Raw genomic sequence first — 131,710 nt, 5'->3', positions numbered from 1 at the left:
TCTGCAAGGCAGAAGTCTAGGCCCAATCCCAGAATCCTTGTGGGAAGTGGGCCTTCCAGGTGCCTTGTCCAAACCACTCACCCAGAACTTCCAGGAGTAAGATCAAGCAGTGTGTATTCAAGAAACTCTCTGATGCTCAGAAAGATTTGGGAACATTAAGTCAAGCTCTCAAGTGTATGCCAGAGCCCCCCTCTCCCCCCCCCATCTCCCCCACACGCCTTGAAAAGAGGACAGATGTTCTGGACACACTTGGGGGGAGAAGGGAGCCCAGGTTCCAAGTGAGCACATGAAGCTCCAGCCTGTAGAAACTCCTTGGGTTGGCCAGCAGCAAGTGTAGCCTGGGCCATAAGACACCTCTGTCCGGAACAGCAGGAGTCTGTGCTACCAGGAGCACACCCAGAAGGGATGGTGCAGGTGGAGGCTGCTGAAGGCAGGTGTGCCCCGCTGGGAGCAAGGGTGAGGTTGATTCTGAGCAGCTCGGCTCCTCTTCCTCCTGTTATTCTGGAATTCTAAGATCCCTTGAAATAGAAAAACCTTGCCCAGCTGTTTGCAGAGTACCCAAGAGGTGTACAATACCAACAGCCCAGTGAGTGGAAGTTCCTCAGATCCTCTACCCTTGACTGTGAGGCCTCCACTCGGGATACCAGTTAACCAGGTGCCCCAAGCTTCTACAGGACACAGGTCCTTAGAAAAGCCTTCGGGGCCAGGCAGTGGTGGCGCACGCCTTTAATCCCAGCACTTGGGAGGCAGAGGCAGGCGGATCTCTGTGAGTTCAAGGCCAGCCTGGTCTCCAAAGCGAGTTCCAGGAAAGGCACAAAGCTACACAGAGAAACCCTGTCTTGAAAAAACAAAACAAAACAAAAAACAAAAACAAAAAAAAAAGGAAAAGAAAAAAGCCTTCTAGTTTGGTTTCTTTTGCTTCGATAAACACCATGACCAAAAGCAACTTTGAAGGGAAGGGTTCATGTCAGCACACCTTATAGTCCATCACTGAGGGAAGCAGGACAAGAAGTAACAGTGGAGATGATAGAGAAGTGGTCTTCCAGGCTTGCTCGGTCTACATACATGCCCCAGGACCACTGGCCTAGGGGCAGTATCTACAGCAGGCTAGACCCTTCCACATCGAACGTCAATGAAGAAAACGTCCCCCAGGCTGGCCCATAGGCCAGGCTGAGAGGGGCTCTTTCTCAGTTGCGGTTCCCTTTTCTCAGATGATTCCAGTTTGTGTCCAGTTGGCAAAAGAACTAGCCAGCCAACACAGCTGACCCCTTGACAACTTGACACACAGACACATCCCTGTTCAGTCATAGCCTTTCCTTTCTTGTCCCGAAGATGTCATGTTAATATTAATACCACGGTATAAAAAACGTTTCAAGGTTTAAAAGTCCCAGAGTCTTTAAAAGTTCAGTCTCTTTAAAAGACCCAAAGTCTCTCTCAAAAAAAAAAAAAAAAAAAAAAAAAGAAAAAGAAAAGAAAAAAGAAAAAGAGGTTCCCTGTCCTTAGATAACTCTAGCTTGTGTCAAATTGACAAAAAACTAACGGCACAGGTAGTGTGTTTCATAAGAGCATTATCAGGAACAGTCCTTGATAGAGGATCCGTATGATGTGACAGGCAAGCGCTGGGACCCGAGGTTGATCCTCGGAACCCATGATTTAGAGCGAACAAAACAACAAGAAGACCTGCTCGTGGTGGCATATGCTTGCGGCCCCAGTGGTGGGACACAGGCAGGCGGGTCCCAGGGGCTTGCAGACCAGCCGTTCTCGCCTCTTTGGCCATGAGACTAATGAGAGACTTCCCCCAAAGACAGGGTGGCTAGCAGCTGAAGAACACCGGTATTGTGTCTGGTCACCATACACACGCATCTGCATACACATTGGCACACGCGCACACTAACTGCCTCAGCCTCCAAGTCTTGGGCAATTTCTTTGCGACCGTTCGGGTGTTAAGAGTGTTTTTCCTGGGAATATTAAATGTGCCCCCGACCAAGACAACCACAGTGGCTGCTTCTGGAGGAGGGAGACTAAACTTGGGAGAGGAGCATTTTCTAAGGCGACTTTAGCTTCTGCCGAGATGTCACTTGCAGAATCAAAACTCCCACAGAAGCAGGAAAGGGGGCTCGAGACAGCTTGACTGGGGATGGTGCATTGGGGGCCAATGTTGCTCTCCCCCGGACCCTCAGGCTCCTTCTAGGAAGGTTCTGAGCAGGCCCAGGGTGCTGGTGGAGGATTTAAATCATTTGTCCTGAACACCTGCCGAGACCCCTAGGCTAAGAGCCTGACTGAGTGCAGGCAAGCCAGCTCCCCTTGGCGTTGGCCCCGCTCACACAGGGGCGTTAGAGTCACCAACACTGACAAGGCTGACATTGTGTGGCTCCTGGTGAGCTGCCCTGGGGACCTGACTTTCCACCTGTGAAGTCAGCATGGTGGATTCCAAGAGGAAACCAGAGAGAGGTCCTTATCAAGACATTTTGCAAAGTAATTATCTGAAACTCTAATCATGGCAAGGCTCGGGGACTCAGGGATACTGACCTGGAGTTCAGATGCCACAGACGACCCCAGAGATGAACCTGGACCATTAGATAATTAGCTATGAAGGAGAATTTGTGAGTCTGGACTGTGCACTCAAGGGAATAGTGTTCTCTCAAAGTTAAGCTCTCTTGAGTTTGGCTATTATACTGGTATTCGGGAATTTGGTCATTGTTAAGAGTACACACAGAAGCTGGGCGTGGTGACTCATATCTGTCACACCTGCACCTGGGAGCTGAGGCAGGAGGATTGTCGTGAGTTTGAGGCCGGCCTGGGCTACATAGTAACTACACACTTGAAATATTTCACATTTAGGAGTAACAGGAAGAAAGCAGGCTGAATTTTGATACATGTAGGGTGCAGTCTACAATATACCCACCAGGGGGCACTCTCAGCTCAGTTTCTTGGAGACTGTTGTGAGCTCCTCACCAGACGGGGCTTGTGGTTAAGGGGAGGCGAAGCAGCATGCATGACCCTAAGGCCGACATGACATTAAGCAAGTAGGAAAATAATAAAAGGTGCTTCCCGATTGCTGACCAGGCACTCTGCTCCTGGGAACTATCCTCTCAGTAACGAGGCCTTGAGGAGGGTGTTCTCACCTTTCTATGGCAGATCCAAAGTCTGAGGTTCGGTAACGGCAAGGATGGCTAACAGGACGGAGTCCCTGGTCCCCAAGCCCCAAGTCCCCTCTGTGGCCCTGCCTCCTGGGGCTGAGGCTGGGAAACAGTGCTGTGCAGTGTCCTTGGGACAGAGTGGAACAATTCCCTGTGCTTGGCTCTGTTCCTCCCAGGGCTGGCCAGGCAGTCCTAGGATGGGCCGGCCACCTTGGGCCCTTAAAAGTATATACATTCTGGAGCCTGAAATAAAACCACCAAAAGCTTAGCAGGATGTGCTAATCCTCATCCCCAGACCCCTGCTTCAGTGCAAGCCCACCACTCCTGGCTTTTGTAGATCTTTCCAGAATTATTTGGCACGTGGGAAGAGCTAAGTAAACAGACATCCCCCACTGGTTTGTGTTCTTCGTGCTATTTCCCGTTCTTTTTCACAGAGCCCCTGGGCAGGAGTGCAGGGCAGTCTGCTGCCGGGCATGAAGGCAGGTGGGGGGGCTCCTGTGCTGTAGGTACCCAGGGAGGCCCTGCTCTCTCCACCTTTAGGAGCATGGAGAAGCTGGAACCTGCCCTCCCGAGCCTTTGCCCCATTTAGGGGATGCTACTCAATCCTGTGGAGGGTAAGCGTCTAGTGTAACCATCAAAACATTCCAGGAGGGTAGATCTGATCTCAAATCTGGGCAGATGTTGGCAGACGTGGCTTAGGGCCGGTGACTTGGCCCCCCATTTGTCAAATGTGTCTTGGGTAAGAGAAGCTGAAATAGCCTTCTTGGGGGGGCGGTGAGGCTTCTGAACCTGAAGGACTCGTAGAAGCCTGCTGTGTAGGAAGTGTGCCAGCCAGCCTTGTCTAGGTCTTGGTGTCCAGTCCACACAGCCCCATGGAGGCTTCTGAGCCTGAAGCCGACGGCCACTTTTGTCCCGAGAGCCCACCCTGCACAGAAACACCACATTTGACTGCTTTCCCCAGGGCCCTTGGAATGGAAGGGTTTGGTGATCTGGGCCTCTGAGAATAATCCTTAAGATACAGATGCAGCTGCTGACCAGCACACACACACCGAAAAGGAGCTTGGGAGTCTGCAGGAACGCGGCGGCTGCTCACCAACGCACTGGAGGACTCAGGTGAAGGGGGCAGATTCCTAGAGATGCCCAGAAGCAGTGGGTCAGCCAGTAGACGGAGCCAGGAGAGAGAACCAGAGATCAAAATACTCCCAGCCGGAGCCAGGCACGCTGGCATATACCCCGGAAACAGAGGCAGGAAAATTCCCGTGAGTTTGAGGCCCACTTGGGCTAGATGGCAAGACCTTCTCCCTCTCCCCCTAAATCTGCCATCCATCTGGCTGGCCAGCTGACCAACCAACCAGACAAACACTTGGTCTTAGCCAGAAGGCGGAGAAGAGATTGTTTCATTTTTCTTTTAGATAGAGTCTCAACGATTCTCGCTGTCCTTGAGACATCTATCCTAGGAGGACCTCGTCCCTCTGATCTACCTACCTCCACCTCTGGGATTGCCGGTGTGCCCCATCTCACTTGGATTTTGCTGTGCTAAGGAATTGAACCCAGGGCTTCATGCTCCAGAGGGCTCTACCAACGGAGTTCCATCCCCAGTTCACACTCAAACCCAGCAAATCAAAACATCCTAAAACCTCCCAGCAAAGAGACGCTGAGTGATAAGGTGACGCATCACCTCCAATTCTCCCCAGCATCCGAGGAAGCAGCAGTACTGATCCCTGACAAACACTTAGAAAAAGATGGAAGCGGTAGGAACACGAACAGACTCATGCCCCGAGGTCAGCATCATTTAATAGTAAGGCCAGACAGAAACTCGTGGGGCTGGGAATGGAGCGCAGTTATTAGAGTGCTTGTCCAGCATGTGCTAAGAGCCGAGTCCCATTATCTCTAATTCCATGTCTGTTCTCTCCTCCCAACATGAAACTATTCCTTCCCTCTGCCCTCCCTTCCACAACTCCCACACATACCCCTCCCCCCTCTTTCCTTCCTCTTTTTCTTCCTTATGGAGACAGGGTCTGTCCATGGAGCCCAGGTGGACTTTGAACTTGGGATTCTTCTGCCTCCAGAGAACTGAGGCAGGAGTGTACTGCCATGGCCAGCCAGCACTTGCTGTGTGTGGGGGTTGTTGACACTGGACATTTCACATGAGTGTAATTCTCTCTGATGTGGCTTTTGTGCCTGGTTTCTTTCACTTAGCATTTTTTTTAAGGTTTTTTTTTTTTTTTAAGTTTTTAGTTTTTAAACTTACTTTGTGTGTGCATGATGTATGTTTAAGTGCAGGCACAGGCATGCCACCACATGTATGTGGCGATCATGGTACAGCTTTGTGAAGTTGGTCCTCTCCTTCCCTAGGTTCCATGGATCGAACTGAAGTCATCAGGCTTGCATGGCAAACACCCATGGTGTTTTTAAAGTTCATTTATTCTGTAGCATCTACCAACATCTCATTTTAATATAGTTTTTAAAATAAAGTTTTGTTTTTTTTGCCAGACATGGTCACGCATATCTTTAATCCCAGCACTTGGAAGCCAGAGACAGTAGAAACCACCCCCCCAACGTTTTTGTTTGTTTGTTTTGGTTTTGTTTGTTTTTGGTTTTTCGAAACAGAATTTCTCTGGGTAGCTTTGGAGCCTGTCCTGGAACATACTCTGTAGACAAGGCTGGCCTCGAACTCACAGAGATCCTTTTGCTTCTGCCTCCCGAGTGCTGGGATTTAAGGTGTGCACCACCACTGCCTGGCTGATGCTATTTGAGGATGGGATGCAGGGCCTTGTGCTTCTAGGCAAACACTGAATCTGTGAGCTCTGCCTGGGCCCCCAGCTGCCATTTCATTGCTCTGAGGTCCCTTGTACCCACTCTTGGGCTGCACTGCTGAGAAACTTCCAGCCTCTAGCACTGAACTCAGAAGGCTGTCCTGGAACCCTGGTTACCCAGTAAGCTTCCCAGAGGCTCCCTGCTCCATCAGGCCCTGAACATGGGACAGTTTCCAGCTGCCTGGCATTCGCTGTTCCCTGAGGTCAGAGGATCTGACTTGGGCAGGAATCGTGGGTAGCCCTCTACTCCACAAGCCATCCAGAGATCAGAGGTTCCCAAATGCCCACCATGCCAGACATCTCTCCTCCGAACCCAGCAGGCTGCTACACAGTCAGAAATTCAGGTCCTGCTGGCTGGGCTCAGATGTTCCAGGTTGCCTGCAGTGAGTTGGGTTTTTACCTCACTCCCCAAGGGTTCTGTTGTATAGGCAGGATTAGGAGCTCCCAGGGCTGGTGAGTCATAGTCATTTTAGTCCAGGGTGCTTGATGAATCTCTCCCAAACAGTAGTAGGAACACTCTAACCCTCAGATCTCTGTTATCTGACACTAGGAGCTTTTGGAGGTTTTATCTGCCTGTCACTCATAGGCCTTATATCTCCCTTCCTACAGGAAGTCCTCCTGGCTTGTCTGTATATACCCTCCCATCACATACCTGGAGATGCTTATTATATAGAAAAATAATAAGAGTAAGCCAGGCTGTGATGCTGCATGCCCATAATTGCAGCACTTGGGAGGCAGAGATGCTGTCTCAAAATTTTTTTTAAATAATTTCTTTTAAACAGATAACATATGTTTATGTTGCCAAATTCTCATATATACTTAGTATAGTATGGACAAAGAAATTGTGAGCGTTTATGCCTAGGTCATTGACTTACAAATTATTCATAATGTACTAGAGCTCATGACCGTCTAGTCTGTTACGTCCTTGCTTCCCCATTTTATTGACAGGTAAATTGTGGCCCCAGTACCTAGGTAATGCAGCTCAGATTATGGTCTCCATACTTCTGCTCCCTTGGATGTGATTTCACCTAGTTTAGTCCTCCAAGTCCATGACTCTTGGTAGTTCATGGTCTAAGCAGGAGGCAAAGGGCATTTGTCATGACCAGCCAGTTCCCTCTGGTCCCAGTGTGAATGAGGGCCAAGGCCCATCTGCACAGCTGGAGTCACTTACCCAGATGTTTATGGGCCTCTGCCTGTGTGTTTATAGTTCTGTCGTTGGATCTGCTTTGAGTCTCCAGTAATTGGAACAGAATCCCAGGAGGCCATGTGGGGTGGTGGGCGCCCACTGGATAGGAATGGGTGGATTGGGCCCAAGCCCTGTTAGTCTGTTTCCAACCCGGACCTCAGATCTTTTACAAGGACTTGGGAAGGACAGCAAGATGGCGTAAATTGAAAGCAGGTGTGAGCCTATGTGAGCGAGAGTGTGGAGGCAAGGAGGAACCTGGAAATGCAGTCTGCCGTAACTGAGGCGCTTTTAGCCCAGGCAAAAACTTGAGCCAACGCCTTCCTTTCAAGAATATACATGCTCACATATGTACATGTTAATCCCCAAAGTTATAAATATCCGTCGTAGAAAACGTAAAACATGCAGACAAATAAGACCACGTTAATGTCCAGATCCTACTGCCCTGGGATGACCACTGTTCTCTGCCTTTTGCTCGTAGGCAGAGAGATTTGTTTCTGGAAGAGAACATACACTGTATTTTTTTTTTAAATAAAGCTTTTTAAAAACATTGTTTATCAGCCGGGCGTTGGTGGCGCACGCCTTTAATCCCAGCACTCGGGAGGCAGAGCCAGGCGGATCTCTGTGAGTTCGAGGCCAGCCTGGGCTACCAAGTGAGCTCCAGGAAAGGCGCAAAGCTACACAGAGAAACCCTGTCTCGAAAAACCAAAAAAAAAAAAAAAAAAAAAAAAAAAAAAAAAAAAAAAACATTGTTTATCGTTATTCATTTCTCTGTGTGTGCCTATGCCCACATGTGTGCTGGGGCCCGAGGAGGCCAGAAAAGGGGATTGGAGCTGGAGCTGGAGTTACAGGTGGGTGGTTGTAAGCCATCTGACATGGGCACTGGGAACTTAAACTCAGGTCCTTAACCACTGAGCCGTCTCTCTAGCCCCTAAATGAAGTTTTTAAGATAACACGTTTATTCACTTATTTATTTTTTGTGTGTGAATGAGTGTGCTGTCGTGTGCAAGTGGAGGTCATAGGGCAGCTTGCAGGAGCTGGTTCCACCTTCCATCATGTAGGTTCCAGGGACGGAACTCAGGTGCCTTTACTTACCTGCTGAGCCGCCTTCTCACTGGCCCATCCACGGTGTTTTGCAAGCTTCCCTTTAATCAGAATACTCGTCTAAGTCTTTATGTAGCATTAAATATTTTTTTTCCTACCTCATCAAATGATGTTATTCCCATTTCATTGTAATACAAGCTTGTGAAAGAACTACGTCAGTTCTAAATCTCAAGTATGAGAGGGCTGGAGAGATGTCTCGGTGGGAAAAGCGCTTGCTGCGTAACAGAGCATGAAGGCTGGCTTGGATCCCCACCACCCATGACCACCAATGTAAAAGCTAGGCATGGCCGTGTGCACCCGGAATCCCAGAGAAAGCAGACGGATTCCCGGGGCTTGCTGGAACTGGTGAATCCCAGTATCAGTTAGAGACAGTGTTTCAAAAGAAACAAAAGCAAAAACAAAAGGTGGAGAGTGATTGAGGAGGACACCTGTTGCCAACCTGTAGTCTGTGCAAAACATGTTCACATGTAGTCACAAAATGTGCACATACATAAACACAGGTTATATAAAAGTGCTACACCTTCACTGCAGATAATCCTGGAAGTCCAAGGACACAAACATAAGGAGATAGAAATGACCCACCGTGTGGGATCAGAGCTGCTCACGTTGGTGTGCGAATTGGGTTAGTTCACGCTGCCCACGCTGCTCATTATGGCTGGTGTACACACACCAACCAGGATTGGCGCTCTCCCCATATTGCAGGTGGTCCCTGGGCTTCTGCATCTGGTAGATCTCCCAGAGTCCCTGGCCGTGAGGTGGTGGATCTGCCTGTGGCCTCCATCCCGCCCCCCTCCCCACAACCCCCTCTCACCCCTCTCTTCACCCTTTGCTTCCTTTACAGAATCGCCTGGAGTCAGCTTTTCCCAGGAACTTTATATTCTTAAACCCCGCCCCCCCCCACACACACTTGGGGACACATTGCGACCATCTCTTGGTGTCGTGTAACACCCTCTTTGTGGGATTAGGTTTTGTGAAGGCACCAGACTTTAACCATTGACTGTGTGGGTGAATTTAGATTTTTCTGGATTGTAAACAAAGGCATGCTGAACATTCTTGTGGTCAAGCCCTTGAGTGTGTCTGCAGCTATTTCCAGAGATGCTTTCACATCAAGAGCCCGGCAACTTGGGGGTGACTCTGGGGCCCCGGAAGAGCTGTATGTGCCCCATACTTACAGGGCCACCACAACCAGAGGGATGTCCAAGTCATGTAGAAGAGAGTGACACACGTTATTCTTTCAATAGTTTCTCACTGAGCTTGGAGACCCCTGAGAGCCTAAGACCTAGCTGACACTCAAGGAACGGACATGGGCATGTCACCCCCAGCTTGGCTGCTCCTGGGTCAGAACAGGTACAAGAGAGGCCAGTCTGTAAAGGTGGCATCTCTTCACTGCTGGATGGAAGAACAGTTCCTGCTTCTGCAGAAATGGATTCTGAATTCGGGGAGCTCCTAGGAGCCTCAGGCTCTGCTACCAGAAAGAGAAACCTATGGAGCACAGAGGGGCTTCACCCAGTCAGAACATTGTAGTTGGTTGTTTATTTTACTCTTTGCTCTTTACTCTTTGGGGGGCCTGCCACCCAGCTCTCAAATAAACACACAGAGGCTTATTCTTACGAATGCCTGGCCTTAGCTTGGCTTATTTCTAGCCAGCTTTTCTTAAATTATCCCGTCTACCTTTTACCTCTGGGCTTTTAACTTTCTCTATTTCTGTGTATCTTTTCTTTACTTCTTACTCCATGGCTTGCTGTGTAGCTGGGTGGCTGACCCCTGATGTCCTCTTTCCTTCTCTGGCTCTTGGTCCTCGAGCCTCCTTTTTCTCCTATTTATTCTCTTCGGACTGCCAGCCCCGCCTGTCCTTTCTCCCGCCTAGCTATTGGCCATTCAGCTCTTTATTAGACCAATCAGGTGTTTTAGACAGGCAAAGTAACACAGCTTCACAGAGTTAAACAATTGCAACATAAAAGAACTCAACACATCTTTGCATCATTAAAGCACATGTTCCACCACATAAACAAATGTAGCACATCCTACAATAGTATTCCACAGCCTTGACCATCAGGAATCACATTGCATGAGGTGCTTGGCTGGGCCTCGAAGAACAGTTAGGAAGGGTGCGGGGGGAGCTAGTGGGACCCACTGAGCCAAGCTGGAGGTGTGAGCTCGGCATCACGGCTTAGCCACACAGCGGTAACTATGGGAAGGCAGAGAGGGACATGAGGAACTGGGGACTTGCTGAGCCTGTGGGGTGTGGGGGGGGCACAGAGCCTTGTGTATGTCCTCTTCCAACTCTGGCCCAGTAAGGAGTGATGCCGTGAGATTTGAATCTTCCAGAGCCTTTCCCTCCCAACTCCCCTACTCCCTTTTTAAATGCCCAGGCCTCCCTTCTCTACCAGGCTGTGGGGTGCTAGGGTGAGATGGGAAGAAAGGTACAAATCCATGGCCCTTGGCCTTTCCATGGGAAGCCCTGTGCACAGAAAGGGGGTTGGGCAGGGGTCTCAGTGAGTGAACAGTCTGCCATTGGAGGTCCACAGAAAAGGCATTCTATACTCCCCTGTGTGGGGGTGTGTGTGGGGTGGGGTGTGTGTGCAGATTTGATGCTCCCTGACGGGTGGGTGGTGCTCTGGAGCTATCATCCAGCCTGTGACCAAGTTGCTTACCTTTTTCTGCTTTATCATATGCAAGATGAGCCGAATGGTCAAAGATGTAACGTGACCCGAGACAAGGGCCTAACGTGGGTCTTAGTTCACTTTCTAGTGTGATAAAATGTCATGACCAAACGTGACACTGGGGAGAAAGGGTTTCTTTCACTTAGATATCCCGGGTTGCACGCAGTCCACTGAGGGACGCCAAGGCAGGAACTCAAGGCAGGGACCTGGAGGCAGGAACCGAAACAGATGCCACATAGGAGGATCAAAGGAATATTGCTGCCTTGGTCACCGCAGTTGGCTCAGTTTGCTTTTTTTATGTAACCTAGGACCACCTGCCTAGGGGTGGCACCGCCCACAGTGGGCCGGGCCCTTGCACACCAATCGTCAATCAAGAAAATGCTGCACAGGCTTGCTTATAGGCCAGTCTGGTGGAAGTGTTTTCTTAATTGAAGTTCCTCTTCTTAGGTAACTGCAGCCGCGTCAAGCTGACCAAAGGCTAACCAGCAGGATAGCATGAGTGAAAATATTGCACCCAGGAAGTAGTCACAGACTTTAGCTCCTGTCATTTAAGCTCTGGCTGCAGCAGAGGAGGGTAGCTGGCCTGTCACTCTGACTGAGGTCACTTTTCGCCAGGCTTAGTGGAAGTGAGCAGGGAGCTTCAGGGACGGGGGTGGGGTGGGGGTAGGGGTGGGGGGCAGTGGAACCCCAGAGGTAGCTGGAGCCCCTCTGCTCACAAATGCCGCTCTTCCTCCCTGGCCTTGCTCTAGGCACCACTTCCCGTAGTAAAGCAAGCCTGTGGGTCCCCGGCCCCTGTCCCCCCACATGTTGGCCTGGACTCCAGGTGTGAAGTGCTTGCTCTGTGCCAGGTGTCACCTCTCACAGGTCTCACGGCCCCGCCAGGCGCTCTCTTCAGTCCTGGGTGCCAGGGTGGGACCGAGGCTCAGAGGTTTCCTGAGCTGCCTAGACCCAGACTGTGGGTGGCAGGGCCGGAACTTCACCCCTCTGTCTGAACCCAGGCTCGGGCTCGTAACTCTTGTGCCGCACCGTAACATTGCCTCCAAGGCCACCCTCCCTTGCTCGGCTGAGGTCTCCTCACACTCCACCCTCCTCCCCGAGGCTGCCTACCTGGCCTGCCCTGCCCTGTGGCGTTTGCACAAGGCACTATTCATTCCGGCAGGCTACTGATTGAAACCATGTGTGGTGTGGCTGGCCCGGCTGGCGGCAGCTCCGGAAACCAGGCCTGGCCTGGGGCCTGGGGCTCTGGGGGTTGGGGGAAGGGGCTGGTGACCCACGCACCAGGCCTATCAGGCTGAGAAGGCACTGGGACAGGACTGGAACTCCTACCCCCTGACGCATACCAATGGGACCCTGAGCTGGGAACTTGGGGTCAGGCTGGGTTGTGGGAGACAGGGGCCCTCTCCAGGTGAAGGTGGAGCCCTGGGCTTAGAATACCTCGGGACCGTGCAGGGGCCTCTCCAAAGCTGTCTGGAAAAGGCAGACTGTGGGCAGGCTCTGGTTCCCAGGAATGGGTGTGTATGTGTATGTTGAGATCTCCACACAGCACCTCAGGAGCCCTTGACTTTATGATTTCTTCAGGACTTTAAAGGGCATTCGGGTGCTATGGTTAAAACCGTGGGCTTTTGGGGTACACACGGATCTGGCCTTGTTTCTGCTTGGGTTGCTCCCAGGCTGTTTGACAAAAGGCAAGCCGCTCATTTTCTCCGAGCCCTCTCTCATCATTAACCACATCATGATTGGGACCTGTTCGAAGTGGCTGAACCAAGGTGGAAGGAACGCTACTGGCTGAGAAGGAGGTTAGCTGGATGCTTGCAGCCAGCTCTGCTGACACGCCAGCCCTCATCTCCAGGCTCAGGACCCCCTGTCCTGACCTCTGCGTTGTGGCCGGGAGCTCAGAGGTTGCTTGGGGAGCCCACGTGATTTGTGGGGGTGGGTAGGGAGTGGTGTAAGGTGTAGCTGAATTAGCCAAGAACACAGTGAGACATTTGTTCACGGGGCTGCCTCCCCTGGTGCTGAGGCCCCCACCGGAAGGGGTGGGTGGTTAAGCCAGACCACAGCCTGCCCTGACCACAGGCCTGGCTGCACCTAGACCCTTCCAGTTGAGTGCTTAGCCCCAGAAATTGCCCTGGTTTCTCAGGCATGCAGATCCTATTCTCAGTGATCTCGCAGCCTGAGGCTAGGTGCACACAGTGATTTTTGGATCCTGACCAAGCAGGATCAGCACCTTCCGTGGGTGGGGACTAGGTCCACAACAGGAGCTCTCTGGGACAAGGGATCCCGCATGCTACACTGTGCTCCCAAGCCAGACAGGCCCTTCAATGTTAAACCCAGCCGAGAGGTGCCCTTCCTCACACAGGGCAAGGCTGAGTCTGGAGGCAAGGCAGGGCCGTGCCATGCAGGGGAAGAGAGCTTGTGTGGTGTTTGCTGGTGTGGTGAACTGATGAGGTGAGGTAGGAGGCAGAGGGCTCTGGGGAGGCAGGAACAGGGGTGGACTGGACTCCTCCCTGCTGAATAACCGGGGTGACCACCTGCCCTCCCCAAGACTCCATATCCTCTAAAGCCAGCGAGGCCATCCTGCCTCGGAGGGTGGCGTGATGGGAAAATGAGTCAGCGGCAGACAGCCAGCTATGGTTTAAGTGGGTGCCCTGGAGGACCTGGGTTCTTATCTAGCTCTTCTCCACAATAGCAGCGTGACCCTGGATGAGTCAGAGTCTTCTAGAACAAAGAGCCCGATAAACCTTCCTTGTGGGGTTGTTGGGAAAGACAGAGCGGTTGCTCTGGGCTTGGCGCCGTGCTCACACATATGTTATGTGTTATGATGGTATGTTTCTGGCCAGGTTGTAGACCCAGGTGTTGGGTCAGACAAGGATCCAGATGATCTGTGAGGGTACTTCATGGATGGGATTAAAATCCAGAATGTTGTATTTGCGTTAGGTAAGAGAGGTGATTCCAGATGATAGGCACAGGGCTGTCTCCATCTGTCCGCAAAGCTGAGGTTTCCTTCAAGAAGACAGTTGACTTGTGTGTGCCAGCTTCAGCCTGTGTTGTTCCCAGCAGTCACAGTCTGCCCTTCCTCAGGGCCTGCTCCTCTGTTCAGTGGACTTTCCCAGAGACAGAACCAGCAGGCTATGTATGAGCATTTCCGCACACACGTGAGTGTGTCCGTGTGTGCACGTGTGAGTGTCTGTGTGTGTGTGTTTGTGTATTTGTATACATAGGAAAGGATTTCTTACAAGAAACTGGCTCTTGTGCTTATGGAGGCTGACCATTCCCCCAGATCAGCAAGCTGGAAACCTAGACAGACAATATTTTGGCTCAAATCTGAAAAAGCAGATAACACAATTCCAAGGCAGCTGCGCAGGAAGAATGTTCCCTTACTCTCTTACTGGGAGGGAGTCTTTTCCCTCTTTTTGTATCGGACTGGTTGGATGAAGCCGCCTCACCCCCAGTGGTGAGGCTTTAGTCATCTCATTGATTCAAATTCAATCCCATCCAACAACAGCCTCCTGTAGAAGACTATTATTTAACAAAACATCCAGGTGCTCCTTAGCCCGGTCAAGTTGGCCTATAGATTAACTCTGGAATTTTTAGCTGACCTGTGTAGATCTTGCCTGCTGGACCTGGGATCTGAGGACCTGAAAGAACAGGGCAGACTACAGTCTAATGCTGTAGACAGCCTTACTTTCTTTTTGGTATACTTTTAGACATGAATGTAACAAAGAAAACAATGATCCAAGGAAGGTTGTTTGCGTTCAGAAGAACATGGTCAGAAAAACATGTAAATAAAGGTCAGTAAGCACATAATAAATATTTTTTTTCTTTTATTTTATTTTACAATATCATTCAGTTCTACATATCAGCCACGGGTTCCCCTATTCTCCCCCCTCCCACACCCTCCCCTTACTCCCAGTCCACCCCCCATTCCCACTTCCTCCAGGGCAAGTCCTCCCCCGAGGACTACCATCAACCTGGTAGACTCAGTCCAGGCAGGTCCAGTCCCTTCCTCCCAGACTGAACCAAGTGTCCCTGCATAAGCTCCAGGTTTCAAACAGCCAACTCATGCAGTGAGCACAGGACTTGGTCCCACTGCCTAGATGCCTCCCAAACTGATCAAGCCAATCAACTGTCTCATCTATTCAGAGGGCCTGATCCAGCTGGGGACCCCTCAGCCTTTGGTTCATAGTTCAGCACATAATAAATATTAACAGAGCAGCCCTTTCCCAGAACTTTCTCAGGTCAGACCAATTTACAAACACCATTGCCTGGCACATATATAGATTATATCTGGGAAAGCATGAAATCAAGGCAGAAGGTCATACCCAGGTTCAGGGTATACTGATCTGATTAGGTTCTATAGCTGTGTTCTGACATCCAACAAGAATAAACGTCTTATAAATTGAATGTAAATGTTTGTCACAAAATCACATCCAAGAGCAACCCAGGGAACTAAACGCACCTGAGGTAAAAGGCCCTCTGCCTTTTTTCCTGGAGCCGTGCTCACAGTTCCCCAAAGCACTGTTCACCATGCATCATTCTTTTGACGTGTGGCGACATTAACCATCACACTTGTGGGTTTCGGACTTGCCTATGTGATGGCTGGTTTTGTCAACTTGTTGTGAACTTAGATATACTTGGAAAGAGGAAATCATAACTGAGAAAACGCCTCCATAAGATTGGCCACAGGCAAGTTTGTAAGTCATTTTTTTGATTAATGATTAATGTGGACAAGTTCTACTCACTGTGGGCTGTGCCATCCCTGGCCAGGTGGTCCTGGATGGTATCAGAAAGTAGGGTGAGCGAGCCAGTAAGCAGCATTCCTCCATGGCCTCCAGGTTCCTATCCTGACTTCCTCTGATGATGGGCTGTGCTTTGGAAGTGTAAGCAAAATAAACCCTTTCCTCCCTGAGTTGCTTTTGGTCGTGATGTTTTATCACAGCAATAGAGACCCTAAGATACCCAGCCAGCCCCTACAACTGTGAAGGCCATGTCCTAGCATTAAGTAGCCTAGAAGATGTCTCTTCTTGGTCAGGTTTCTCTGGCTGAGCTCTGACTGGCACATAGTAAGCTGTGAAGTAAGAATGACCATCACTTAGATTATTATTGTTGTGAATTTCCAGCCATGGGTCTGCACACAGCACACCATTGGCAAACACCAAAGAGACTGTAAGTCATGGCAAGTTTTCCACAACCCCAAAAGGGTCCAGGCACCTAGCCCCCTCTGAGATGCTACAACCAGATGTACTTCTGGCAGGTAGGCTTCTTTCTCTGGGTACCACATGTGCAGAAGAGGAACCACTCACCTAGCTCCATCACATGCAAGCCTTCTACCAATGAACTAACTTGGTCCCCACAACAGCCCTCTGAGGTTGCCACCGTTTTTTTTCCTCATTTCAAAGGAGGACAAAGTTAACAGGGAAACTCAGAAGCCCACAACTAGGAAGTGGAGTGCTGCAAACTCCATCTGAACCAGGTTGCACCACCGTGGGCCGGCTGCTTGTAGACAATGGAGGAGGGTTTTGAGCGGCATGATGGGTGCAGTCTAGATTTTCCCTCTTTCCAAGATGAAGTTTGACTCACGGAGGGGTGTAACTTAGTGGTAGAGTGCTTGACCAGTGTGTACAGGATCCTAGGTTTAAGCCCTGGTAGTGGTAATAAAAAAAGGAAAGATTGAATGTGGGTCTGCTTGAGCTTTGATCTCAGTGTGAATTCCAGCTTTGACTCTTTTAGTAACATTTGGTTTTATTTTTTTATTTTTATTTTTCTATTTTTTAAAAAATCTATTTATTTTTATTTTATGTATTTTGGTGTTTTGCCATGGGTGTTGGGTCCCCTGGCACTGGAATTACAGGCAGTTGTGAGCTACCATGTGGGTGCTGGGAATTGAACCCGGGTCCTTTGGAAGAGCAGTCAGTGCTCTTAACCTGAGCCATCTTTCCAGCCCTTGATTTTTATTTTTAATTACATGTATGTATGTGAATCTGTCTGTGTTTGGGTACCTGCCCATTAGTTCGAGCAGCCAAGCAGACCAGAGACAACTGAGATGGAGGAGTCACAGACAGTCGTGAGCCACCTGATGTAGGCGCCGGGAACTGAACTGAATTGAACTTGGGTCCTCTGCACTTTTAACTGCTGAGCCATCTCTCCAGCCCACAGCTTTGACTCTTGCATATCTGGTTCATCTTTGTATTCTCAGTACATGGGAGTAGGTATGTGGCAGATATCAATCATTGTGTTTTTCTTCCTTGGCCTCCACTTTCTATGTTATGAGTGTCTTAAAACTAATTTTTAATGTTTCAAAAAAATTCTTTGTTTTTATTCTGTATGTGTGAGTGTTTGCCTGCATGTGTAAATATGTAGTGTATGTGTGCCTGGTGCTCCCAGGGGCCAGAAGAGGGCCCCTGGAAATGGAATTACAGGTGGTTATGTGCCACCTTGTGGGGGCTGGGAACAGAAGCAGGTCCTCTCCAAGAGCAGCTAGTGAAAGGATCTGACCCGTGGACTCCGAGGAGCTGCCCATCTCCATCTCCCATCTCGCCATTGCTGGAATAACAAGTGGGTACCACCACACACACCTGTCTCTTCCATGGGCTCTGGAGATCCAGATACCACCACACCTGGCTTCTCCATGGGCTCTGGGGATCCAGCTCACGTCTTTGTGGTTATAAGGCCAGCACTTCCTGGCTGGATCATCTCGCTAGTCCTGATGGTTTGTTTGTTTGTTTGAAAAAGTCTTCCTATGTAGCCCCAGTTGGCTTGGAATTCCCTGTGGAGATCTGGCTGGTTTAAAACGTGTGGGAATCCTCCTGCCTCTGCCTCCTAAGTCTTTGGATTACAGGCATGCATCAGCATTCAGCGTTTCCTCTTTTCTTTGTCGCCCACTGTGAAAATGCACTCCTCTCTTCTAACACCTTCCCCCGTCCTGGGTGGGCAGGGGCAGGGGAGAAAGATCGGAAGCATAAGAAAGCGAGGGGAAAGATGTAGGGCAGGAAGCAGAGGGCGGAGACAAAGATGTCCACTCTTAACCCTTCTACCCATCACATCCCAGAGGTGATTCTACTCAAAGAGGGGGAAAAAAGCATTCAGATGGAAAGGTTCTACCTTTATACAAAAAGTGTGTGCTCTAGACTTTCTATGAAGTGCTGAGGATTGAACCCAAGATTTTGTACATGCTAAGCAAGTGCTCAACCACAGAGCTGCATCCCTAGCCTGACCTGATCTTATCTGCAGAAAGTCCCAAGGCAGCCGTTAAACAACGACTGGAACTGTTGAGTTCCACGAGAGCACTAAGGGGGATCAGCAGGTGAGAGATGAGCAGCCAACCCGATGACCTGAGGTGGATCCCTGGAACCCACATGAAAAGGCTGGATGCTGAGGCTTGAGTCCGAAATCATAGCCCTCCCATGGTGAGTGGGCGACAGATACAGGAAAGTGGGCCAAAGTGCAAATGCACAGTGCCGTGGTGGAAGCCAAAGACCCCACGTCAAAAACAAGGTGGAAAGAGAAAACTCACGCCTCAAAAGTTGTCCTCTGATCCCTGTACACACGTCATGGCACCCATGTACCCACAGTCTGTCTGTCTGTCTGTCCCTCTCATAAACAAATAAATCTTATAAAGAATAAGTTTTAAGATGAACAGTGGTGGCACACACCTTTAATCCCAGCATTTGGGAGGCAGAGGCAGGTGGATCTCTGAGTTCAAGGCCAGCCTGGTCTCCAAAGCGAGGTCCAGAACAGCCAGGGCTACTCAGAGTAACTCTGTCTTGAAAAACCAAAAACAAACAAAAAAGAGTAAGTTTAATATGGTACAAGATGAACATAGAAAATGAGTTGTATTTTCTGCATGGTCACAAAGAACAATCCAAGATTAAGAAAACAATTAGTCACAGTGAAATTAAAGAAGAACAAAATACATAGACATAACGTAACAGAAGAAGCTCAAAACTTATAAAGCTATAAAGCTTTGGAAAGAAATACCTATATGTAGGTGGAAAATACCATCTGTGCATCGGCTGGAAGACACATCACCCCAGTTAAAATGACAATACTTCCCAAACCAGTGACTCTAAGCTGAGTTTCTCATCTGTTCACACACAGGCAGCGAGAGGACACTCAGTTCATGAGCAGCGACCTGCAAGATGCCTATGTAAACTGTTTAACAGAGCTGGCCCCTGGGGCAGATCTGTGGGTAGGGTAGGGAAGCCTGGTCAGGACATACAAGGGAGCATTAGGGTCCGATGCTCTTCCAGCTCCCCAGGGGGAAGGCAGGCCTGATAGAGCTTGAGTCTGTAGACCGGGCTTGGCAGAGCTTTGTGGGCTGATAATAAATGAACAGGAAAGGAGAGTCCATTACACAGGAATGTCTAGGGAGGGGGTGGGAAAGGAGTCGGCTTCTCTTCCAGCACCAGCTAGCGCTGCAGCCTTTGATTGATGTGTCTTACACCACGGCGGCCTCCGGGCCTGGTGGAAGGAAGCCCCTTGCTCACCCCTCCTTGGAGCAAGGCCAGCAGCCAGATGTTCCCAGCCTTTGGGGAACTAAGGTGGGGGCAGGGCAGGCCAACAGTGAGCCGCCGAAGGGCAGCTGCCCAGATGTTGGGCTTCTCTGTCCTTTCTGGGCTGAGGGAGCTTTGGTTCTGTGGCTGGTTTTGGTCAGTGGCCGAGTCACCCTGGGGAGGGTAGTCCTTACTCACCCTGTCCTGGTCAAGGCACATAGCTGCCCAGGAAAGAGCTCTCCGCACCAGAGAGAATCTGACGGCCCCAAATTCTTGAGTTGTTCTGGCCGGAGCCACAGGGGGAAGCTATGATCAGGGCCTGAGACTTTTGGGGATGGGCTGACCCAGCTGAGGCCCCTGGATTTGTTAGTTTGTTATAAATCTAAAGGCAGATTCCAGAATGTTCAGCGGTACCATGGGAGACCAGAGTGTATGGCTCCATAATCTCGCCTTAAGCACCAAGATCCGTCTCTGGTCTTTTCTGTGGTTTTAGTATTGAACAAACAATAACTAGAAAAAAGCATATGTGTATATACACAAATACACAGACACACAGACACAGAGAGAGAGACAGACTGACGGATAGACATAGAGACAGAGAGACAGATAGACATAGAGAGAGACAGAGACAGACAGATAGACATGGAGAGAGACAGAGACACAGAGAGAGAGAGACAGAGACAGAGAGAGAGAGAGAGAGAGGGAGGGAGAGAGAGAGAGAGAGAGAGAGAGAGAGAGAGACAGAGACAGAGAGAGACAGAGACAGAGACAGAGAGAGAGAGAGAGAGAGAGAGAGAGCAAAAGAACTAAGCATCACCTGGACTTATCACATATGGCTGAGGATGAAGCTCAGTAGTAATGTGTCTAGCATTTTTGAGGGCTTAGGTTCAACTTCCAGTAAACCCAACTAAAAGCAAAATTCAAGGCTGGGGATGTGACTTAGTAGGTAGAGTGATTGTCTAGAATTTTCAGAGTCCTCAGCACCACAGAAGCCAGATGTAATGCCTCCTATCTGTAACCCTAGCATTTGAGAGATAGGAAAATCAGGAGTTCAAGGTCATCCTTGGCTACCTAGTAAGTTCAAGGTCAACTGAACTAGATGAGACTGTCTCAAAACAAACAAACAAACAAAAAAACCAAAAGCAAAAGCAAAACCAAAACAATAACAAAATGCCCGGTGTAGCATAAATTACTGCCAGCAGGCCAATACAAATTCTTTTTTTTAAAAATAATTTATTTGTATTTTATGTACATTGATGTTTGCCTACATATATGTCTGTGTGAGGGTGTCAAATCCCCTGGAACAGAAATGATAGACAATTGTGAGCTGCCATGTGGGTGCTGGGAATCGAACCCAGGTCCTCTGGAAGAGCAGCCAGTGCTCTTAACCTCTGAGACATCTCTCCAGCCCCTAATCCAAATCCTGATATTCAGTCCTATACATGTAAATGTTGAGGTGTGCATAAAAAATAGGTCCATCTTTGCTGCCGATCCTTGTGAACTTCCTGTCTACTCCACAGTATGCTGTGAACTTCCGCTGGTGTAAAGAGATGCAAATCTACACCACCTGGTTCAGGGCTTTCCTTGTGTGCATGGGCATGTGTGCCTTCGAAACCATGCTGGTGCAGACAGGCGGCACTGACTCTGAGCATGCGCCTTTGCACAGACCTGCATTGCTTCCGTAGGACAGATCCCACAAAGCAAAGCTGCCAATCCAAACCAGCCGAGCTCATGTATGCAGACCTCCATCCTCAGCTCAGCGGCTGCTTCATTCAATGCCCACCATGTCCCAGCCCCACCTCTGGAGGAGGGTGGCTGGTGGCTGAGGTGGCAAAAACCCACCTGGGGGCCCAGAAACACATGCCTCCCACGGTTCTAGAGGAGCCCACAGGGTGGGGAAGTCCTGAGGACTGGAGACAGTATGAGTCATTTTGGTTTATGCTTTCCCTTTGGGGAGCTGGGGAGCCCGGGTCACTGTTCTGTTCACACAGCCCGGATGACAGGGGTTCCTTGACAGTCTGGCCTGGTCTGCAGGGACTCTGCAAGCACTTAGGGATTGTGGCAGGCACAAGGCAAAAGTGTTCATATCACGAATAACTTACCTTAGGCACAGGCTTATGCAGGGGCAGGCCACCTTTCTGCCATAGACCCAGGAAGCCCTGGCCAAGGTAAGTGCAACCCAGCTTAGCCTAGGGAGTGGGTGACTAAGGAAGACTGGATGCCCCTCTTTGGGGAGACGGATGTAGGACCAAGCAGCATGAGCTGTACCACTGGGAGGAGGTTGGAGGTAGGACTTGGACAGGGAGATGGATGGTTCAAAGCTCCTCGGAACTCAAGAATCCTGAGAACTGTGCAGAGCCCGTTCCTCGGTGATGACGTTTGCCTGCACACACGTTCCTTTATCTGCGCACAAATCAACCATTGTCAGCAGCTTCTCTGCCCTACATACACGCACGCACACACACTCGCCTTGCCTCATTGCACACGTCACCACACTCAGACAGCACAATAGGAACCCCACTTTGAGGAGCACATTCCTCGGCGGCGTATTGTGCACTTGCTGAGTGCCGGACCTTTCCTGAGGCTTTGTTTGCTGCTCCCATTGTGAGCTCTACCGCACAAAGCGGGTGAACTGGCTTGGCTAAGGTCACAGAAGTGTGGAACGAGGGGGCCCCACCCTACATCCACACCACCTCTGGTCCACTCAGACACACCCTGCCCCCATTGGTCTCCTTACTTGCCTCCTTCCTGTTCAGTTCAGGCTGCGTGCTCGCCACACACCGCCCCTCATGCCTCACCCGGCCCTTGGTACACAGCTGAACAGAACTGGCTTGTCCACATCCAGGCAGCTGGAGACGCAGTAAATCCAGGCTGTAAACCACCTTCTTAGTTTCTTGTGTAGACACAGAGCTTATTTATTTATTTATTATTTCCCAGCTCTGAGCTTAACTGGAAGGAGGCAGAGGCTGCTGCCACAGGCTGCTGAGTCTCTTCTCTTCCTGACTCGCCCCCCCTGTCCTCCTCTGCCCTCGCAAGCCAACCTCAAGGACCCGTCTTCTGTGTGCCTGGCACTAGGGTTGGCACCGGGCTGTGGAGAGGATGGGAACCCAGTCTCCTGGACCCAGGAACCCACTAGCTCATCCAATCATAGGAGGTGCAGAAAGAAGGGGGGGGGGTTGTTCAAGGTCACCCAAGGACCGAGTGACAGAGCCGGACAAAAGAGTGAAAGCTCCCTCTGCCCAGGTCAGGGCTCTGTCTGGGAGCTGAGCAGGAGAACCGGCGACCCACGGTGGCATATGCTGCCCTCTAGTTCCGAGGCCCAGACACTGGAGACTGAGTTCCAAGCAGCCCTGACACTGGCCAAGGCTCCGAAGCCTCGGGCACTTTGCACGCATTCTCTCGATTGTCACCCCAACAACCCACCAAGCTGGTGTGACACACTTATTCTCTTCTGCTGGTTTTGTAGCCACAGAAGGGGCACAGTCGGCCACTGGGACCTGAATCTGTGCTGCCAAACCCAAACTCTCCCTCGAGGCTGGTCTGCCTCGTTTGAGGAGGGCTTTGGCAAGTAGTTAGGACTTGAAGAGGATGGAAGGAGAGGCAGGGCATTCTGGATGGTGGACCTTGTTTGGGACAGATGTAGAGAGGCCAAAAAAGAAGAAGGAGAAGGAGAAGGAGAAGGAGAGGGAGAAGGAGAAGGAGAAGGAGAAGGAGAAGGAGAAGGAGAAGGAGAAGAAGAAGAAGAAGAAGAAGAAGAAGAAGAAGAAGAAGAAGAAGAAGAAGAAGAAGAAGAAGAAGAAGAAGAAGAAGAAGAAGAAGAAGCAGCCTGGGGAATTCTGGTACCAGCCAAGGACCTGTGCACCCCCAAATCCCTTTCTTTTCAACAGAGGTTCCAGCAAGTCAGTCTGACTCTATGTCCCCAGGTCTGAGAGCTCATTAGACTCTGCTAGTGGCTTCAGAGACTAAGCTGGGCAAAGGTCTCTGTAGCATCATAAACCCGCCCACATGGGGGGAGGGGCCACGAGAGCCTCAGTGGCTCTACCACTCTGAAGGTCCTCGGCACGCGACAGCATCACGGTCCTTGGCATATGTGATGGCTGCTGGCCAGGGCTCCAGGCCTGCAGAGGTGAGTTTAGGCAAGATTGCCCTTGGCTACGGTAGGCTGAGGGGACTGTGGACTGGAAAATGGTACGGGAGGAGGGAAACCTCGTTGTTACCAGTTGTCTTCGGAGGGTGGAGCCTGAGAGTCCGGCACTGTGATGTGCTCTCTTAAACCCCCCAGAGTCAGTAGATAATTCAGGCAGAAGCATCCTGATCCTCTTCCTTAAAGTGTCCCACCCATGACTGCCTGCTCTGGCAAGCCTTCCGCCATACCTGTTCTCCTTTTCATAGACACAGGCCACCTCCTCAACAGCCTTTCTACCGCTTGGGCTTCTTATGAACTCAATTTCTAACGAGACCCTGAGCTGTGGTATGCTTAGATTGATTGTGCGTCCCTTGTGGTTAAAAGTTCCGGGAAGATGGATGTGTCTTTTGTGTTCTCCAGAGTATCCTCAGGCCTTGGAGTATGGTAAGAACCCAAGAAATACTTGACGAGCAAAGGTCTGGTTGATGCGTAGATGGATGTGGGTAGATGATGGATAAGTGAGTGAGTGAGTGAGTGGGAAGCCGAATGTGTGGGAGGATGGCGGCTGGTTAAGTAAAAAGATGGACACACACAATGGATGCTGGAAAGGTGAGTGGGGAAACGGGAAGGTAGCAGAGAGTTATGAGAGAGGAGATCAAGGACATTAGACGCGCAGCCACTACGAAGCATGAAATTCTAGACGGCGAGAACCAGATGTTTCTTCACGGAACTGCTGAAGTGAAGCACAGGTCAGCATCGTTATCAGAACATGGGGACATTTACGGACCTCAACTCCCATTTGCTCTGAGACGTAGAGAAGGTTAGCCCAAGCTCACACAGCAAATTAGGTGACCCCGACTGCTTCCCCACCACCTGCAAAAGGGCCTCCGAGAACAGGGTCAAAGTTCTAGTCTCAGCCGGCCTCTTCTGAGTTTCTGGGTGACCGGGGACAACCCATTGGGATTCTACTTTTCCTTTGAAAGAAAACGTTGGAACTCTACAGGCGCGCGCCCAAATCTAGCATTTCCTTTGCTTCTTGAGAGGTCCTACCTTGTTGGGTGCGTTAGACTTGTTCCAGTGACCCTTTCCCACGGACCCAGGGAGCTAACAAGGTGGATCCAAACCCTGGGGTGGAGTGAGGTCTAGGGTGGGAGGACCAGCCATAATCTCTCCCTGGAGCCAGCCTGGCCACCTCCTGTATCTCCATCTTAGGAACATCCCAGATGCTATGTTGTGAAAGGCCCCTGAGTGAGTTTCTGGCTCCACGTGCCGTGCTTAGAACATGCTCAGTGCCCTGGACTCCTGCAGTCCTCCACCCCTGGGATGCCTCTTCCAGCCAGGATGGGGGGAAGGCTGGAGCGTAGGTAACGAAGGGGTCTCTGTGGTGGCTGCGCAAACAAGTAGGCCTTAAGATGTTTCTAAGTGCGGTGTGGTGGCGCAACGCCTTGAATCCCAGCACTTGGGAAGCAGAGGCAGGAGGATCTCTGTGAGTTCGAGGCCAGCCTGGTCTGCAGAGGGAGCTCCAGGACAGCCAGGGCTGTTACACAGAGAAACCTTGTCTCAAAAGAAAAAAAAAAAAAAAGAAAACAAAAAATGTTTCTGACTCCAAACACAGAGGGCTGTGGAGTCTGGCTGGACGGAGGGGATTTTCTGCTGACCATGGTGGGACCGAGGAGCCACATGACAGCTATGCTAGACCGGGGTGCAGGCAGGGAGAGAAGGGGAGGTAGGGTGGTGCTCTCAAGGCCATAAAGCCAGGCTGCCCTCTGGACTTTATCCTCCACGAAGGAGAGAATGATGTTTCTATAAAAAGCTTTCATGTGCTTCTGACATTAACAAATGCGTATTGCATAACCACCGTAGAAGGAACATAAAACCCGATGATGGTACAGCTGAGTGCATGAAGGTAAAACACCGATTGTAGGTGCCGGTTAGGAATAATCGTTAAAGCGCACGTTAGGCCAAATGGTGTGTATAATATGCTACTGCTTGCAAAGTGGGGGGGTGGAGCTCAGCGGCAGGGTGCTTGCCTAGCAGAGGCATCGTGCAAGTGAATTGGTAATAGTTTTGGTCTTTCGCTTCCTTCCACAAAGGGTCCCGCAATGGTGCAACCCGTTGGTGCAACCATCTTGGAGCATATGGCTCCGTCCACATGCCAGATTAACTTCCTAGAACTGCTATGGCAGACCAGGAAGGGCGTGCATGGACTTCAGTAGACACCAGCAGATTGTCACCTGCATGGGCTAGTTAACTGCTGTTAATACCTTTGGCAGGGCGTGTGAAGTTCTGAGCCCCAAAGTCTCCATGGGCTCAAGGATCTTCAAGTGAGTTTATTCTGCGTCCCCATTAGCCCTTTCCAAGTCCCTAGCTCTGGTGCTGTCTGTAATGCTTTCCGCAGCAGCAAGAGAGGAGTCCAGTGGATAGAGTTCCTCTGCGGCTTGGGAGAAGTCCCCGCCCCTGGGCTATGCAAGGACCCGCATCATCCAGGGGGAGAGGACAGACTGCCAGCAGCTGTGAGGGGCTGAGTTCAGCCAAAGCCCACACGGAGGGCTGCCAGCAGTTCCTTCTCTTCATTTTTCCAAGCCTTGCGCTTTGGGCTGGGTCACAGTGTCATCCTCATGTTTCCTATTACTCTTCAAGGCTCTCTTCAAAGCACCAGCCGCACAGGCCCTTTGATGTCTGGGCCGAGCCTGCCTGCCCCCGCCTGGGGGAGACGCATCTTGTTGAGGATCAAGAGGGGTACACAGCTCGGGATGGTCCCCAGCCCTTCCCCCCCCCCCATGCCTTCTCCAGGATCCACTCCTGTGGGGAAACTGAGGCCCTATGATAGAGCCTTAGCATGGGAAGTAGAGCCCAGGAAAGGCAAGGGGATGTCCCAGGCCCCGGTGTGAACGGGAAGGACATGAAACTGCCAGTATCATACGAGCCTGGCAGCTTTTATTACCTTCAGTCTCCCCATTTCCTTACATCACTTCCTGGGACTCGGAGCATTGATGCCCTGTAGCCTGAGGGTGGTGGTTATCTGTGGGTGTCGAGACAGTCACCCTACCTAGGTCCAAACCCCGAGTTCTGTCCCTTGTATATAGCTAGATGGCCTAGGGAAAATAATCAACACACTAGGTCAGCCCCAAACTTTTTTATTTTTTTAAAAGAAAATGAGCATTTCTGTCATGGAGAGATAGGGAGATCATGGGATGTACTTCAAAAGTGTCTGGTGTGTGAAGGAAGAGACTCCACAGAGCAGCTTGTGACCATTGATGATGGCGAAGGGGGTTCTGAGAAAAAGCTACCTAACTGCCCCCACACTGGCATGGTCTGAGGACTCCCTGGGGCCTTTGGTGCAAAAGGAGAATTAACTCCTTCTCTGGCCCTTCTCCTAACCTCCTGCCTCTAATTCCACAGCTCTCTGCTCTGAGCCCCAGGCTTGGAGGGGGTGGGGTGGGGAAGGAGAAGGAGAAGGTGCCAGGCAGGGGTGGGGGGCAGGCTCTGTCTGGGCCGGAAGGGGCCTGGTAGGTGGGGGCAGCATCTGGAAGCCTGCAGCCCTGACTCTCAGAGGCTGCCGGAGTAGAAAGGGGGTGGGGTGGGGTGGGGTGGTTCCTGGCAAAGCTGAAAAGGTTTGGATTTGACTTGGAAACACTGTGAGAAGTGCCTGGCGGCTGCCTCCTCCAAAAAACAGTCTCTGAAGTCAAGCTGGCCAGGGAGGGCTGTTTTGTATAAAGGGGCTCCAGGGACTTGGTGATGGAGAGTAGGCTGGGACCTCCTCGCCCCTGCAATCGGAGAGTGCAGGCCGGCTCTGGCACTTCCTGCAGGCCTCCCAGACCGATAGCCTGAATGTTCACTGGAGCCAGAAGACCAGGGTCCCTGCCTCCCACAGGAGAAGCACCTTTACAGAAGCCTTGGTCTCTTGGGCTTTGCTTTATCCTTGCTTAGCCTGTGACGTTACTTATGTAACGTTTTCCTTTAGATTGAGTCACTTAAAACACCTTGAATGCACTTATTTCAAAAGAAACATTCTATTGCTGCTGTAAACGGAATGCTCTAGGCTCCCAGTACCTGGCAGTTACATAGGTAAGATATAATAAAAACGGAACAATGCTGTTAAATGTTACTCAGTGCCTGAGATTCCTTCCACTCTGGCTGAAAACAAGGAGATCCACATAGATGAGGACTGTTAAAGATCGAGAATCCCCTCCATTATACCTGCCAGGTAAAAACGCAAGCTATGTAGTTAAACTTGAATACTAGAACATGATGAATTTTTATTAATCAGGCACAGAGACGCCTCCAGAGATGGTGAGCTCCGTTGCTGGAGACAAGACCCCATCATTAAGGGACAGTGACTCATTTTTCATTGTTGGTGGTGTTGGAGATCAAACTTTACCTGGGCCTCTTGCCTTCTAGGCAAGCCATTCTACCACGAAACTATACTCCAAGCCCAATAACAAATAATTTTATTGTATAAGTACATTTCAGATCAGGTATGATCATACTCACACTGAAAAAAAAAATTGTCTCATTTCAGACTTAATGCGGCAGCTGCATTTTTACTTGCTAAGTTTGGCAACTCCACCCTCAGTGAATGCAATAAAGCTTTAAAAATTATTTTTTAGATTCATTTATTTTATGTACGAGTGTTCTGCTTGCATATATGTATGTGTGCCATATGTGCGCCTGGTGCCTTTGGAAGCCAGAGGAGGGTGTTGGATCTCCTGGAACTGGAGTTATAGATGGTTGTGAACCACCATGTGGGAATCAAACCAGGGTCCTCTGGAAGAGCAACACGTGCGCTTAAATCACTGAGCCATCTCTCCAGCCCCAATAATAAAGTGTTTAAAGGAACAACTTTCTCACGGCTGAGAAGTTAGATGTTTCCATGTGGTGTTTTTATGTCATCAAAAACAGTTTTGAGAAAGCCTGTTCTGATTCAGGATTGCGTTAGACCACCGCATGCAGCTGTGAGAATTTGAAGGTAGGGAAAGCATTCCAGCTGGGGGAGTTTCTGAAAGGCATGTGGGGGACCGGGCGACACTGGGGCCGGCTCTGGAGGTCGGCTGGCCTGTGGACAGTGGACAGCCTCAGGGAAGATGGCTTGACCCAGCTTTCGGAGGACAGAGAGGGCTTGTGTCCGAGTGTCCGGTTCCAAAGCATGGGTGTTAAATATTTGCCCCACACAGAGCCTCCCAAGACAGAAAAGACCTTTGAGGCTGTTTCCTTGAATATCTCCACCCTGCCTGGTGCACCCCTTTGGGGTTGGGGGGGTCTTGTCTGCAGCCATGGAGCTCATCCTCTCTGGGGTTTTCTCTTCGAGTGGGGCATCTTTACTGTGTGAAAGTTCTTCTTGGACTACGTAGAAGTCATTTACTGTAGACTCACTGAGCCCTGTCCTCACTCAGCGCCAGTACCAACCATCCTTATGATTCGGTTTGGGGATGGGGTCTGGGGCATGGCCTGGAGCAGCCCTGCAGCATGTGATGTGAGGAGCAAGAAGAGGTTGATGTGCTTCTAGAAGAGGCCATGCCAGGGAGGGAGCAGCCTATCTTGTGATGTACAGGCTGTGGCAGTTGCAGGCAGAGCCATGGAGTCCTGGGTTCTGTGGTTGCTCAGTCCCTGGTTTCTCACTTTTCTGCATCTTTTTTTTTTTAACGTTCTCTGAGTGTCTTGGCTGATCTTTCTGAACATGTCAGTTCTAACTAGTTAGTACTGCTTGGAGTTCAGGGATAGGAAACCATCCTAGGCAGTGTCTGAGTTCAGAGAGAAAACAGGCCGGGGGGCCAGGGAATGGTGACTGGGGGCGAAATGGGTGCCAGGAGGAGAGGGGAGGGGAGAAGAGGGGAGAGGAGGAGAAGAATGGGGGGGAGGGTGCTCCAGCGTTGGTGGAGGCTGGGGAGTTGTTACTCAAGTCAGAGACAAGCAGACTCTGCCTCTGCCGCTTCTGGCCTTGCCTTCTGCCATCCTGGGCACCTTCACACACGAGCCACTCAGACAGCTGGAAGACACAGGCGCTCTGTGGAGTCCTGTGCACAGGCTGAGACTTGTGGCCTGCGGCAGACGGGTTGGCTGGCCGGGCTGGGGGAGCGAGGACAGAAAGGTGTTTATCATGGCCCAGAGCTGGGCCTCGCTGCCACATAAAGGGGCTTTCTCCCCATTCCTGTGTCTCAGGGCCAGGAGCCTGGGCAAGGGGAGCCGAGAGCCTCTAAGTAGCTCAAGAGGGTCGTAATGAACCTCTAAGTTGTGTGGACTCCCTAAATGCTGGCCAGCCCCTCCCCAGCCCGTGGATAGGCTTTTCTGACAGATGGCTCTTGCCCTGACCCTGCTTCTGCTCTTGACCTTTGCCAAGTGCCCCGCCCTCACCTCCAGCCCGAGTTTTCCTAATTATATGAGGAAGGATTTGACAAATGGCCAGCAGAAAGCTTCCTTAGTCTCATATTTACAGACTCCAGGCTCTCCATAAACACCACCATTGTGTTCTCAGGATTGCAGAGTACTTTCTATTTCCCCCCTTTAATTGACACAATAATTACACGTATTTATAAGGTAAAGGACAATATTTCAGTGGGTGAATATGATCAGACAGGGTAATTAGCTTATCCATGCCTCAAACATTTATCATTGCATTGTGTTAGGTACATTCACAGGCCTCTCTTCCAGCGATGTGGAGTTTGAAGTTCATTGCTATCAGCAATCCTATCCTCTAAGCACGTCCCTAGAGATTTTTCCTACTGATCCCCCAGCATTGGGGAGGGGAGCCTGGTGAGCTCAGCCCTCGGGTGATAACATCACAGCTCAGGGAAAAGGTACTATCCAGTTTGTAGATGCCTTCTGGCCTCATCTCTGTCCACTGCACCTGAAGTCTTCAAGGGACATCAGTGGGTCCCTGGAGGCTACAGAGGAGAGCCAGGGGGCCTAGAAGACAGAATGTACTGAGGAGCGGATAGGCAGAGTAGGCACTGTGTTTCAATTGCCTGTATGGATTCTCACGGAAAATCTATCTTGAGGAAAAAAATACTTGTGCCTAAAAGATGTTGCTGGTCCTTTGCTGCTGCAGGATTTCTCACAGGAGCTGAGAAGGACCCTCTGGTGAGTCACACCGGCTCAGGGCACACGGCCTTCAGCAGAGCTTAAGTGCGTGCTTCAAGGGTCTCATGGGAGAGATAGGGACTTGAAAGTTTTAGATTGTAGACATTTAGTCCGTCGGGATTGGGGTGGAGGCTGGAAAACTTCAAAAACACACAGAATGACAAACTACAAAAATGTCAGAATCACAAAGTGTTAATGCTGGAAAGGTCCCTAGACACCATCTGCTCCACCCCTCCCTTCCTGACTTTTAATGAAGAAAAACTGAGACCCAGACAGGGGAAAAAATTTGGCCTGGGTCATTCAGCGTCAAGGACAGTGGCAGGATGAGAAGGTGAGTCTCTGCTTTGCTGACAGTTTCTACACAGGCTGCTTGTTGGGGAGGCGTGATGTAGGGGGATGGGGGTGGGGTGGGGGTGGGGCAGAGTGAGGGTGGGAGCCTTGGGACAGGCAGGCAGACAGAGGTATGTGGGGCCCAGCTGCCTGCTGATAAGGGACCCCCAGTGCCATTCCAAAGGGATGTTTAATCAAGATGTATTTTTCCCCCTGCTGCAGACACTATTTTCTTTCTTGTGCACTGTGCCGGCCTTCACGATAAGGCGCCTAGACATGTTCACACTAAGGCAGCCAAAACATGAGGCAGGAGGCAAAAAATTCCCCTCTCGATTCCCCCTTACCCACTCCCCCTTGTTTCCTTTCATTCTCTCCAAGTTCTCATGCTCCCCCCGCATTCCCCCCCCCCCCAGCTGACTGGCTTCTTCCTGTCTTCCAGTAAGTCAGCCCAAAGGAGTCAGGAAGGTATGTGGCCCAGCGGAAGTCAAAGGAGAGACACATAGAGTCCCCGAGTCCCCCCTGAAGAAAGGGCCACAGGCCCCCCCTAACTACGCACAGCAGTAGATAAAGGGAGAGCGTATGCCATTTACAGCCTTGACCCTGCAGCCTTCTCCTTCATGAGGTCCCCGCAACCCTTGCGAACAAACGGAATGCAGAGTGTTCTCTGGTTTGGAGGTTCAAGCTGGAGGTGATTAGAGCTCCCCTAACCACAGAGTCTCCACTTCCTGACCCCCACTCCTGCCCTCCAAATCCAAGGCTCCTTGGGGACTTGGGGGCGGAGAGGCTATCCAGCCAGCTTCCACCTAAAACTCCCCAGACATAAGAGTTCCTGCCAGAGAGATCTGGGGTCCTGACCCACCAAATCCACCCGTCACCTGGATCAGTCCCTTACCTCTCTAGGCCTCGGTTTCTTTTGCCCACCAGGCTTAGACACAGAGAACCTGGCCTTGAAATCCCTCCCTGGATTTTTTTTGCAGAGAACAGTGCGCTACCTTGGGCTTCCTGGGCACTGGCAAGCGGGGCTGCGTGGCCTCCACACACCAGTACACCACCCCGCTCTGCTCAGGAAGTCACCCCACCCTCCACACATCTGGATGGAATTTACCCCCCAGAGCAGCTCCGTGGCTGCGATGTGATCAGGACGGCTCATGTGTCAGAGGGGGGTCTGGTGCAGGCTGTTCAGCAGGGGCCAGGGCTCCTGGCTCCTCTCACCGCCCTGCCCTAGTGCTTTCTTGAGGTCTCTGGGGGAGATCAGGTCTGGAGTGCAGTGTCCTACTGAGCAAACAACCAGCAAAGACCCAGCAAGGCTTGTACTTTCTGCCTCGGCTCAGGTACCCCATCCCAAACCAGGCAAGGGTGTAGAAGCCGGAGGGAAGTGGAAGTTGGTTCGTGGATCGTGCCTACAAACCAGCGCAAATGGGGTTCTTGTCTCTGTTCACATCCTGGACCCTGCTAGGGGACCCTGATGGTTAAGCTGGTGTTTGCAAAGCTGTGACAGTGAGGATTTAAGGACACTGGGCTGTGTCTTAGGATCCTTCTTTAGGGAATCAAGATAATTCCTACTGTCTTCTAGGGGATTTTGCCATGTTTAGTGGGATCAGCGGGCTCTGGAGCTTCCTGTTGCTCAAACTCTCCGCTGGAGACCCTTGTGCAGAGCCCATGGCCCAAGGCTACTTTCCTGGCCATCCTACCACCCCACCCCACCCCCGCCTCTTTCTCCACCTCTACCGGCACATCCAATCGAGACCTGAGCTCAGGAGTTCTGGGCACAGCGCACCATGCAAATTAGGGGCTCCATTAAATTTGTCATCACTGTCACGACCTCCTAGCGAGGGACCCACCAGGTTGCCTAAGGATAGATGAACAGGTTTGGATGAGAAACAGCAGGTAAGATCACTCGTGCTCATCAGCAGCGGCATCACGCCCGTGAAGATCACAGCCCTCTGGGTGAGATAGGCCGCAGGCTTATTACAGGTTCCACATGGGCCACACTAACTGCACTCGGCCCTGCCTCTGAGGACCTACTCCACGCCAGTCAGGTGGAGAGCTAGGCCTGTCCTCAAGATGCCAGTCCAGATCAAAGTCCTGTGCTCAGTTCTGCTGCCCAGAGAAAGAAAAGTCTGAGGCCACAGCTCCCTGCCCCAGGGGCTCGCATGTCAGAGGACCTAGAGTCAGTTGATGTAACAGTGAAGAGCCAAGGCTGAAGCTGGTGGCCATGCTTGTATACCTCGTCCCAGCTTCAAAAAAAAAAAAAAAACAAAAAAAACAAAAAAAACAAAAAACAAAAAAACAAAAAAAACAAACAAACAAAAAAACAAACAAAAAACAAAACAACAACAACAAAAAAACTGCCAGGAAAGGACAGTGCTCACAAAACCCTTCCCACAGTGCCAGGCGGCGGGGCTCTGCTCACGGCAGGATTATTATTATTATCGTGTGAAATGACTGTAATCAAGACAATTGCTCCTCACCTAGAAGATGTCCTAATGCAGAGCGGCACAGCCCCAGAACTCACAGGGAGCCTCTTTTCAAAAAAGGGCTCTGAGCTCCAACAGGGTTCTTTCTGTGCCCGTGTCCAGAGCTCAGAGACTCCTCTCACCAGAGAGCTGTGGACAGGAGTGGAGGGGAGGGTGGGATGGTGGGCAGGCAGCTTGGGGTGGAGGGTCTGAGTGGGAAGGAAGGAGGGAACTGAGGTGGGATCTCCAATACACCTCCTCAAGTGCATCCATTCATCTGGGGTGAGGAGAGCCGCTGTCTGCTCACGGCTGGGATGTAAAGGTAGAATGGTTCCTTCGCGAGACTGACTCTGTGATGGCCGAAGGTTACATCGAGGGCCACCCAGGTGCAAAGAGACCAGTTAGGGCCTGTTGGAACCCAGACAGAATTTAATGCCAGGATCCAGGCACAGCATGAAATTCCGGAGAGGGAAACCACCATGTAGGTGAGAATCCCTCTCATACCTGCTATCATATAATCTTTGTCACTCAGTGAGATGGTTCTGTCTACTTCGTTCATGAGGGGAAAAAAATGTCCCTAGAGGGACTCTTGTAGGTCACTGATGGCAGGATGAGGCTAAAAAGTCAGATCTCCCGTTCTGAGGCTGGTGTCATTTTCCCACAGACACCTCAGGCGGACGAGCCCACACAGACTTTATGAAATGAAGAGATTCTCAGTACTGTGGTTGATGGCTCTGCAGTCTCAGGACCAGAGTGAGTGACGTCAGAGTCACAGTAGCCGGGTCTGAGGTCAGGAGACTCTGGTTGGAGGCCCAGGCTTGCACCGACCACCCATGTGACCCGGGGAAGGAGCAGAATTCCCGAGCCCGAGTGATTGCCAATAGAGATGAGTGGTGGAGTCTACTGCAAAGCATGTCTTTGAGGGGTCTCTGAGCTGATACTTGGAGGCTGAGACCTCTCTGTACCGAGTGTGTATGACCGCTACAGAGGCATGACCATGGACGGAGCCCACTGAAGGATTCAGACGACCTCATAATTATGTGTGTTCATTATGGGCCCTGAGTGGCGTGCCTTCTTATGCTAACTACTTAGATAAATGGATGAGTAGACAGCTGGTAAGAAGAGCCTGGGCTCTAACAGGGGTAGAGGCAACTGAGCACTGTGGGATCCCCATGTGGCACCGGGCAAGGGCTTGCCTGAAGGGAGCGGAAGGTCTGCCCAATTGCACAGTCGTGCGGCAGACACAGGCTCCAGAAAGTCAAGCTTCTATTTCCCCGGCCTGGCCCACCATCTTGCTTCACCTCCTCCAAGGCCTGGCCCTCTCTGGGCCCATTTCTCTTCCTGGAGGGCAGAGAGAGAAGGCGCTTGAGGAGTGGGGGGCTGAGCCTCCATAGAGGGAGGCTTTCTCGCACCTGAAGCCTCCAGGCCTGTTGGGATCTGCCGGCCTGAAGGGGATTTCCTGGGGCGGGCCCTGTTCCTAGCGCTGCTGACGGTGCCCTTGGATGGGTGCCCAGAATTGGTGTGTGTGTGTGTGTTGGGGGGCAGTGCTCTCGGAGAGCAGCGTTCCAGTGGGAAAAAGAGGCGGGCACACTCCCAGCCCGCACGCTGGCCCTGCCTCCAGGTCCTAGGGTCTCCCCACCTTTAGCCCTGAGGTGAGGAAATAGGGCACCCCGCCTGTTGAAGGGAAGCAGCATTGGCCCTTGGCCCGGGATCCCGATGTGTTTGCTGTGTGACCTCAGGCAAGTCCCTGCCCATTTCTGGGCCTTGGCTCCGGTTGGTACAGTGAGGAAGGCAGAGGTTTCCAAGTTCTTTTGGAACTCTGACACTTGAGATCTGGCTGGGGGCTGGGGGCTGGGGGTTTGGGGGGGTCCTGGGAAAGGGGACAGGATGGGGCTGGATTCCAGGGACCCACCTCCCCCCCTATAGAGAACAGGGTATGGAGACGCAAGGATGGGCGGTGCAGGGGAAACGGAGCCCCAAGGCTTCAGGTGGCTCCAAGAGGGGGCCAGGCAGGCCCCAAGACTTGGAAACGTGTTTATGCTGAAGTGTCTGGTGTCACCGGGGCCGTTTCTTTGGGGGTTTGAAACGCTCCAGAAGTCAGCGCTCTGCGTGTGTGTGTTTGTTGAGTAGAACATGGGCTGTATTTATTCATCCTCTCGCCCGAGCCCTTAAAAATATAGACGGCTAATGTCTTCAGTATGTATGAAATATCCCATATGCTCGGAACAAAAGGGGCTCTGTTATTAAAGTTTCATTTCCACACGCCCCCTCCCCTCCCTCCCGCCCGCCCCCTGACACCCTGCCCTCCTCCCATCCCGTTCAGCCTGCTAGAGACGACAGCAGAGAGAGGAGGCAGGCGGGCAGGCGGTGGGCAGCGAGCTGCCGTGCGTGGACAGAGGTTGGGCACAGCCGGATTCTTCTCCAGCGTGTGCAGAGTCCAGTTCCAGGTGAGGCGGTCACAGTGGGAAAGGACTGCAGAGTTCTCCAGAGGCGAAAGGTCCCTGGGATGTCCAGTGGGGAGTGGGAGCTGAGGTGGTCCCCCCCTTTTTTTTTGTGGGCTCCTATGGAGCTGGGGCCCTGGCAGGGTCCCACTGTCTGGGACGGAAATGCCCGCTCTGCTGCTAACTGAAACCACATGTGCCTCCCAGGCAGCGGGACAAGGACATCGCCTGGCCTGAGGCTTGGGACTGGGAGAGAAAAGACATTAGACTGACCTGCAGTGTGGTGCGGGGTAGGTGAAAGGCTATGCAGGAAGGAGAGAGAGAGAGAGAGAGAGAGAGAGAGAGAGAGAGAGAGAGAGAGAGAGAGAGAGAGAGAGAGAGAGAGAATGTGTGTGTGTGTGTGTGTGTGTGTGTGTGTGTGTGTGTGTGTGTGTGTGTGTGTTGGGGGCCGTCAGAGTGCAAGAGGATGTCAAGATTCTGTGTGTGTGTCATGTGCATGCATGAATGGGTGTGTGCCCGTCTCCAAGTTGGAGTGTGTTGACTCAGAGGGCTCACACGGCCTCCCTCCTGGCCCAGTGGGCATCCTTGCTTTCCTGGGCTCCGTTCTGCCCACTGCCCTCTATTCTGTGTTTCCTGCAGCCACATTTCACCTTCTCTTACTTGTGGGGCCTCTTCCCATCTCCCAGATGAAACAGCCGGAGACAGGGAGGGTGACAGCAGTCCCTTTTCCCATCTGTTACCTGTTCTCCATAGTGTTCCCTAGCCTTTAGGAGCTTGGCATTGTCCCCATAGCCTGGGAAGGTCAAGAAACCAACCAGGAGCCGGCTTGTCCATGGACATTGGGAGAACTGGGGTATGGGCTGTCCAGACTCCGGCAGACAGACGGTATGGATTGGCTAGGGTGAAGACTTAGGCTTGGGGAAAGACAGGGCCCCCCTTCTCCATTCTTTGGCCAGTGGGATCATTTCTGAGGGCCAGGTAACCCGAGTCCAAGGCCATTTGTCCCTGAAGAATGAGCCTCACAGGGACCTAGCTTCCTATTCAGGAGGTGGCCCTGCCAGGCCTTGTTGCACAGGGCCCCACCTATCACCTGGCCTCGGTCTTCTTGTGTACAGTGACATGGTTGGGCTAGGGTGGTGCTTCCAAAGCTCAACATGCATACCACTGGCAGCTCATGTCACAGTGCCCTGAGTAACGCCATGCATCTCAACAAAGAGTGTGTGTTAGTCTTCTTATTCATACTGGGGAAAACATACAAACAGCATCTCAGACTGTGAGGAGATTTCCTCTTCTAACATGAATGAAAAGTCGGACTCAGGAGAAAATCCTTTAGGTCCCGTCCTTTTGAGCTGTGTCTCTGTTTATGCTTATAGCATTGAAACTGCTCTCCAGAGTGTCGGCTCTCAGACTGAGTAGGTAGCTCGGTTAGTAGGGTGCCTGTCTACACGTGTAAGGCCCTGGGTTTGATCCTTATTCCTGTATAAACCAGGAATGGTGGTGCGTGTCTGTAATCCCAGTAGCCAGGAGGTGGAGGTCATCCTCCACTATATATCGCTTGAGGCCAGTATGGGATGCATGAGACCCTGTCTTACACATAGAAAAAGAGTGTCATTCCAGATGTTGAGAGCCAGATGTGATCTGCTGTGGAGACCATCTTTTGGTCCCACAAATGAGCAGCACTACAATTCCATGATTTCAGAGGAGAAAGTCCAGCTGCTACCTCGTGTGTGTGTGTGTGTGTGTGTGTGTGTGTGTGTGTGTGTGTGTGTGTGTGTGTGTGAAAGCAAGGGCCAGCATGGGCAGAGGGGGAAAGACCAGCTCATTATTTTTGTTTTGGTTTTTTGTTTTGTTTTTTGAGACAGGATTTCTCTATGTAACAATCTTGGCTGTCCTGAAACTCACTCTGTAGACCAGGCTGGGACCAGCTCACTCTTAATGTGGGTTTGGTGTCCAAGGTCAAAGGCAGGGTCTTGGGAAAAAGAATGTCCCCTGAGTGGCATTTCAAGTGCTTCCTCTGGCCTCAGCCTTCCTTTGAATTGCTGAGAGGGCCGGGTGGAGCTGTCCTGAGGCCACCACGGCTCACGCCTTTCCTGCCATTCAGTCCCAGCTCCCAGCCACTTGGCTGTGATTTAAATGCTGAGCCAGGACTTACCCCAGGTAGGGAGTGTTGGGGGGACTTGCTGGGGTTTGGGGGAGCCTTAACAGCATCCTCGTCACTTCTCTAGGCTGAGCTGGTCTAAGATGGCATCCTTGAGGACATGCCCCTCCTACATGAGTTCACTGTGGCGGCGGCTGTAGCTTGGCCATTGCTCATATGTGGGCTTCACTGGGCACTTTCCTATCACCAGCTCTTGGGAAAGCCTTATTCTGCTCTGTTGTAGAACAGCAACTTCTGGGACCATTCTTTCTTGTCACATCCTTTACCGAGCACAGGGCACTGACCTTTGGCACACAGTGATGGAGAGAACATCCTGGGGTAGGGAGGAATTCATGACCCCTTCTTGAGGAGGCAGCAGGTAGAGGAAGGAGCTGAAGGCTGGGTTCCTTATAAAGGTACTTACACTAAGATGTTGCGTGACCATGAACTAGCTCCTTCCATCTTCTTTCTCTCCTCTAACCCAAGGAATCATTGTCTTTGGCTGGACCTAATACCCTGTGATGGAGCAGCAACTCACTTCTAGAATGTTCTTGCTCCTCTAGCAGGGGGCTTCCCCTGCAGAATGTGGATGGCTCCCTCAAGCAGGCTGGCTGGGTGGAGCCATTCACTTTCTGCAGGCAGGCCCCAGGTTTCTTTGGTGCTGGTGGGAGCCTTTCCAAACTCTGAGGAAGCAGCTGGCCAGGGTCAGGGGCATAGGTCCTGCCTGTGGAACTCAGCACATCTAACAGGCCTGCAGTGGCCTTGTGAGGCCTGCTGAATACTCACAGCGACTCCACTGCCAAGGCCAAACAGACCTGCCCTGGGCTGCTCCTGGGAGTCATGGGGATCAGCTTGACTAAGGCTCTGCTCAGCGGGCAGGATGTGAGCTGCAAGACCAGCTTTTCCCCAAAGAAATGTCCTCATTTAGAGAACAGACCTGCTTCTGTTGCGGTGGTCAGTGACGGAGGCATAGGATTAGCGCTCCACTGAGCTCCCCGTGGCAGCCATGCCCGGGCTCGCCACCTCCTTCGGCTTTCTTGAGTCCTTATTCTGGGTTTGTTAGAAGCAGAGAGGAAGCGGGCAAAGCATTTTATCTGCTGTGTCGCCCCCAAGCTGCTGGAGACAATTTCAACCTCAGGCAAGGGGAAATGGAGCGCCACAGCTGGATTAGGTAGGAAATGAAGGACAAAGCCGGGCAGCCTGCGTGGATCATTCCTGCGGCTCCTGCTGGGGTCGCTAGATCTTTGTGAGAATCTGGGATCTACTTCCCTGATCTGTAAGATGGGTCATCAGAAAGTGGCACAGCAACCAGGACAGACAGCCATGAACACACCACAGCGGGCACGAAAGACATTATAGTTCCTTAACTCTGCTGACCTAGGGAGGGGTGTCATCATCCTGTAACAGAGAAGACAGGACACTGAGTCTGGGGCCCTGAGATGTAGGACCAGTACCAGTTCTTCCCCGGGCTGGGTTCTAGTCCTAGCCTGTGGCTCTGTGACTTCAAGCAGGTCATTGAACTTGGCTGGGTCTCATTTTGTCACGTGAAACAGATGCAAGCACAGTGTCCACCTCGTGGTGGCTATAAGACCCCCTCAGCTCGTCAAGCTTCTGGTACACAGTAAGTACTCGGATGATGGAGGCGTGGATGCCTTGTACCTCAGATGACTCCCCTCCTACAGTCCTCTCCTGCTCTGTCATGTGACAGTCCACATAGTCACTTGGCTTTACTGGCCAGCGGCTTCAGGTACCTTGCCCAAGGTTCATGTTAGACTTTGCCGTGAACAATGCCCAAGATGGCTCTTGGGATGTCTCCCTCCAGACTCCCAGGATGGCTGTGGTCAGCGGTGGGGTAAGGACAGCGGGGTGCTTTCACACCTGGAGAATACTAAGTGGGACTCACTTGGGAGCGGAGGCTTTGAGAGGGAAAGGGCTGGGGTGGGTAGGTATGGGGAAAGTGCAGGAAAGGAGAAAGAACCAGGCAAGCCTAGACCAGGCTGCCTTTGAGCTCCCCTGGAAACAGGACAGGGTTGAAAGAACAAGAACGCAGAGGAAAACATATTCAGGAGATAAGCCTAGAACACTGAGATGGGGTTGTTTAGGTCTGGCTGAGCAGCCTCCCGGGTCTGCAGGCCACTCTCAACACGGGAGCAGATGATCACACACAGAGATCCATACATCAATGGGTGTGTATCTCGCATGAGGAAACAAGCATACAGCTGCCTGTCAGCATGCGGACACACAGAGGCATATGGACATACAGAAACACACACACAACCACACACGCACGCACGCACGCACGTGCGCACGCACGCACAAAGCAGGGAAGCTCCAACCTGGAGGGCAGGTGCTGACATCAACCTCCCGCCTCTCCTCTGGCCTCTCTGCCACGTGTGGAGCCAGACTCTGTCCTAAACTCTTCCGTTACCGAGTTCAGCCCTCACAGCGCCCTGTGAGACAGGCACTGTCCTTAGTCCCGGTTTGCCTATGGAGAAGCCCAGTCTCCGAGGGGAAGAACAGCTTGCTGGAGGTTGCCGTCGGTCTAGTAGCTATTCCAAAGCAGACCACCAGAGTGCAGAGCTTCAGCTGTCAGCTCCCCAACCATGGCCCAGCCGCTAAGGTCCTACCATGGCCCGGGTATGGGGGCTCAGCTCTGCACCCCCACCACGGCCAGACCCAGGGCAGCAGCCATGGGAGTTGGCCCCTTTGCAGGCCTAGGCAAGGAATGCCACGCTCCTGTCTCAGCCTGGAAGAAACAGGCCAGGTCTCTGCGTGTGTCTAGCTCAGGCGTTGATGAGGAGCGGAAGCAGTGGGGCTGGATCAGCATGCTCCTGAATCTTGAGCATCTTCTGTCACCCCCTTTTCCATGGCCCACCCCATACCTCTCTCTCTGAACCACTGCCTCGGCAAGCATGTTCCACGCTCCCTGACGAAAACTTTGGGCAGCTATTTCTATTTCCCTTCTATTATTCTATGTCAGCCGGCATGTATGATGGGGGAGGAGGCCGTTATCTTCTTTTAATAGGCTTAAGTTTTGGCTCTACCCTGCCTCCAAAAGTCCGTCCGTCTGTCCGTCTGTGTGTGTGTGTGTGTGTGTGTGTGTGTGTGTGTGTGAAACTAACTAAAATATTTATAATTTCGTCGTCTATTGGGCTTAGAGTAACCACTGTGCAGGTATGGAATGTAGGACATGGGATATAAACAGGTAGACAGTGAGGTCTTTGTGGACAGTCAGCATAAGACCGAGCGGCTGTTGAAAGAAAAACATGACCACCCCGGTCTAATGTTCCTCTTTACTGGTGTAGGTAGGATGCCTAGAGTGGTGAGGCATGGACTTTCTGTGTTCCTGGTGGGTCTGGGTCTTGTTTTCCACTTCTGAGAAAGGATAGAAGGGGCTCACAGCAGGGAGAGTGGGCAGGATGGGACAGGGTCTGTGTGTTCTTGCAGGTCTGGATGAAGATTAGTTGTATATGAAGGTGGGCATCCCCAGAGGACAGAGATTGGTGGTGGCGGCAGCGGTGGTTTGAGGTACCAGTAGGGAGGTCTCAGTTCTGTAGGAGAGGGGTTCTGAAGGTTAAGAATGCACTGGCTTTGGAGGAAATACACCCTGACACCTTGGAGGTACCAGCTGAGACTGAGTGCCCAGTGAAAGGGGATTTGGAAATCATAGAGATGGGTTGGAGAGATGGCTCAGTGGTTAAGAGCCATTGGCTGTTCTTCCAGAGGATCCGGGTTCAATTCCCGATATTCATATGGCAGCTCACAACCATCTGTAATTTCAGTCTCAGTGACCTGATGTCCTCTTCTGGCCTCTATGGGTCCCAGGTATGGACTGTGTGGTTCACATGCAGGCAAAACACCCGCACACATAAAAAGAAGTAAGTACAATTAAAAAATATGTAAGGACTCCAGAAATCGCAGAGAGGTTAGTCCCCTCAGGGCCAACATTTGACTACTCAAATTAGTGTCCCCAGGACATTGCTGTTACTGTACTAGGTGCTAAAGAAGAGGGTCCTTTGGGGGAGACCTGGACATGTCCTACCTGCTCTGGGCACTGCATGCTGGTACAGCCTCATCTTCAACCCCACTCCTTCCAGGACATGGTGCCTTAACCTGAATGCACTTATCTAGTCTGAAATCAGTGGACTCATAGGAGGTGGTGGAGGATAGTTCCAGCTCAAACGTGTTTCCAGCCCTAGGCTCCTGTGTCTCCAGCCTGCCAGGCCAGTGATGGACTAAAAATGTCCTTATCAGATCAGGCCTCCTAGAGGATCTGCATGCCCTTCACCATAACCCAAGGCACTTCTGGCTTGGGATATGTTTGTGTGCACTCACTTAGGCCCTGTAGATGGCATCCATTACAGTAGGTCAAGAGATTTGATGGCTGCTATACAAAGGGAAGGAATGACTATCTCCTTCCGATTTGCCCCTTACAGAGCACTTTCCATTTCCTGAAATTTCCTGGCATGTTTTCTCATTGCTTTTCCCTATCTGCTCTTCTGACCTCTCTCTCAAACCCAGGAGAGCCCCTGCTTGACTCCTAGTCCTTAGGGCAAGCTTGATGTACAGTGTGTGTGCAGGAGCTACGTGTCAGAGCTGGGCATGGTGGCTGTCTTAATTAGGGTTTCTGTCGCTGCGAAGAGACACCATGACCACAGCAACTCTTATAAAGAAAACATTTAATTGGGGCTGGCTTACAACGTCAGAGGATTAGTCTATTATCCTCATGACAGGAAGCATGGCGGCACACAGAAAGACGTGGTGCTGGAGAGGCAGCTGAGAGTTCCACATCCAGATCTGAAGGCAGCAGGAAGAGAGTGAGAGACACTGACCCTGGCTTGAGCATCTGAAACCTCAAAGCCCGGCCCTCAGTGACACACTTCCTCCAACGAGGCCACACCCACTCCAGCAAAGCCACACCTCTTAATAGTGTCACTCCCTATGAGCCTATGGGGGCCATTTTCATTCAGACCACCACGGTGGGCCCTGCCTGCAATCCCAGGACACTGGACACAGAGGCAGGAGGATCATTACAAGGCAGCCTGGTCTACACAGTCAGTTCCAGACCAGCCGGGGCTGTATAGAAAGACTGTCGAAACAAAATGGGAGAGACGGGGTGGGGGAAAACTAGGTGGTGGCTAATACTTGTAATCCTAGCATTTAAGAGCCTGAGGGAGTTAGACTGTTGTTAGGCTAGCCTGGGCTATGCAGTAATTTGAAGGCTAGCCATGGCTCTTGGCTATGTAATGAGCCCTTGTCTCAAAAAAAAAAAAAAAAAAAAAAAAAAAAGCAAAGAAAGAAAAGAGAAAGAAAGAAAAGAGAACAATTTGTCCTTCCCCAACCCCAAAGAAACAAACCACGCAGAGTGAACACCCAGGGAGAAGAGCTGCCGTGGCTCCAGAGTGAGGACTACCAAGCGGAACCCTTCCTGAGCCAGACCCTCATCTGGCATGGGTTACTGAGTGTCCCTCCTATGTCACCTCATTTCAACCCCACAACAGTGCCCAGGAGGCCCTGTCCTTGGTCAAACTGAGGCTAAGAAGCTCAGCAGCTTCCATCCCTTGTCGTCTCCCGCCCTGTACGACCTTCTTACTCTTGACTCCCGCTGCCTTCCCGTGTCCTCCTGGGGACCAAGTGTCCTGTGGGACCAAGTCCAGGGGCCCCTCTGGGTCCAGCTGGGCTGACTGAAAACTGGGGAAGGGAAAGGGTGCACACCTCGCAGCCCTTTTCCCGAGGGCTCCCTCCTCTGTGGTTATTTATGCTCCTTCTGGAGAGGCCTGCTAAAGAGCTTCCCAGATCCCTTGGCTCCCTACCACTGGTGGGAATCTCCACATCTCCTGAGGCAGAGGATATCCAAAGAGCCACTTAATCCAGAGCTGAATTTTCCCAGCTTGGAAATTTCTCTGTGCGGGACTTGCTCAAACGCCCACCATGGCCGTGAGAAGCACATACTATTCCCCCAAGAGAAAGAGCTTCTCTGTGTAGCCCTGGCTATCCTAGAACTCACTCTGTAGACCAGGCTGGCCTCGAACTCAGAGATCCACCTACCTCTGCCTCCTAAGTCCTGGGACTAAAAGTGTGCACCACCACGCCCAGCTACGCACGTACTATTCTTATCCCAGGCTGCTGGGTTTCTCTTTTCCTTTAAGACAGGGTCTCACTCTGTAGCCCAAGCTGGCCTGGAATTCACTATGTTGTCTAGGCAGGCCTCCAACTCTCAATCCTCCTGCCGTGTGACCTTTTAAGCGCTGAGATTCCAGGTACGCACCACCAAGACTGGCTAATATTATCCCAGTTGTCAGATGAGGAAATTGAGGGACAGATACATAATTTGCCCAAAGTCTCTGAGTTGGTAAAGTGGTAGGACGCAGAATGCAGTCTGAAGTCCAGAGGTGTGGCACTAGAGGCCATGCCTTTCCAGACTCAGGCTAGGGCTGATCAGAGAAGGACATTCGTCCTTTTATAATGTCTGCAGTCACAATGAAAGAAAGAAAGAAAGAAAAAACTCAAAACACTGGTGCAAGAAAGATGCCAGTGAAATTATTTCTAATAACTTACTTACAAACCAGGTAGAGTTATTTTGAGATGTTCTCTATTTTGTTTTGTATCATCTTGGGAATAGTCTGTATTTTTATTTTATTTTATTTATTTATTTTATTTATTTATTTATTGCTTAGAGTATGTGTCCCTCTGAGTGCCGCATTACAACTACTCAGAAGCCTATGTGTCTAGTGGTAGCCGATTTGGTTAGCACAGCCTTATAAGGGCTTACGGGGTATCTCTGGGTCACAGGAAGAAACCCATAACCACTGGAGTCCAGCGTGATCATTTTTATCATTAGCTGTTGTTTGTCCAAGAGGAGGCCGGAATGAAACCACAAGCCTTTGGCATAAGCTGCACCCTGATGTCTCTATTACCAGCCTTCTGAGCCCGGAGCTTGATGTCTCCCAGGAGGGGCCACCTTTGTGAACCTTTGGCCTTTAGGTGAGGAAGTGGCAGCTTGGAGAGGAGGAGGGGCTGGCCGAGAACCCTCCATCTTCCTGGCTGGCCAGCTGGGGACCACATGAAGTGAGGCCTCCCGAGGGTTGATAGACCTGTGGCCCATCTGCTCAGGACGCTGTCAGTGGCTGGGTTGTAAAAGAGAAGGCAAAGGAAATTCTGCCTCCCAGGTTCCTGTGCGCTTTCAGCTGTGAGGGTTGTAAGCCAACAACTAAAACTCATTACCCTTCACCACACACGCTTTTCATGAAGCCCCATGAATTATTAAGTGGAACAGGGATAGGGGTCGGCCCTGCTCTCTTGCTGCTATTGTCTGGGCACAGCTAAATGAGTGCTCGCAAGGAGCAGTATTCCCAAACTCTCTGCACGCAGGAATCACTGGGAAAGATAAAAAACCTTTCAGATGCTCCAGCCCTCCTCACAGACACACATGTCATCCATCAGGGCTGCGGCCAGGGATTTGGAATGCGTGAAACATTCTCAGGTGGTTCTAATGTAGGCGCAAGCTTGGAAACCAGGTACTTCCCCTTGGAGGCCTGTGCTCAGGGCCTGTGCCCAAGCAGCCCGCACCAGTGGTCAGGGCACAGGCGTGGTTTCAGGGAAAAGCAGAGGCTCACCGTGATTGAGGAAACGTGGGGTGGCGGAATTCGCCGGCTGTGCCTTTCGCCAGTTCCGGGGTGGTCAGTGCTAAACAGTGGGGTACACTACAGGGGAGGGACCCTGGTGTGCAACATCATCCCATGTCCATGTTGTAGCCGCTCCCACCACAGTCCACTTCACGCTATCAACTCTCCCCTGGAAGGGTATAGAGGTGGCGAGAGATGTGCACATTTCTGGGGAGATGGGGGTGGGGTGTCTAGGGATAAGAATGCTTGCTGCATAAGCGTGCAGGTGTGTGACTGTGCTAGTGATTCCAGCGCTGTGGGCAGAGACAGAAGGGTCACTGGGGTTTTTGGGCCACCAGCCTAGTGCCAGGTTCAATGAGAGACCCTGCCTCAAAGGAATAAAATGGAGAGTGATAGGACACCTGACGTCCTGACAAAAACTCTGGGGAAAGAGGGGGGCCCATGAGTGGGAGGGAAATGGATAGGAATGCTCTGAGGTTTTAGCTTCTTTTACAAACTGAAATCATACCACACTAGTTTTGTTCAGTCTGGACTTGTCCTGTTGAGTCCTCAGAGCAAGGGCTAGGGTGGCCCGGAAAGAACAGCTTTAGGGCCAAGCGCCTGGTGCTCTGGTCTACTCTGGGCCCTCCATGACCACAGGGCCTTGGGGGATGTTCCTTCCCTTTTTGGTCTTCATCTCCTCTTGTGGCCAGGAGGGGGATCAGACCTGTGGCTTCCCAGGCTGGTCTGATCCGGCCAGCAATAGCCCTATATTTATAGCCGTGACTTCAGTCTCTCCAGTTTCGTCAGAGCTGGTTCCTTGGCCCATGTACTTGTCAACCCAGCATGGCAGAAATAGGTGTGACGTGCAGGGGGGCTTAGCTGATTTGGTGCAGCCTGGATTTGCAAGTCCATTTAGAACAGACTTGGCACCTAGGGCCCTGAGTTGCCAGGTGCCACAGGCAATCCGGAGCTGGAAATGGGCGTTGAGGCTCAAGTTTAGGGGTCACTGAGGGCCAGAATGGAGAGCTGTGGTTAAGCAAGGACCAGAGTGAATACCTTTTATGCTGGATGGCACATCCCTCCCCTCTTGGATCCCTCAGAGGACCCTAGTGACAACTTCATGTCCCAGGGACCTGTCAGGTCCCAGCTTGGCCATCCCTCTACTCATGAACCATGGGCAGAGACTCCTCTTTGCTGGGCCTCTGCTTTCTTTTATTAACTGGGAAGAAGGAGTAGCGGGTACTTGGAGGAGTAGCGGGTGCTGGCCTCAGTGGACACGGTGGCCAGGATAGGCCCTGCCCAGAGTCAGCAAGCAGATGGCGGCTCTGGTTCTTACGACACCCGCAGGCATCCTCTCACCAACCAGTAGTTATATTGGCAAGAGAAGCACCTCAGAGAACTCCTTCACAGGTTGCCTTATTTAATCCTGCCAAGGACTATGCAGAATCACCGCCATTATTCCCAGACTCACTCCACAGAATCTGTTTTTCCAGGGGGAGGAGGAGGAGGCAGCCTATCAATTTCATAACCTCAAAACACTGTGTTCTCAGATGAAATAATACTGATGCATGAAACCAAAGGTTCAGATACAGATTGCGAAAAATATTCTGTCCTAAACGGTAGTCATAGTCCGTAGGGGGATGAGCAGGTTCTAAAACAGTGAGTAACTGAGTCATCAGCACAATAGCATGAGAACTGCGCTTCCCAGGGCTTCTGCCATTTAATGTTGATTTTTATGCCTTTTTAAAAAAAATAATTGCATATGAAAATCTAACACCATCATGAACTTGAAATACATATGCCACCCGAACCCCAGAATAGCATCTGTGGAGGTTTCTCTCTGCTTGCTCTATCTCGACTCTGTACAGCACTCCCTGGCTCTCTTTCCTGCCTAATTATGATTCCATCCCATTTAGCACCATCTGATTCGCTCGCCCACTTATTTATTTATTTATTATCTGTCCACCCCGGCCAACATGTGAGCTCCACGTGGGTAGGGTTTCTCTCCCTCTTGTTCACTGTGTGCCACCAGAGCCGAAAATAGCAGGCATCCGTGAATGCGTGTTGAGTGAAAGAACAGAGAAATGAATGGCTGAGCCTCCGCCCCGCCAAGAGGGCACCAGGGATTCGGAGAGGCAACGTGACTCATCTGAGGTTATTTGCAATCTCGAGGCTGGGCTACCACTCACCTCCCGGAGGACCCCCGCGCCCCCCCCCCTTCACTGCCCTCTCATGCCAGGGATTTCCTGATGCTTATGGGTTCTCCTAGCCTCATACCCCAGGCTCCTTCTCCCCGAGGGACAGGTGGGAATGGAGGGAAGAAAAAGAGTATCAAGGAAGAAGGAGAAGCCATAGCAGGGTGGGGTCTCTTGGCTCGGCTGGTGGGACAGAGATGGAGGAGGCCAGAGTCCTTGTCTTTTCTTCAGGGCCTAGGAGGAGGGCTGGGAAAGGGACGGTCATATTCCACCCCCCCCCCAAAGACAATGGGACAGGGGAAGTTCAGTGAAGGGGTCTGTGCAGTGTCACCCCTCTGCTTCTGCTCCACCAACCACATGACCCAAGACCTTTCATCACCTGGAGAAATTGAGGCCCAGGGAAAGGAAGTAACTTCTCCAAGAATGCAGGACAGAGTGGTGACAAGTGCCCCAGCCAGTCTGGAGGTTGCAAAAGCATGGGACTGCCTTGATGTCCCTGCCTTGGTACCCAGGAGAGAGGCAGATAGAGCATCTTCTTTGCTCAGATGCTTGGGGACAGTAGAGGCCCTCTGATTGATGGCAGGAAGACCTCAGCTCTAAACAGGCCAGACACCTGTTTATCTGCTCTGAAGCTGAGGGTACTGCCAGATAGGAGTGGGCTGGGCAGATTCTGAGTAGCCCCTTTCCCTGGGCTACCCCACTTTTAGCATCAGCTACATATATAGTTAATCCCTTGGTTACCCCATATTCCTGTGTTAAAGGGACTACAGTGTGCCAGGTGATGTAGCAGGCACTGGAGGGGACCTCCCATCCTGTCATCTTCTCCTTCATTCATCCATTAGTTCATTCATTCACACTGCTGAGGGAGTGCAGCCTCGGGGATGAGCCTTGATGTCTAGAGTGAGACTTTTGGGATCGGAACCTGATGTAGCTACCAGGCTGGCTGTGTGAACTTGGCAGGGTCATGGAAGCCCAACTTCCTTATCTATGGAATGGGGTTAATAATAACACCTCGCCCTTCTCCTGAGGAGGGTCAGATGAGTGAGGTGTTTGGAATAAAACCTGACGTAGACACTCCGCAACCGTCATCTCTTATCACCTGTATTGTTTTTATGTGCCTGGCACTGAGCCGCGAGCTGAGGAAGCCGCTCCAAAACATTTCTAGTCCAGGGACCCCTGAATGCCAGTGCCGGTGCGGTCTCTGCCTTCTGCTCAAGCCACGCTGCCCTCAGCCCCATTCCACAGAGCTGGCCCAGCGGCAGTCCTACAGGGTTGCTTCCACACTGTTAGCGGAAGGGGTCCTGGCAATTGAGGCCTGTCACAGCCTGGCCCTCTCTCTTCCAGCCTCCCCTGCCTAGGCCCTTCCCAACGTGCTCAGCCTTGGCTTATCCAAACCCGCATGGGTTTCCAGATCTGTCTCCAGTGGTCTCTCGCCTTCTTGTCTTCTTGGGGCCTTGATGGATCATCTCTCTTAGGAAGCCAAGAACCATGGGCCAGATCCTATGGAGTATAGAGGCAGAAATAGACTGCAGGGGAGCATGGGGTCAGCTAGGGAGAAGGACCTTTTGGGGTATGAGGGTCTTATCTTCCTGGGCTACTAATTCCTTCTCAGCTTAATTTCGTCCTCTGCAGAATCTCAGCCCTCGGGTCGGGGTAGGGGAGAGGCAGGAGGACATGAGTTGGAAGCTAACCAGGGCTATAGAGTGAGACTGTGCCATAAGAAAACAAGGGGGTGGGGGGAGGCTGGGGGGAGGCTGGGGAGATGGCTCAGTGGTTAAGAACATTTGCTGCTTTGGCAGAGGACCCAGGCTCAGTTCTTAGTGCCCACATGACGGGTCACAGCTATCCATGACTCCCACTATGGGGAAGCCAACACCTTCTTCTGGCTTCCGTGGGCACAAGGCATGCACGTGGTGGACATATATACATGCAGTAAAACACTCATACAGATAAAATTTAAAAATTTAAAAATAATTTAAAAAAGAAAAAAGGGGCTAAAGATGTGGCTCACTTGGTAGAGTGCTTGTCTGCCATGTCCAAGGCCTTTGGTGTAACCCCCAACACCATATAAACAGCTTGGTGGTACACATCTAGGAGGTAGAGACAGGAGAATCATAGGATCAAGGTTATCCTTGGCTACATAACCAGCTTGAGGCCTGTGTGGGCTAGAGATTCTGTCAAAAAGAAAGAGAAGAGAGAGAAGGGGGATATAAATAGGAAAAAGAAAAGGAAGGGAAAAGACAAAAAGAGAAGAAGCCCAGAGCCTGTGATGACTCTGGGAGAGTGAGGACAAGGACCCCATGCCTGGACTCCATTGTGCACCTCTTGTTGTGACCCGTTGTGTACCCTCCGGCAGCCCTTGCTTCCTCACTTCCTTGATAACCACATAGTAGGCTCTTCTGGTCTTCCAGTCCTGTAGCCTGTAAATGGCAGTCACTGGCCCTGAATGTCTGGCCTGCAAGCATCCACAGAACCATCAGAGCAGCCGGTGGCTGAAAGAAGTGAGCTTGCACTCTGTCTACAAATCTCTACAACCACCCTGGGAAACAGAGGAGGCTGGCTCAAGCCAGGCAGCTCAGTGTGTGTGTGTGTGTGTGTGTGTGTGTGTGTGTGTGTGACAGAGACAGACAGAGACAGAGAGACAGAGAGAGAGAGACGGAGACAGAGAGACAGAGACAGAGAGACAGAGACAGAGAGACAGAGACAGACGGAGACAGAGAGAGACAGAGACAGAGAGAGACAGAGACAGAGAGAGATGGAGACAGAGACAGAGACAGAGAGAATTTGAACCAGGGTCTGACTCTAAGCCAGCACCCTTCCCCCACCACGCAGAGAGCAGCACAAAGGGACGTGAGACCCCCCCACCCCACCCCACCCCACCCCCCCACCCCCCGGGTCACAGATGCTGGACTCTGTTTTCAGAAGCTGGCAGCAGAAAGAGCCTGGGATGTCTGGTCAGGCGTTGGGACTGCAGGGCATCTGACACCCAACTGGGCTGTGGGGCTGAGGTTGGAGCATTCAGGTGCCTGGGTTCAATTAGGACCCTGCCCCCTTCACCTGGGCTCCAGGCTCCCTCTGTGGCGTGGGTGGGGAGGAGTGGACTCTGTAGGCCAGAGCTCAGAGCTGGTAGCAAGACAGGGGCAGGGTGTGCGTGAAAATGCATTTCAAGCTTGGGAGGGGCCCTTTCCATCTCTGCTAAGCAGGACTGTCCTTCTCCTGCCCACACAGATGGGCAGCCACATGGGCTCAGCATCCCCAGGGGGGCTGTACTGTAGTCCCTGGAGCCACAGTTTGTAGCTCCTAAAAGTGGTAGCTAAGAGCACTGACTCTGACAGCCTAGGTTCCCACCCTCTTAACCTTCTTGCCCGAAACTCTAGACATGGTATCAAGCTACAGGCTCTTCATCCCCAGACCACACACTCCACCACCGTCCTGGAGAACTATGGGTAAAGGTCTCAGACCAGTACCTAGTAGACACTTAGGAGGCAGGGCCTACTATTGTGGCTATGAGTCCCTGTAGCTCTGGAACATCCCTGGGCATTTCAGAGCGCAGGCCTGCTAGGACCCCTGCTGAGTCCCTGCCTGGATTGGAAATCCTGCCTCCTTGGGAGGGATCTCTGAATCGGAGTGCTCCTGCCAACCCCTCCCTCCCGGCTTGGCAGCCCGAAGACAAAGCGGGCCAAAAATATTTGTGTGGGTGGCGGAAAGTTAACTTTTCCGCCTCTCTCTTCTTTCCTGGAAACCGTGGCCACTGTCAAATACAGCAAAACAGAAGCAGGGATGGAGCAGGCGAGGCCCCCACAGGGAGTCAGAGAGCCCTGCCCCCGCCCTTCACCCACTCCTCCTGCCTCCTGCCATCTGGTTCTGTGACAGGGTAGGGGTGGGTGGCTCTGAGTACCGAAAATCATGGCTCTGGGATGCCGGAGTCCTGTGGCCCTTCCGGCACTGGCTGCCCGAGTTGCATTGTGCCCTTGGGGACCACTGACTCCGGGGGGCAGGAGGCACCTGGCCAGGCCCATGCAGAAGCTAGGGTCCCCTCCATGAGAAGGCCTTTGACACTCCAGCAGCAGGAGCCCCGGGATCCTGGGGAGGGAGTGAAGACCTGAGGCCACCTCCATCAGGTTTGAGGTCCAGCCTCATGGTCAAGGTGTCAGAGCGGGGTGTGACTCCTAGCTGGGTCACTTCATTGAGTGGATTCCCACTTTCCCTCCCTCTAGGATGAGTCATGAAAGCATCTGCCTGGTACTCAGGGTGCTTACCTAAGTGAACGCCCAGGAGGAAGTGTGTGTTCAGTCCTGGGGGCTCCCTTCTTCCCGGGTCCTGCTCACAGGTGCTTGGTTCTCTCTCTGGTGAGGACTCATGCTTGCCTTCTCCTGGTTGACTCTGAGCTACCGGAGGGTCTAGTTATGTGCTCATCTCCCAGTCCGCTTACCAGTGTCTCCTGGCACAGCCCCAGCCAGAGGCCGGGACCTCAACCCAGACTACTACATTTGGGATGAGCAGCCCCTGCCTGGGCTAGAGGCCTAAGGGCCACGGGTGGTCAGGCTTGGTCCCGCTGTCATCAAGCCAGTAGACGTTAATGAATTCTCCCCAGCCAGGCGCAGCCAGAACCTGAGTATGCGCACGCATGAGTCCTCTGTCTGTCTCCTAACAGAGAGTTCACATGGCTAAGCAGTGGGAGAATGGAGTCTTTCAACAAGATCTGCAAGGGTGCCTCCAAGCATGACCAGCAGTGTGTGCCCTGCCTTAAGGGCTACCAGCTCAACTGAAAAGGTCTTCTTCATGTCCGACTCTGTGTCTCCTCAAATGACTTCCAAACGTTTGTCCCCACTGTGGGTGGGACTCCACCATGGACCTGCCCACTGCACATCTCCCCTGGAAATCTAAACATCAGGCACCTCCTCGTTCCACTGGCCACCTGCCCCTTCCTGTTTGTTTCCAACCTCCACGAACACAGTCATGTGTCCTCAGAGCCAGGGACCTGTGTGGTACCCCACATTCCTCCCCCTTCTCCACACCCACTCTCCATCTGCCAAGCTCTTCCGCCCAAGTACCCTCCATTCATCCCCTCCTCCTCAGCCCTTAGAGAAAGCTCCCGCCCTCTCCTGATTATCATCATCCGTAACATTTACAAATAATTCTACTATGATCACTGTTTTCTCATTATTATTCACAGCTCTCCCCAACACAGCAGTTCTCAAGCTGTGTGTCGTGACCCCTTTGGTGGCCAAAGGGCCCTTTCACAGATACTTACATTACGATTCATAACAGCGGCAAAATTACAGTTATGAAGTAGCAATGAAAATAATTTTATGGTTGGGGGGGTCACCATAACACGAGGAACTGGATTAAGGGATTGCAGCTTTTAAGGCTGAGAACCACTGCTCTAACAGATGTCAAAACTTCATGAACTAGAGCACCACACCTTCATCTACACTCCATATTTTTTTACGATTATCTGAAGTAGAATGGGGGCCCTGATAACTTTCTGTGGGATGAAAGAGTAGCCCGCATAAGTTAAGCGATGGCTCAGAAAGTGTGCTCAACACTCTGCATGCGTTTTTTTCATAGAACCCTTTCCACAATTAAATTGGAGTTGATCCCTCATCTAAAGTGCTTGGGACCAGATTTTAGTGTTTCAGATTTTAGACTTTTGAAAAATTTGCATATGCATAATGAGGATAGCTTTGGGGATGCGAAGCTAAGTCTAAAATTAAGTTTAATTTCTGTTTCGTACATATCTTATACCCAGCCTGAAGACCATTTTACACGATGCTTTTTTTTTTTTTCTTTTTTAACTGCACCTTATGTTTACTGTGACTTAGTCCCCAAATCCAGGGATGGGATTCACACTGGTGGCTACGTGATGCTGCTCAGAACGTTCTGGGTTTGGGGTTTTCAGATTCGGGGGTGCTCAAGCTAGATCACAATGTCCATTTCACAGATGGGGGAGGGGAGACTCAGAGGCCAGCACACAAGTGGCAGAGTCGGATCCTGGCTCAAAGTCTGGGCACCTGTGAGCACCCCATTGTGTTGGCTCTAATAACCAGCTGTGTACCCTAATTGTGTACCCCGCACCCCACTGTCCCTGTGGTTCTCACGGTGTGTGTACCTTTGGTGGGACGTGAAAGAATTCTTTTTACATGGTGCTCATGAGTGTTTTAAACTAAGTAGATATTTATTTAATGTGCACAGGGAAGGGGGTGACTTGGCCCGATTGGCTTGTGGTTTTCCTGCAATTATTGCTCAAGATAAGTCTAGTGATAGAAGTTATGTTATTTAAAGTGGATTGAAGGGGAACATTAAGTAAATAAGTGTCAGGTAGCCTAGGGAATAGGGTATGAACAGCTTGCTACAAGGCCGAACCTCTGGAAACACTTCCCTGTGGAGGAGTGGGAACCGTACCCCAGATCCCAGCCAGCTCTTGAGGCTACCCAGGGGTGGAGAGGTCCCAGCGATTCCCTTCAGAACATTCAGTGAGCTCTCTGATGTGTGGCATCTTCTCTTCCTATGCAGATAGATCTCTCTGGAGGGCCCTACATAGCAGAGCCCAGGAGGGTAAGGAGAAGGGTTGGAGGACTACATCTTCACCCAGCCCAGAAAGGACTTGTCTCACCCCTCAGCTGGACCTCACTCTAATCCTGTGCAGCAGCAGAAGAAGGTGACTCTGCAGAGAACCCAAGGAGGCCTCGAGAGGATTGAGGAGCAGTACTCACAGGGGTCACCCACCCTGCACCAGGAGGCCGCTGCTTTGTCCTGCCGAGGAGAGGACCACAATGTTGGGCCCTCACTTCCCACCCCTGCCCCTTGGGCCCAGCGAGGGGAGGCCTGCCCCTTGCACCTTCCAGATCCCGGATGGCAGCTACCGGTGCCTGGCTCTGGAAGCCGAGGAGAGCAGCAGTGAAGATGGCCTGCAGGGGGAGGGGAGGCTTGCGGAGCTGGAAGAAGAGGTGGCCGACAGAAACAGAGTCAGCCATGGGACCGCACAGCTCTCCAGAGCCTCAGGCGTAATCCAGCCATCCAGCTGTTCCAGGGAGGCGCGAGGTGGGTTCCAGCACAGTGACAGGGCCAGCCAGGACTGGGATGTGGTACAGGCCCGAAAAGTGATGACCACCAGTGGCAGCACCAGCCCTGGGCCCAGGGTGGCCCAGAAGCCAGGTAAGCTTGTATCCCTTCTCCCTCCGGGCCATAGGAAACCCCACATGGTCTTAATCAGGGACTTTAAAAGCACGTTTTTCCTAGGATGATTAACAATGATCACAAGTCTTCCAGCGTGTCCAGATCTCCAGTTGTGGGAGATGGGCACCTGGGCAGTGTGTGTAGTTCCAGCTGTTTGTCGAGAAGGCATCAGTAGAAAGCCCATATCTCACTTGGTTGACAAAAAACCCACTCCCCCATCACCTGCCCATTAACCATTACTGGTAGCAAGTGGCTGTGAAGTCCTAAGCAACTGACCTGGGCAGAGCCCCCTCATTAAACCCAGAGAGCCCAGTGGGAGCTCTGGACAAACAGACACCCCGACAGGGAGGCTGTAGCCTCACAGGTGCTGACAGGTCAGAGACTGAAGCCTTTTGTGTAAGCTGACCTCAGTGGGGAAACTGAGACTCAAGAGTAGGAGAGTGCTCATCCGGGACCCTCGGCTGGCGGCGTATTGATGGCTGAGCTAGGCGAAGGGTCCTCGCTCAGGCCTCGGTTCTCCATCTGTCAGTGATGAATGACAAAGGCAGAAGAAGCCTTGTCACCTGGACTGCAGCAAGATCTGATGACAGCTTGTGGAGGGAGGAGGATCATTGTCTCCTGGGGCCAGCGAGTGCTGGAGTCCTCCGAGTCCGCCGAGCCCACAGGGTGAGGCCAGGGAACCAAGCTAGGCTGCCTCATTGCCTCCGCCGCTGGCCAGGGGCAGTGGAAACCGCTGCTGCAGTGGGTTCACACTGGGGGTGGGGTGGGGCTGGCTGTGAGCTGAGCCGCCATCTGCCCAGGCAGGAGAGCAGCTGCCAGCAAGTCCCCAGGGCGCAGAGAGTGTGTGTGTGGGGGGGCGGGGGACAGTCCTGGGAGGGCTTGTGCGTCAGGCGAGTGAAGGAACACTTCATTTCTCTGCAGGCGTTGCTGACGCCGGAGCTGGCACCTCACCAGCCTTCTCACCCACTCTGCTCTCTGCCATAATTCTCTCCAAGTTCTGATCATCTCCTTGGGTCACAGTCCCTGCCCAGGCATGGGCTCTACATACAGAGAGCTGGGCGGGAGCAGCGAGGGACCTTCAGAGCCTCTAAACAAGGTGGAGGATCCCAGAGGCAGCCTGAATATGGGTCCTCGGGCACCCGAGGACCGTTGTGACTTGCTCCCTGCCCTTACCTGGGCCACAGCTAGGTCAGGAGGCAGGGATGATGCGTATCAAGCCCAGTACTCAGTCATCAAGCCCTAGCAAGTCCCTTTGGTGAGCTCATTTTTTTTTTTTTTTCATCTGTGAAAACAGAATAAAAACAGGAGCTGTTGAAAGGGTGCCATGATCTTAGCTGTGGCTGTTTTGGAAAATTTACAATGCTCTAGGTAGCTGTGTAAAGCGAAATGGAAACGATCATTACTGGCTGAACCACACAACTGCTGTAGGTTGAGCTGTGTGCAGAAACTGCTATGCTAACAGCTTCTCAGTGTGGCTTCATGCAGAGCCCATTCCACAGATGAAAGATGGAGGCTCAGGAGTACTGTAAGTGACTTGTCCAGGATGTGACTAGCATGGCCGGCCACGGATGGCTGTTTGACTAATGGGCCTCGTGCTATTAGCTAGGATTTCTACTCTGAAATGGCGCTTTCTGCAGATACCCTGGAATGGTAGCAACTATGGGTGAGGTGGAGAGGAGAAAAGATCACCTTTAGTGACTTTGTTGGCATCTCACACCCCGTGGGTCATTTGATGGGATCTCACTGTAGTTTTCCCAGGAAGGACAGGTGAGACAATAGAGACTCAGAGATTCAAGTCACCAGTCCAAGGTACGCAGTCATTGTCAGCTCGGAGACTCCTCAGTGCATCCTTTTCATGAGCAGCCCAATTCATTTGTCTCTTTACTGTCCATCCAGTTGGCCTGAGCACTCTAGGGACAGAGAGGCAGAGGCGGCCTCAGGAGGAGAGAAGGGAGAGGTGAGACTTCTCACAGGAAGCTGGGTCTTGCTAAGGAGTGGAAATCTGGGTGGTCTTGGATCTAAGTCTCAATGACCTTTCTGCTCCCTGGGGATGGGTAGTGGCAGGTCCCTTCCCTCTGCCTGGAGAGCTGGAGGGAAGGAGCCTGGGGAGCTGCCAGGTTATTAGCGGCTTAGGGCTTCCTCTCCAAGCTTCCTCTCATTACAGAGAGGATCATAAGCATCTTCAGACAATCACACCCATCCTTCCGCTATTAAACCTGGCTTTCTGGAGTGCTGCCTGGCAGACTGAGGTCCAAGCCATTTGTCTTCTGCCTCGGGCACCTTACAGACCTTTCTTTGGGATCAGCGGATGCTGGTACCAGGCGAGCTGGGCCGAAGAGGGCCTTTGGCAGGCAAGAAGGGACTGCAGACTCAAGTTCAAGTTCCATGTCACCAGTGGCTGAGGGAAGTCTGGTAGAGGATGTGATCAGATGGTCCACAGTTGGCCAAGAAAGAGCTCTACCCTGTAGCCGTCCTCGCCACAGAGTCTCAGCTGATTGTACCTGGCAGGGGACTGAGTCTGCTGTGCCGATGGCGACAGAGGGAGAGAAACAGAAAATGACAGGCTTGCAAAGTCACCCAGTAAATTGGTAGCAAAATGGAAGGCTGGAACCCCGGGTTGCTTCTCTTTTCAGATGCTCTGTTCCGAGTGGAATGTTTTATACAGAGTGCTCCATTGCATCCTCTGAATAGCCTTAGGAAGTTCAGACTTGCCACTGCCGTCTCCTCCTCCTCCTCTCCTTTTTATTTTGAGACAGTCTTGCTGTGCAGTCTCGCTAAGGCCTGACATTTGCTGAGGAAATCTGGGCTGACCTTGAACTGTGGCCTCTCGGATGCTGGGATTACGGGTGTGCCTCCCAGACCCAGTTCACTCTTTCCTCATCTCTGTCTTACAGATGAGGAAACTAGGCACACAGAATTTCAGAGAACTGTCACAGTGAAGGCCAACGGCCTGTAGGTGGAGGAGCTGAGATTTGAACCCTGAGAGGTCTTGGGCCCATGCTTCTAAATCCTCTTTCTGCTGCTTTGTTTCCATGGCAACAAGGAAGCAGGCTTATGTTCTTCCACCCACCTGGGGCTGGAAAATGGTTGTTCAGGCTCTGAGAGTGGGTGGGGGACCCACCCAAGCCTCATTCCTCTTCTTCAGATGTAACGGGGAGACCTGGGAGCCACTGCTGACCCAGCTTCTCCTTTGCCAGCGGCCACTTGGTGGTGAAGGTTATCCGTAGGATGCTGGGGCCTTTGCCACTCTAACAGACACTGCCTTGAGCCTCAGATGGGTAGGAGGATAGGGGTATGGGTATAGATTGTAAGGTAAGCCTGCCCTGGCCACCTCCATCTTGATTAAACAGGGAAATGAACTACATCTGTTTTATTAGGGAGAGAGCTGACAGAGTCTGGTCAAGGTCAAGGAGCCAGGGTCAAGGCTCCTGTCCCTTAGGCTTCTGGGAAAGAGCAGATGGCTGAGGAGGCTGGGTAGGGAGCCCCACACCCTGGTGACTTTAACCGGAAGATGGCCGTGAAGAACACTGCTCACAGATTGACATATACCTTCCTGTGCTGTTCGATCAAACATACATACCATATCCATCCATGAACACATGTGTACACCACAGTGTCGACATGCCACATTCCCAGACATTCTCCTATGACCTTTTCAGTTGATACACGTGTGAATGCCATCACACCCCAGCACACATATGTACAACGGGAAGACACTGGCATACACCCTCCCAAGCAGCCCCTCATCCATCATATCACAGTACATGCAGGCAAGTGTCTCAGGTTTGTTTACATAGCCCCCATCCCACGTCAGGTCACGCAGACACATGTAAGTGTTCGCACACGAGTACACAGTTTCCTGTAGACAAGAATTAAGCCATGTCCTGCCCTTCCTTTCTTTTGCTACACACTCCTGGTCTGTGTTCCAGCCACAGCCACTCATGCACATCCACCGTCACACACCCACACGCAGACGGAACCACTTTCTCTCCGCCTTTCTTTTCCCCATCTCTTGCTTTCACAGCCACCCACACAGTAATCCTAGCCTCTCTCTCTCTCTCTCTCTTCCTCTCACCCACGCACTGTTTCCTGGATTTCCACAGGCTAGGCTGCAGCCACCTCCCCAGCACATGCACAAGGAGAGAGCAATCTCTTGCCTGGTGCCATCTCCAGGATGTCTTCTTGTCCCCCACCCAACCCACCAGGACAAGAGTGACCACTGGCCGGAGGAATTCCCTGAAGCCCACAAAGCCAGACAGAGGGATGGAAGGGGCCAGAGTGGATTTGTCTCCCCATTCACCTGACCTCCTGCTCTCAGAGCCTACCCACTGGGGACAGGGACAGTCTGAAACCTGAACATCTTTGAGTCTGTGTTTTAGAAGACCTTGGGTGGGGTGGGTGGATGTCAGCATATTTCTAAGTTCCTTTATCAGAAACCTAAACACGGTTCTTGGGGACCAGTGATCCTGGAGCCACTCTGACTGAAGGAGTCATCAACCAGTGTGGTCCTCCTTCGGAACTGCTGGGGATATGGGGGTGCTCGTTAACCAGTTATGTTTCCAAGTCCACCAACAACTCCCCATGGGAGCTGCACTGGAATGTGGGAATATGGACTTTTAACAGCTGTGTGTGTGTGTGTGTGTGTGTGTGTGTGTGTGTGTGTGTGTGTGTGTGTGTGATGTCCCCACTGAAGCAGAGGGACAATTGCCATGGCCTCTGCTGAGCTCAACCCTAACGGTGTTCTGCAGAAGTTGGGGAATCAAAGCCTCCCAGCATCTCTGCCCTTGCTGCTGATAGCTAATTAAGTCAGGGGAGGACAACGGGCTGATGACAGCCCTCCCAGCCTCTTTGCTTAAGCCCTACAAAAGAAGATAGTTACTCTGGTTACTTGGCTATGTGGGGCGCGGGGGTGGGGGGTGTCGTGGTTATCACTTGAGGGGACAGAATCTCAAAGACAGATTTTTAAAGGAGGGTAGCAGGAAGAGAAAGGGGCAGAGAGATGGCGGCGCAGGGAGAAACGGAGTGAGAAAGAATTTAAGGGCAGGACCGCAGACCCAGAGATACACAGTAAGATGAGGAGACGGAGGGACAGGGGCATCCGCAAGTGAGATGCATAGTGAGGACGCGAGGAGAGAGCCGGACCCGGCTGGAGATGAGGCCTTGGCCACAGCGGGGGAAGGGGGTGTCGCACCCCGGGGGCTGGGCGGGGCGCGGGAGGGGCGGCGCTAGGGCCCGGGGGAGCGCACAGCGGGAGAGCGGCGCCCGCCCAGCGCCCGCGGCTCCCGCTCCGGTCCCCTTCAGCCTCCAGCGGCCAGGACCTGGCTTCGGGGCGCTGAGCGGGCGCCGCCGCTGGGCGGGGTGCAGGGATCTCGGGGCGGGGCTCACGCATGGACGTAGCCAGGTGAGCCAAGGCGGCGGCGCCCGGGAGCCCAGGGAGCGCACACCGCTGCTGGAGGTGAGTGGGGGGGCTCGGGGCTGGCGAGGCGCCCAGTGAGCCTTGCCCTTGCCACCTGCGCAGCTGCTCGTACCTCCCCCGGAGGAGGGAGGTGGCACATCTGGGCTCCAGTCCCTGCCTTCAGGGTGAGCCTTGCCAAGTTGCTGCTACACCGAGCCTCAGTTTCCCCGTCTGTGCAGTGCAGGCTGGAGAGATCTCAGGGCTCTCCAGCAGCTCGGAAACCGGAGGACGCCCTGTCCCGGGGCGCTATCTCCCCGGGCTGTGTGAGCTTCAGCTATGTGTCCCTCTCCGCAAGCCTGTCGATGGGGGGTAGGGGAGACATGCAACCCCCTGACTCAGGCATGGGCACTAGCCCTAGCTCTGAGTCCCTGCCGGCTCCGGGAGATCCGGCGGCAAGACCCAGGAGCCTGCGGCTGAACGGACGTGGGCGCCCGCGGGGGCAGCAGGACCAACTGTGCCGGCGGGCACCTCCATTTCCCGCGGGCGGAGCGGCCCGGCCGAGGGAGCTGCAGCTGTGCGCAGGGGAGCCACACCGCTACACAGCTGGGACCTCCAGGGCCCAGCCCAATCCTACCCGGGGAAATCAAGACCTTTATAAAGTGCCCCAAGGGACTCCCGAGTCTTCCTCGTCTCACAGCTCCACCTTTCGCTTAATTACCAGAAAGGGCCGGCTCTTTTCTGACACTGCACTGTGGAATGAGGCGAGGGGAAAGATCCCGCCTAGGGCCCTGGTAAAAACCTCTGAGGAATCTAGGGGAAAGGTCTCCACGTCCTCCCTCAACCCCAAGTTCTGGGTCTAATTCTAGGTGGAGATAGGGACCCCTGTGCTCCGCATCTGGGTGTTTTAGAAGTTGGGTAAACAGCTGAGCGAGAAGCCGCAGGTGGCATGTATCCTAACCCCCACTCCCACCGGTCCTGAGTGGCAAGTGACCCTGCAGTGAACCGCCTTGTTGTAGGGTCCTGGCGCCCCCTCCCTTCTCCCGATCCCAGAGAGGAAGGAAGGTGGGCCCCGAGGGGGGGGGCAACTGTGCTACAAACCCAAGTACCACGGTGACCCATCAGGATGTCCCACTCTTATTGCTTTGGAAAGTGAGGGATGAAATCTGATGAAATCTGATGCTTGTCATGAGGAAGAGGGGGGTACTGTGGGGGGCCTTGCCTTGCAGCCAGTCTGCCCTGTCACTGACCCAGACCTGGCCCCTAGCCATGTTGCGGGGAGGGGGGTGCTGAGGCGTAAACTGAAGCTGACGATGGTCCCCCAGCAGGAGCCCGAAATCCCTGTCCAGAGCTGACCTGCTTCTGGCTAGTTCTAGCATCATTCAGGCTTGATACTGGAAGAGCTAACAGCAAATATTTGCTGCTGGGCCACCAAGGCTTTCCGTCCTAATTTTTAGCCTGCCCTCGCTTTGCAAGCCACACCCAATCTCCTGCACCCCTTTTAACTAAGTTAGGACTGAGTCAGTATTTGCACAGTGAAAATAAGGTCTTTAACTCTTTCCCTCCCTCGCCAGCTGTTGTTCTACACTCCCTGGAAGGTAAGATCAACACTTTTTTTTTTTTTTTTTTTTCCCCTAAGACAGGGTTTCTCTGTGTAGCTTTGGTGCCTGTCCTGGAACTTGCTCTGTAGACCAGGCTGGCCTCAAACTCACAGAGATCGGCCTGGCTCTGCCTCCGCCTCCCGAGTACTGGGATTAAAGGCGTGTGCCACCACCGCCAGGCGACAGGTTCCTTTTAATGGACAGTTTAGTTGTAGGCAGAAGGCAGCAGAACCCTCTCTCTCTGGGGGGAAAAAATTGACACTTTAATAAGTGGGAGGGGCATAGTGCCCTAGGGCATCTGGCAGAAAGAAAGAAACACAGGGGGCCTTTCTCATCCCCTTCTCTACAGTCTTCAGAGCTGATTCCCAGAGGCCTGCTAGGTGGGACGTTCACACTCTGCGCATGCCCTGCTAAGGCTGCCTTCCCACAAGGCTGAACACACCTCCAGCCCACGGGCCTGGCCTGGGAGGCACCTTTTCCTTCAGGGCATGAGCTTCCTAGGCTTCCAGACATGAGCTCATCGGAACAGTGGATGCCAGGAAGGGAGGGACTGAGGGGAAACAGTCGGGGCTGCCCAGATCAGTACGCCATGGGCTCTGAGAAGTAGAGTGGGCACTGGTGTCGAAGACTTTCCAGCTCTGTCCCATTGTGATGAGGAAGCAGGGTCAAAACAGCGAGGCCAGGGTGGGTCAGCAGGGAGAGGATGGGAACCAGGCTGAGTGCCCCAGCTCTAGTACCAGGCTGACCTCTGCTACCTGCTGGCTTACCAAGTGACCTTGGCTAAATCCCTTGGCTTCCTAAAACCTCGGTAGCTCTGGCTAGCAATGAGGGGAAGGGTGCTTTGGAACTAGGTTATCGTAGAAAACAGGCCAGTCCGATTCTGCCCTCAGGGAGCTTGCTATACATTTGTATTTGTACATACATGTGTATATATACAGTGTGCATGCGTGTACACATACACACAGGGTTGGGCTTTTTGTTTTGTTTTGTTTATCGAGACAGAGTCCCCCTATGTAGTTCATGCTGGTTTGGAACTTGCTGTATAGCTCAGATGAGCACCAAACTCAGGATCAATCTATTTCCATCTTCTGTGTGCTGAGATTACAATGGGTATATGCCGCCTTACCTGGCTAGAAGCTAGAAGCTTTGTCTAGATTTTTGAATTACATTTATTTACTTGTATGTGTGTGTGTGTGGGGGGAAACACATCATGTATGTGTGTGCACATGCACATGGTATGTGTATGGAGGCCAGTAGTAGTTGGTTCTCTCCTACCATCATGTGGGTCCCAGGGATTGTACTCAGGTCATCAGGCTTGGTGACAAACACCTTTATCTGATGTACCATCTCACCATAGACACTTGTGTTTTAATTGAGAGAAAAGACAAGAAAAAAAAAAGAATGAGTAAATCAACAAGATAATTTCAGAGTTGGGGGTGTGGGGGTGTGGGTATAGCATGGAAAGAAGCCCACTGTTGAGATGGAGAGCCAGCAGAGGGACAGCCCCTTTGTGGCCAGGGAAGGCTTATCGGGAACCACTATGGCATAGAGGTCTGAATGATATTTGAAGGGTGGTCAGGGCATCTTGGGGGAAGCATGTCCGGAATGGGACCCAGAGTCTTTGAAGGTACTAGTCTGGGCCTGGGAGGGTACTGTAGAGGATGGTGAGTGGTTCACTCTTAAAGCTGGGTGTGGGTGGTATGTGTTGGCTGCAGGGTGCATACCCCGCACCCCCTGGTCTTTAAATTGCAGGGCATAAGAGTTGGGCTTGAGATCTCTGGCCAGAGGGAGGGCAGATGACCTCTGGGGAGGCTCTGTGAGTTAGGCCAGTGTGTGTATAGAGCCCTTTGTGAACTATCTATCCATGGACACTGGGGCTCAGTTGCTACTCAGTGTGACTGGAGAAGGCGTCTACATGACAACAGCCCCCAGGCCCTGTGATTCCAGAGGCTTACCCAAAGCCCTTTTTCTGGAATGAACTCTTCACCGACTGGCTGCTGCTGCTGACATTCCATCACCCTGGGTTCATCTTTTCCATTCAGTAAGGCTGACCCTGCCCTCCCCTGCCCTGCCCTGTCCCCCTCCCTGGATGCCACAGTCTATCTCTGTGTCACCTGCTTTCCGAATGGCTGGCACATGAATGTTGTGGTCAGACTTGGGGGTTTCATCCCTGGCCGTCGGAGAATTCATAAGCACATTATGTAACCCCTCTGGACTCCTGTTTCCTTATCCTACAAAACAGAGACAATGCTCGGCCTTGTAGTGTTAGGAAAATGGAGTGAGTTGATGATGGATGCTTAAAAAATGAGCTACTACTTATTAATAGTACTCCCATGTTTTGATCTCCATTAAAATAGCAAGCCCTTGAGCAGATGGCCTCTCGCCCAAGGCTCCTCATATCACTGTGTCAATTTCTTCTTGGTGTTTGGCCAGGGTGTTTGGGAGGTGGCAGGATGAGCCAGCATAGTGGATCGGACCTGGATTGAGCTTCAGGGGGGGCTCACGGGCTAGTGGTTTTAAGCAGCCCTTTGCTTCCTTCGGGCCTCAGGTTTCAGCTATAAGGAATGAGCAGGAAGGATGGAAGAGAATTGCTTTGTAGAACCCCAAAGCATTGACCTCTAGTAAGGAAGGAACAGTTAAATGAGACCATGGTTGGGACAGTGGGCTTACCTGAGACTCTTGTGTCCAGTCTAGAATAAAGATCTCTTGGAACTAACATGCTCCATAAAAAACAAAAACAAACAAACAAACAAACAAAAAAACAACAACAACAACAAAAAAAAACAGTTTTTGAAAAGTATTTTTTTGTTTCTGTGTTCCAAGAGCTCTATGAAACCAGCCTCACTGTTTCATGAGTAGGAACCCAAGGCACAGAGTGGCTAGTTCAGTGAGGTCCAATGACTGACCCCAAAGACCTCAAGCTTTACTACTGAATGATATAGTCCTGAGAGGCCAAGCCGCCTTCTCCAGATCACACAGAGTGTCTCCTGATTTTCATTATCTCTAACCCTCAGGCCCGGACAAGAGAAACCTCATGGGATTTGGGGCCCAAGCCTCTGACACTGGCATATGAGCCAGTTCCTTCTCTTTTCTTTCCTGCCCGTCTTCTTTGGGGGTAGGTAAAGGATGATAAACATGTGCACCGTGGGTACAACGGGCAGGGGCAGCCCTGCCAGAGTGAGTGTGGTTAATGCTGAAGAGCTTGCAAGGGTACCAGTGCCTGAGCTGCAGCAACCCATGCAGTCTGGCGTGCATGGCCCAGCTCTGGACAGATAAGGAAACTGAGGTCAGAGAGTCTACAGACTGGTCCCACACCACCCAGACAGTTGGACCCTCTTCATCCTTGGCCTCTTGTCTTGCCTTCGGGGCTACTTAGGACTTTGGGGCGCCCTGGGGAGATAGGACACAGGGCTCTGAGAGCATGCGTGGAACTGGGGGATGGGGAGGGTACTGATTAAAAAATAGACTCTCATGTGCATGAGGGCCAGACAATGCCACCACCCAGCCTCTGGCCATTTGGCTTCCAGGGAGCCAGCTGCCAGGCTCTCCTCGGGCCTCCTGCTGAGAGCTCCCGCCATCTCCCCTGGCTCTGGGCCTGAATCCACATGCGCTCTCTTCTCTCCCTTCTGCATTCCTCCTAACCTCCAGGCAGATGGTGCTCTCTGTGAGCCTGGGTGGGCCTGAAGCTCAGCTGTTGGCTCCTGGCTGCACCAAGGAAGTCTGGTGTCACCGAGCAATGGTTGTGTGGCCTCGGATGAGACCCCCCCCCATCCCTCTCCGGGCATTAAGCAGCGATAGAGGAATGGGATTAGTGAACATCCTTTCTTTGCAGCTTTAGAAGTCTCACCCAGGCTCCTTCTCCCACGAAAACCTGGCAAACGGTGCTGGGGACCCCACACCAAGAGGTGACATGGCCTGGAAAGGCCACGGCGCCTCAGAGAGCAGCCAGGCCGCAGGGGCGAGGTCTCCCCCCCAGTCATCTTGAAAATACCCTTCTTTAACAGCGTCTCTGGTTGAGTGAGACTGTGCAGTGTCGGGGAGGTGAAGGCTTTGCAGCAGGGGTGTGAGCCGTTCGCTGCTCTGTTCTTTCCTCCTAGCCGACAAATGTTGGTCCGACCCCAACTGCAGCCCTAGGCACGGGGGAGGTCAGAGCCGGTGTCTCTGCCCTGCCAGGGTGGAGCGGACTGATATTAAAACAAACAGGGATGGAATCTGATGAGGTCGGAGAATATTCTGAGGATGCTATGGCGCCGAGAATGTCACTCCCACCTGCGAGCACCACCCCGAAGAAGGAAAAGTGTGGTCGGAAAGGCGCAGCTGCTGGGACGAGGGTCGGAAGGGCTCAAGGCAGGGAGGGCCGCGGGGCAAAGGCCCTGGGGTGAGGAAGGGCATGGTACCTCCAAAGAGCCTTTAAAGGAAGGCCAGTGAGGCTGGAGTGTTAGGAGGATGAGGCATCCCAAAGAGAAGCGCATCATGGGGCAGTGGAGATAGCCGTCCAGGACTGGAGACCCAAAAGGATTGGAGGAGGACGCTGGGAAGGAGACCGTCCCTCTGGAGCTGTGCCAAAGGCTACCTGCGTCCTCTTTCTTGGGATAGGTGCTGTCAGTGGGCCCCACGCTCAGGGTTGTCGTAGATGGTGGTTGCTCACAGAGCATCTGGAGCCGCCCCACTCTGCCTGGATGGCTCTGAGCAGGGCATGGCGGTCCAGCAGCCACCTGGCCTTGGGCAGTCTCCTGAAGCCAAGGCCCTGGGATGGTAGTTCAGTTGCTGGTGCTCCGCTGAAGCCCTTTCTTTGGACTCAGTTTCCCAATCTGTGTCCTAGAGAGTAGGTTTTGTTTTGTTTTTCCTGTTCTCCAAAGAGGGCATGTGGTTGAAGTGGCAGCGTCACTGGACATGCAGGTTCTCATGCCTCGCCCCCTGCGGCCTGTCCCCACCTCCCCCGAGTGACAGTGTCCACTCTAACAGGTACCCTGCATAGTTCCTCTAAGCTCCAGAGTCTGAGGACTGTCCTAGGCCAGCCATTTTCAAATTTGGACACAGTTAAAGTCCTGATATGTTTCCTCCCTCTCCAAGGTTTTACATATAATCTTCCCAGGCCTCTCTTTTACTCCTTAAGCACTTGGCCACTGGCCTCTAAGCACCCTTAATTCTCTGGGGTTCCCTGTCTTGAGAGTCTGGCCATGTAGGCTAACAGGGAGGGCAGTTGGCAGGCCACAGTCCTGTGACATTTTTCTTGCCTGTTCGCATTGGGTGTCCTGCCCTCTTCCCTTTGGGATTCCTGAAAGGGTAGCTGGTACTATTCTTAGCAGGTCAGGGTGGGGAGGAGAGAACATCCTGGTACATTAGTTATGCCTCTTCGTCAACAGAATTACATTCAGGGCTCCCAGGACATGGCCTTTCCGGCACGGCCTTCGTCACTGTTGTGACGACCACATCTACTATCGTAGCCCTGAGGTGAGAAAAGTGCTTGGCACCAGGTAGAGAGGAAAGCAGTTTCCCAGGACCCCAAACTTGGCAAAAGAAGTTTGGGAGGACCCACACCAAGAAGGGACATGATCTGCAAAGGCCACTGAGCCCCCCAGGAAGCACCCGAGTAGAGAGACCTGACCTCGGCCATCTCGAAAACCCCATTCCCAAGCAATCACTCTAGTTGAGTGAAATTGTGTGGTGCGACAGAGGTGACGTCTTTGTCACCTTGCCTGTCACCCCACTTAGGCCTGTAAACCTCATGCTGGTAAATGGAGTGTGAGATAACAATGGTCAGGAACCTGGGATGTGTGTGGCTCAGTGGGTAGAATGTTGGCCAAGCACGCCTGAAGCCCTGGGTTCAGGTCCTCAGTACCACAGAAGCTCGGGTGTGGTGGTACACGCCTATAATCCCAGCATTTGGGAAGTAGATGTAGGAGGATCAGGAGGTCAAAGTCATCCTCCTCTACACAGCATGTGTGAGGCCGGCCTGAGTTACCAAAGACGTCTATGCAGTTATACGGATGCAGTGTGTGTGAGCACTGACAGATGAAACAAGACTCTCTGCTTCTGAAAGTGAGTGTGTTAGTCAGAGCCCACACACAACACCATTGCTGGTGCACGCATGAGCCACAGGCCTATTGACAGGTACTTTGCATGTGTGCTACCCAGCCCTTGCAAGCACTCAGCAGGGTGGGCTTTGGAGACTGTTGCAGAGACTTGGCAGATGGGAGGCTTGCTAATGGTCATCATAGCTCACGCTCAGGTTAGTTAGGGCAGAATGATGGTTTTAGACCAAACGCTAGCACGCAGTGGGAGGCCTCTGGGGACTCTGCGCATGGCCCAGGGAGGGAGATACTACCGTGCTGGCAGATCAGCTGGTCCCATTGCTGGGGGGCCTTGAGTTGCCGAGGAAGTCACATGTGCCGGAGTTGTCATGAACCTGGAATAAAGGCCAGTTACCCCGCGGCTAGAACCAAATTCTAAGGGATGAATGTCAGGCCTGAGGTGCCAGAGCCTCTGGCTAGAAGCCAAAGGCTGCATGCTATGAAATCCTGGGAGGTAGAATGGCCTTCTCTGGGTCCCCTCCCCACCTCTTGCCATTTATTTATTTATTTATTTATTTATTTATTTATTTATTTATTTATTTATTTATTTATTTATTTATTTATTTATTTATTCGTTTATTTATTTGTTTGTTCATTTATTCATTCATTTATTCATTCATTCATTTATCTATTTATTTATTTATTCATTCATTTACCTCCTCTTGCTGTTTGTTTTTATTTGTTTGTTTGTTTGTTTGTTTGTTTGTTTTTGAGACAGGGTCTTGCTATGTACCCCTGGCTGGCTTCAGATTTATGGCAATCCTCCTACCTCTACTTTCTAAATGCCCAGCCTCTGCCTCAGTTTCCCAGTCTGTAGAGTGATATAACAATCCCTCCTCTGCCTGTATTTCTAATTAATGAAAAGTACTATGGAAACTACCAAAGGGTTGTGAGTACTTAAAGGATGGTTTGTATTCACTATCCTTTTTATTAGGTTTTCTACTTTGCACACAAAATAACCAGGTTTCATCACGGCATTATCATGCATGGCACTGTGTGCAGGTACATGTCAATGAACATTGCTCGCACCCATCCCACATAATTTTTTTTCCGTGTAGTTTAATGTTATTAAATGTGTTTTGGGTTAACGTTTAAGGAGTCATGTTATTTGCCAGACCACAGTCTAGGCATCTGTCTGTCTGTGTGTTTGCTACCTATAAACTTAACTTAGGGGTTGATGGGCCCATCGAGTCTCTAACCTGGCTGTGTACCGGAGTCCCTCAGGTGGACCCATAGGGCTAGACTGAAGCCCAGGAATTGGCATGTGGGCCGCCTGTAAGTTCTGTTCTGGGCAAGAGCGGAAAAGGAACTTGCTGAGGCCTCAGGCTGGGGCTGGTCTTTTTCTCCTGCTCCTCAGCTGCCCTGATCACTGCCCAGGAAAGAGGCTGGGAATCTTTGGTGACAGCTGACAGATGCTGATGGCGGTGGCCGACACACTCAGTACTGCTAGGGTACTTCATAGGGCTTAGTTGTTGTAGGAGTGGAAGCGGGGTGGGGGAGGGACGACGACATTCTCTGGAACAACGTCATCCCCTGGGACACTCAAGCAACGGGTGGTAGATTTTAATGTGTTCCCGAAGAGATGCATTCGGCTCTGAGTGAGGTGCAGAATCATGGATTTCAAAGCCTACCATTGGGTCACTGACCCTCTGTGGCAAGAACTGTTTGGTAACTCCATTACCTGGAGACTAGTTAGGTAGCCGGAAGGGACACATGCCCTCCCACAGAGTGTGTACCTGTTTCCGGTGTGCCCATGCTGGCCTCCTGCATGAGCACAGTGTACTTCCATGTGCATGCCTGCAGGTGCTCACGTGACTGTCCTGCCCACTCTGCTTAGTGTGTGCGCACGCCCGGGTGGGCTGTGTTGTGTGTCACGCATACTTGAAGCCTCTGTGTGGGGGCCTGTGTGCAAAGGAAGACGTGTGTGCTGCCACCCACTGGAGTAGGTCCGGCATTAGGGGAAGAGATCCCAGGGAGGAGAGAGCTGTTGGAAAAGACACTTTCCTTGCTTGTGTGTGGTGTAGCCTGCCCCAGGACCTTAGAACAAGTGCCACGCTCGCTCTTTCTCTGCACAGGCCTATGCTTCCCGAGCCCCCCAACCCCCGCCCCTTCCTCATGGCCTCACTCAGAAGCACTTCCTCTGTGAAGATGACCTTGATTGACATAGTTGACCTTGCAAGTCGCTCTCCACAGACTCAGACTTACATGTCTATTTGTTATCTCGCCCCCTTACTACAACAATTCACACATTGCTATTTCTCTTCGTGGCCGTGAACAGTGCTCGGTCCTTACGCTTGTGTGATAAATATTGGCTGAATTCAGGAGCGTGCCTCCACTTAGCCTTATTTTCTCTAAATTGTCTGGTTATCCTCTCCCTAAGATATGATACACCGGAGGCCACAGGCTTGGCGAGTGTTTTCTGGGACACACTGGAGGCTTGCATAGCTATTAAGATGTTAAGGACCAGCAAGAGTCTGGTACATTCAGTTGAGGCAGGACCAGGCCCCTCCCCGCTGCATCAAGGCTGAACAAGGCGTCCCACCATAGGTAATGGGCTCCAGAAAGAGCCCTTATCCTTTTGGAGGAGGGGATGGGGGTGGGGTGGGGGTGGAGGAAGGCTGGTGGGGGAGTGGGAGGAGGGATGAGAGGGGGATCTGTGGTTGGTGTGTAAAATGAATAAAAAATTTCTTTAAAAAAAAGATGTTAAGGACCAGAGTTGCACCCAAAACCCTTGGGTGGGAGGTACCAGTTCTCTGGCAAGCATTGGTCCCAGTGCAATCACCCCCACCCCATCCCCCACCCCACTTTGAAGAGATGGTAAAACAAGGTTCAAAGAGGTTTAGGAATTAGCTCAAGGCCACCCAAAAGCAACAGGACAGACACCGGAATCAAACGACCTGACCTCCTGTGTTCTTTTGTAGTTTTAGGAAAATGGCAAGGCAGGAGATTGGCTCATTTGGCAGGATCCTCTCTGGCAGGATTCCTGGTGGGTCCAGGGGGCAGTTAGGCCTGGAAATTGATGAGCAGCATTGAATAGATGTGGTAGGCCTCCATCTTCCAGCTCCCCGGAGTCCTGGTGCCCTCTTGGGTGGCATGTCCAGCCAGAACCTATATAGCTGCTCCTTCCCTACTGGGATCTTGGACCTGGGGCATGCCCCTGGTGGGCCTGGCAGGTGAACTCTTCTTTTCTGCTGTAGCATTTTGACTAGAGGTTGCCTCTGGGGGGGTCCCCTGGGCAGTGGAAATGGCGTGGGACTAGGCTCGGTTATAGACAGAGCAGAGCCTGGCTGGGGAAGAGAGGCAGAGGGAGTGAGAGACCACGAGCCCTAGCTTTGGAAAGCTCTCCAGAGGTGGTAAAGGCTGGAGTTAACCCCTGCAGGAGTGATCAGGGCTTTTAACCTTATAACCACCTCTGCGCCTCCCTTGCTGAGCGGTGACCATGAAGTAGACTGTCTGTCTTTGTATTTGCTTGTTTGTTTGTTGTTTATTGAGACAGGGTTTCACTGCGTAGCCCTAGCTGGCATCGAACTCACAGAGATCCACCTGCCTCGGCCTCCGGAGTGCTGGGATTTGAGGTGTGCGCCGCCGCCGCCAGCTCCGCCTCCCTCAGCTGCTTGTCCTTGTTTTATTAAGGAGGAAGTTGAGACTGGGAGACACAGTGATTTACTCAGGGTGGGTGATGGGCGACCCGTTGCCCGGGAGGTGGGAGAAGGGCAGGCTACCTGGGGGAGGCACCAGCTGACAGGATGGGAACGTAGGCAGGTGCTGGAGACCCACAGTTGGCTCCTTAGCCTAATGCTGTAGGGAATCCTCAAATCCTTCACAGCGTCAGTTTCTTTGTCTTGAGAACAGAGATAAGCCTACTTAGAGCCCAAGAGGATAAAGCAAAATATTGGAAGAATGATTCTACGTGAAGGAGGAAGACCCGGTGCATTGGCTGTGCTGGGTGGGCGGCTAGCTGAGGAACAAGGGCACCCGGCCCCTGACAGGTTTGCTGGGGTGACTCCTTGTGGCTGCCACACCACAGGGACTCTGGCACCTCTGGCACCTCTGGCAGCTGTGAGCAAGCCTGAGCCCCCGTTGGCCCTTATACCCATGGTGAGAGGCGGCCACAGGCCCTGCCCGTCCCAGGACAGGCACGAGGCGGTGCTGGGTTCCCATGCTGTCTCCCCCAGTGCCCGGGAGTGCCAGCGGGCTTGTGCCGTCATTATCATTCCTCCTGTGTTTTTCGCCCGGGTTATTTATTTTTCTGAGAGGAAGGAATGTGGGGAATTTACCACAGGGCTGGCCATCATTTTTTTTTCCCCGGCTGCACGGCAGCAGCCTTTTCTATATGAAGGACGCAGCAGAGGGACAGATGGCAGAGCGGAGGAGGCAGAGGGTCCTGGCTGACTGTGGGACTGCGCTGCGGTGTGTGTTGTATAACCACCCAGAGGCCCAAGGCAGATCCCACGGTGCACGTAGCCCAGGGCAGAGCCTGGACGTTCCGGGCCTCCTGTGAAATGACACCCGGCTCCCTGCATGCACACTGGACTCCAGGCAAGCCTGCTGTCATTTTTTTTTTCTTCCTCAAAGGTTTCTTCTCTCCCTCTTGCTTTGGGCCATGGGGGCAGATGTGGCCAGACTACCTTGAATCTTCTAAAACTCTCCCTGTTGCAGGGAGCATCTCCTCATCTCCACTAACAAAAACCTAAGGCAAGTGCTGTCCTCTCCAAGGAAGCTTTTGGATCGCTTTATCCTGATTTCTCTCTCCCAGGCTCTGTGTGCTCCTGGCACTTCATGCCATAGGCTTCTTCTCAGGTTTGACACAGCGACTTGGGGTTTCATCTCCCAATTCCACCCACAGGCTTGCTAATCTTCTTTTTTTCCCCCCGGCCTCCCCTCACCCACTAAAGAGCCACTCTCCAGTCTAGAAGAATCTGGAATTTGGCTCCAGGGCTGAGCGATGGAGCAAATGTGGAAAAGCCTTGGATGCGGGGTGCCGAACCTTCAGCCCACACTTACTGAGCTCCCCCTACTGATAGTTCTGCCTGGGCTGAGGCATGTAGAGATGCTAGAGGCAGGCCTTGGCCCAGAGAGCTCGGGGAGGGGCAGGGGAGGCCTCACCTTCATGTAGGGCCCGGAGTGCGGCAGGCCCTGATGAGGGAACGTTCTCTTTCGTATCCTGGCTGGCCACCTTTGTGACTCCAGACCTTGGCACCTCCAGGCTTATATGTGTGGTCTGTCCTGTGCTCCTGACTCTTCTGAAAGACCTCATAGCCTGCAGGCCAGCCTTACCTCTCTTACAGGTTCTTGTCCCCCTAGGCCTGAACTTACCTGTCTCTTGTGACCATTTTGGGTTTTGTCTTTTTTCCCCTCCCCTCAGATAGGGTCTCAACTGTGTCACCCCGGCTAGCCTGGAACTCGCAGACATCTCATCTCCTCAGCCTCCATAGGGGTGGGATTAAAGGTGTGTGCCATGCTGCCCTGCTTTTGGATTTTAAATTTATAAATTTTTATTGTGTGGGTGTGGGTGTTTTGCCTGCATGTATGTTCATGTGCCCTGTGTGTGCAGTGCCCATGGAGGCCAGAAGAGGGTGTTGGATCTTCTGAAATTGGAGCTGTAGATGGTTGTGAGCTACCATGTGGGTGCTGGGAACTGAGTCTGGGTTCTCCGCAAGAGCAGCAAGCCCTGGTGACCTCTCCTGTTGTTCCCTCCCCCCCCCCCCAATAATTGGTTAATTTTTGACACAAGGTCTTACTTTGTAGCCTTGACTAGCCTGAAACTCACAGAGATCCACCTGTCTCTGCCTCCCTAGTGCTGGAATCAAAGGCGTGTGCCACCCGGCTGGCTGGATTTTTGGTGTTGTTTGTTTTGTTTTGTTTTAGACAGAGTCTTATGGAACCCAGCAGGCCTGAAACTTGCTGTATAGCCAAACACTGAACTTCTTATCCTCCTGCCTCCACCTCGGATGCTGAGATGAAGGCATGCACCACCGTACCTTTTTCACATAGGGCTAGGGAAGGAATACAGGACCTTTGTGTAGGCTGGGCAAGCGCTCCACACTGATCTGTATCCCCAGCCCTCTGATGACCATTTCTAAGATTCTGAAATCTGCCCATTATACATTAGTGATTTAGCTAGTAGAACAGGCAAGAGACATGCTATTGCAGCCAGGTCCTACTGGGACCTCCCAGCAAGGCCCTGGGCAGCCAGCAGTCTGTCTTTTACCTGCTAAATGGGCCAAGCCCTCCTCCCCTCCTCCTCCTCCTCCTCCTCCTCCTCCTCCTCCTCCTCCTCCTCCTCCTCCCCCTCCTCTTCTTTTTCAAGACAGGGTTTCTCTGTGTAGCCTTGGCTGTCCTGGAACTTGCTCTGTAGACCTGGCTGGCCTTGAACTCACAGAGATCGGCCTGGCTCTGCCTCCCAAGTGCTGGGGTTAAAGGCGTGCGCCACCGCCGCCTGGCGTCTTCCCTCTTCTGTCTGTGCCTGTCTGATGCCCCATTTGACAGCAGGGGGGAAACACAGGAGTTCTGGTAGAGCCCACATCCTCTTGATGTCTACTGCATCCTGTAAGTCCTGTTTCTCTTGCTTGGAAGTCAGGGAGGATGGAGCAGGTCTTCCTGGATGAAGCGGCAGCTGATTCAGGAGGTGTATGTGTGTGCTCTCTGTAGATGGAGCTCCACTGAGGGAAATATCCCAGGCTTGGGAAATAGCCTCTCTGCTCTGCATATATTCTGCTCCTCTCCCTTGCCGAGTGATATATTCTGCTCTCTCCCTTGCCGAGTGAGAACTGGGACGCACTAGCTCCTCTTCACTGCTTCTCTTTCCTCATTTCTAAACTGGCCATCAGAAGCCATCCTTTGAGAACTGCTGTGAGGATTTGAAGGAAGCCTTGAGCCGTTGTATGCAGCATCTGGAACTCAAGCAGGCAAAGATCGGGCAGTTGTCATCCTCACCGAGGATGTAGGCAGGAAGGGGTGCGGGAGGGGAGCCTGTGTGGCCCTGCCCTCAGGCTCCTTCAGTCTATGGGGGACAGAAGACCCAAACCCTGGATGTCATGAAACAAATGTTGGGAGGGACACCCTGAGTGTGTCCAGCTAGCCACATGACTTGTTCCGAGGCACGGAAGGCACCTCTCTGAGGCATGTCTCCTCTGAGGCAGAGGTGAGGTCAGTGCTAGCCTCAGGGCTGCTGTGATGACAGTGAGGCAAGGTCCTGTCATAGTTCCTGTTAAACAGCAAGCTCTGCCTGAAGTGAGGCTGCTCCACAAGTGATGATGCCCTGGGCTGTACAATTTAAACGCTGACAGGCCCGGAAGGCTTTTGGAAGGGGCTGATCACATTCAAATTGGGTGAAAGGCTGGGGGGTGTGGGACGCATAGAAAGGATGGGAAGTAGAAGGCCTCAAGTGGAGAGGTTTGTGACCCTGTTTCCAGGCAGGAACTCAAGGGGAGGGGTGGGAGCCAGGAGCTACTGTACTCTCAGCCATTGCCAGGGACTCACAGAGAGAAAGCGCATGCTTGTACAGGGAAGCTTTGCTATCCGGACCCCTAAATGCAGGGATGAGGAGGACCCTTCTGGATTTCCCAGGGCTAGGGGTTCTGAGCAGAAGAGAAGCACAGGGCTGGGAGGGGGGGACAAGTGAATCTGGTGATTCTGGCTGCGTGGGGTGGGTTGATTGGCGGGGGAGAGACTGGGGGTGGAGAGGCCATTTAAAAGGCAGTTGCAGAATCGTTTTCCTGATAAAGAGCTGGGCTGAGTCATCTGTGGAGGAGAGAAGTCATATCTAGCTCCTCCGGGTACTGTCAAGGTGGGATTTTCCTCTCTTCATCAGCCGGGAACTTGGCTGCCTGTTCCAAAGGCTTTGAGAACAGAGGCCAGCGGCGGCGGCGGCGGCGGCGGGAGAGCATCCTGGGGAAGCTGGGCTGCAGGGAAGACCCAGTCAGAGTGAGTAAGCTGAGCACTCAGAGGGACCTTTGGGGTTTGGGGTGTGACTCAGGGTATGTGGCATCCCCTGTCTGGCCTATTTTCTCTCCCAGGACCAGGGAAGAGGCAAATGGGAACTTCTGCCAGCCCCGTTAGTGGCAAGGCTGGAGCTGGCCCTAAGGATCCCCACTCCTATTCCTGGGTGCCCCTTAGCTGGCCGGCCTTCTCCCCCAAGTGGTGGGTTATTCTACAGGGAGACGTGTGGGTCTGTGTCCACTGTCAGAATGCACTCACCAGGCTTCTGGCATGGGCGCATCCTTTGGGGGGTCTGTGACATTTCCCTCTTTGCAGGGAGGATGTGAGGCTGGGCTGGCAAAGTGGCCAGGTTATTACTCAGACCTCCTCATCTTCCTGCCCCAGCCAGGCCAGGGCTTGTATTGTGGCTGGGACATTGGGTCCTTCCTGACCCCAACAGGGGGGCAGTTTACCAAGCCTGTTTACCGGGTCCGGTTGCCAAGGCTCCCAGGCCGCTACAATGGGCTGCCTCACGCCAACCTCTGCGTTCCCACCTCTGGCTCCCATCCTACCCACTGGCCTTGCCTGGACACTCCCATGGACGGCAGTCGTGTGAAGAAACATTTCCTTGAATTCTCAGTGTCCTGACCTTCTGCTCTGGCCTCTCTTCCCCTGCCTCAAATCCCTTCCTTTGGTTCAGACAGGCAAAGTCATGGGCAGAACAGGGGGGCGATAAGGACCAGGAGCTGGCGAGAAGGCTTTTTCCTGCTAGAATAAAACTAAAGCCAGGAGTTTACTGACTCCTGGCCTTATGAACCTCCTACTCCACCGGCAGTTCATAGCCTATCATTCATGTCTGTCTTATTGGGAATAAGTTCATCGGCTCTTCTCCTGAAAGGAAGAAGTGATAGGAAGCCATCGAGGGGCATTGGTGGGATGGGGAGACAGGGGTCTGTAGACTACCCTCCAGGAACCTTGAAGCTCCCTTGATGCCCTTCCTGCTGAAGCTCTGAGCTTGAAAGCCTGTCAGACTTTCTGAGTTCTGCATCTCAGCAGAACTCCACTTGGAGTTGTTTGACACTGAGTGGGCATCTCCGAGCCTGGCTGTCATCTACCGAATGGGAATAGCAACCGTATATCACCTTTTGGGATCGCCGCCTTTTAGATGAACAGAGCGATAAGCATGGAGTGCTGTACTCGGGCCGTGCGAGGCCTGTGTCATGGCATCCCCATCTCCCCGAGGCAATGCTCTGTCTTTGAGCCTCTCCTCCGCTCTGGATCTGCCCGGTCTCGCCCTGACTCCAGGCAGCTCTTCTCTTTGTCTACCCTCCAGCCTCCTTCTACTGAAGGCCTGTATTCAGAGCTGCTGTCCAGAGCCCTGTAGACCTTTCGAGATCTAGGCTAGAAGAAAGGGCATCATGGCCTGTGCCTCAGGCAGGGAGAACTGTGGGTCCCTGTGGCCGGGGCTCACCTCTGATCTCTCTAAAGCCAAGAAGCACAGTCTCACACACGTTTGCCGTTGCCAGAGGTGACATTGCCCTAGGAGACTTTAGCTGGCACGTCCCCTGACGCTTGTAACAAGGGACTCCAGGGTACCATTGATTGGTCAAATACTGCCCTGCCCCACCCCCCATGTTTGTGCAGGGTGACAGAAAAATTGCCAGGCTTGGTGGCTGGGCTGGCACCAAACCTCCTGTCAAATTCCTTTTTTGTGACATCACTACAGCTGGCCCTGGGGGCAAAGCGCCACCAGGCAGGAGACTCATTCCCCTCTCGGAGCTTAGGGGCAGCTCCAGACTCACCGGAGGGGAGGTCATTCAGGGCAGGGCGGGCTATGACAAGCCTGGCTGGGAGTCAGCAGCCTCCTGTCACCTTTTCTCCGTGACCCTTCCTCTTCCAGAGCCTCCCCAGTTGGCTTCTCCCCAAGGGCCTTTCACACTGACATCGGAAGTCAGGGGGTTGGGGAGTACTGGGTGGATGTGAGGGGATTAGGGGGGCGGATACAGGATGGGTCCCGAAGCAGAAAAGGAAGGAGTGAGTGGCGGTGTTCAGGGACATGGCGTGGCCTGGATGTTCAAACGCCACATCACTTTCTATCTGCCTTACCCTGTGGGATTCTGCCAGTCAGGATCCCGGAGCTCTGCAGTGACAGGTGTAAAGGTAGCTCTGTGATGTTGGACGGCTCACCTTACTGTTCTGCTCTTGGGGTGTCCTCGTCAACACAAAGCACACAATAGCAGTTTGTGCTGGAATTGTGCGAGGATCCAACAATGCATGCCAAGTGCATGTAGCGTGTGCCTAATCAGGGTTAGCTGCAGCTGCTGCAAGTGTGTCGTGAGCAACGTTGGTAGGCTCTGTATCCTGGGTCATAGGGGATGGGTTTGCACCTGTGAATCTCTGCGGGACTGTCAGGCTGCAAAGTAAAGCTGATCACTGGGGTGGTGGTGGTGGTGGTGGTGGTGGTGGTGGTGGTGGGCAGAAACCCACCAAGATATGGAAGCCACTGAAGGAATTTGTGGTTGAGAGGCCTGTACCAGTGGGAGGCACAGCACGGAGTCATGAGCCCACCCTAGCTGGTGTGTAAACAAGTTTTGCACACGCAGGGGTGTGGCTTTAGGGATGCAAGGATTGGGTGGAGAATTGTGCTGTGACAGCCATCTCTGAGATGCTGAGACTCTGTGGTGCTTCTCCATAATCCCAGAGTCCCCTGGTGTGTGTCCTTCGGGATCCTGATCTATGCTACGAACGTGCTTTGCTGGAAAAAGATCAGATACTGTCTGTCCCCATGAGCCGAGTGGGGTCACGGTGGCCAGCTGTTCCTGGGGTAGCATGAGCCTTCTTTGCCCTGGATTTGATGATGACAGACCCCCCTTGTACTTGTGATCTCAGGGTGGCCCCCAAATGTTTCTCAGCTAAGGAGGCTATGGCTCTGGGAGGAGCTTGCCAGAAACACAGGGAGAACCCAGCCAAAGAACTTGGCTTTGAGCCAGGGGACCTGCTTCCAAGCCGAGCAGGGGAGGCAGACACTGGATGGTCCAAACATCCCAGACTTTCCCATGTGTGGAAGCCTGGTCTTCGGCTGTCCCAGGAGACTTGTCTGGCTAAACACTTCATGCTTTACAGAGTGGGTAACTGGGGCAGAAGAGGAATACCACAGTTGGGGTAGGCTCTGTGCCATCAACGTGGCATGAGGGAAAGCTACAGGTGTAGCAGATGGACAGAAGGATGGAGCCAGAAAGCCAGGAGGCACGGATTGTACCTGGCCTCCATGGACCTCTCTGCTGACTCCAGCATAGGGGAGTGAGAGCGTTGCCCTGGGATACTCTCTGGATCTCAGTTTCCCCATCTATAAAATGGGATAGTGGTGAACCACCTATCTCCTCCATCAAGGCACTTGCCTCTCTCAGAGTTCGTGGACTCTGAGCCAGGCTGGCAAGATGCCTAGAAAGACTGTCCCTGGAGACCCATCAGCCTGTCAGGCCCAGGGCTAATTAGGGTGAGTTAGGGAGGGAGGGCAAGGTCAGATTCCTCAAGAGCTAATTAGCTTCCCACAGTGGGGGAGGGGTTTTCTCAGCCACTGGGTAAGCTATGACCCTGGTCATAGGCTGATCCCTCCAGCTGCCTGTGACTCATCTGTCTAGGCATCTTTCTTTGTTTATTCATTGTTCAATGGCATTGGGCACCGAGTGTGTGCCAGCTGGGCGCCATGGACAGAAAGAGAAATGGTGACCTCAGTTAATAGGGGGCCGACCCGTGACCTCGTCTTTGCCGTTTCCTACAGCCTTGTCCTCCGAGAAAGACCCTGAACACAGCTATAGACTGACTCAGTCTTTGCCACCTGTAGCTGGGTGGCAGCCTTGTGCCTGTCAGGAATCTCGGAACTTCCTCACAGAAGTTTTTCTCTTCTGCGCTGCAGGCACACAATGGCTGTCACCGAGGGCACTTGGGGGAGCAAGAGAAATGAACACAGTGGGCCAGTGTGGCCACGGTTGATATCAGCCCAGGGTATCGCTTGGCTTATGTTAGAATGTATGGATTTTTAAGTAATTATCTTAATAAAAAAATGAAGAAAAATTGGGGAAGGATGTAGAAGAAACTGACCGAGTGGTTTCTTGATTTGATGAGGTATAATTGGGGTTACTTTTTTTTTTTTTGACAGGGTTTCTTTGTGTAGTTTTGGTGCCTGTCCTGGATCTTCCTCTGTAACCCAGGCTGGCATCGAACTCACAGAGATCCACCTGGCTCTGCCTCCTGAGTCCTGGAACTAAAGCCATGTACCACCACCACCCAGGGTTACTTTTTTTATGTGAATGTGTTAACTTTTCCTTTTTTTTTTTTTTTTTTTAAAGACAGGGTTTCTCTGTGTAGCCCTGACTGTCCTGGATCTCACTCTGTAGACCAGGCTGTCCTCGAACTCACAGAGATCCACCTGCCTTTGCCTCCCCAGTGCTGGGATTAAAGGTGTGTACCACCATGCCTGGCATGTTAACCTATTTTTAAAAAGAAGTCTTAGGGGCAGGTGAGATGTCTCAACAGGCAGAGGTACTTGCTGTGCAAGCCTGGTGACTGACTTTGATCCCCAGAACCCACATAAAGGTAGAAGAAACCTGACTTCACCCATTACCCTCTGACCTCCACACTTGCAGCGTGATACGTGCTTCCCCACAATGATAAACTCAAAATACCTTAAAAAACAAATCTTAGTAGCATCTTGTGTAGAATATCAAGCAAATGACCATACTCTGAATTTGAAAGTATAAAGGACCCCCCAGGAAGGAATACGTGAGGTGTTCTGGGGTTTGCTTTGCACATCTGGGAATCTTTAGAACACTGTTCTCGGGGTTGGGGTCAGAGAGGTCATCATGACAAGCAGAGGCCCTCAGAGCTGGTCTGGAGGTGAGAAGACAAATCAGGGGATGTTCAAACACTTTAGTTTCAAGAGTGAATGCTGCTGAGGAAAAGCAGAGGTATGACAGGAGACGGGAAGGCCCATCCAGGGAGAGCATGTTGTCAGGGGAAAGGCTGTTCCCAGCACCTCCAAGGCCTTCCTTGGCCATGGCTTGTCTTTCTTCTTCCTCTTCCCCTTCTTTAGTGTAGAAGGGAGGCAGAGTTGGTATAAAACACTCTCAAGGGGTGAGAGTGGCCAGGGGGACCATGGGAGATGTAGGTAGTGGGGTGACTCAGTTTGGAGAAGTACTGTATTAGCAACCCTTCCAGGGCAGTCCAGTGCAATGGTCAGACCATCCTGAACAGCGGGTCAGCATCGTCCTTGAATCTTCATGACAGCTAATTCTAGGAAACGGAGTAAAGATCAGATTTCAAAGGAATGGTCAGATGTCGGAGGGCATGGTGACTGTCTGTCTGTACACCCGTTCACTAACTGGGCCTGTGTACTCTCTGCAGCGTTAGGCCGGAGCACTAGCTTCACTGAGAAGGATCTGAAGGAGGCCAAGGCGTGGAGCCAGCAGATTGCAGCCCAGCTGACCACCCCTCCCAGCTCCAACTCCCGAGGGGTCCAGCTCTTCAACAGGCGCCGGCAGAGGGTGAACGAGTTCACCTTGGAGAGCCGCGGCCAGAGGCCACCAAAGCTCAGCCAAGAGGCCCTCCCGGCAGGGCATCCTTCGAGCCCCACAGGCCATGCCCCAGGGCTCAGTCTGAGTCCTGCCTCTCCATCCAAGCCAGGCCCTCCAAAGCACCCCAGCCCCCGAAGCCCCGGCAGAGGGGTCCCTGGCCACATCATGGAGGAGTACTCAGAAGAAGCCAGTCTCCTGCGGCACCTGGAGAAGGTTGCCAGCGAGGAGGAAGAAGTGCCACTGGTGGTTTATTTGAAGGAGAATGCAGCCTTGCTAACAGCTAATGGGCTACACCTGTCCCAGAGCCGCGATCCCCAACAGCCCTCGCCAAACCCCCCATCAACTGAGGTGCACAGTCCAGCGGCAGATATCAACCAGAACCCTTCCGCGCCCAATGCCACAGTCACCACAGCGGCGTCCAACAGCCACCACAACCAGCCCACCACCGATGTGAATCAGAATCCCCCGGCGACGGTCACCCCTGTCCAACAGAATTCATCTGAGGCACAGTGTCCCCCAAATGGCACACCTGATTCCAAACCCGGCACTCCCTGTGCTGATGGGCAGCCCCCGGTGCCAGCAGAGGAGGTGCGATCCAGCATTCTCCTGATCGATAAGGTGTCGGCTCCGTCGTCATCCGCCACCAGCCCCTTCTCTAGGGAAGCCACTCCCCTCTCCAGCTCTGGGCCACCACCAGCCGCAGATCTCATGTCCAGCTCCCTGCTCATTGAGATGCAGCCTAGCAACCTAGTGGCATCAGCCGAGCAAGAGATGTCTGGACGGGCAGCTGTCACCACGCCCACTAAGGTGTACAGCGAAGTACATCTCACGCTAGCCAAGCCCGCCTCGGTGGTCAACAGGACGGCCAGGCCTTTTGGGATCCAGGCACCAGGGAGTACCAGCCAGATGGAGTACAGCCCCATGATGGGAAGACGGCATTTTGGAGAGAAGGCCTGGGCTCCCCCGGCTCCCACCATGGTGGACAGGAGTCCCCAGCCGCAAAGGCACATGATGTCCCGCAGCCCCATGGTAGAAAGGAGGCTGGTTGGGCAGCGAAGCCCAGTCCTGGAGAGGCGCCCCTTAGGAAGCTTCACCCCACCTCCCACCTACGCAGAGACTTTGTCAACAGCCCCCGCGGCTTCCCGGGTTAGGTCTCCCCCTTCTTACTCAACTCTGTACCCCAGCTCCGACCCTAAGCTGCCTCACGTGAAGAGCCAGGTCGCCCTTGCCAACAAGACAGGCATTTTGGAGGAGTCGATGGCCCGCCGAGGCAGCCGGAAATCCATGTTCACTTTCGTGGAGAAGCCCAAGGTCACCCCGAACCCAGACTTGCTGGACCTAGTGCAGACCGCTGATGAGAAGCGGAGGCAGAGAGACCACCACGGGGAGGTGGGCATGGAAGAAGAGCCCTTTGCCCTGGGAGCCGAGGCTTCCAACTTCCAGCAGGAGCCAGCAGCTCGGGACAGGGCCAGCCCTGCGGCCGCTGAGGACACCGTGCCCGAGTGGGCCTCCTGCCTCAAGTCACCCCGCATCCAGGCCAAGCCGAAGCCCAAACCCAACCAGAACCTCTCGGAGGCCTCGGGGAAGGGGGCCGAGCTCTACGCCCGCCGCCAGTCGCGGATGGAGAAATACGTCATCGAGTCTTCGGGCCATGCCGAATTGGCCCGCTGCCCTTCACCCACGATGTCCCTGCCCTCATCCTGGAAGTATTCCACGAATGCCCCTGGCGGCTTCCGAGTGGCATCCCTCAGCCCAGCGCGGACTCCGCCGGCCTCCCTCTACCACGGCTACCTGCCCGAGAACGGGGTCCTGCGCCCAGAGCCTACCAAACAGCAGCCATACCAGATGAGGCCTTCACTCTACGCGCTGTCTCCTGTCAAGGAGCCTGCCAAGGCCTCCTCACGCACCACCTCGCCACGCACTCCATCACGCACCGTCTCACCTCGGGCTGCCTCCCCGGCCAAGCCTAGCTCCCTGGACCTGGTGCCCAACCTGCCTCGGGCAGGCCTCCCGCCATCTCCTGCTCTGCCTCGGCATTCCCGCTCCTCCCCAGGCCTCTACACCGCCCCCATCCAGGACAGCCTCCAGCCCACGGCTGTGAGCCCCACCTACAGCAGTGACATTTCCCCGGTGTCTCCCTCCAGGGCGTGGTCTCCTCGAGCCAAGCAGGCGCCCAGGCCTTCCTTCTCCACCCGGAATGCTGGAATCGAGGCTCAGGTGTGGAAGCCTTCTTTCTGCTTCAAGTAACGCATCCCAGGGCCTGTCTTGGCTCAGGGCTTAGGGAGGAAGATAGGCACCCACGGATCAAGGTCTGGCGATGCCAACAGACCGTGGGTGGACCATCTCCCCACTCCGAGCTGTAGACAAAGGGGCTTAGACTCCATGTCTGGGTGGTGAGGAGGGTCATGGAGAAAGAATACCCCCAGAGGGTCCTGATAAGCAGAGATTCTTTCCCTGGCCTTGCAAGCTTCAGGGACGACAGTGTCTTGCTGGGAGAAGGCCCAGAGGGGTCCTCAAGGGGACTTCTGGAACAGACAGAGCCTTTCCGGCACCTGTGAATCTGCAAGTACTGGGTGTGCCTTACTCCTAGGGCTCAGGCTCCTGGCATCTGGCTTCCTGCTTCTGGATTCTCACCTTCACAGGGTGTTGCTTCCCCTCTGCCTTCTTCTGGACATTTCCTGTCTACTGCCTCAGAGAGCTTTGCCTGGCTCCACCTCCTCTCCCGAGTCCTCTGCTGCCTGTGGACTTAGCATATCACTGTTTTCTGATGCTTGTCTTCCTGCTCTCTGGGACTCGGCTGCCTTCGTGCCCTCTCCGGGACCTGAGTCTACACAGGGAGGGAAACTCCGGGACCCCGACCTCAGTCCTGCTTCCAACTGCCTTGCCCTCTCGGTTCCGGGGTGAGGGGACATCCCAGGGTATCCCTGTGAAGAATGCCCTTTAGAGGGCTGTGCAGATACGAGTATGTTGTTAGGAGAGTGACCCTTTAGTGATATAGTGACCTCGGTCAAGGTCTCCCTGACCAAAATAAGCCACCTCAGTGCAACAGCATGAGGCCAGGAAGAGGCAATGGAGGAGCATTCTAGACTCACTCGCACCTCCCATTTGCTGGGTGACTTTGGCCAATCCACTTTTCCTTTCTGGGCCTTAGTTTCCCCCACGGACACAGGGTCTTCTAGTTGTGATAGTCATCGAAGATTGTGAGAACAGGCTGGTGCAGAGGTAAGGGGACTGTCATACAGAAAGAAAGGAGAAAGGATGGGCTGTTGCTGGGAGACACAGGAGTTAGCTCTCCATGAGAGTGGCCTGGTGAGGCACCATTGGAATGAGCTGCCGCAGCAGGCCACAGTCAGAAGCCTGGGCTGGGTCAGCTTAAGCTTGGGATCAGCTAGTGACAGCAGGAACATGGTACAGTGGCTCAGGAGAGAGGGACAGAATAGCTTTGAGGGAAAAACCTTGGACTTTGATGTGAGTTCTGACAGACTGAATGTACACCTCGGGTCTCAGTTTCCCCGTTCACACAGAGGGTGTAGAGTCAGGTAGCCTGAGATCTCCACTCCATGCCCTCCTTTGAAGTGGCACAACCCCCCCCCCCCAATCTTTGTTGGGGGTGAGAGCATACAGACACAAGAAGACACATTTACATGGAATCTTCCCAAGACTTGGGGCTAGGACCACCCACTTCCTCTTTCCCATCCCTATTTCTGGGATCCCAGAGGGGCAGGGGTGGTGGAGGCGGTGCCTGTGCTGGGCTGAGTGCGCAGTTTTCATGAGCTTTGGGCTTGTCTCCATGGGAACAGGGGTGGCTTGTCAGTGAGCTCATCCGCACAGAAGAGGCGGATGCACGTGGGAACTGAGTGAGCTTGGCTCCTTCGGGCCAGGTCTTCCCAGGAGCCTCTAGGAGACCCCCGCTCTTTTGCACCTGGGGTGGGGTTGGGGGTGGCCGTGGATGGGGGTGGCCGTGGAGGAGCCCGTTCCTCCAGCCTGTCGCTCTTGCCGCGAGGCTGAGCTCTCTGCCACTCGGCTCTGTCTCCTGTTCTCAATACACTCTGTCTCAAATCTGTCTCGCTTCTTTCTTCTGCGCTGTTGCTGCCGCGGCGGCGGCGGCTTGGGGCCCCCCTCTCTCCTCCCCGACTCGGGCCTGGAGGTGAAGTGGAACTACTCAGCTGCTGTGTGTGCGTGGAAGTGAGGCTGTGTCCCTGTGTGCTACGGTGCCAGCAGTGGGTCTGGATCTGCTGGTGTCAGCCATGTGCTGCCTAGGAACGGAGGGTGCTTTCTCTCCTTTGCTCCTTTCCCGAGGCTAGCCCAGATTGCGTTGAGGATAGAGAGAACACACTGCCCTATGGCCCAAATTGGTTTGGAGTTCCTTTTTTTTTTTTTTTTTTTTAAAGATAGAATGTATAGCAGAGGCTGGCCTTGAACTCACGCTCATGATGATCCTCCTGCCTCAACCTTCTGAGTGCTAGGACTAAAATCATGAGCTTCTGTGCCTAGTTCTGTTGTTGTTTACTGGATTTTTTTTATTGTTTGTTTTTTTTTTTTTTTTTTTTTGAGACAAGGTCTCACTGTGTAGCTCTGGCTGGCCTGGAACTTGCTGGATAGACCAGGCTGGCCTTGAACTCACAGGCATTCACCTCCTTATGTCTCCCAAGGACTGGGATAAAAGGTGTGCCTCCATATGCCTAGTTCTGATATGGCTGGGTCTGTTTGAGGTGTGTGTGTGTGTGTGTGTGTGTGTGTGTGTGTGTGATTGAAATGTCTTCCACCAGACAATTCCATTTACTCTCCAGTCCCCACCCCTCTCCTTTTTTTATCTAAATTGGACTGTTTCCCACATCCATCATCAACCCTGCCTGGCTCCCCTGGTGGAGAAGAAAACGCTGTGCCATCAGTACCTGGTTCCTATGTGACTTTGCATAGCCCCTGCCTGTCTCTGGCCCTGGTTCTTCCAAGTGCAATGACTGGGCTGCAGGAGGTAGCCTGGGAGTCCCCTGGTCTCGGGCAGTACTGTGCTCACGGCTCAGCTCTTGTCTCCGCCCCCTCCATGCAAAGGCCCCGCTGAGAGGCTGGGGTGACTGGCTGCTGCTTTCTGCATTTCCACCCATTGCATTTGCAAGGAGCTTGGGCCCTTTGGCAGAAAGCGAACAGTTCTGCTTCCTTCTCCCTTTCCTTACTGTGCCCCCTCTGCCCCCACATGTCCTGAGACATGGCAGTTAACACGAGGTCAGGCCTGGCTCATCGCTACATTTTGGCCTGAGCCTGAACCATGTCACTTCATAGTCCAGGCTGGATTTGATGACTTCCTTCTACTTGGTGGATCCAGCCGTCCCCTGTGTCCAGGAAAGGCAGAAACAAAACTTTAGAGACTTTTAGACAGTTCTCACAGCTCCTCCAGCCTCTTCTGGTTCTGCCTTAACATTGTTGTCTGGGGCCAGGTGTGGTGGTGGTGCACATCTTTGATCCCAGCACTCAGGAGGCAGAGGCAGGTGGGTCTCTGTGAGTTCAAGGCCAGCCTGGTCTACATTGGGAGCTCTAGGACAGCCAGGGCCACATAGAGAGACCCTGTCTAAGACAACAACAACAAAACATTTGCTGACTGGCTTGGGTCATGAGCTCAGGGCAGCACTCATTAGACCATGGGAACATGCCTGAGCACCTTTGACTGGCTTTTGGCTCTGAGACTTTGGTCTCAGCCTCGAGTCCTTCCTGTCTCACCAGGGGCAGGGACCTCCCTTGAAGCTCTTCTCCACAGGCCTGTGGTATGCCTCCCACAGGTGACCTGGCTGGAGAACAGCTCTCAGGGACTCTGGCTTGTATAGGCACATACAACCCTGACCCTGGGAATAAAAGGGGGAGGAGGCCTTAAGTTGCTCCTTCAATGAGCTTGGCTATCCTGGAAAAGCCTCCACAGGTCCCTGCAGCATTACATCCCACCAAAAATGTCTTCCTTTTTAGTGAAAGGGCCCTGAGGTTGAACCCACGTGGCAGCTGCTGCCGTGTGATTGGAGAATATTTACCACCTGCCTCTATTGTTTTTTTTCTGAGTGGGAGGGACTAAATTCTCCATTGGTTGGAAGGATGACTGGCAGATTACTGACTGGATGAAAGAATGGATCTTGTGGGTGATTATAGATTTTGATTGGGATGACGTCACTGACTCCACCCGATAGCTTGGGACTGAGATGAATGGATGATTGCTAGTGAGCATGGACTCAACTAAAAGCCCAGGTAGACTGCTTATTTCTGGAATATGGGTGAACAGCTGGATAGTTTAAGGTATGCGGGTACAACCTATATTCCCAAGCCCTCCACTTTCAACTCCCTTAACACTGTTTGAGCATGGTGTAGCTTTGAAAACACACACACACACACACACACACACACACACACACACACACACACACTGGTGGGGGAGAGAACACAGTGGGCTGTTATTTACACCTCTTGGCTTCATTTTCATCGCTTGTAAAATGAATGTGATAACACCAGCTTCCCAACCAGTCTGACCTAACCAGAAGAAGTGAGAGATGATGGATGAGGGTGACACATGTAGAGGGATAAGTACTCAGCTAGGTGGGAGGTGGGTTTGCCACCACAACAGCGCAGTGCTTTTTAACCTCAGAGATGGTCACCCTCCGGTTTTCCCAGAGCTAGTCTCACTGTCCCTCTTGGCAAGAAGTGCAGGGAGGGGGAGAACACTGACCAGAGGTGAGTGAGTGGCTTGGTTTCCTTTTGTGTTTCCATCTGCCGGGAGGAACTTCCTCTGCCGGGCACCCAAGGAAAAGAAGTGAGGAGGTGACTTCAGAACACAGTCAGGGCTGAAAGGGTCCTTCATGAGGCCTAATCTTAATAGTGGAAGTTAGTATTTTTAAATACAAACTGGGCTTTGTGGCACATGCCTGTAATTATTCCAGCACTCAAAAGAGGTAGAGGCAGGATCAGAAGTTCAAAGTCACCCTCTGCTACATAGTGAGTTTGAGGCCAGTCTGGGCTGCATAAAATCCTGTCTCAGAAATGTTTTTCTATATAGAAGTATGAAATTTGCCTGGCAATGGTGGAGCAGGCCTTTAATTCCAGCACTCGGGAGACAGAGCCAGGCGGATCTCTGAGTTCAGTTCGAGGCCAGCCTGGGCTAGCTACAGAGTGAGTTCCAGGACAGTAAGGACTAAACAGAGAAGCCCAGTCTTGGAAAACCTATATATATTTAAAGTTACATTTTTGAGTAGATAAAACAACCTTATAGTTCAACACTCTAGACATACATAGGAAATAGTAACTTAAAAAGACGTGTTTCCACCCCCTGTGGCCGTGTGCGGTGTGCCTGCCAGAAGCTGAAGGCTAGATGGCTGGACGATTGCGTGCCCATTCCCTCCCACTAAGTGAGGGTACTCGTCTCCAAAGCAAGCAGGGGCTGACCCCAGATAGCAAAGGCTTTTAAAGCTTCTGCACTGAGTAGAGCCACCTGCGTTTTTACACCAGGCACTACCTGACTTGGTTGGGTATCTTTCCCATCTCCGAATGATGGACAACCATACTCCTATCTTTTCCAAAACCCTGATTCTGGAAGACCTGGCACTAAACCTTCCCCTTGGCCCTCTCTGCTCTCTCCCCAGGACCGCCCCGAGAGCCTGCCCACGTCCCCGCCCTGGACGCCGGGCGCTTCCCGGCCTCCCAGCAGCCTGGACGGCTGGGTGAGCCCGGGACCGTGGGAGCCGGGTCGCGGGAGCAGCACGAGCAGTCCTCCGCCGCTGCCGCCGCCGCCGCCGCCGCCCATGTCCCCCTCGTGGAGCGAGCGCTCGGTCTCCCCGCTGCGACCCGAGGTCGATGCGCGGCCCCCCAGCCGCCAGCTGCAGGCGCTCCTGGCGCGCAACATCATCAACGCGGCCCGGCGCAAGAGCGCCTCCCCGCGGCCAGCGGCCGCCGAGACCCTGCGGCCCTTTTCCCCGCCGCGGGGACCGCCGCCGCCGCCGCCGCGCATGCGCTCGCCGCAGCCCGCCCGCCCCGCGGGCACCTTCCGCGGAGCTGCCTTCGCCCCGATCCCGCGGAGCCCGCTGCCCGTCGGGCCTCCGTCCTGCGCCAGTCCCCGGAGTCCGCAGGCCACGCCGTCCAGGCCTTTTCCCTACCGCCGCTCACCCACGGACTCCGACGTGTCCCTCGACTCCGAGGACTCCGGGCTTAAGTCGCCCGGCATCCTCGGCTACAACATCTGCCCTCGAGGTTGGAATGGCAGCCTGAGGCTCAAGCGTGGTAGTCTCCCCACCGAGGCCTCCTGCACCACCTAAAGTTTCCCCACCCCGGGAGAGCCGAACCAGAGGAGGCACCCAGCTTGGGGGACCCCAGCCCCGGGACCTCAAAGGGTCTGACCTCATTGGACAGCTCCAGAGAAAGTGGTCAGGGAAGGAGAGCTCTGGGCCTGAGGGCCGAGTAGCTAGTGACTCAAACTTGGGCTCTAGCCCTTGGCTCTATCATTCATTTGTGTGACCCCGAGCAAGAGCCTCCTGTCCCTGCCCCTCAGATTTGGCCGATGCAGTCTCCAGACATCTTCCCCTTCCATCCACACACTTGTGCCTTGGGGAAGGCAGCTCAGCTCCCTGCCCCTGGACCTGCATGCAGCATGCCAGGCTTCCATGTTCCTCCCTTACTCTGTCCTCCGTCGGCCTGGCAAATGAAGTGTGTGTTGAAAAGAACCTGGGCCGTGACCCATGCATGCCCAGGCCCTGGCTTGACCACCAGCTCCTGGCACCAAGTCCTAGGCCAGAACAGCTGTTTTCCATCTCTTCTCAGACCAGCTCTATTTTTATCTGGTGACCTTTAGAGAGATCTCCCAGGCAAGCTCAAGGTGCCCTGCTGGGCCCTGCTGGGCCCCTCTGGGGAGAAGGAGCTGGAAGATCCTCCCCAGGCCCTGCCATGCTACTTTCTCTAACGCAGCTCAGGGTGGCCAGGGTATCTTATGGCCAGGGCAGAGCAGTGTTCCCTGGGGCCATGGGTCTCAGACCTCTGCCCTTCTTGGCCTGTTCATGGCAAATTTGGGGTTTTTCAAAGCTGGGGAGAGAAGAGATGGCAGCCTTACGTGGCTGCCCCCAGTCTGTCTTACCTATTTGGAAAGAGGTCCTTGTTAACAGAATGTGTAAGTCATGGCCAGGATGCATAGAGGAGACTCCAGTATTGGGTAGAGTTGGCTCCTGACCTCTGAGGATTCTCACCCTGAAGTGCATCCCATAGTATGAGAAAGTGGGGATGAGGGTGGAGGACCACAGGGCTTGAATTCAGAGACAAATAAACCTGGGTGGGAGGAAAGAGGTATGCCAGTATGGGCCTGTGTTTCTGGCCACCAAGTGAATGTCTCCTTCCTTCAGTCTCAGGCCTCGGCCTAGTGTCTATACCATGCCTAGAAGAGTGGGCACGGTTATATTCATTTTTCTTCACATCTCACTCTGGCCTAGCTCATGCCTTTACCCAGTGGCCTTGAGGAGCCTGTCCCCTAAACTTCAGTGACTCTGATTCCAATCCCCAAGAATGACACTGGGAAGAATGTAGCTGAGGTATATGGTTTTCATTGTTGGCTGATGGTACCCCTTGAGGTTCAGAATATCAGAATTCAGAACCTTGGGTACTGGTGTTGTAGTTCAATGAAGTGCAAATATATGTAGGTGAAAAAAAAAATACCAGAATGTTGTTAAAGGCAAGGGATGATGTGATTTGGGGTAATTGGTAGATTTCCCCCCACATTAGGGTGATCTAGAGCCCCTAAGTAAGGCTAAGGGAAGCTAGGGTCAGGATGGAATAAAGTCGGGCTTGGGATGGAGTGCATTGGGATAAAGGGGTGATCTTGGCAGGTTCCTAATGGCCATGGGTTGGGAACCAGGCCCTACTGGGAAGATGAGAGGGCACTGAGGTCAGTCAATAATAAATGAACACATTTACCAAAGCTCTTACCTGCTGCAGCATCCCTTGAAGCTAACTAAGGAGTCCCAGGCTAAGGATGCCTTCCAGAGAAAAGATACTTCTAGACATCTAGCTGATGCTGTGGCATAGATCGGCTTCTACCTGCATTTCCTCAGAGAACCAGCAGGAGGCAGCTTTGAGAAACGACAGTTCTGACAGTTCTGAGCTGCTGTTCTGTCATAGTGACTGCCTTCTCCCTTATGTTCTCCAACACACTAGAGCTTGCCTGTATCCTGCCTCGTGCCTCTTGTAGAATTCAGAGCAATAAATGCTTTCTGCATTCCTCTGCCTCCTGTGTCATTTTTGCCTTTCGGGAAGACTTTCTCTTCCTCCCAAATATACATCAGTCCACAGAATATCTGAGACTCACGGTCTGGGAGTTTGGAAGTCATAAGACGGGGTGGAAAAGCTTGGGACCACAGAAGTCCTTGGATTGGAGCCTAGGATCTGTCATTGATTAGCTAGGTGGATCTGAGGACACCATTCCTTCCCCATGTCTCTGCTTCCCCATCTGAGTGATGGGACAATTGATCTAAGTGGTGTCTGCTACAGGATGCTGTTGCTGGCGTGGGCAGAGCCACGCTGGGCCAGGGTCCAGTGCTCAGCTACTACTTCATTGAAATCAGGATTCCAGGATGGGACAAGAGTCTCCAGGGGGAGGTTCTATGTGACTATGGGCAACTATAGTGAGACCAGGGTCATTGGGCCCAATTCCCATGGGCCAACCTTGGCTCAGAGAGAGTGATTGTGTTCCTGCTTCTAGATGAGGACATCCCTTAGTCCTGCCCTCTTAGATTCAGGCCCAGCAGAGACTGGGCCGAGCAACCCAAGGGGCAGAAAGCTGAGTTCAGAGCAGAGCCCAGGATGCTGTCCCAAATGGGCATCAGAAAGGTCCACTGGGGCCATCTGCAGTGACAGACTCAGGTGCTTGCCACCCTGTTTCCAGGGAGCTCTTGCTGTGCCCACCCTTCCCTGGGATTGACTTGTGTGCCTCTACCAGGTCACAACTTCTGCTGGAACCTGAGTACAGTCAGTATCTGACTGCCGACTGGTGACTTCACTCCCTTACCTCTTGTCCAGTGCTCAGTGCCTCAAACTAATTCATCCATGATGGAATGAGCTCACCATCTGACCCCCTCCCCCTGCTCCTCCCTTCCTGCACCACCCGTTACCAGACCACCTCCAAGATGTGGGCATTATTCAAGCGCCCCTCAATACCCCCACCTCCTCCCTGCCCTTTCTGTCTCCACCCTGAGCCAGCTACCCGCCCCCCGCCCCCATCTCTCTCTTGGCTACCGCACAATCTCCCTGCCTCTAGTCTGGCCCCCTTCAACCCTGTATGTGTACAGCAGCTGCGTCTCTGGAAAATGTCAATCTCATCATCACACTCCGCCGGCTTAATCTCTTCATCAGCCCTTTGTAACACAATTTCCTTTTGGAAATCTGGCCCCTGTCCCCCCCCCCCGCCCCCCAATCTGGTCTGAACTCCCAGCCCCACCCTCAGCTCCTATCTCTGCCCCTGCGGGCCAACCCTCCACAGTCTTTGCAAGAAGAGATCTATCCTCCACCTGCAGGGTCCCTGGCCCCTCTGCCTGGTGAGCTGCATCCTCCAAGACCCAGTGCCAACGTCCTCTCTTCTGGGAGGCCTTCCCAGGCTCCACACTGAGCTGGCGCTGTGTTCCTTGCTCCTTGAGCTCCTTCAGAAGCAATGCTAGAGATACAGTAGCCCAAAGGCTGGTTCACTGGTTGTGTCTAAGCTAGCTAAGCTCCTTGAAGATAGAGTCCTGGCACGTTTGTTTTTAGCCCATGGATAGAGGCTCAGGGAATATGAGAAGATAGTAGAGAGGCGGGGGAGAGGAGAAAGGGAGGGAAGGAAGGCAAGCGGGAGAAAAGGAGGAGAGAGGAAAAATCAAGAAAAGATACTGGGGACCAATTCATTCATTTATTCCTCCATCCATCCACTTCATTCACCCAGCAAACATCTATTGACTCCCTATTAGGCATTACTCAAGACACTAGGGGTACAACAGTTACCAAGCTTCCGCGAACGCAGCCAATCTCCGGCGTTCCCGGGTGACCGAAGAGTTCTGATGTGAACGTGTGTGCAGCCAGGGGGTGCAAGCCCTTCTGTTTGCAAGGGCCTGCTGCCGGGGCACCTGTCTTCCTTCCCCAGAGCCCAGCGCCTTTAGCATCTGGCTCCAGCTCCTGTTGCAGCCCGAAATAAGGCTGACCCACGGACAAGGCGAGAGTGATTCTTGTCAGCTGAAGCCAGCACAGGCTGTAGGGCACACCCTGCTCACTGACCGCTGACCAGGGAGACCGCAGTAGGCGCTGACCATACAACTCCAGCTCCCCCACGACTGAGGTGTTAGTCTTGAGTGCCTGACATTCCTTCCCACCTACTGTGGCCCCATCAGGTACAGGCATTATCCTCTCATCTTTGGGAGCTCTTGGGACCTAGGGGGAGTGGGCAGAGGAGATGAGGTCGTTTTTTCAGGGCCTTGCAGGGGATCTGGGGAGTCTGGGCCTCACAGAGCTCTAGGGTCTGCATTAGGAGGAAGGGAACCAGTAGCTCTCAGGGTCCTGGACATCATCAGATGGGAAGGCTGGGGTTAAAGGTGATGGAGAGGTAACTGCTCTGCTGTCTTCAGGATCATTAGGCATTGCAGAGAGACAACTCCCTGACTGTAAATTAGGGGCCCTGCTCAGATCCTGTGAATGTTTATCTGGGGACAGATCTGAGGACTATGGTGTCCTAACTCAGAGAAGTCACAGTTGGCGCTTGTCAATTGTCTTGCGACCCTAACCCTCCACTGTGTGCAGACATGCTCCGATTTGCATTCAGTTTTAGAGGTTGGTGGATATCTGGAAGCCCATTCCTATGGTTTAGTCTAACCAGTGCTGTTAAATTACAGAGCGGGGAAACTGAGGCACGGAGCTGGTGATTACTTGCTCATACTTGCAGAGAAAGTCAAGGGAGCCTCCTGGACTCAGCTCAGTCAGTGTCCACCAGGGTCCCGTTGTGTATGGGGACACGGACGGAGCACAGAAAGACCTGGAAGCCAAGAAGAGGGGCACTGACAGGGGCGGCCAGGGATGAGGGACTCAAGGTTTCCTTTTCTGACCCATGCTAGGGAAACTGGGTTGGGAACTCACAAGGGTTCTCCAGGGCTTGGCTCTGTGAATCTGCCCCAAGATTCCTGGAAAGCAAGAGAGGGGTGAAGGAAGAGAAAGATAAGGGGTGACAGGAAGGGACAGCGGAGGGCTGGGGCCTTGAGGTGCTGCTGGGAACTGGGTTAGGTGGGCAGGGGCCAGATTTCCAAAAGGAGAATGTTACGAAGGGGAACTGTAGTGGGGGAGCTGGCAGAGCTGGGTGGTTATATTGGCGTTTACCGGAGATAACTCTGCTGCCATGGGAGTAGCTCAAAGGTGGAGAGACAAGGATGTGATGGTTTTGCCCATATCATTGGGCTAGCCTCAGGACCAAGCACCAGTGTGTAGAGTCCAGGGTAGCCCTGGCCTGATTCACAACCCCCCCCCCAACTTCTTCCAGCCTCCAGATAGTGCTCTTAGGGCAGTAGATGACAATTGTGCCTGAGGTCCTACCTTCCCCACCCCTGAAGCCCCAGGCACGGGGACAGGGCCCTAGAGAGAAGCCCTTAAAGAGAGTGATTTCCCAGTAGACTGGCCTCTGATCTGTGTGGCCTCCTAGTCCACAGTCTCCTCCTTCCTGTAGAGACCTTACAGGCTTTTTAACTCCTCTAGCCTTTGTTTGTGACTATGGTCGGCTCAGGGCTGGGGCTGGGTGACAAGGACTTAGAGGAGGTTTGAGGAGAAAAGGGAGGTTTCCTGGGCCATTTGTGGGCGTTTCTCCTCCACAGGATGATCCCCAAGGAGCAGAAGGAGCCAGTGATGGCTGTCACAGGAGATCTTGCTGGACCAGGTAAGGTGGACCCAGTTCTTTACGTTCCACAAACTCCTCTTGATCTCAGGCTATGGCCATTCAGGCCCGCTGGCCCCAGGGCTGGGGGAAGCAAGTGAGGGTTCCACAGCAGTCTCTAGACATATCTGTGGAGTATGCCCTTGGGCTAGGATACTTTGTGAGGTGTTTGTGGGAACTTATCCTTCTCCGCGGCAGCTGAGTACCCCAGACTGGTCCTGGATTCCAAGACCACCCTGTTCCCAGCCCTCTCTAAGGCCAAACTGAACTTCAAGGACTCCCTCTGGTTCCAGATTCAGCCCAACTGTGAGTCTCATGGAGAGACCTGGCGACAGGACAGGTAGCCCAACCCCATTTCTGGAAATAGGAGTGTGTGTATGGTAAGGCATGGAGGGGGCTGGAGAGAAGGCAGATCAGCTGGCCTAAAACCATTTTACTAAAACATGGCTCAACTTTGGGAACAAATCCCCCCAAATCCATGCTCAGCAATTTTATAAGGCCCCCTTGAGAGCCCCCATTATAATCTTGGAATTCATTAGAGCACGTCAATTACTCTAAAAATTAATTCAGCTACAGCTAAGTTGGGAGTTTCAAGCCTTCACGTGACCTCAGTGGCTCTGTGTTGCTGGTTAAAATCCAGACCCACAGCATCGCCTCCTGGGACCATGGTTTGGGGTGCGGCCCGTACCCTTGTCTTTTGGACTAATACCCAGGTGACTGGCACAGATGGCAACAGAGACACAGATAAATAAAGGAGCCCGGGGTCCTTTGCTGTTCTGTCTCGGTCAGAGAACTGAAGGACTCAACAATTGTGCTGCGTGGCTTGAAATTTCATTTTTAGAAATAATTTTTTTGAGACGGGGTCCCATATATCTCAGGCTGGTCTCAAACTTGCTGTATAGCTGACAATGGCAATGACTGTAACGAGAGTGTAATGTGGTGGGGGTGGGCGGGAGCAGGTGGATGAGTGTGTGTGTGTGTGTGTGTGTGTGTGTGTGTGTGTGTGTGTGTGTCGCGCTCGCTCTTGCATACGCACAGAAGCCAGGGGAGGACATTGAATGTCCTGCCCTATTATCTTCAACATTATTCCTTGAACCCAGGGTCTCCCACTGAACCTAGAGCTCGACTGAGTAGCCAGCTGGTCCACGGGACCCTTGGTCTCTGCCCTCCTGCAGTGCTGGGATTTTAGGAGTGCAGCTCTTCACATGGGCACTTGGGTTTAAACTCAGAGCCTCATGCTTACACATGCTCATACCCACTGAGCCATCTCTCCAGCCTCCAGGCCGGTTTCATGTGGCTCTGGGACTCAAACTCGGAGCCTAGTGCATTTTAGGCAAACACTAACAACTGAACTACAACCTCCACCTTGTATGGATTTGTGTGTGAGTTATTCTTTTAACCTACCCTGCGTGTTCTTACCTCTTTTTGTTTTTATGAACCCCCCCACACACACACACACTGCTTTTGGATGCTAAAGATCAAATCCAGGGCTTCATGTTAGACAATGCTACACAATCACTCTACCGCTGAGTCACACTCCCAGACTGTATCATCCGTGACTTTGCCTGCTCATATATGGGAACTGTGGAGTACTGATGCTTCAGCTGGCAGAGTCATGCAGTGAATGGTATATCTCTTGCCCATATAGTTAACTACAGACCCCCAAATACTGACACACATGATTTACACTAGACATGATTATTGCTATGGCATGTATTAGTCATCTTTTGTTGCTGTTTAAAAAAAATCTATGACAAAGGCAGCTTGCAGAAGAAACAGTTTGTCGTGACTTACAGTTCCAGAGGGAGAAGCCATGATGGAGGGGGAGGCATGGCAGCAGGTGGCTGGAGCTGGAAGCTGAGAGACCACATCTTCGACATCAAGCAAAAAGCAGAGAGAAAACACTCGTAGCGGGGTCATGTCACACTCTCTCGAAGCCAGCCCCCGAGTGATATACTTCAGCAAGCCCTATCTCCTCAAGATTTCATAACCTTCCTAAACAGTGCCTAGGGATTGAATACTTAATTTTAATCCTGAACTTACGGGGGACATTTTTCATAAACCATCACAGACACTAATGACATTTTCAGATTCAAAGTAGCCGTGGGAAAGCAATAGCAATTGCTGGGCCGTGGTAGCATACCTCTTTAATGCCAGCACTCAGAAGGCAGAGGCAGACAGATTTCTGAGTTCGAGGCCAGCCTGGCCTACAGAGAGAGTTCCAAGACAGCCAGGGCTACATACAAGGAAACCCTATCTCGAAACCTGCCCCACCCCCCAAAAAAGCAATAGCAAATCAAAACACTTACCATTATTTCTGGATGCTATGGGGTAGACACTGTGTTAGAAGCTTTTATTCATTAAGCCATCTGAACCTCATAACAGTTTTAACTTACATATTATCAACCCCGTTCTGCAGACCAGAAACGGCTCAGAGGAGCCAGGCGGCCCTGATAGGTCGGTAGCAAAGCCGGGATTTGACTGCTGGTCTCTCTGTCCCCAGATCTGCTGCCTCTTTTGTGATTTTGTAAATAACACATCCGATGAAAATACCCAGACAAGTGGCCGGAGAGATGATGATTCAATGGTTCCAAGCACTGGTGGCTCTTCCAGAGGACTCGGGTTCAGTTCCCAGAATCCATTTGGGGGCTCACAACTGTTTATAACACCAGGTCTAGGGGATCTGACACTCTCTTCTGGCTTTGTATGCATGTGGCACACAGGCATACATTCAGGCAAAACATCCAAACACACACACACACACAAAATGGTTTTTGAAAAATTCAAACAAAATCCACATGAATGGCTTTGGAAGTTCTTCATAATGAAACAATTAGAATATGCTAGCCACTGTCAGCATACTGGTGTGGATTCTTCTGCTCAACATTTTTTATATGAACACACATACATGGCTTATGTCCTCCAGCTGTCTTTCTTTTTCATTTAGCAGTGTGCCACAGGTTTCTTTCCATCCTGACACGATTTATCTTTCTGCGGCCCCCTCTGCTTGCTTCCTTAGCACATCATTGTTTCGGACCTGTCATATTTATCCAACCAATTCGTGATGGTGGTCTCAAAGCTTGCTTTACGGTGGGATCCTTGAAAGAAGAGCCTGGGTGCTCTTGTGCACAGGGCTGACTAAGGGTAGCTTAGCTGTAGGCTGACTCCTTGTTGACAGTGGCAATGGGGGCAGGGTATGGTTCAGTGGGCCAAAAGCATTTGCCAGGCAAGCACGGAGACCTGAGTCTCAACCCCCAGCACCCATGGGAAATGCAATGAGCATGGCTGCAGGTGCCTGTAACCCTTGTATCAGGAGGCAGAGACAGGAAGGTCCACGCAGCATCAGGAGGCAGGAGAGTCTTCCTCTGAAAAGCATGTCCCCTCCTCTATCTCCAATTCCTACAACCAGAGGAAGAAAAGTAACATTTCCTATTTGTCACAAAATATTAGCACATTGAACAGAATCAGCAGTAATGATTTAGTGCCATCTAAGAACTAGTCTGTATTCAGATTTCTTACAATGAATGGTTTTTAAAGTTTTTAAACTGGGCGGTGGTGGCACATGCCTTTAATCCCAGCCCTTGGGAGGCAGAGGCAAACAGATCTCTGACTTTGAGGCCAGTGTGGTCTCCAGATTGAGTTTCCAAAATGTTTTAAAGATGTATTTATTTATATTTTGTGTGTATGGGTGTTTTTGCCTGCATGTATCTGTAGCATATCCATGCAGTTCTTGCATGGCCAGGAGAAGGTGTTAGACGCCCCCCCACCCCTACCCCCTGCCCCGGAACTGGAATTACAGACAGTTGTGAGCTGCCTTGAGGATGCTGGGAATTGAACCTGGGTCCTCTGAAGAGCAGCCAGTGTTCTTAAATGCTGGGCCATCCCTCCAGCCCCGATGTGTAGAACCCAAGTGAGGCACACGGTTCTTATTTGGTTGCGATGTCTCTTAAATGTCATGTAATCCCAAACAGCCCCTCTCCTCTTCTTTCTTTTTCCGTCTCCTCTTGTTTGAAGAAACTAGACAGCTGCACTCCCTGAACATCCTACATCCTGTTTCTGGCTCATGACCCCCTTGTTCCACTGCCCTTCTCTCTCGAGCCCTCTCCAGTCACACTTTCACAGCCAAATGCTCTATGGACACGCTTTAGTGGAGATTACCACTGACCCCAACTTGGTAACTCTGACCGTCAGTCTTCCGGTCTCACCTGGCTTGACACGTCAGCAGAATTTGACTCCTGGGGCTGCCTGTCTCCGAAGTCTTTCAGGAGTTGGTTTCCAGGTGCTCCCTCATCCGAATTTTTCTCCTTGCTGGCCCCTCTAGGTTTCAAGGGCATTTGCCTAGCTCTTACTCTTATACTTAGCTCATTTCTGTTAATCTGTATGTTGCCACATGTTCTGTGGCTTTACATGATGCTCCCTGGATGGCAGGTTGGCATCTCCTCCTCTCTGCCTTCCTGTTCTCTCAATTCTCCTCTCTGTTAGTCCCACCTATACTTTCTGCCTGGCTACTGGTCAATCAGTGTTTTATTTATCAATCAATCATCCACAGTAGCTGGGCCCTCCCACATCAACCAAGAAAATGTCCCACAGATTTTTCTAAGGCTAATCTGATGTAGAAATTTTCTCAGTTGAGGTTCCCTCTTCCCAGATGACTCCGTTTTGTGTCAGGTTGACAAAACAACCCAGAAGCACAAATGTATTCACTTGGAAAAAGGGAACTCTTTAATAAATCACATCACAAAGCATTTTTTGCTATGATTTCACTAAATCTTATAAAACTATATAGTGATTGAAAGGTTAGAAAAGGGTGTACACTGGGTTGAACATCTCTGGGTGGCAGATAATGTTATTTTTCTTCTTTCCTTATATCTGTACTTTATAACTTTTTAAAACAGTTATGCTGTTTAAATAATGTTAAAAGACCATTTTTAAATAACAAAGACAAAGTTGGGCTTGCCAGTATAGGTATATGTCTGTAATGTCAGCACTCAAGAGGGGAGGTAGGAAGATCTGAGTTCAAGGTCATCCTCACCTAAATAGCAAGTTTGAAGCCAGCCTGGGTTACCTGAGACCCTGTCTCAAAAACCAAAAATAAATATAAACAAATAAGTAAAATTTAAAGAATGTGTCTCAAGCCAAACGCCTCATCTTCCCTGCAACCAGCTCCTCCTTCATCTCATCTTGGTGAATGACGGCTCCACCCTCCCAGAGGCTCTGGTCAGAAGTCTTCCCCTTCTCTAATTATCTCTTGTTGTGGCTTCCCTTAAACAACAACAAAACAAAGCAAAAACCTTGGAGTCCGATCCTTTCTCACCACTAGCATAGGCAAAGAAGTGCAAAGGAAATTCACGGAGTAAGTATAAACGGCCAAGAACCTCGGAAACAGCATTCAGCATCACTGAGCACGTGCCCACCAATCTCTGTGGTGCCTCTTTCTTTCTTTCTTTCTTTCTTTCTTTCTTTCTTTCTTTCTTTCTTTCTTTCTTTCTTTCTTTCTTTCTTTCTTTCTTTCTTTCTTTCTTTTTTTTGGTTTTTCGAGACAGGGTTTCTCTGTGTAGCTTTTCGCCTTTCCTGGGACTCACTTGGTAGTCCAGGCTGGCCTCGAACTCACAGAGATCCGCCTGGCTCTGCCTCCCGAGTGCTGGGATTAAAGGCGTGCGCCACCATCACCCGGCCTGAGGTACCTTTCTAAACCCTCAGATGGCAAACGTTCCAAGGAATGATGGCGCCTAGTGATGGCAAGCGTGAGGCTTGGGGTCACCCAGGAGTAGTGGCAGGGTGGCCTTGAGGTAAGAGCCTTCTCTGACCTCTCCCACAGTCCCTTCGCTGGACCTGGGGAAGAAGCTGAGTGTGCCTCAGGACCTGATGATCGAGGAGCTGTCTCTCCGCAACAACCCGGGATCCCTGCTCTTTCAGAAGAGGCAGCGCCGGGTACAGAAGTTTACCTTTGAGCTTTCAGAAAGTCTGCAGAGTGTGAGTAAGCCATCATGTGCTCTTGGGGGAAATCAAGGCCAAGAGGGAGCCAGTGGTTAGTCTAAAGTCAGTGAGCCAGACTGAGGACGTCTGTGGAGGGTGGAGGGTGGGTGGAGTGGGGTGTCCTGCGTGTCCTCATTAGATTATGCTATTATGGGCTGTTTACATCATGACAGATGCGGTTCAGACTTCATTTGGTCTTAGGTAGGGAATGGAGAAGGAGAAGGCAGTAGAAGAACTGGTTGACAGGGAGACAAAGTTAAGACTAGGGGGCATGGTGTGGCTCACCTGCTTGAGTGCTTGTCCAGCATGCAAGAAGCCCTGGTGTTGGACCCCAAAGTTTTTAGGGTCACAAGTGGGTGCCCCAAGAACCCAGACTCCAGTCCAGTTGATGCAAAAGCACGAGGATTTATTTTTGAAGCTTCTGTACAGAAGGGCAAACTCTGCTCCCAGGAGCAAGAGCCGCCTCTTACTGCAGCCCCATGGGGGTTTTTAAAGGAAAAACCCACAAAAGCCAGAAGATTACAATTCCCATACAATTTCGTTTCACAAGATCATGGTCTGGTTACAGAGTGATCACAGAGGGGGTACAGTTACGTCAACAGGTACATTCTTCCTGAAACCTCAAGGGGGGGTATCAGGGCGGGAGTGGAGTTTACACAAAGGTCGCAGTGGTCCTTCCTGGAACATCTGCAACTATCCCAGTCACAGTTGAGCACATCTCTTAACAGAAATCTCTATACATTGTTACATTGTAGGGGTGGTTGAATAATGGCTGAGTCAGGTGGCCCTTGGAACTAGTTCTTTTAGTTTCTCATTTCCTGGTGCTTGAAGTTTCTTTTTTCCTGAGGCTTGGGGGTGTAAGCCTGAAGGGCTAGGGTCTTTCACTGGGTTCCACCCCCAGCCACACACAAAACCAGTACGGTGCTACACACTTGTAATCCTGGCATCTGGGAGGTGGAAGTGGGGTGGGGAAGATCAGCATTTCAAGGTTGTCCTTGGCTACAGAGCAAGTTCAAACCCAGCCTGAGCTTCATAAGTAACCCTGCCTCAAAATACAACGAAATAATAGTTTGCTGGTGGCAGGTAATTTTGGAAAATACTAACGAAGTCCAGTGCATTTCTCCCTTTACCACTCAAGTTCTGGACCTTACTGGAGGGGGGGAGAGTGGGGAGGACAGAGATGGCACATGGCCCTGTTGGCCATGTGCCTGAGACAGTGTTTGCTAGGGGCTCCACGTGTAGGAGGTGGATATGTCAACGTTATCATACCATCAGTATACCGCCACCGCCACCGCCGCCACCGCCGCCGCCGCCGCCGCCGCCGCCGCCACCACCACCACCCATGAAGGGAACTGAGGCTCAAGAAGTGTTTTATTCTGACTAGATTTACAGTAGCAAAGACTGCTATTGATATTTCTCCATCACAGGCACTGGCTCACCGCTGTAAACCATCTACATTCCCAGGTTCCCCCGCCTTCTACATTCTCCCTCCACATCCCTTAGGTGGTGGTGGTGGTGGTGGTGGTGGTGGTGGTGGTGGTGGTGGTGGTGAAATCCTGGCCTCTTGCTTCGCTGAGCGCCCCTGCCTGATTATTTCCCCCCACAGATCCTGGCGGGAAGTGCCCGAGGGAAAGCGGCTGACAGAGCGGCGCAGGGGACGGTGAGGAAGGGACCCCTTCCTCCAGGGACAGCTATGGGAAGGGACGGGCCGCTAAAGGGCCGCTGGCCATCGCCTCTGAATGCTCGCCCCTGTACTCAGGTTCCCAATGGCCTGGAGGAGCAGAACCAAGGCTCCCAGCTCCACGTGTTCCAGGGATCACCGGGGGACCCCAGGATCGCCCACCCGGGAGTGGCTGGGGTCGAGTCGGTCCGTAGTCCAAGCGCCCTGGCGCCAGGTGAGAGGCCGCTCTGTGCCCTGGGGCACCAATGGCTCAAAGAGTCGCCACAAGTGTCCCTGGTTAGTCACAGAGAATCTGTGTCTCAGCGCAGGCTGGAACCCCCTGTTGCAGACGTCCTGGGATCGGGAGGCTGCCTTGTGCTCACATACCCCACCCCTACCTCCGCTCTCTTGACGCTTCTCCCCCACCCTGGCTCTGCTCGCCCGCCCGCGGGGTGGGATGACAGAGCCCAGGCAGTGCCTGTCACCAGCTCCACTCCACCCCCAGGCTATGCGGAGCCGCTGAAGGGCATCCCGCCCGAGAAGTTCAACCACACCGCCATCCCCAAGGGCTACCGTTGTCCGTGGCAGGAGTTCGTCAGCTACCGAGACTACCCCAGTGGCGGCGGAAGTCGCACCCCCATTCTCCGCGACTATCGCAACTTCAACAAGTAAAACCAGGCTGCATGGGACACAACAGGGTGGGGAGGGGAGGCCTGCGTTCTTTCTGCTTTCTAGCTGTAGCTCCAGCCCTCTGTAGATGTTTACTGAGACCTTGCTAGAGCAGTGCCTCGCGCCTATTAGGTGTTCAATAGATGTGCGTGCGTGCGTGCGTGCGTGCGTGCGTGCGTGCGTGCGTGCGTGCGTGCGTGCGTGCGTGTGTGTGTGTGTGTGTGTGTGTGTGTGTGTAAGGTGAACACGATACACCTCCATCACATATTGCAAGTACCAGATTCCCCCTCATTGTACAAAGGAAGAGACCACGCTCAGGCATATGAACCCCCTGCTCAGTCACAGAACCCGGAGGAGGTGGGCAGCCCTGGCCTTCAAGTCCCAGACTCCAAACCTAGCTGTCCGGCCTTGGACAAGGAACTTAAAACGCTCTGCGCCTCTGTCGTTCCACCTGTAAAATGCAGCATTCTCAAGCACACAAGGCTGCTGTGGAGATGACGTGAGAAGTCCTAGGCGAACTTTCTGTCAGACAATAAGCTAGCTTCTTCTAGGTCTAGGGCTTCCACTGCGATTGCCGCTTATAGGCAGACATGATGGGGAAAGTGGATGGGAAGATGGGGCAGAAATGGTGGTAGCCCTTCTCTGGGAGCCAGGAAGCGTAGCCCAGGTTCCAGAAGGAGGTGGATCCGCAGAGGGGCCCCAGCTGGGGGTGTTTCCACTACAGTTGTCTTTTTTTTTTTCCCTGTCTTGAGGCTGTTTCTGAACATGTTCCCTCTGGTTTGGGCTGCAGTGAGTGAGAACAAGAAGAAGAGTTCAGAGAGGAGGCTGCCAGACAGCCGGCTTGGTACCTGCTGAGACCACACACGGAGATCGGAGATCGTCTGAGAGGCAGGCACTGTGTGAGAGGGCCTGGCCAGGCCCTAAGAGAAATGCTGGAAGGATAGGGTCCTTGAGAATACACAGTAGAGAGGGACTTGATCGTTCTAAACAGTGGACTGGGCAGAAGAGTCTGTGAGAGCCTAAAATTCTCCACCAGGCAGAATTGCTGCCCCTCCAAGGCCCTCACCGGATGCCTGACCACCTATTCAACTCCTCAGCAGGCTCCGTCTTGGCAGCTGGCTTCCTGCCTGGCTGAGTTGGAGGCATTCCTCACTCCTGTGTCTCAGAATGGCAGCTGAGGTTCTCTCCTAGTGGCCGAAGGGTCCTAGGGAGGCCCCTTCTGGGACAGCAGGAGCAGCTGAGGTGGCAGAGGAGGAATAGCTCTCTTGTGGGCGAGCAGGGCCCAGCGGGGACTCTGGATTCCCAGTCCTGGCTATGAGGCCTGCTGGGCTCAGACTCTGCCCAGCCTGCTCCTGAAGGGTTCAGCTGTTGCCTGCAAAGCTGGGGTAGCCAGTACTGCCCTGGCAGGATCCCAGACCCTGGCCAAGGTTTGCAATTCCACCCAGAGGCAAAGCCCTTTCCACTAGTCCCCACGGCAGGGGAATTCTAGGAATATTGCTTTCTGTATTCTTCCTCTCTCTCTCTCTCTCTCTCTCTCTCTCTCTCTCTCTCTCTCTCTCTCTCTCTCTCTCTCTCTCGGTTTTTTGAGATAGGGTTTCTTAGTGTGTCCCTGGCTGTGCTGGAACTCACGCTGTAGACCATGGTGGCCTCAAACTATAGAGATCCACCTGTCTGTACCTCCCGAATGGTGGGATTAAAGGCATGTGTCACCACTGCCTGGCATGTATTGGTTAAAATAAAAAGGACTGTGAATATAACTGAGGGATTGAGCACACGTGAGACCATGTTCAATGTCCAGCACTGTTCTCTCCCAGCAAAAGGCTTAAAATCACATGCAGCATTAGTCAACTGTGAATGAAAAAAAGAAATAAAAAGGAAAAGGAAACATGGCTGTCCTGGGTTTCAGCAACAGATGAATGAAAAAAAAAAAAAAAGAAATAAAGAAAGGAAGCCGGGCGGTGGTTGCTCACACCTTTAATCACAGCACTCGGGAGGAGGAGGCAGGCAGATCTCTGTGAGTTCGAGGCCAGCCTGGGCTACAGAGTGAGTTCCAGGAAAGGCGCAAAGCTACACAGAAAAACCCTGTCTCAAAAACAAAACAAAAAAAAAAAAAAAAAAAACAACAAAAAACCCAAAAGGAAAGGAAAGGAACATGACTGCTCCCAGGTATGGTGGAGACTTTACTGTTGATATGTGGGAGAGCATAGGCAGAGGCAGGGAGCAGGAGAATCCAGAGTGAACACACCCCTGAAGTAAAGACAGGATCTCTTTGTTGGCCACTCGCCAACGGTTTCCTTTGCAGTGGTAACAAGGTTGTCAGGATGCCCTATGATCACAGACCATTTGTACCCGCCATTGCCAAGCAGAGGGTGATTGCTGTGTGTGTGTGTGTGTGTGTGTGTGTGTGTGTGTGTGTGTACGGACACTTTGTTTCATTTTGTAGCTTCCTTTTCTCACCCAGCTTTGTGCTTTTGAAACCCACCCCTCGGACACAGATGTTTCCCTTTCCCTTGAGTTTCTGTGTCTCTGGCTTGTCCACCCCTCCCCACCTCAGAGGGCGCGGGGCTACTTCCCGCTCGGTGATGCTCTGCTGTCTGCTTCTCCACACAAGCAGGCAGGAGCCTCCTCCAGCCATATGCTTAGAAACAGAGTTCCTGGGTGACAGTTGACACGTTTCCAGGTTGAAAGCGATTCTGCTCATTTGCCCTCCGAGGTAAAAGCACCGATTTATCCACACACCAAAGCAGCAGATGATGAGCGAGGCTTTGTCCCCCGCCTCCTCATCAGCGTGGGATGTCTCACGTGGGGGAGAAGTGGTGGGCTCTGCTTGTCACTTGGCCGTTTCTCATTCTTGGTGCTCCTCCAAGTCCTCTGTCCTCCGGGGTGTGGGTATTTTGTTGTAAGGGAAAGTGGGGAAAAAGAAAGAGAAATCCACCTTCCAGTGTTGTTCTCTTCTGGCATTGGCTGGAGGGGAGCCTGGAACTTGGCCTAGGCCACTTCTAACTCGAAACCTCCCTGTTACTTCAACAGGGAACAGATTTGGACAAGGCAGGACTAAGGACCAGCTAATGATAGTATGGATCTTTGCTGCCGAGAAGGGGAAACTGAGGCCTCGAGAGAGGCTGGGTGTGAGCACACGTGCACATATGTCTGTTACCTCTTTTTCACGGCCCATCTCTCCTGTTTCTCTTTTCCAGGACCCCAGTGCCATTTGGAGGACCCCGGGTCGGGGAGACCATTTTCCAAGCAGGCACCCCCTTTGTCCCGGAGCCCTTCAGTGGCTTGGAACTCCTCCGGCTCAGACCCAGTTTCAACAGAGTTGCTCAGGGCTGGGTCCGGAAGCTCCCTGAGTCTGAGGAGCTGTAGCCTCAACCGGAAGCTCCAATCCCTGGGCTTCGGGGCTCAAGAAATGCCATGCTTATCTTAACTCTGCTTGCAGCTGTTTGTAGAATGTTTGCCTAATGAGCACAAAGCCCTGGGTTTGATTCCTAGCACCACGTAAACTAGGCATAGTGGGTATGCCTAAGATCCCAGCCCCTGGGAGATAGAGACAGAAGGACCGAAAGTCTGAGGTCATCCTTGACTAGATAGTGAATTTAAGGCCAACCTGGGCTACATAAGACTCTTATCGTTACAAAGAAAAAAAAAAAAGAATAAAAAAGAAGTTGTAACTCAGGCTGGCTATGAACTGTAGTTGAGGACCACCTTGAACTCCTGATCCTTCTGCCTCCCTCTCCCAAGTGCTGATTAACAGATGTGCACCCCATGACTTCCCACTTACTGAGACACAGCCAGCTCTCATCTGCACATGCTCTCAGTGTTTCTGACATCTGCTCTGTGCTAGACAGTGCCAGGCTGCAGTCTCGAGAGGAAATGATAGGGAAGAGATCTATAAAGCAGTTGGATACTGACAATTGAGAGCCAAGGGACATGGAACAGAAGAACCCTGGGTGGGGTGGTGGGATTTCAGACACTTCCCAGAGGACTTGAACCAGACCTTAGAAGAAATGGGAGCTTGTCAAGGAAAGAGGGGGTGACGAGAGGACGTGTTTAGCATGTGCTGAGGTGGAGTGAGACCAAGGATCTACTGGGTAAAGGAGGAAGAGGTGAGCCAGGGCCTCAGTGGTTGCTGTGTGGGGCCCAGGAGCAATGCTGGAGATCAGGAAGTCCACAAGGGCCAAGGCCTGCGACAGGAGGGGAGGAAAAAGTGGGGGTCAGCCTGTGAGGCCCTTTCCAGAACAGGTACAAGGTGGAACACGTACACCTTCCCATCCTCCACTCAAGTGATGAGGAGGCCACTGCGGACAGTGCGGTGTGGGTGTCTCGGTGGTGGTTCTCTCCAAACCCTGTTCTAGAGATGTGGATATCCAATCTCTAAAGGGAAATGAGGTGTCCGGAGCAGAGTCAGAATGGAGGACTCAGAGGAATCATTTCACTGGCTGAGTTGATGTCTGCTCACTCTGGAATAGTGGAGCAGTGTCATGTCTTATGATTTAGAATTTAACTGATTGTGGGGACCAGGGGCACCCCACTAGATGGGATTTGGTTTACTCTGAGTGGCGTGAACTTGGGGAAGCCATTTCCTGCTGGGCCTCTGCTTCTCTACCTGCAAGGCGAAGACAAGTGTTGGTCTTCTGCAGGGCTTGGGAGCACAGGACAGGACAGTCCCAGGGCTCCGCCCCTCCTGCTGGAATAGATCTGCTGTGGATGCCATTTATAAAGCAGGCTGTGAGGATGCAGGATTCCAGGTCCGTGTGAAGCTGGTGATATAAGGGTTTCCTTTGACAGGAATCGCTAGCCAGGCTGGACGACACAGTGGCTGTATTTCTCTTTTGCTCTGTGGAGCTTTAGCCCCCTTCCTGGTTCCAGGGAACCAGTACCCTGAATCTTGGGATTTCTTGCAGTTGATGTTTCTCTTGGATTTGGGACTGTCATTCAAAGCCAAATTTCCATAATCTATAAACCAACACCATCTGGCAAGTAGGAGGACTTGGATTGTTTATGAAGCTCTGAGAGTGCAGAATAGACCCTGGGAGGGTGGGGTCCTGTACCCTAAAGCAGGTCCTTATTCCTTCTTCTGACGTGATTTTTGCTAATAAAATATGACCGTGTCTGTGCAGCACGGCCCCTCCCATGCACACCCCTGTACCTTCCTACCCTGTACTCTGCTCCATCCCTGCAGACCACAGGTAAACCACTGGTCTTTGGTGAATACTATGTGTGCTGTTTGTTATTCAACAAGGACATTTTGGATCCTGGAAAAGCAAATAAACATCTCATGTAACTTGGGAACCTAGCAAGTCCTTCATACAAACTTCTAATTTTGTCTCCTTTTCTTTACATAAAGTGCCTAGACTAGCCAACAAAACACTGAGAAGCCTGATGGAGTTGGCAGCAGTGATCATGAACTAGTTAGATGTAGTCACACGGTACCTCTCAGAAGCAGAGTGGTGACAAGGCAAGCCGAACAAACTCCTGTGTGGTTACTACGCAAAGACACAACATAGAACAGTGGCGAGTCGGGAGGAGAGGGCGTGTGGATGTGAGTGACTGGAACATGAACTTCTCTGAGATGACTGCAGGTTCTCCATTTCTAGACCTGGCTGACTGCTACACAGATGTCTACTTTAAAATAGTCTAAGTTGGTTGTACATCTGTGTTTTATGTACCTTTCTGTTTAGATTCCATTAAAATGATCCCTTCTTTAAAAAAGTTACTTCCAGTCTCCAGAACCACCAAAAAATTTCAAAAAGCTAAATAACTTCATATTACAGATACATTCATTGCATTACACATGAAAAACCAGTAAGCCACAAGTTCCCACATGTATCCCAGAGGAATAAGGTGGAAGTGAGAGAAGACATAGAGAATGAAGAGCAGCTCAGAGCTGACCAGCAACCCTGCCTAGCCGAGCTGGCAGACAGATCACGCACTGGCTCATCCGCAGTGTGGCTGCAGAGGGATGCACACAGCACTAGGCGGACGCGTCTGGGTGTGCCTGTGAGGAGTTTCCAGAGAAGCCTGGGTGCAGGTCAGTGAGCTAAGTGAAGTCCTATCTATAATGTGGGTGACCGGAAAAGGGGGAAATGGCCCAATTCTTGTTTTCTAAGTTACACAGGTAAGCTCTACAGATTTTATATACAAAATGGCATCAAACCCTTCAGATCTGGCTGGTTCCTTACAACGGCCTGTGTAAGAACAGCACTTAAGACTACTATCTATCAAAAGCCACGGACAAGACTATGAATGCTCTTCCTTTTGTTGTTGTTGTTTTGTTTTTATTTTTAGACAAGGTCTCACCATGTCTTGGAACTCACCATGTAGCCCTAGCTGGCCTCAAACTCAGAGATCTGCCTGCTTCTGCCTCCTGAGTGCTGAGATTAAAGGTGTGCGCCACCGCACTCAGCTTTCTGTCTGCTCTTATTTCAACCCTACTACCAACTTCTTAGTACTAAAAAGGCTGAGTATTTTTACCATCATGGAATGGGAAAAAAAAAAAAAAACCTTACATGTTGTGACACAGGTCTGTGATCCTAGTACTCAAGGGGCTTATAAGAAAGACTACCCTGAGCTATATATGGAGATTTTATCTCAAACTGCATGCCACCTACCCCCTGCCACCAAAAAAAAAAAAAAAAAAAAAATCAAGTCTGAAGATTAAAAAATTCACAAGTATAACTTGTTTCTTTTACCAATTTCAAATTCAATATCAAAGGGTAAAAGAAGCAGAAATCCAGGAACATTTGGAAAATTGACCCGTTTTAATTATTTAAAAACAAAAAATACAATACAACATCAAATTTCCCTTACCATCTACAATTGAGTTAAATCCAAACATCCTAAGACTGAACAGTCTCCTGCCCAGAGGCAGCGAATGGTGAGCCGCTGAAGACACACGGGTGAACGCTGAGGATCCAAGTTCCGGCTGCAGGCGGGCAGTCTCCAGGCAAACACACGCCAAGGCTCTTCCTTTCAGTTTATTAAAGTGTTTCACAGGAAGTTCTTTCAAACCATCTCATCTCAGGTACCAGGTTTCATCAATGATATGCAGCGCCATAAAATCTGGGTTTCCACCCAATGGGAATAAAAAGCAAGTTTTTACTTCTGTCTTTTTCTGACAGTGTGGAGAAGTAAAATTAGCAGTTGACTCCTTTAGTAACATGAGGTTTTAAAAGCAAAGAAAATATCGGCTGTGCTGGGTTCTGGTCTCTGCTTGTCTCTGAGGGTGTGACTTCAAATTGGTTAAATCACATTTACGACACTACAATGATTAGTACTAATTTTTTTTAGATGATATAAAAGAAAATACCAAATAGACATAAAAATGGTCAAAAGTTTGTGTTTTTTTTTTTTTTCCAAATCGCAGGTCAATTTCTGCCTCCCGCCCAAAAAGATACAAAATGAACATATTGGGATAGTAACTCCATTAGTTATTCCGATTCACCCATGTGTACGTTCCCCACTAAGTGGAAAAGGAACACACATAAGGCTGTCTTAGTACTGCTAGAGTGGTAAGCAGCTGTGTTCACGGCAGCTTGTTTTGGGCCCCCTGAGCCTCTGATACATGTGGGGAAGCATAGCTGTGTTCTCTGGCTGCCCACATCTGAACACATTCAGCTACCATGGAAACTACAAAGCAAGGAAAATGATACTTATCCCAGGACTCATTTACTGGGATTTTCGAGCGCCCTTTCTTCCTCAGAGCCCGAGTGGCGATGCTGTGCTAGGGGCTGCTGTGTTTTCCAGCATGAGCCCCCATTCTCTGGGGGTCCTGAGAAGGGTAGTGGATTGGTCCTGGAGCCCTCATGAAAGGTGGAGGCGGTCCCATTGGGTGGAACATATGTGGTCCAAAACCTGATGTGGAAGAGAAAAATTAGGCTTGCAGTTCCCTTGACAACCTTCCAAACCTGTGAATCTTTCTAAGATCAAAACCACCTACACACAAATCAAGGCTGACATAATGTTAAGTAAATGTCAGTGCACAAGACCTGCTTAGAAATATCTACCTCTATTCCTTGGTTTTCCCCCTCAGCCCCAAAACCTTCAGACTCATGCACCTGTTAGTACGTCACCCAACTGTCTGCTACTAATCAAACATCGCAAATCCTACCAGACAGGAGTCAATCAGGATGTGGGAGACCAGAAAGAAACCAGGCTGATGTTTAGATCCTTTCTGCCATCACCAGCCTCAAGGCTCGATTCCAGAATGGAAAGACTTTCTTCAAACATACAGGCTCACCATCAAAACATTATCGGCCACCACTGTTTTCTACATTAGTCACAATGTCATGGACATTCACACAGGGTGCTACTGCTTCAACTGTTTATTAGTGGCCACTGACAGGATAAGAATGTGAGCCCAAATGTAACTCAATTCCATAAGCAGCTCCATGTATTCACATGACAGTCTCTTTTTTTTTTTTTTTTTTTTTTTTTTTTTTGGTTTTTTCGAGACAGGGTTTCTCTGTGTAGCTTTGCGCCTTTCCTGGAGCTCACTTGGTAGCCCAGGCTGGCCTCGAACTCACAAAGATCCGCCTGCCTCTGCCTCCCGAGTGCTGGGATTAAAGGCGTGCGCCACCACGCCCGGCGACAGTCTCTTTGTAGCAAGTTTTTCTAATAGAAGCAGTAGTTTACCGATTCCCATCCTGATACAAGGCCCACACCTTGCTGTGGACAGCAAGGACAAAATCTACAATGAGGAGCGGACTGGCGGCAGATGGCCATCATGCAGTAACTCCTACCCATGATACCTATGCTCAGATTTATAGAGTGGTGCCTTTCCTCTCCTACGAGTCCAGGAGAAGAGGAAAGAATCAGGACGCTCCCCCTACCAGCTTTGCCTGGAGACTTCTACAGAGCAAGCACAAAGGACCTAGCTACCTCAGACTCAACTCAGGTGCAGGACTTTTACAAGAACTTTTCTGGGCCAGAAAGGAAGAAGGCAGTTACCTGGGGGTGGGGGTGGGGCGATCCCAGGGGGTGGGGGCAGGGCAATGTTCACCACTGCTGGAGGGCCACTTGGGGGCAGGTTGAAGTAGTTGGCAGATGCCTCCTCTTCTGCTGCAGGAGGAGGAGGTAGAGCTGGAGAGGAGATAGCAAATAGCAGACACTCAGAAGGGAAGACAATCAATACCACATTCCTACTGTTTACGTCCTGGGTTTGCTGCACAGCTGACAGAGTCAAGCCCAGTCTCTCCTAACAGAGAAACCTCAGCTGACTGAGTTTCCATCAGCAAGAAGTCCACACTCACCTCCAGGGAGTCCTGGTACAGGCTCTAGCTTGATCCCAGAGTCTGTGGTTCCGTCCTTCTCCTTTTCTTTCCCTCTGGCTGCTTGGGATCTGGAGACATACATGCACAGGACATCAGCCCCCTGTCCGGCTTTCTTTCACACTCCTGCCTCACTCATTCCCCAGGAAAATGGAGTTCCATCACTCCTGCCCTTTTTAGCAAACACTCTTCTCCCACAGACGACAAAGTGTAGAGTGGTGAAAAGCAAGGTTTTTGATGGTGGGAAGGTCTGGGTTCAAAGCTACTGTCACTGGCCAGGTGTGGTGGCCCTCGCCTTTAATCCCAGCACCTGGGAGATAGAGGCAGGCAGGTCTCTGAGTTCCAGGACAGCCTGGTCTACAGAGTGTGTCCGAAACAGTCTGGGCTGCACAGAGAGACCCTGTCTCAAAAAAAAAAACCCAAACCACCGTCATCATCAGAGAAGACAAGATCCTTGTGTGCAGCAAGTGCTCAGCATAGAGAGGGCGTTCCACCAAGGGAGCTGCTGTCAGCCTCCTCTCTGCCTCCAAGACAGACTCAGACTCCCCTTCAAAATTTAGGGAATGGTATTTACCTCTCTTATGCAGCCAATTTCAAACTCAAAACAGATATTCTTCTGTTTATCCCTTTCCCCACTTCCCCAGCACCCAGCCTCTGAGGGGTGAATCTAGGTCTAAGGCAACTGAAACCCTCAACATCTCCCTCTGGCAACCTGGCATTATGCTTGGCCCACAGTGGCTGTAAAACATGAAGACCTTCAAAGGAGCAGGTTATTGGAGCAAGACCATGAATACAGTTCTCAAGTTAAGATGCTTCCAACAGCCACAGCAACCAAACACTGAAGAAGCGGGCTGGAGGGATGGCTCCGCTGTTAAGAGCACTGGGTGCCCTTTCCGAGGACACTGGCTCAGTTCCCAGCCCCCACGTGGTGGCTCATAACTGTCTGTAAGTCCGGTCCCAGGGGATCCAACACCCTCTTCTGGCACCAAGCCCACAAGTGCTTCACAGACACACATGCTTGCAAAACATCCACACTCATAAAGTCACTAAAATAAAAATACTAGAGAGATCGTCTAGGGACTTTAAAGGCCCCGGCAAAGCTGTCTACGCAAGTCTCCAGGAGAACAGAGTTTGGAACAGTCTTCGTACCTTCCCCACTTGACATTGAGTCTGCGGCCGTTGACGATCAGCTTGTTAAAGGACTTCTCTGCGGCCACCTCGGCGGCCTGCCTGGTGGCAAACTGGATGAAGGCACACTGCTGCCTCTGCACCACCGTGACCGTGCGGATCTCCCCGAACTGGTAGAAGTGGTTTCTGAAGGACACAGGCCCAGGAGAACAGGTCAGCAACCCAGATGCTGCCTTGGAAAATGGAGACGGGCTACGAACTTACAATGTTCTGACCCACCACTAGACAGGTGGCCCCAGGGACATATGCCTGTCTTTGGTTTTCCTTGTACCTGGCCCTAATGTAGGTGCTACTTATTGGAGATCAAAGGAGACTTAAGAAGAGTTCTCCTGTATCTCTGGATTTTTCCTGAGGAGGAGAGGAGGTGCTTTACTTGGTTACTCAAGAGCCATACTTTCTTACCCCTAATATAAGGCACTGGCAAACTACAGCTCTTATGGTCCATGAACCAAGACTGTTTTCATTTGAGATCAAGCCTTGTTGCGGGACACAGGTTAATTCTGAACTCACAGGGTCAGGTGATCCTCCTGCCTCAGCTGGGACTGCAAGCAAACGCTACCATGCCCAGCCATAGTCAAAAATGCTTCAAGAATGTTTAAGAGGCCGGGCGGTGGTGGCGCACACCTTTAATCCCAGCACTAGGGAGGCAGAGCCAGGCGGATCTCTGAGAGTTCGAGGCCAGCCTGGTCTACAAAGTGAGTTCCAGGAAAGGTGCAAAGCTACACAGAGAAACCCTGTCTTGAAAAACCAAAAAAAAAAAAAAAAAAAAATTTAAGAGGACTGTGTGGCTCAATGGCAGAGTATATTTGTCTGGGATGTGTGAGGCCCTCAGTTCAATTCCTAGCACTGGAAAAATAAATAAATACAAAATAATGAATGAAAGTCAGGTGTGGTAGCCCACGTACAGACCCTAGTACTAGAGAGTGGGGAAAACACTGAGTTTCAGGCCAGTCTAAGCTACATGACGAGATCCTGTCTCAAAACAACAAAAACAAACAAATAAACGAACAGACAAATAAACACGACAAGTCAGGCCTCGTGGCTAACACCTATCATTGCAGTACCCACGAGGGGGAGGCAAGCGGGTCAGGAGTTAAGGTCATCTGAGTTCTCCAGGCCAGCCTGAGCTGTAGGAAACTCTGCACCAAAACCCAAAACAAAAAAGGGAGCACTATCCAGAAGAGATCACATATGCTCCATGGAGCCCAAAGTATTTTCTCTAGCCCTTTTATAAAAAGTGAGCTGGCCCCTGGAGATCACTAGCTCAATGAGGTGGGGTTTGGTGGAGACAGGCTACCACGGGCAGGAATTTCCTCTCCACTTCATCTCACTGGGGGAGACCGCACATCTAGTGAAGCACAGAGTGAGCCAGGAATACAAAATAAATCAGAATCTCTGCTAACAAGGCACTAATTTAAACAAAAAAGTTTTAGAGTCACAGGGCTTGCTACCCTCCATAATCAGATATGTATATGTGTGTGTGTGTGTGTGTGTGTGTGTGTGTGTGTGTGTGTGTGTGTGTGTGTAGAATTCAAACTAGGCCAGGCCTTGGTGGTGCACACCTTTCATCCCAGCACTCGGGAGGCAGAGGCAGGCAGATCTCTGTGAGTTTGAGGTCAGCCTGGGCTACAGAGCGAAATCCAGGATAGGCACCAAAACTACACAAAGAAACCCTGTCTCAGGAAAAACAAAACAAAACAAAACAAAAAACAACACCCCCCAAAAAAGAATTCAAACTAGAGGCTGGAGAGATGACTCAGAGGTTAAGAGCACATGCTGCTCTGGCAAAGGACTAAGTTTGACTTCTAGCACCCATGCCGGGTGGCTCACTACTGGAACTCCAGCTCCAGGAGGCTCTAACACCTCTGGCCTCTTTGGGTACTTGCAGCCACTTGCACAAGTCTACATATATATCACACACATACACAGTAATTTAAAAAAATCCAAGTTGACCACCAGGCCCATATTTTATTTCCTGACGCAAACACGAAAAAGCACTCATGAGAAATGCAGCTACACTGGCATCATAAAAAAGAATTTTATAAAAATTTCAGTCAGCATTTGTATGATGATAGGCTGGCTAAAAAATTGAACTTGATTTAGAATTATCATGCTTGGTGGTGTTTTTTGCAAACTATTCCAACACAGTTAAAAGCAAAGAGAGTTTTGAAATGATTCCCACAAACCTGAGATCTGTTTCAGTAATGGTGTCTCCCAGACCACCCACATATAGTGTGGTAATGGTCTTATCCTCTGGTGGGTCTAGACGAGGCATGGTTGAAGCTCGCTTTAGAAGCTTATCGGCTACAGGGTCATTAATTCCATAGTACCGGTCTTTTATATTCTGATCGGCAAGGGGGTCATCTGGATCGGTAGGCTTCTCGTGTCTAAGATTCACCAATGAAAACAGCACAAAGTGAAACGAAGGGAAAAATGATCATTCTACAGTAGCTACATGATAGAATCCTCAAATGCCTTTCAGACTAGAAACCACATCCATACAAAAATACTGTTACTAAAGAGAGCAAATGCCAAGGGATTACCATACCACGTAAAGACTTCCCGATCTTCTAAGTAATCCACTTACACTGCTGAAATAGAATCTGATTAAAGCTATGGATTTCACCTCAGAAAAAGGGCATATATTTGGGGGGGTGCATGTTAGTTGACAAATCATTAGCTGGAACCCCTAATTCTGATGCTTAGCAGTCCTGGTTGAAACAGAAGTAGCCTGCAGAAGTCTGGTCTTATTTTGACGTCAACTATACTTTGCTCTTCAAACCATTTAAATGAAGACACTAAATTATCTTAGAAACTTCGGTCAGCATGTATATTATATGATATAGCAATTCAGTTTCTTATAGTTGTTAAGTAGAAAAACATAATTTAGCTAGGCTCCTGTAAATGTAGTAAGTTTTATTGCACGAGATACTCTACATGCAAACAGACTGTAAGAGCTTTAGATGCTAAAGCATGAGTTTAAGCTAGAGTCTCCTACTAATCAGTTGTCTGAAAGCAAATACAGAAAGCAAGGCTCAGCTCTTACCTGTAGGGACACTCCTCTCCTCTCTTACACTCTCCTTTCACCCAGAAGGAACAAATGTGGGGCCGATTCCTTTTGTAGTACGGTGTGGTCCGGGCCAATTTGAGCAGCATGTCACTGGTGGATGTAGCTTTTCCTAGCATGCCAACTGGTCGTGTTCCATCAGAGTTCGAAATCTGCATGAAGAGGACAATTTTATTGGCTGTCAATTCATTAGGACTTTCATCAAATACAAAACTACATCAATCACAAGGCCCTCGATTCAATTCCTAGCACCACATATAAACAATATATCCCCCCAGACAAACAATGACATCAAGAAAGTGGCCAGAGGACCAGGAAGTCTGGTGGGAGATTGTGTTTGCTAGAAATGACAGGGAAGCTACACCATGATATCCCAACAATACAGCTGCCTAAATAAAGACATGAACAATAGATATACTAACTTGAGGGTGTAGTGGCATATGGCTTTAACCCCAGTATTTGGGAAGAGGCAGGCTTTCTGAGTTCAAGGCCACCCTGGTCTACAGAGTTAGTTCCAGGACAGATAGGGCTACAGATAAACCCTGTCTGAAAAAAAGAAAAAAAGGAAAAAAAAAATCTAGATATACTAATTCAAAGAGGGGAAATCTCATGGGTCCCATTCCTAGACAAAGAACTACAGGCAACTAATGACTGCTGATAGAGAATTAGTCTCTTCTGGGAATGAGCTCCTTAACTAGTTATCCAATACAAAGTGGTCAGCCTTGAAATCATATACATATAAGCCACATTAAATGGACTCAGCAGGTTGTATTTATATGTGTGCCCATGCGCACACACACTCACACACACAAAACCAATAATAATCAAAGAGGCCATCAATGGGGGTGTTGGAAGGGGTTAGAGGGGTTGGAGAGAGGAAGTGATACAATTAGATTTTAATTAAAATAAAAAACATACTTCTCTTTCCATATTTTGTGTGTAATATTCTTTGTTGACATCTGATTTGGGCATGTCATCTTTAAATGACAATCCTGCATCGCGAACTTGGATGGGTAGGCCTGGTACGAAAAACATCATATAGATTTGAAAACACATTCATACTGAACATGTACATAAACTACAGTATCATCCTTCCCTTCTCTTTCTTACTTGGTGGGGGCTAGAGAGATGGTCCAGTGGTTAAGAGTACATACTGTTCTTGCAGAGGGCCAGAATAGAGTTCCTTCTAACATGCAGGGTAGCTCACTGTAACTCCAGCATCAGAAGATGACACCCTTTACTGGACTCTGCCCTGCACTCACACGTACACCCCACATATACATAATTAAAAACAATTTAGTTTTTTAAATGGTGACAGTTTACAATATTTTAATCAAACTGTTTAGCACCATCAGGCTAACAACTGCTTCAGAGCATCCTAAGAAACTGTCCAAATTCCTGTGCTGTTATGGAATTTGGTGAGGTGAATGTTTTACAAAATCGCTTCAAAGAATAGACTTTAGCCACGGCAAATTAAGTTAATAATGTATCTAGATTTAACAAATATATTTCAAATACACATAACACAATGGTTTATTGTTAGATTGGTCTTGAAGGCCCTATGGATAGCCAGTTATGTTAAGGGGTCACTGTACTCTGGGCCTGAATGTTCCGGACAAACATGAATCAATATTAAACAATATATAGCCAGAACTGATTAGCACACATAAACATAAACACGCACGCACACACAAACACTTTCCCTTGCTGGTAGACTACTTTTTTTGAAAAGGAAAGTGTCAATGTCCAGAGCATAATTAGCCCAGGAAATTTTGGTTGGGACTGTGAGGAAAGTTTTAGATCAAGAAAAAGGCCTCGGCAAAGGATTAGCCTATCACAGGAATAATGCCCTTTACCCCAACTGGCTATGGAAATGAAGGTGTAGGCCAGTTCTGATTTCTTCCCAATGGCTCCTGAAGTTCCTACTACTGTTCAGAAGGACTCCACAGAAGCCTAACTGTGAGTTTACGCCTGGGAAAAGCAGATCACAGCAGACATTCTACAGTGGGATCAGAACCAGTGATGGGGGAAAGTGGGAGGCACCAGGTTGGTGTCTTGTTTAGGGCACGTGTACACTTCCAGGTCTAGCGGATGTGGCAGACATACCATACTCTAGGTCTAACAGGCAGGTCTGACAAACATTCTTCAATTTACTGCAGGTTTGGCACACTTCAGTCTTCTTGAAGCGCATGCGGACCCCAGGGCACCAGCGAAACACTGTGAATGGTCTGGCACAGATCTGAACACACATCAAGAGCCATAGAATAGAATGTTAATGGTCCTGACCTGGACCCAATCCAGATTTACTAAGTATGGAGAGTTGACCTTAGCAACCAGCTAATCTCTATGCCAGCTAACCCTCAACTCCGTTTACCTTCTCTTTTCTAGTAGTTAAAAAGCTCACAAAGTACAGAAATAAATATTCAGAAAGTCAAAGTCCTCCAATCTAGCGGCAAACATTAAGAATCTGACTCTGCCTTTTTGGTGGGGAACAGGGAAAGCAAAGCAGGAAATATTATCTCTTTGAGAATGTTGTGACAGCCCCAAACCCCCTCTTCAGCTGAAATGCTCCTGTGTAGCAGTCAAACAACACCCGGGACACAAACTCATGGTCATCAGTGCAGATCAGACACCTGTTTATGAATCTACGTTAAAAGGGTCCTTTTCTTATTTCCAATACTAGTTGTCAGCCACTGAATATATCAATGACACATGAAAGCTGTGAGCGTGAACTCTGACTGAAGGACCTCAAAAGTTAGTAAGTGCAAAGCCACTTTGGTAGAATGAGGGAAAGAAAAGGGGTCAAGAAAATGAAATAGTTACTTCCTAATAGACATACTTACTTTGCATTCTTTTCCATACTTTTCTTTGGTCTGAAACAGAAAAGAACTGGAATTACAGCAGAAAAAACAAACAAACAAAACTAACCCAGGTATCTGTTTTTTTACCCCCGTCTCCCCAACTACAAAACATGATGTGTCTGGAGATCCCTGGCATTGTGAATAAAGCTAATCAAACCAAACCTAAGTCATCCTTTAGTTGGGATACGGTAAGAGATTCTGGGAAGGTTAAATCTAATTGTCAACTTGACATAACCTAGAATGAGCAGGGAAGAGTCTTGATGATGGACTGTCTAGCCCACATCAGCCAGTGGGCATGTCTATGGGGGTTTGTCTTGCTTTCTTTAGTTGATGTGGAAGATCCAGCCTGATCATGGGCTGCACCATTCCCAGAGTTTGGACCCTGGATCCTGTAAGTGATGAAGGGGCTCAGCACCAGCATGCATACATGCATTCATTCTCTACTCTTGACTTGAATGTGATGTGACCAGCTGCTTCAAGTTCCTGTTGCCCTGACTGCCCCACAGTGATGGGCTCTAAGGCAAAATAACTGCCCCCACCTAAGTTGTTTTTGTCAGGGTATTTTATCACAGTAAGAGCAGTGAAATTAAGACAGATATACCAACCAGGTCATATTCTCCCAAGAGTACATGGAACTAATACCAAGTCAGTGTCTTTGGAGCTACAACTCTTACATTTACTTCTGGCTCTCAAGAACTAAAATTTCTAATGGAAACACCGTATGTTTTCTCTTACACGTGGAACCTAGATTTCAAATTGTTCTTGTGTATGTGTAGATCATGAACTAGAAAAGGGATCCTGGATGGGAAGAGTGTGTGTGTGTTTGGAAGCTGGATAATAAAACAGGTATTTGAGCAGGGCGGTGGTGGCGCAGACCTTTAATCCCAGCACTCAGGAGGCAGAGCCAGGTGGATCTCTGTGAATTTGAGGCCAGCCTGGTCTACAGAGTGAGTCCCAGGACAGCCAGGGATACACAGAGAAACCCTTTCTCAAACTTCCCAACCCCATCCCCACAAAAAAGAAAGAAGGGTAAACTGAGGGAAGTCAGAAAACTAGCCAGTAAGGGGCAGGAAGTAAGGTGGAGGGCAGTGGAAGAGGGAATTACTGAAAATAAATGTATGAAAAAAACGACAAAATGAAACCCATTACTCTGTACACTAACCTACAAAATAAAAATCAGTTCTGGGAGGTGGCTACTTCAAGGGCTATTTTGTTTTCTAGGTGAAAACTTCCAATTTCCCGCACATGTTTCCCTTTGACCACTCTTTGAGGAAACTGGTTTAAACGTCAATCCAACCACCTGGCTGGTAGACCTCACGTGCTTGGCAGGCTGGCTTGGTCGAGGAAAATCAAGCCTGGAGGTGGCGGCACCTAAAGCTGGAATGCCTTTCCAAAGCATCTACCCCGGAACTTTGGTTGGCAGCCTTTTTTCCAGCATAGTTCTCTAGGCCACTGGTTTGAAGGAGGTAGGCAGTGGGGGAGAATGGTGCTTTAGGAAAAAGACAAGGTCTCAATACACAGCCCTGGATAGCGGATAGCCTGGAACTTGATTTGCAGACCTGAATGGCCTTGAACTCAGAGATCCACTTGCCTAAAAGTCTGGGATCAAAGGCAAGAATCCTCATTCATGGCCAGTTTAGGAATCTTTGTTTTACAACTAATTATGTCTATCAATAAAAAAAAATATTAGAGTCAATATAAGAACTATGATTTTACATTAGAACGTGGACATGCAATTTGATCTCTCGTATGTGTTAACTGACGGGTTGAATATCAAATTCTTTTGGGGTGAAAACCAAAATTCCTAATGGTTTCCCCAGTGCCCAAATCAAGTAGGATGAAGCCAGGGCCAAGTTTCTACAGTTTGCTCAGAAGGTTAACTGCGCTGGCCTCTCCTGTGCTGATGCACCATATATATCCTACATTCTGTTCCCATAAACCATCCAGTTAGCATCTCTGAGGCTGATCACAACATATAATCCTAAGATAATCATGTTGACTCTAGTTTGGCTGAAAGGCACACGACTATGAGTCAGGAAGCAGAACTACATAAAGACATACTCTCCCGTCAACAGACCTACTTTCCAGGTAGATGCTCAACAAGTATTAGCTGTTATGTTATGGCTCCTACATTACAGAATTATTGCTCAGTGTCTAGGAGAGGAAGTACGCATGGCATTACCTTGCAAGTTGTCCCGTACTTTGGGTTAGTAAAAGAGCATCAATTCTTCTAATGGTCAAGAGAAATACTTTACAAGCGGCGTGCAAGGACCACGATCTAACGTACAGTTCACTCCCGCTGCACAGGCAAGCACTCACCATTCGTATGTAAGGGTTTTCTCCAAGACACGTCTGACACAGTATGGGGAAGTCCTGGAGAAAATGGGAAAATCTGATTGAAGAGCAAGTCCCGAAGACCCTGGTCCCTCAAGTCACTTTCTGGGGCGGGGAAGGGTGCAAGGTTGGCAGGAGCCCCAGCTCCCGGCACTGGCCGCGGAGCGGGAAGGGGCGCTGTCTGCACTTCCGGCAAGCGGAGAAGAAGAAAGCATCTGGGAAGTGTGGAGTCGCCGGGTGGACGGCGCTAGTCCCGGGACCCCGGTCCGCCGCACGAGGGCTCTCCTCCGGCTGCCCCGCCGAGCTAGGCCGCAGCGCGGCTCTGGCCGATCCCGCCGCAGCCCGGGGCACAGCCTCCCATCCCGCCGGGCCTCGCCGCCCCCGCGTCCTTCTCCGGCGCGCACTCACCGCGTCCTCCCAGTTCTGCCTGTTGTAGGTGTTGGAACCCAGAGAGGTCGCCATATCGGGAGTCCCGAGGCAGCGCCGGCTTCCGATTCGGGAGACCGACCGCCACAATCCCGGCAGGCTCCGGGCGGGCGGGCGGGCGGGCGCCGCGCTACGTCTAATCTGCGCGCCCAGGGCGGCCGCGGGGCGGGGCCTCGCGTCAGCGCGCGGCGGTCCGCGGCGCTTCCGCCCGGCTGGCTGCCCGGCTGCCCGGCTGCCCGGCTACCCGGTGCGCGTCCTGGCCGCCCACGAATGAAAAGGGACGGATCGGGGACCGCCGGCCGGGGCTGGGGTCACCACGCGGTTAGTCGCAGCCAGGCGCCGACGCCTGCGCCTCTCACGTTCCCTTCCGTTGTTATATTTAGCACACGAAAGTACAGGGCGTCTAGTAAGTGTGCTGTAGACGACGAGGAGTCACTTGGCATTCTTTATGCCAGAAGCGGATTCCTTATCAGGAAATCACATGTATGTCGCTAGATAATCCTGTATCTTATGTTGCCACCTTACCGTCATGGCTAGGATACTGATTCCTCTTTTATTAAAAAAAAAAAAAAAAAAAAAAAAAAAAAAAAAAAAAAAGGAAATTGAGATTAAGATGAATTAACCATTTATTTATTTATTTTTTAAGGTCCTGGAGCTAAAAACCGATGAATCCACAGATCCCAAGGCATTAGGTTTTCTAACTTCCGACATGAAACGGGTCCTATAAGTCATCGCTTTCGAGTTTTTAAACTCTCAACCATTCTACGAATATTTTGAGAGTGGGTCACAATATGGAGTCTTGAACTTCCTATGTAGACTAGGCTGGCCTGGAACTGCAGATCCACTTTCCTCTGCCTCCTGAGTGCTGAGGTTAAAGGCATACACTATCATGTCCCTTTCTATATTTTTAATCCCGGGGCTGGGTCTCACTAGGTTGCTCTCCAGCCTTGAACTACCTCTGTAGCCCAGGAAAGCCCTGAGTTTGTAATATTCTTTCTTCAGTCTCCCATGTAGCTGGGATTATAGGTCTGTGCCACCAGGCCTGATCATTTTAATATTTGACCTAGTCAATCACCAAACTGCTCAAAGATTTTCTTGTACAGTTATGACTTTTTTTTTACATACATTCACCATACACTTTCATCATCCCAAAGTTCTGGTGTGCTTTTAGGCAGTCAAATGAGCTCCACATTCAGCCTACAGTAATAATGACTGATTTATGTTCTGTCCCTATACAGATCCTCCTGGATTTAAGATGGATTATGTCCTATTGAGCCCCATGGTATGGAGTTTGAACGACCTAGTCAACTGAACTGGGTCTGGATTGTGTTGTTTTGATGGTTCCCGTCAGTGTATCATGGCTTTCCTATCCTCTGTCATTGTTCTTTAGGTTTCTCAAATGCCCATGCTTCATCCTTCAGCTTATGTCTACACAGTAGAGATGTCTTTTCGTACCCTTGCCAAACTTCCAGAAACTGAAGCATGTTCCTGTTTGCTAGATTGGTAGTACAGAGATAAAGGAGTTCTGTCCCTTCTTACAATTCAGTTTGTGTTTAGTAGGCTTTTTGCCTGGGCCTTAGAAATCTTTTCTCAGCTTCCTCCCCCTCCTCTTCTCCTTTCTTCTTCCCTTCTTCCTTCCTTTATATTTATTTCACCTCAGCGAACAGTTTACTACTGAATATTTACTACTCTTAATTCCTAGAAGTTAAAAAGATAATTAAACTTTTTAATAACTGTTAATCAAGATAGACATTTTCTCCACTGTGGAAAAATACCAAAGATCTCAGAGTAGCCAGTCTGAATCTAGCAGAGATGGTAATTATCCAGGACACGGTTCTTTTACTTGTTCCTGACATCTTCTGTGTTTAGCTTCCATGTTGGTACTATTTGGCTTCAGGCTTCATATCTCACTTTGGCTTATTTATATTGAACCTACATTGTCTCCTAAAGCGGGAGGAAGTCTCTGCCCTTCCTACAGTGGTGGACAGAGGGTGTTGGTATAGAGTTGTCTCAGAACTGAATCTTGTCTTTCCCAGGGATACTGTCTGTCTGTCTGTCTGTCTGTCTATCTATCTATCTATCTATCTATCTATCTATCTATCTATCTATCCTTCAGCAGCAATGTGCCTTTATCTGGGGAGACAGATTTTTCTTTTCCTTTCCAGCGGCTTAGGCTTTCTGTTTTTGGGTTGTTTTTTTTTTGTGTTTTTTTTTTTTTTTTTTTTTTTTAATAAGAGCTTGGGGAGGGAGGCAAAGTTTATGTCTCTCCTATGGCACACCTGCTATATTCCCCTAAATCAAACAACACTCTGCCAAACTTGCCACCTCTGGAGGTTTTAGAGCTTGTGAGTGCACACAAATTAGTTCTCTTCAAGTCTTAGGATTACAGTTACATGGTATCATATTGGCTTCTATTTGGCCATTAGCAATTCCTTAGTATTTTGGTTGATTTCCTCACTCCTATCCATATGTGCTGTATGCAGTGGTTTGAATAAGAATGACTTCCATAGTTCATATGTTTCAATACTTGGACCTTGGTTTGAGAATGATTAGGAGGCATGACCTTGGAGGAGGTGCGTCATGGGGAGGGGGCAGGCTTTGAAGCTTCAGAAGCGTCCTATCTCTAGTGAACTCTCTGCCCCCTGCTTGCATTTTGAGATATGAGCTCCCAGATGTTCCTGCTCCCATGCCTTTGCTCCACCATCATGGACTCTGACCCTCTGGAGCTGTAGGCCCAAATAAACACGTTCTTTTATAAGTCGTCTTGGTGGCAGTGTTTTGTCACAGTGATAGAAAAGGAACTCATACACTGCGTGTCCTCTGTCTTAGAGAACTGTGTCCCTTCTCAGAATCTAGATTGTTGGACTGCCCTGCCACTTCAGCTCTCATACAAGAACATTTATGATTTTTGAACATTCACTTAAAAATTCTAAATTATGTGTCTCTGTGTGGATATGTGCACATGAGTGTAGGTGCCCACAGAGGCCAGAGGCATCAGCTCCCCTTGTAGCTGGGATTATTGGGGGTTGTGAGCAACTTAATGGGTTCTGGGAATCTAACTTAGGTCCTTTGTAAGAGCAGTCCACACTCTTAGCTGCTGAACAACCTCTCCAGACCCTCCACCCTGTTTTTGAGTAGAGGTGACACTCTTTACACACACCTATACCATGGGCAGAAGCTTCTGCAGTCAAATCATTTTAATTAAATATGTAGCCTTAAAAACAACAGGCCAGCATAGAAAATCTCTTAAAAAAATCTTTATTGAAACAAACAAACAAACCAACAAACTAGGCCAGGCATAGTGGCATATGTCTTTAATCCCAGAACTTGGGAGGCAGAGGCAGGTGGATCTCTTTTAAGGCCAGCCTGGTCTACATAGTGAGTTCTAGGACCGCCAGAGCTACATAGTAAGAACATTCCTTGAAAACAAAACAAAATAAACACACACACAAACAAGAACAATCATAGAAAGAAGGCAAGAGTTAAGGGAGGGAGAATATAGAGGGTTGACTTTGAGGCGTGAAATGGATATTGGTCTTAACTTTTTTTTTTAATGTGTGTTTGTGCACCATGTGTGTGCAGTGCCCATGGAGGCCAGAAGAGGGTGTCAGTTCCCTCGATACTGGAGTTACACATGGTTGTTGTAACAACTGAAGATGTGGCTGCTCCAAGGTATGGTTAAGAGGTTTTAATTGTAGGTATGAGGGAGAGTACAGCCAGAGGCATCTGGAAGAGTCCAGGGCAAACTAGAAAGTAGTTGACTGAAAATGGCCATTAGACTGGACCTGGCCAAGAGAGGAGAGAGGGAGAAAACAAGAAAGAAAGACAGAAGAGAGGACCAAGAGAGGACAAGAAGATCAAGAGAGCACATAGCTGAAATAGCACATTTTTAAGGAGAACTGAGAAGCTGGAGGAAGTGAGTAGCTGAGGGGAGGGAGGCCCTTGAGCTGGAGAAGTTTAGGGTATAAGGGGTGAGAAAAGCCAGGATGCCAGCATAGACTCTGAAATGTGTAACAGGAACTTGTGATACTGAAGGAGCCTGGAGGCCAGCGTGCACTTTGGTGTGCTAACAGCCACCTCAGATAGCCATTTGTCCCTTCTGCTAGTGATAAGGAAATAGCTCCTTTTGGTAGAGGGGAACCAGCTTCACAAGTTCCTGAGGAATGCTGGCTTTTGTCTGTTGCAGACTATTTGTTTAAGTATGTACAGATGTGTTGCTGTATTACCTTGCCTGCCTAAAGCACCCGATTGGTCTAATAAAAAGCCAATAGAAAGGGAGGAGGTATAGGCAGGACTTCTGGGCAGGAAGAGTAAGTAGGAGGAGGAATTTAGGTTCAGAGAAAGAAAGAAAAAGAGACACCAGGGGCCAGCCAGCCAGACACAGAGGAAGCAGGAAAGTAGGACATACAGAATGAAAGAAAGGTAAAAAGCCCTGAGGCAAAATGTAGATGAATAGAAACAGGTTAAATTAAGTTAAAAGAGCTAATGGGACAAGCCTAAGCTAAAGCCAAGCATTCATAATTAATAATAAGTCTCTGTGTCTTTAATTGGGAGCTGATTGGTGGTCCAAAGAAAATCCTGACTACATTTGTCTAACAGCCAAATGGACCCGACAGTTGTGAGCTGCCACGTGGGTTCTGGGAATCAAACACAGGTCTTCTGGACGCAGCCATGACTCGTAACTCCCGACTCATCTCTTCAGTCCTGGCTGGTGCATTCTTGAAATCACAGCATTTATGGTTACAGAAATGATCATATATGAAGCAAGGCTGAAATGCAATTGCCCGAGGATTGAAGTTTGCTCTAGGTTGCTCTTTGAATGGAGTGTAGAAGAAACAGATGACCAGTGTGTATTCGAGGGGCGCAGTAAACAAGGCACTGAAACGGCCGCTCCATTATTTGTGGGAAGGTTTATATTGTAAATAAGAGAGAGCAAGAACATCCATAGGCATCAGAGCTGAGAGAAGAAGAAACAGCTGGACATGGCCAGGGCCAGGGCAGCAGAGGAGACAGCAGAAACGGTGGGAGAGTCCTGTCGGTTATAAGGGGTTATGTCGAGTGGGGAGTCCTGTCGGTTATAAGGGGTTATGTCGCAGTGGAGAGTCCTGTCGGTTATAAGGGGTTATGTCGCAGTGGAGAGTCCTGTCGGTTATAAGGGGTTATGTCGCAATGGGGAGTCCTGTTGGTTATAAGGGGTTATGTGGCGTGGGGAGGACTGGAGGAGGTCTAAGGGGGCAGGAGGCTAGTGAGGCCTTGAGATGCAGAACAGGTCTGTGTGAGCAGGGACCGAGGGATATGCACCACAGGTGTATGCCAATGGGGAGCCATGTATTCCTTCTGCCAGAGGCAAGGGAGATGGTTCCTTTTGTGGAAGGGAATCCATTTCACAGTTCTTGAGGAATGCTGTTTTTTATCTAATAGACAGAAATCCTTGAGCTAAGCCAAGTGTATGATTTCTGGATGTGTGCACTGAGACCTAACACAACGGACCTAGAATGGATTCTCAGGGAGTTTGCAACCCATTAGAAGAGCTATATTGTAGATGTAACCAACCGTCTTATTAAATAAGAAACACAGAAACAATGTAAAAGAGAAAGCCGAGAGGTCAGAGCTCAGAGCTAAAATCTCACCCTTCCTCCTGCTGTCCCAGCTTCGCGAAAAGAGCCCTACTTCCTGTCGGTTCGTATTTTTAAAGTATGTTGTTCTGCCTTCTCATTGGTTGTAAACCCAAACACATGACTGCCTCGTCACTGTCTGAATGTACAGCCCCCTAGGTCTTAAAGGCATATGTCTCCAATGCTGACTGTATCCCTGAACACACAGAGATCTTATGGGATTAAAGGCGTGTGCCACCACCGCCACACTCTTGCTATGGCTCTAACAGCTCTGACCCTGAACACACAGATATCTATGGGATTAAAGGCGTGTGCCACCACCGCCACACTCTTGCTATGGCTCTAATAGCTCTGACCCTGAACACACAGATACCTATGGGATTAAAGGCGTGTGCCACCACCGCCACACTCTTGCTATGGCTCTAATAGCTCTGACCCCCAGACAACTTTATTTATTAACATACAATCAAATTAATATTTCAGTACAAATCAAAATAATATTTCAATACAATTAGATTACCACCACATTTCCCCTTTTCTATTTTAATAAAAAGAAAAAAAGCAAAAGGTTATGACTAACAAAAGAAAAACTATATACAAAAGTACAATAACTATATACAATATATACAAGTAATAAATACCTAAACAGGTATTTGACAAATCAGAGAAAATAATTCCATTATCTATCCTATTTTGGTAATTCCAAGATGTATCTAATGTACTTTCTATCCTAATTAATTTTCAACTATAACTAACTAATCTTCAACCATAACTAACTAATCTTCAACTCCCTCAGAGACCCAAGAAGGGAATAATATTAGCTAACAAAAATAAAAACAGGAAGTGCATGCAAGCAACTTCCAAAAAAATTTTGTGAGTTGACAGAAACAGCCAGCTGCCTGGGCAGTCACCTGAGGTTTCTCCACAGTGTTGGGGCATCATCTTCAGCCTATAGGCTTAGTGTATCTGACAGACTCATTTGTGAAGTAGGATGTACACAAGGTCAACAGTTCAACCTCACATTGGGTGAGAGCAGTCCACGTACCAGAAACACCTGAATTCCACTAGTGTCCTGTCATGATTCAGGATTTTAAATTCTGGAAATTGTTGACAGTTTTTTAATTCAGCTGTCCATTCTTCTTGGCTGTGTATATATGGCTTCATCTCAGCATCCCCTTCTTCTCCACATCCCTCTATTAAATGCCAGTCTACTTTTGAGAGGCATGAGCTTTCAGCTGCTGTTCCATTGTACAACAGAATCCATCGGCCCTCTGCCTGTTAAGCTGCCTTCGAAGAAAAGGGCACCGTACCTTTTCCGGATGCGAAGGCCACTTCAGGGATGGGGCCATATTGTCCTGGCCTCAGAAGATGCCTTTTGATAAAGCCATAACCACACTTGTTTTGGCAAGAATCAGTAGTCCCTTGTTTCGTGATCTGTCTGTCCATTTTGTCCTGTTGATTCGAGGATACTTTGTTGTCCAGTGGCTAACTTTTGCCAGAATGAAAGTTGACTCCATATGCAGTTTCTTCAATGCCCATATTTTCTCTAAAGTAGATTGGTACTGCCAGAAGCCGACATGTCTCAAAAAAGAAAAATTTTCTAAGTTATTAAAACATTTTAAATGCCATATTCTGTAGATCTCTGAAGGGTTTGAAGATGACCTGTCTAAAACATCTCTGCTCAATTTTTAAAACATATCTAATATGACTACAAGTTCTATGATAATGTCTAACTACTAGCTTTCATTTCTTTATATCCTAATAGTTGATAATAATAACATTCAAGGATCAGAAATTTGCATTACATTGTTAAATGGATGGAATAAATACAATTAGAAATATACATATAGCATTTTCTAACAATATCAGTTTCAAATTTGTGTACAATATAAAATAATTCAATCCAATGTAAAGTATTTAAAACTAGTAATTGTCTTTTTCTTTTCTTTCTTTCTCTTTTTTTTTTTTTAAACAAGAACCTTAAATCTAATCTCCTTTGCTTAGCCTTTTTCCTAACCCTTGACAATAACTTGTAACCAACCCCCCTAAATACTGAAAATTATCCCAGACCCAAAACCCATTAAAAAGACCAAAAAACCACCCGCCCTACACCACCTCTTTGGGAATGTGGGCGTCGTATTCTTAAAATTGCTTCCTGCTGGGTATGGGCGAAGTTTTCTTTATCCTGAAAGAAAAATTTTTGGTTAATTGTCAAATTCTAAGAGAGGTAACTATATCCTTCATTATCCAGTCTGTGTATAATGCCAAAGTTCAGGGTTTATCTCAAGTCCTTATTCAAGTAGTCTTTGAGACTGGATCATCTCAGCTAGTCATCTCAAAATTGCTCTGAGCATCTTATAGTTCAAAGCTGATCTATGGATGATGTTTGTCAGCTTAATGATATTATTATTGTCCACGTGGAATTGTTGTTGTTGTGGGGCCCCATCTTCTTTCTGGAGACTTCAGTTGATGTTAGGCCAGGCCGTGATTTCCTGCAGAAAACTGATAAGAGACTCGAACACAAAAACATATATATGCAGCTAGCCTTTTTTCTAGAATTAGTTAGTACTCTATGTGACCATTCATATCTTAACAAAGTTTAAAATGTATATATATATATTAATCTTGTAAATTTTGATATAAAATTTATACTTTGAGAAAAGTTTAAAGAATCAGAATAGAATCAAAGAGTTGAGATTAGTAATAGAATAGTCCCTTAATTAATTTTGCTTTTGTCCTGTACCATAGCAGAAGATGGCTCTTATTCTGGCATGATACAGGGAGTTTGCATTTTCCTTTTAACAACATGCTTGATTTTAAAGAAGGAGAGAGCCATTCTCCAACTCCAAAGTCAGCTTTAAATTTTAATTGAACTGGGACTATTAGAAAACCAAGAGTGTTAAATCTTTAGAGAAAAGCAGAAACAAACATTTAGGAAGACATAAAATTTTTTTTTAGATAATATATACCCATACACCGTTTCACTCTGTTTCTTGGGATAGATGATTTGTCCCTTTTCTTCAGTTGTCTCATTTGTCCAGTGTTCTTCAGATTCCTTAACCATCATTCTCCTAAAAGACAAAAACAAAAACCTTTCCCCAAGACTAATTTTGGGGATGTTCCTTTTTGGCAAGTTATTATCTGATGAAATGAAAAGGCATGTTTTATTGATACAAGTTAGTTTAAATTGGATGTTCATGCTGGTTGATGAACTATCACCTCCTCTAATTAAGAGGTCTCTCTTGTTCAAATCGAAC

General features: G+C 50.9%; 3 protein-coding genes across 5 annotated transcripts; 2 read left to right on the top strand and 1 right to left on the bottom strand.

Moving 5' to 3' along the window:
- The first annotated feature begins 35,709 nt into the window (after positions 1-35,709).
- Positions 35,710-91,731, top strand: Synpo (synaptopodin). Of its 3 annotated transcripts, XM_016003674.3 has the most exons (4): positions 35,710-35,831; positions 54,281-54,922; positions 81,334-83,720; positions 89,117-91,731. In XM_016003674.3, the coding sequence occupies exons 2-4, from the start codon at positions 54,541-54,543 to the stop codon at positions 89,783-89,785; spliced, it is 3,438 nt and encodes a 1,145-aa protein (XP_015859160.1). In that variant the 5' UTR covers positions 35,710-35,831; positions 54,281-54,540; the 3' UTR covers positions 89,786-91,731. The 3 variants fall into 3 exon arrangements, with proteins under 3 accessions (XP_015859160.1, XP_076411427.1, XP_042120235.1); XM_042264301.2 differs by lacking the exons at positions 35,710-35,831; positions 54,281-54,922 and adding an exon at positions 61,915-61,933; XM_076555312.1 differs by lacking the exons at positions 35,710-35,831; positions 54,281-54,922; positions 89,117-91,731 and adding an exon at positions 60,186-60,398 and having other exon boundaries at positions 81,334-85,562.
- Positions 91,732-93,562: 1,831 nt separating this feature from the next.
- Positions 93,563-109,066, top strand: Myoz3 (myozenin 3). The gene is made up of 7 exons (XM_006985122.4): positions 93,563-93,865; positions 95,330-95,391; positions 101,207-101,361; positions 102,971-103,024; positions 103,124-103,259; positions 103,530-103,692; positions 106,891-109,066. Exons 2-7 carry the CDS (start codon positions 95,331-95,333, stop codon positions 107,057-107,059), a joined length of 738 nt encoding a protein of 245 aa, XP_006985184.1. The 5' UTR covers positions 93,563-93,865; position 95,330; the 3' UTR covers positions 107,060-109,066.
- A 1,365-nt stretch (positions 109,067-110,431) lies between these two features.
- Positions 110,432-122,985, bottom strand: Rbm22 (RNA binding motif protein 22). The gene is made up of 11 exons (XM_006985121.4): positions 122,821-122,985; positions 122,398-122,451; positions 120,061-120,090; positions 119,324-119,456; positions 118,136-118,236; positions 117,197-117,369; positions 116,337-116,537; positions 114,112-114,276; positions 112,945-113,033; positions 112,643-112,774; positions 110,432-111,547 (listed from the first exon to the last, which is right to left on the bottom strand). The coding sequence occupies exons 1-11, from the start codon at positions 122,872-122,874 to the stop codon at positions 111,417-111,419; spliced, it is 1,263 nt and encodes a 420-aa protein (XP_006985183.1). The 5' UTR covers positions 122,875-122,985; the 3' UTR covers positions 110,432-111,416.
- Between the last annotated feature and the right edge of the window lie 8,725 nt (positions 122,986-131,710).

The sequence above is a fragment of the Peromyscus maniculatus genome, chromosome 19 (genome assembly GCF_049852395.1).
Source record: "Peromyscus maniculatus bairdii isolate BWxNUB_F1_BW_parent chromosome 19, HU_Pman_BW_mat_3.1, whole genome shotgun sequence".
NCBI classification, from domain to species: Eukaryota; Metazoa; Chordata; class Mammalia; order Rodentia; family Cricetidae; genus Peromyscus; species Peromyscus maniculatus.
This window is presented reverse-complemented; position numbering and strand designations above follow the sequence as displayed.

Coding starts and splice junctions, on each gene's coding strand:
- Synpo (XM_016003674.3), top strand. CDS start 54,541: ATGTTGGGCCCTCACTTCCCACCCCTGCCCCTTGGGCCCAGCGAGGGG. Junction 54,923..81,333: donor CAGGGTGGCCCAGAAGCCAG/GTAAGCTTGTAT, acceptor TACTCTCTGCAG/CGTTAGGCCGGAGCACTAGC. Junction 83,721..89,116: donor ATGCTGGAATCGAGGCTCAG/GTGTGGAAGCCT, acceptor CTCTCTCCCCAG/GACCGCCCCGAGAGCCTGCC.
- Rbm22 (XM_006985121.4), bottom strand. CDS start 122,874: ATGGCGACCTCTCTGGGTTCCAACACCTACAACAGGCAGAACTGGGAG. Junction 118,237..119,323: donor CCTGTTAGACCTAGAGTATG/GTATGTCTGCCA, acceptor TTTTCGTACCAG/GCCTACCCATCCAAGTTCGC. Junction 113,034..114,111: donor CTCAATGTCAAGTGGGGAAG/GTACGAAGACTG, acceptor GTATGTCTCCAG/ATCCCAAGCAGCCAGAGGGA.
- Myoz3 (XM_006985122.4), top strand. CDS start 95,331: ATGATCCCCAAGGAGCAGAAGGAGCCAGTGATGGCTGTCACAGGAGAT. Junction 95,392..101,206: donor AGGAGATCTTGCTGGACCAG/GTAAGGTGGACC, acceptor CCTCTCCCACAG/TCCCTTCGCTGGACCTGGGG. Junction 103,693..106,890: donor GACTATCGCAACTTCAACAA/GTAAAACCAGGC, acceptor TCTCTTTTCCAG/GACCCCAGTGCCATTTGGAG.